This window comes from Fringilla coelebs (assembly GCF_963513975.1).
Source record: "Fringilla coelebs genome assembly, chromosome: 15".
Lineage (NCBI taxonomy): Eukaryota > Metazoa > Chordata > Aves > Passeriformes > Fringillidae > Fringilla > Fringilla coelebs.
In genome coordinates this window covers 7,210,519-7,354,697 of record NC_140041.1, presented here as the reverse complement: position 1 = coordinate 7,354,697, position 144,179 = coordinate 7,210,519, and the positions used below count along the sequence as shown (strand labels likewise).

At 37.0% G+C, this 144,179-nt stretch overlaps 1 protein-coding gene across 4 annotated transcripts; it reads left to right on the top strand.

The window, feature by feature from the left end:
- Positions 1 to 36,044: 36,044 nt before the first annotated feature.
- Positions 36,045 to 94,054, top strand: GABRG2 (gamma-aminobutyric acid type A receptor subunit gamma2; the record flags this gene model as incomplete). Of its 4 annotated transcripts, XM_084215705.1 has the most annotated exons (10): positions 36,045 to 36,151; positions 59,527 to 59,675; positions 61,265 to 61,332; positions 62,087 to 62,307; positions 64,858 to 64,940; positions 65,630 to 65,767; positions 88,626 to 88,778; positions 90,288 to 90,493; positions 92,300 to 92,323; positions 93,779 to 94,054. In XM_084215705.1, 10 exons carry the CDS (start codon positions 36,045 to 36,047, stop codon positions 94,052 to 94,054), a joined length of 1,425 nt encoding a protein of 474 aa, XP_084071831.1. The 4 variants fall into 4 exon arrangements, with proteins under 4 accessions (XP_084071831.1, XP_084071833.1, XP_084071832.1 ...); XM_084215706.1 differs by lacking the exon at positions 36,045 to 36,151 and having other exon boundaries at positions 59,540 to 59,675; positions 88,629 to 88,778; XM_084215707.1 differs by lacking the exons at positions 36,045 to 36,151; positions 92,300 to 92,323 and having other exon boundaries at positions 59,534 to 59,675.
- Positions 94,055 to 144,179: the final 50,125 nt, after the last annotated feature.

Sequence of the window (144,179 nt, the reverse complement as noted above, 5' to 3'; positions counted from 1 at the left end):
CTTTTCAAATCATCATTTTTCTTCAAGTTTTATTGCTATAAAACACTTATTTACAATAAGTGTGCACAGATATTTAAAGAAAATTCTTCCCAGCGTCTAAGTACAACAACAAACCAGAATTTTGGTATGGAGTAGCCCCAATCATGATGCATGGCACTGAAGAGCCTGCACATTGCAGGCCACACTTGTTCTTCAGTTACACATTGCTGCTGTGCTTGGAGAAAACTGGCACACCACGATCTCCCTCCCAGCCAAGCTGTGGGATGGGTGTGGGACTGGCTTTAAGTCAGCTTGGTGCTGCTTTGAGCTCTCCAAACTCAGAAAAAAGGCTCAGTGAGCTCAAAAGCTCAAAGAGTGCCATGGAAAGGAAAGAACTGACACGTGGCCTACCTTTAAAGGGTTAGAATTTCCCTGGGCACCTAAGAGGAGACTGACAGAATTGCTTTAACCAAGGAAACCACTGATTTAGCAGTGTGACTCTGATGATGACATTTAAAGGAGACACAAGGGAGGGTGTGTGCAAAAAAGGATGTGCCATGCCTTACTCCAAGCTCTCAGTTTCCAGAAGAGCTATTCAGGATTCATAAATCTCTCTTTGAAAGCCTACACACCTTTTTGGACATTCCAAGTTTCTCGCTGCAAAAGAAAGTCTAGGGACTCCCACTCAAGCTCTGCCCAAACTGAATCTTAGCACAGACACTTTCATCACTAAAACAAGGCAATCTTGTAAAATTTAATGTTCATGAGACTTTCTGCTGTGGGATAACTGAGATCTATCTATGGAAATATGGGGACATGTCATACTTATGAAATCAGACCACAAACATCTACAGAATAAATTAACTCCTAAAAACTGAAGCAAACTAGAATAGCACGCTGCTTGCTAGCTGATCACATGGTCAAAGAGTTCCAGCTTGAGACTGTCTAAATAAGTAGGAGCAATGGGTGTGTCTGAATAGATGGACAGAAAACTGAGATATCTGGACAGGTCTCAGTACACCAAGTGACAAGGGAGAATTCAGTGTGTGGTGTTTTCATCACCATTCGCTGCTCTTTAAACTATGCTGCCTTTTACACTATGGGCAAAAACCAGCAGCAAAACCATGAAGTCTGACAGGCTGTCTCTAGCAACAACTTCAGCAGCTTCCTAATATTCTTTTAATTCTCTATTTTTGTCACTTTCTGCTAGGTATAGGTAAAAAGATATGCAGCGGACAGTTCTGTACAAACTCTGTCCTGTACATTTCACTTTTAGAAAATTTTGGGTGAAGCAGGGCTTCTTTAAACAGGGCCAGGGTGTGAGGAGGAGTCATCTGCAAAAGTGAAAGAAGTAGAAGAAAAATGATGTGAAATAGTGCAAATTAATGTACATGATATGAGTATATGGTAAACTGCAAACTCATGAAAAGAGTTGTTAACACAGACCTGGAGTTCACTGGTTTAGTCGAGCTAATGGCACACATTTATATAAAAGGTGTTTCATTATAGCAATGAAACTGCAATTGCATTAGTCAGTTTATGGTTTTTTTGAGCATCAATCAGATAATTTGATCTTTGTTCATATGTCTAAACCAGTGTAACTGCACTGCCCTTTATAAACCAAGCCCACCTCAATTAGTTATTGCAGAGATTTCTAAATTAAATGAGGAAAAGTAGGCATTTGATAGAAACCATACTGCACAGAATCCTTTGGCAAAGATCCTCTGAGTCAAAATTTGAAGCTTTATTTCTACTATATTGAAAACTGAGACAATGACCAGCCTGATTCAGGCCACTATTTATAAAATGACACAGCAGTGACTTGTAGACAATAAATGTTGTTTATTGTCACGCAGGAAATTATTATGCAGCACACCTTGTCTTGACACTGCTTGTGGGAATTGAAAGATTTTGCTTGTCTCAGCTGCCTTCCAGTGGAATTCTATTCTTTAAAGAACAGAAAAGCCTAAAGCCAGTTCCTCTGGAATTAGGACACCAGTTGAGAAAAGACACCATCACCTACAGGGTGCACTGGAAAGGATCTTATTTTACTTCCAGAATGTTAGCTGCTCTTGGAACAGTCATCAACTGTTTTCTCTCGATTATGCAGTTCTTAATGCAAAGTCTGGAGTGACATTTGCAGAAAACCAAACACTTTCCCCCAAAATTATGCTGCAAGGGTCTAAGAATCAGTTGTACAAGTGCTTTGAAAATGGGGAGGTATAATTAATGTTTGATGAAGAGGAGCATGACAAAGGGAGAACAAAGACACAAACAAGTGAAAAGAGCAGACCAGGAAAAGATTCTTTGCCCAAATAGAAAACAGAATAGCATAAAGTAATCTGTCCTAACAGGAAATAACAAAAAAATACCCCTTCCTTTGCATGCTCCTCAGTAGAAGATACCAAGTTCATAGGATAAACTGGCAAGTAAGAAGCACTTAGTAATTAAGTCTTGATGGAAGTATGTAATTAGTAGGTCCTCCTACATATGATTAATTTAGAAATCAAAATAAGTCATCCTCTGCATCATTCTAGAATTTAAGTGACCCTTTTCATACTAGAATTGGACAAGTTAATTGTAGCAAACATTAGTTTAATTCATTCTTTTAAATTATTTTAACAGACTAATTAGTTGAACTGACTTCTAAGCTATGCAAATTTGCTCATTTAAAATTATTTAGTGAATGATTTATGCACCATAATTATCCTGAATAAAGGTAAATATTTAAGTTCATCATCTAGATACCTTGAACATATTGACTGTGTAAACAGAGTGACATGAACGTACCCTGACTGTTGGAAGTGGCCTTCTCCTACAATTACTGAAGAGGAAGATTATATATTTTTCAAACTGAGATAATTAGATAAATGAATTCTACTCTAAGACCCTCTCTTCATGAATGGAGATTGAAGAATGAAGAGCCTCTCTCTTTATAGACAGCAGGTATGAGATCTAACAAGTTGTAAGACCTAAAATTTGGTATGAATAAACATCCAGGAATTGCATATTAGTTGTAACACACCCCTGTTCAATGCCAGAAAAATGATACTTCATGGCTACCCTTCAACTCATTTCTGACTCAGATTGTGAAGAATGTTTTACCACCACTTCTCAGAGACAAAGAAGCATGGCTGCTGAGCAGCCACATTCAAATGCAGTGCTCTAGTCTGCCTGGTTTGGATTTAGTCCCTTTCTCACCTTGTCCCATAATTTATTTATTTAAATATTAGAGATCCTCATGCACTGCTCTAGCTCAGTCAGTGCTTTGGATTTCAAAGAAGACTGAAAATAGAATTGGGCCTACTGTGATTTAGCTCAAAACCACCAGCTGTCTTCAAACTCTGACGTTAGGAACATATGCCATTTTTATTTATCACAGCCACCCTTCTGGAATATGTAAGAACAAAACATATGTACACATTTTGGCCAGGAAACTAAAAACACTCATGGAAGAAGCTAGAGAACAGATTTGGCTTGTGTTAAACCTGCTTTTTACCTTGCACTCCTCTCAGTATGCAAATTAGATAGTGATTATCTAAATAATGATATACATCACAGGATTCCAAAGGGTGGAGAAACTCAATATAAAGCCATACACGGTTCTTTTGACAGCTTTCAGCAGAAAGACATCAGGTATGAGCAGGCTTGTGATGGTGTCCATCTGTTAAATAGCCCCTCAGAGATTATCACAGCTGGATGTGAAACAGCAGTCACCAGGGAGCTCTTATTTACACCTGTGATTGAAGTGCCCAGCAGTAACATTGTGATAGAAAACTGCCTTTGCCATAACTGCCATCTGTTTCTTTGCCAAATGTAGTCCCACTGATTCAAATGGCCCTAAAACTCACCACACTTTTGTACAAAATCAGTCTTTAGTCACAGCTTGTAGAAGTCACTTAATCATAATTCATTAGATTACAATAACTATTTATTTTAACAAGATGTGATTATTTCAAATTTGTTTCAAGGTGACTCTGCTCTATGTTAAAAATAAATAAAGCAAAGAAATAGAAGAGAAGCTCGTCTCTCCCTATCAACCTGCTCCAGGCTGCTGTACCCAGCCAGCCCATTCTTTTACTGGTGACAGCTTGAATTAAAACACATTCTCCATGTTTGTGGAGAACATTTTGTCATCTTAAATTAAGATTCTGTTTTGTCCTCCTTACCCAGACCAGTGAGTAGAGACACACATTCAGCTGAAGTGAAAAAGCACTGGGATCTATATGACTGGAATCTAGAAGTCTTTATTATAAGCCAAATATTCGATTTAGTCCAGCCATCTTTTCATTGTGTAAATGCTCCCTGCATACAGATTTGACTTTGCAAAAAGAGCAGCTTTGCACACAAGTTCCTGCATGCTAATGCAGGCAGAGAGAGGATGCATTTGTGAGCAGCTTGGTATGGCACTCAGTGTTTCCAGAGACACTCCCTCAAAAGAAAGATGCTCTTCCTAATGGCATGCACCTGAAGAGTACTAGAACACTTTTTCCAGTATCTAAGTATGGATTTCACTGTAAAATAATCTGCAGAAGAAATGTGTACTTGGCTCTGAAACATTACAAATGTGATTGTCTCAGACAAAGGTGTACCAAAGCCTTTCAGTGACATGGTGAGACCATCCAAATTAGGAGACACAGAGTAGCAAATGCACGAAACTTTCCCCATATTCCTTTTCCAACATTTCTTTTTCCTCTCTTTTTTTTTTCTTCCCCCTGCCCCCCACTCCATACATCCCCCTTTCCCCCCTTTGTTTTTTTGATTTTTTTTTCTCTTTCTGTTAGCTCCATTAGGAGGAGCTCTTGCAGTATTTGGCCTGGATGGGATTCTGGTTTATCTAGTATCATCCAAATTGATGATCACCCAGTAGGAAGGGACACACTGAGGTTTAAAATACAAAATACACTGCAAGAAGTATGACTTCAACCATACAGCTCTCACTAACATTACCTGAAGACAGCAGACTGACCAGTAAAAAGCAAAAACCCAGTGCTAACATTTTTGTGTTTCAGGGCATATGCACACCTGCAGACATTCCCACACATATCAGCCTTAAAGCAGCATCACACATCTATTCTGTATATATCTATTCTATATATATATATGTATATATATTCTGGAATCATAGATAAATGCTAATCTTCATGACAACAGTGAAAATAAATCTTCACAGAAAAGTAGCAGGACATTCTGGTATTGCAGCAAATACTATGGCACTGTATGGTCCAATTTCTGGGATATTTGCTGCCTCTGTCGAACTCCTTGATGGCACTGAATTGGGAAAACTCAATGGACAATACTCTAGAGGTGGTTCTAAGAAATGAAATTGAATTAATCCAGCTCCTACCACACAAAGACAAGGAACTAATGTGAAAATTCTGATTTCTGCACACACTAACCCCAGCACATGGATCTCTGTGTATTGATGGGTTGGTGCGACAACATTCAGTTCCAAAACTGCTGATTTCAGCACTACTGACTTCAGCTGACTTAAATTGTTAAGTAATGGGTACTGCTACCCTGGGTGTGTGTTTCTACTTATTTGACTGACACAGAATCTGACACCTCTTGAAGAAGGAAACACTCCCCCCCTACAAAATATTCAGCTGCTCAGCACCTACTGCAAGTTGCTTCAAATGCAGAACTGTGTGTAAATTAAAGGAGAAAGGATGGGAGATAGGAGATATGTAAATGTCAAATCACATGCTCAGATGTTATGAAATATATTATCAGAGCAGTGTAAACCTCTTCCTGAGTCCAATCTAAAATATCTCTAGATGCAAGGGAACCTGAAAGTAAATTTAATTTAATATTTTAACAGCAATTTTCATAAAAAATTCAGCTTTGTCTGTGCTTACATTCAATGACATGGTGATTGTTTTTATGTAACTCCACTTGACAGAAATGAACCATTAGCTTCTTCAGTAAAATAACATTTATTGTACTTTTTAGAGAAAGGTAGGATACAGTGTGTCATAAACCTTTCTGCCTGATGAAAATATTTAATAAGGGCATGTTTCAGCTAGTGCTTGTTTTTTAAAAGTATCTCATTTAAAGAAGCTTACATTTTAAGTCTGCCAAAATAAGGATCAATAGTAAGGAAGAATAGTGTGAAATAAACATTTGTCATTTCTGGAAAGCATTATATAATTCTAACTACTCAAGCTTTTTCTTTTTCTCTTCCTTTTTTTATTTTTTAATTCAACCCTGATACTGTATCCAAGTCCATACAAAAATTTTAAAGCAAGAGACAGTTTAATTTCAGTCTCAGGATCAGGATTCTCTTTCCACATCACAAATACTGAAACCTGGACCTCAGCTAGAATAGCAGAATGCTGCATAAGTGGGGAAAACTGAGAGTTAAACTTGATTCAGCAGTTCAGTAGCCTTAATGTGAGGAGTTCCCATAGGTCATACCTGATTCATTTGCACAAGCTTTATTTTTTTGTTATAATTCTACAGAAAAAGACTTCCAATATTATTCTTATTTCTCCCTAATCGCAAAAGTATCATCTGATAAGACAGAACTGCCACCTGATGAATGGACAAATACCTAAAGCTACATTCTCTAGCCATTTTCTTCTCAGAAGTTATTGGCTTAGACATTGTGCAATATCATCTTGGGACACACAAAATCCTCTCTGTGCAATGCAGAAAGGTCTACTGTCCTTTATTCTTGCCAGCAGCCCTTCCACACCACCTCAGACTGATGTCTTACACAGTGACTGGGGAAGAGCTACAGGCTAAGCTAGGGAAGGAAAAATTAGATCAAGTGTCTCTCAGCAGTTTTCACCCTCTTCAGCCGCTGCCATCTGCTGTATTATACAAAACCTCCGCAGAGCTCACAAATCTCAACGCTTGATTTCAAAAAGGAATGTGATGGAGGGCAAAACTTGTGTCAACAGCTTCTCCCAGTCTCTGACTATATGGTTCTTTTTTCTGATGGACATATGGGTATTTAGTAAGAAAGTTGTGGGATTTTTTTCTGTATTTACACCATTTTAAAAGCTATTTTAAACACATTTCTTCATCTTCTACAGACTAAAGAGAAAGTGATATTTACCTCAAGGAATTTGTAAAAACAAAGTCTGCAATACTGGAGGTCTAATTTCAAAGGCAAGAGTTTTCATAGTTTATCTCAAATACCTATAAACAACCCTGCAGAACACATAGCAAAATTTGAAAAAGAATAAAACTAAATCCTTTCCAAAGGGCAGCAACTATTAGGCTAACAAGACAAAGAATGATTTAAACTCTAACTCTCCTAGTGAGTTAATTTACTCCTGTTGGTTCAAAGCAAAATTTTAATGCAGTTATGCCATAAGGTTTTGTTACCTAATATAAGTAAATAACAATTTAGCAACTAACTGGAAATATTAAGACAATTCTTGTCTCAAAGAGAAAAGGTGGAGATGGTTACAGACAATCTTCTGAAAAATAAAAAAAAGTTAACATAACAATGCATCATATTTCTGAGTGTGAAATGATGGAAGACAAACTAAAAATGATATAATATTACCCTGCAAGTTCAGCAGTAGCCACAATCTTTTCAAAAACCATGCCTGTTAACCATTTTCTGAAGTAAATTTAGAATATTTAGCCATGAAAGCTTACTTTACAAAAGTTTTCATACCTCTGAGCTGTTCTGGTAAAATTTGAAAATGGAGATATGACAGATAAGTCTGTCATAACCATTCTATGAAAAAATTTGAAAAATCATGCAAACAAAAATCTGAACTTAGAGGCATGAGATCCCCAGAAAGGTCTGTCTGAAGCAGTTGTGCAAATATGATCACACCCAACAATCAACAGAGCATTTCTTTGCTTGAACATGTAGATTAGAGGCTGACATCACAAGAACAGGATGTGATGACTGATCTCTGGGTTCTGACTGCTTATGGAAAAGTTGACTGTAAAATGAAAATAGAGATAAGCAGCTTGTGTTTGATGTGAAAGGGAAGGAAAGGCACATCAATAAAGTTACAGAGTAAGGAAAAACATTTGTGAGGCAAATTACTTTTCGCAGTGGTACTCTGGATAACCCCATCAAGTGTTTCAGGCCAACAGTAATGTAAATTACAGCAACTAGAGGCTAGAAGAAGAGATTGGAGAAAAGCCTTACTGATTGTACAGATAAGAAAGCCTATCAAACAGATCTTGGTTCATGATAATCAAAACAACCTAGATGCAAATGCCTTGATAAAATCCTGAGCGAAACAGTGATGCACAGGAGACAAATCAAAGAGTTGCTGTCTTTGAGAAAGGAGGCAGCAAAAGGAAAACATGTATGTTTTTGTCTAAAGAGGAGAGAGAGTTGTGTGTGAGGACAAGTCAGAAAAACATGTCATGATTTTCCATCGAACAGGTGGAATCATGTCGCACTGTCATTCTAGAGGTGGGTTGAAACATCTGTGCTTGTAAATAAGAACCTCCATAAATCTGGCATGAAGCTAGAAAATCAAATAGAAAAAGTTCTGGGAAATGTGAAAAAGATGTTAAAGAAATGAGTGGCAGATCAAGAAAATATGAGAATGACAAATAGAATAATGCATTTTTAGTATCTGGAAAACCAGAAACAAACAGAAATTGTTCTTTAACAGTCCTTTACTAAAGGGTGCTTACTTATGCTGACTATAAGACAAGTTGCTTCTTACCGAGTGACTTAATTTTTCCACACCCTTTATTATTACTAAATGACACTGATTCCAAGCCAAATCACCAATTTCTGCAAAAATCTAATTAAGGCATTCACCTGACCTTCTTTTGTGACATTAAACATTTTAAGCTGTTCTTTTCCAGTAAACAGTGATGTAAAATGCATCACCAGTCCCTGTGTGAACATTCACAGTATCACTCATTCTTGTAGATGTGTGTACAAGCTACTTAACACCTATATGAGATAAGCACATGAGAAATATACAGAAACCTTCCAACTAATTCTTTCAAACCATTCCACTAATCCTAAAGATCTACAAGAAATAATTGTCTGATTATTCTGTGAAGTGTTTGTCTTCAAGTAGAAGTGAAGGGACATGGCCAAAGGGACACAGATTGCAAATTAAATGGGAATGGCAGTGGCAGGCCAGGCTTTCAAAAAAAACCCCTCCAAATCTGTTCACCCAAAGGGATATTCACAGAGGATATTAACATATACTCATATTTAGTGATTTCACATTCCTTGGAAAAAAAATAAATCCCATATGACAACCTCAGAATTCGGTAGAAAGGTTCCATTAGTCAAATTAGATGAGAATCCAAGAACCAGTTTTCATGAAAGTCTACTAGAACAATTAATCCCTTGAAAAATATTTTCACACACTAAAAGTTCTCTTTTTTTCCATCCTTTAAAAACAAGGTTGATAAATTCAATTGCCAAGTTAAACTAAATAAAAAGAGAAACCATTAATACTTCAAGAAATTCTTATGAAAAATTAAATGCCATTATTAAAAAAAAAAAAAAGATAAATAGAGAGTACTTAAAGCCACACAAAAACTTAATCTCCCAGCAATCCCTTTTGTTACAATCTTGGAGCAAGCCTATTTGAATTAAGTTGCAAAATGCTGATCTCACTCTTAAACATGAATACAGACTTCTTCAGACACTGAGATAGTTTTGCAAAAGGAATGTTAGGTGTTCTAGTGGCAAAACATGATCCTTTATAAAGCTAAAGGAGATGAATGGGATCAGAGCAGATGCAGCTGAGTTGCATCTCCCTTGGCCCCTACTATCCTTAGACAGCAGTGATGGATCAGTAGGAATTTGCTGACCCTGCCTGTATTATTTTTAATTTCCCTCATCCTAAACTCAACTCTGGCAGCAACACAAAGCTTTAGAAAGCTTAATTCCATGACACTGTGCAACAAATCTTACTGCAGAGTCCAGAAAGGACCATATGGATCCAGAGACAGAAATTAGGAATGATAGGAAAACCATGGGCAGAAAGCAGTCAAAAAGGAAAACAGGGGCAGTTCTACAAATTTTGAAGACAGCCATGATTACCATTATATGGGAACCAAGTTTTCAAAAACTATGGTTTCCAAATCGACATAATTTACAAAACTCAAAAATTACCTACGCATCAGAAGACATATTTTCTAAGTTTGCTTTTTTCTCAGATTTTCCTTAAAAAGATGGTTAGCTTGTGCTGTACAGAAAATGATTTAAGTTTTTTAAATATATAAGTTATGACAGAGAAAAAGCTCGTGCAAGTTCTTCAAGCATTCAACTTCAGAGATTGTGGCAGTGAAAAGGCTGGACTCTAAGCATGTCACACTCAAATATGAGACACTTGAAAGGGAGTGCAATTATAAGAACAGGAGCAGGAAGGGTGTTGGCTTAAAAGGAAATCTCGCCCATGGTGTTTACATTAAGAGTGACAGCAAAATTACAGATTGACTTCAACATTCATAAATTTGGGTGGCTCCAGGGTAGTCAGCATAACAGACACAGCACCAGTGCTAGACTGTTTACAGACATTAAAGTTCAAGGGATTCTTACATCTACAGCAAACTTGGGTTTTTTTCTGTAATTTTTTTTTAAGTAGAAGAAAAAGGATTTACAATATAATACACTTCACCAAACCTGCAAAGGTTGATAAGACTAGAAATCACTATTCTTATAGCCAGAACAAAAGATATTTCAAGCCAACCGTGGAAAATAAATCACCTGTAAGAGTCAGAAGTAAAATTTTGCTTACTTTGTGTCGAATCCTGTCACAGTCAAGACGGCCACACTCCACAGAGGATCCCCACACAATTTCAGAAGGCTTCAAGCATCTGCCATACAGGGTAACATCGTGTCAATCCAGAAGACTGCAAATATTTGCCCTTTCTTGTTCCTCAGCCCAGCCCTTTATCCCCTCCTGTGGATGCCCTGCCCCTGTGTGCCCTCTGCTCCCTTGGGTGGTTGCTCAGTGCCCCTGGGCTCTCCATGGCTCAGTGCTGTCAGTGCTGCTCACCTGCTGCTCACAGCTGTGCCCATGGGGATGGGCTGGGCCAGCCCCACCCCAGTCACCAAACTGTGCTGTTAAATCCCTGAAGAAATATCATAAGTCTAATTTGCATTGGTTTCTATGATATTTTTCTATTCCCCTTCTCGTTAGCAAAAATGTTTGCCAATTCTGTTTTCAACCATGGATAAGGAATTCTCCAACGTGATTTTCCTTACAAAGCATTCTTTGATTTACTATCTTGATGCTAAAGTTTTGCTGATTTGGTCTTAAGCTTTTAATCACAAGTTTAAAGAGAAAGAGGAAGTTGTTCTCCATTATTACCCAACTGGACACTCATTCCTGAGCAAAGACTTGCTTTAAAGGGCATCCTGGCCTGAACAGCCTCCATCTCCCAAGGGTGAGGGACTCTGGGCATTTGGATGTACTCTGAATGCCTCCATATGAATTTGGAGGAGCAAAAGAGGTCACAGCAGATTACAAACAGTAAAGAAAACAGAATTAAGAGATATTTGACAGAGTATTTGAAACATTTTTTCACTTATCTTCAAACCCTTGCCTGTGGTGTCAGTCTTTTATAGACTCTGGTGGTTCACCAAAGTGCCCACACCTGAGCTCACTTTCACTGAGGGCACCATCAACCATCTGCAGATGTGACCTCTTGAAAATACAAACTGCTCCTAAGGAGAGAGTCTGCCTTTCCCACAAGTATTCCTATAAACCAAATCTTTAGTTTTGTTGCAAAAGACTAGGAGCTGGATTTCAAAGGTATTTAGGAATCTGCACTTCCCAAGGCACTCCCCTCATGTGGTGCATGATCACTTGAGCCATCAGCAAATTCAAGGACTGATGTGCAGCTAACTGCAGACAAGTGATACTAATGAAAGGTACATTTCAGGAGCTTAGAAGCAAAACCAGCTCATATTTACCTTATATTGACCTTATAGTTCAACGAGAAGGAAGGGGTGATACATTTGTGGTATTGTTATTGCAGGCCTTTCAATGGACTCTGATGCAGAAGTGTCCACTCAAAAAGAAAGTTATGCCCAATGTATTTGTGTCCAGAATAAGATTTCTCTCTTGCATGTGACTATCACAGCAATCATAACTAAACTTAACTTGTCCCATACTATTCATGGCTGGAACTGACCTTGCATTGAAATTGTAGAACAATGGAGTATAAATTTTCAAGACAGATTATTTTCTTCTTATAATACTTAATCATTTACCCCTCCTTAAAGTTCTGTATTATTAAATCAAATCCATATCCATAAAAATATATTTCTTATTTCTCAGTCTTGTTGAACTTTTGCCTACCTTTGGATCTTTCTATGCTGTGGCAGGTAAAAGCATTTTTCCCCCAAGTCTTTTCATCAAGTTCAGTGAATAATTACATCCAAATTATCCTAGAGGAGCACTTATGCAACTTGTCTTATAAATATGTAGCATTTAATTAATAATTTTAAGTTTATGGTTATGTATTACGAGAATTATCCAGAAAATACAAGAAAAATTCCAAAGCATAAGCCAGTCACTGGAAAAAACCCAATTCATCAGCAAGTGACCTTTAATATCTAGTGATGATGGCCCCCAAAGGAAGCTAAACTTCACTTTAAAAGTTAAAGAAAAATGAATTAAAATTTAAAGAATTGTCTCATTGCATGCATGGCTTTATTCTACCAAGAACAACTTTTGCCAAAGGAATGAATGAATCAGGCAGACACAAGAATCAAAATAATCTTTTGGATGTCTATTATTTAATAGCATGGAATGTTCCCTCATCAAGGTCACCTCACTGTTGTGTATCGTTGCTGAAGGGGAACATTAATCAAAATCACTGATGATGAATACTGCATCTTTAGATATTAATAAATGAAGCTAAATGCTTGTTAGATTTTCCAGAATTCAATCACAGCTTTAAATTAAATATTACACTAAATACCCCAAACTGGCAGAGTGCTTTTCTAAGACCAGTACTAGAATACAAATTAAACAGAATGGTACATTAATATATTATTCTGAGCTGATTTTTTCAAAACCTATTTTTCTTCATTCATTTGAAAACCTTTATTTTAATATTTTCCCTTTTATATGATAGATCAGCATTATCAGTGTTTCCCACTAATCACATATCTAAAGAAGGGTATGTGCCTGCTAACCTTGGGCACAATACTGTCCCACAGGATGTGATATTGCTATGGAACACCCTACAATTTCCATTTATGCCCCCTGCCCTTAGAAAAATAATTTTAGACCCAGCTCATTTTTCCCCTCTTATCTTTTTCTATTAAAGTCAAGGTTGCAGGATTCTGCTTCTGGTTACTTGTATTTTTCTGCCAAGATATGAAATATTCAATGGAGCTCATCAAATTCAACCATTCCACTTTTCATTTGGTTCTCAATTGTGCTAAGTAAGGATTTAATTTTCTAGAGCATAAGCAGGTTTCTTACCCTTGCTGCCACATGTGCAAGGCCAACAAGAGTCCCAGGGAATGAGAACCCCACTGAAGCAAGTAACAGGCTCTAAAATAAATAAACCACCACAACTGAATATTTAGAGGTTGTGTCTGTTGTCACTAACAGTGTGTAGCATCTCTCCTTCATGCTGCTTCCCTCCAGTGTCACTGTTTAAATTCAGAGGAAGGGGCTGGCAGGCAGCATGTCAGTTTATTCCTTGAGGAGCCTGATCTCAACTACATTCTCTGCTATTGACTTGCTGGTGACTGAAGGCAACACATAGGCACCAAAACCCAGTCTGTCTAGGTCCTATTGATTTCAACAGATTAATAGACCAGATGATGGTATCTCCATTAATATGGATTTACACTTAAAAATATCCCATTTTTCCTGGGACAGAAAGTACATCCCATCCAGACACACAATTTATTAGAGTTCTGGAGCCCAGTGAATGTTGCAGACAGTTACTTCCTAAGTTCTTTTTTTCCATGTTCTGTCAGTATTTGGGACCCAGGGTCGAATCTTAATCTCAAGTCCAAAGCAGTGCATAACAGAAGACAGGTTCTGCCTTGACGGGAAGATAGCGTGCTCTGAAATGCCTTCACTAGGCTTTAAGAGCTTGAAGTGCCTCAAATTCTTAGATTTCCTAAGTAGCTTCCTGTGCATCACTTTGTTCATTGAGGTTATTATGCAATGATATAAAATAGGGTATATTTCTAATTTCCCTTCCTCCCCAGCTCTAAACAATAGCTCTAAATCAATCAGGTCCACCTTCCTCATTAATGTGGCTTATCTTTTATCCCTTGACTATTCAGCCTTCCTTTTTATTTTGTTGGCTGCTTTTTTTTTTTTTTCTTTTTTAAATCCTGATAATACCATTTGGTATTTTCTTCTTTTTTTCCCTCTTCCTCCTCTTAATGAGAAAAAGAATTATTATTTACCCAGTGGAATCCTAAAGCAAGCAGGTAATAGGAGCTGTCTGCAATTTAAAGACCATTACCAAAAGCTACATTTGCCTTCCTTGTACATCACCTCCCAAGTTCCAGCAAGAGGATCATGTGAGTGGAGTACAGCTGGGCAAGTTATTCAGGCAACAAGGACACTGCAGAGAGAGAGAGAAAAACTGTGTAGTGTATGATAAAATTACACTTTCTGCAGGCTGGACTCACCTCAGAGCATTGTAAAAATAATTCCTAGTTCTGTTTCAAACCCTCCAGTTACAGGAGTACAATACCTCAGGGTATTCAGGCAGAATACTTCACCCATTTATTACTGTAGTGGGATTTTTAAGAAAGAACTCGTGAGTAAGCTCTGAAGCAATTAAAGTTAAGGAGTTTTGCCAATTCTGTCACAGCTGTACACAAGCCTTCAAAGCATATCCATAGTCCAGGATTTCAAATCTCAGCTATGTAAAATTTCCAAACTGCCACCATTTACCACACCTGTTGTGTCAGACCTCTGGCATCTGTAGAATAGTGCTGGTCCCATACTTAGGAATTAAAACAAATAATTTCAGCAACAAGAGCTGTGAAATTAGTAAAGTAAGGGGGAAGCTGGCAGAAGGGAAAAATAAGGTCAGTTTTCAGATAAAGCCTCTTTGCCCCTCCGTCCTTCACATGATCACCTGGACACTGAAACTGTCCTTGCAAATAAGAATATTTTCCTTATTGAACTGCAAAAGTGGGATCTTGTCAATACACACTGAATGATGTGCTGTTGAATTCTGACCAGCTGGTCCAGCTCAAGTTTCTTCCATACTCTCAGCTAGACATCTCCTAATCACTCAAACCTGGAAAGCCATTGTGCATTTAAGGAATCCTGCGGTGTCATCCAGAAGAAGCTCAAACTCCCCCCATGAATTCCTGCCTGAGGACAGGGCACAGCAAGAAGGACATCTCTAATTTCTTCATTTCCTCACTCACTCCGTAGGAAGAAAAAGAGTAAGACAGAAAAACCACATTTTGTTCCTAAATAAAAATTTGATAAAAATGAATGAATGTCATTGTCAATAAATTATCTGAGCCCTCAGATAAGTCACTGACCATCTGGCAGCTGGCAATGTAATAACTCATGAAACTACTTTGGGGAAGCTGTGGATGGAAATATGACATCCCTGATTTCTTTTGCTTTTAACTGACACATAAAAGTGAACATCTTACAAATTCCGTCACAACAAATGTAACAGCTCCTATCTTCCTCACCATCTTAAATTCATTTTTTAAATAGCACTTTTCAGCAATCCACAGTGACATGCTGTAGGTGGGCTAGTGGCTCAGAATAACTTTTCCATACCTTCTGATTTCATGAAGCATTTGGAATAGAAGCCTGTAGGAGGGAAAACCCTTTGCTGATACATTATTTGCAGGTCATGATGTATATGCCCCTATATAATTGCAAGATGACAATGTTAACATTGCTAAAATTAGGTATAACATTTAGAAAAAAAATATGTATAAGCAGTTTAGCAGTTTCAGCTTTCCAGAATATCATGTGCTTGGCAGTTGATACCAAGAATACAGCAGATAATTTTAAACATAATCTAAAATTGAAATTGAGCTACAAAAAGAACAATCAAGTAACAGACTGCTGCAGACATTTGAACAATAATACTATGTTTTCAGCCAACAGAACAGAATTTTTAATATGTATATGTTTCTCTACTTTTTAAAAGAACTGATGAAATCAGATATTGACTAGTCAGTTCTGAACACACAGACATAATAAAGCACTTAGAACTGATAGAAATTTTCTTTGATGAGTATGACAGTACTTGTCATTTTAGAGATTTCTTCCATAATTTTTGGACTTTTCCAAAAGCTTGTGTTGAATTACATTACTAAAAATAAAATTAAATAGACTTTAAAGCAAAAAGCAACAGAGGCTGAGTAAGCAACAGAAACACAAACATATTGTAATTGAAATGTATAAACTGGAGTGAAAATATTCACACTAGTGCATAATTCAGGATTATAATGTAAAAGCAATATCTCGCTGATAAATTGAATACATCACTTGTTTCCTTAAATTAATCAAATTTTATGAATTTACAGCATGACATACAATGTTTTCACTTGTTACTCAGGCTGGCTGCACTGCTGCAATTTGTGGAAGCCTTTGACTGGGCAGGAATTCCTCCTGGCTGTACTGGGCCAGGACTGCTCCACCCCCAGCCTGCTCATCCCTTTGCTCCCTGACCCTGCAGTGTGAGCACAGACCCACAGGGGAGCATCTCACCCTTCTGCCCCGGGGGATGCAGGAGCTGATGGGCTGGGAACTCTCTGGCCACTGCTGCAGGCACTGGGGGTCAGTTCTGCTCTATTGATCACAGCCACCTCTGTAAATGCTCCTGTAGGATGGGACTGGTGTGCCAGACAGGGAGAAAAGGGGCAATAAATGTCATCAAAGTCAAACTCCTGCCAGGGCAAACAAGGCCAGAGTTTTCCTCCGTGTGTTCCAGTGTGAGGTTCCATAGCAGGAATTTGAATTGAGAATTTGAAATAACTTCTTTTTATAAAACCAGAAATTACAGTCTTTCCAGCAAAGCACAAAATAAAACCATAGAAAACATAGAATATTGTGCTCAAATAATATAAAATGGACACAGATGAAGCTGTTCTCTGTTCTCTGCTAATAAAATACATGTCTGGTTTCCTTCCTTCTATGATTAAATCTTACCTGTCAAATTAATAAAGAGAATTTATCATTGTAGCAGCTACAGCTGTTTATTTGCAGAGAGTAGAATTCAAGTCTCCTGCATCAGAGGAAAACAAATAAATTTGTGCTTGAAATGTCCTTCATAGTCTGAGTTGCTGCTATTTCTCACACATGCCTGTTACTAAGAGATCATATATTTTGTGTTTAATTAAAATTAGTAATATAAAGATGTATTAGAGGTGGCATAATATCAATTGCCTATGTTTTCTTAAGATCTTCAATCAGATTGAACAAGAGGGGTGACAAGATAGACTTTTCTTACACTGAATGGCATTTAATTTAGTGTGAGAAGCATCTGAGTATGAGACTTGAGTGAAAAGAGTAACACGAATGTTTGCTCACATGAGGCTTTTATAATAAAATTTTTAAAAATTAAATACCACCTGTTATCACAATGATGGTTGATAACTCCAAAAGGAACCAATACCACCAACTTTCTCAGCATATTCACCTTCATTTTCTTCTGGTTTGAATTGCAAAAATAATTATTCACAGTTATTGTCAGAATTGCCTCTGTGAGCAAAATAATTCCTCCCCACAACATTAAACCACAGAGAAATACATACTACAAGTGATGGAAACATCTTCTTAGCAGGTAAAGAAGGAAGTAAAACTCCAGACCAATTTTCTTAGACCTGGCATAGATGTGCCAAGTGCAAAATATTATGTCTTGATTTGAAAGCTTCATGGAAAAAAGAAAATTATGTGCTTGTTGTGAAGAACAGCTCATTTAATCATCAAAATTACTTTTAAGTGTCACTTAATAATGAAACCTAAGTGACAGAGGAAATGGTGATTTGATTATAAGTGGCAAACCTGCATACAGTAACTCCTGTCATGATGTCATAGTGGTATTAACAGGATCCAGCTTGGTTTTGAGCTTCAGGAGAGCCAGGATGATCCTATGCACAGGAGGAAAACTCAAATGGTTAGCAAAGATTTCTGTGCCATTTATAAGCCTAATCTGATTTAAATTCCTGCTATTTAATTTATCTCTACTGCAACAGGACTCACAACTGAGAACAGAAGTGGCACATGTAGTTCACAAGTATATAATGAATTGAATATTCCTTCTGAAATATTACAATATTTTTTTGAAAAAACAGAGAAACACATGATCTTCAACTGTCTTTACAGAGAGGGAAATGAGAGATACAAAGTTGGTGGCAGAAGAAGTAACCCAAATTATCTCCCTACTTGTAAACCCTCCTCTATCTTTTGATATAAAAGTACACCATCCTTATTTCCATTGATTAATATAATAAACTGGTATTTACCAGATTCTTTCATAGGAGGTAGATGAAGTTATATTCATTTTTCTAGTTTTATCTGGTTTAGAATGGGGATTAGAAACAAAGAGCCTGATGGAAACACTACAGATCTATTCTTCCTTAGTTCTTCCTTGTTAAAAAAAATATTACACAATCAGTAACATAACCCAGGGGAAATGGTGAGCATCTTTTTCTCTGTACCCCACAATGTGCTGGGCAGAAGGATTTTGTAGGTGTCATAGGTCGAGGTCCTTGAGATTGTCTTTTTAAATTTTTTAAAAATTTTTATTTCTCCTTTTTTTGCCCCAAGAAAACAGAAGAAAAGTCTTCCCTGTGCTTTTGGCAATTTGTGAATTGTTGCCTTGCTATTGCTTCAAGTGTTGGATAATTAAAAATAAAAAGCAAACATTTGGGTTATATGAAGGTTTGCACTAATTCACATTTCCTTTTCTGTTAGATAGCTGAAGTGAAACCATCATTTTTTATGCAGTTTTAATAAAAAACCTGTATACAAAGGAGTTCTCCATTCATTGCTGGAAAAAAGTGATGTTTAATAAAAATGTAAGCACAATGTGAAAGCAGGATAGATGAACAAGGAAAAAAAGTACCGTAAATTATTTAACAGATGAATGTTTTATATCAACTCACATGTTCTCTTGTACTCATTGTGAATGTTTCATGTTAATATTGATTTAGATTTGGCTCATAAAGTATTCTGATGCCTAAAATCCTAGCAGTAGGTAGGAATATTTTTTCTTGAAGCATACGACTTGTCATGAAAATTTCTGTAGCAAATTTCTCTTCCCATTCACAAAAATGTTTATTTATTGCAAGTTTATTGACATTACAAGTTTATTCAGATTACTAATTTTTTTTTAATTTGTTATTTAGTGTACTTTGAAATGTTTTGAAACTTTCCATTCTTGCCCTCCTGCACAGAATCTGTCATTGGAATTTAATGGAGTTCATGTGAGAATAGTAAGTAATCATGGGAAAAAATGGTGTTATTGCTAAGTTCCATTATAGTTGTCCAAAATGAAAAATCCTTGTAGTTCACATCTCTCTTGTTTTCATTATTGAAGATAACTATTCAAAATAGTAGAAAATAAGCTATTTCTAACAAACCTGAATTATTACCAAAAGAAATAAAAAATACAAGAGTGAAAATAAAACTAAAATGCATGTAGGAGATCAAAAGCAACTAGAGAAGAAAAATGTAACCAGTGTTGTCCCATTGATATCCAACAATATGCAAAGACTCAATACATCAGTCTCACTTTTCTTGCTGCTGTGGCCTGACCATCAAACAATAGATATAGAGCTGCATTTTTGTTGCCACTGTGTTACAAACCCTTTAACCATGACTGAAAAGAAGAAAAGAGTTGATCTGACACAAGAGAGATTTGTAACTCCAGCAGCTGTATGATGGATTTGCACACAGCAAAAAGTTTTAAAACTTTCTAGAACTCAGGAAGCAAATATGCACAGTACTGGAAACTTCCATGGCATGCTTTCTACCCAGATTTATTTCATCAGTTTTCTTATAATGCCTATCCAATCAAAGGGAATAAACCTAACTAAAACTAAAGACTAGAGTGTATGGCTCTTAGACTATAAGAGTGTTCATGAAAGAAATTTTAATATTATTTTAATAATATGATATGAATGGTCTATGACAGTGAGGCAGTCTTCTCAAAAAGAAAAATACACCTAATAACTAAATAAAATAACAACACAATATCAATATCAATACAAAAATACAATAACTAAAAAAAATTGGATGTGGACTCTATGGATTATATCTGATCAGTTAAAGCTCTTTTTCTTCTCAGACCCACTGCTGGATCAATAATATAATGGTAGATTCTTCACCTTGCCTTAAGGCTTATTTATTGTATTTCCACAAGTGTTTTCCTCCCTCTGATAGGATTAACATATATTGCAGGCTCAGCAGAGCCTTAACAAAGTTTATGGGAACATTTAAATCAAACCCAGTTATATTTTACAGATAGTGTTATTTTGTTCAATTGCTATGGGAAAAATACTGATTATTGACTTCAGCTTTTCTCCTCTACCCCTAGCCTAAATAGGAATTATTTTGCAAAAAATTAAAATTGGCCTCCCTGTAAATAAGTCATTACCACTATTATGGTCTTCTAGGAGGGGAGCACATGTTGATAAAAGAATAGTTGAAAATATATATATTTGTTTTAATTATTATATATTTCTCCACTTTGTGTTATAAAATAATATCAACAATAAAATAAAATAAATATTGCACACAGCTAATAAATCAGGCCAGATGTGAAAATACATTTAATTCCTACAACAATTTATTATGGTCAGATTTGTTTATAGATTTATGTAGCATTTGATTAAATTTGATCACTCCGAGACATCATGGATGAAGAAGAGATATTTAAATGCTACAGTAAAGTATTGTCTAACAAAGAGAAGCTTTCCAAAAAGCTGTAAAGAATAAAAAACCTTTGGTTGAGTTTAGGTAGTGAGTGGGGTATTTTGAAAGGTTCATTTCCTAAGTTCTTTCTTCATATGATGCCTCTGATGCAATGTAAGTCCCCTTAAAATTATTTTAAATTTTTTTTCCTGGTATACAGCATCTAAAAGAAGAGATGCTTTCTTCAGGCAGCAAGAAATGTTAATGATGAGCCTCATTCACAGCACTCATTAAAATAATGTTATCTTAAGAAATTATGTAATTTTATTACCCATTTTCTATTTGAAAATACTTCTTGGAAATATATAATAAGAGCATGATATGAAACATAATTCAAAAACAAAATGTAAAATGACACAAATAAATAATTTATGTACTCATTCTCATCGCACAGATGAACAGAGCTGCTCACAGAAGAACTTTGATTCCCATGACATTCTGACTATCATTGCAAATGACAAATTCTTGGAAAGGCAAAGACATCAAAAGGTAAAGGAAAATTACTTTTTATAATGTAGGAGAGCATTACTTTGTTCAAAGCCATGAATATAATAACACTATCTGACTTTGATATGAAATAAGTACAGTCATGAAGAGGTTTATGGCTAAACTCTGACCAGCTATTCAGGTGTTATCTAACTGGAAAGATGTGGCCAAACTAAATGGTTCAGTGAAATGTGTTTAATACTTGTATTAAAAATTGCTTTAGACAGGAACAGAGACACAGGATGTCTTAAATTAATAAGTAGAAAAAGTTTCTTAGCTAGTAAATTAGTGAAGAACATCTGACTTCAATACTAAGTTTACCATCTAAAAATGTAACTTCTAATGTGTTTGGGCCTTAAAGGATTTACTAAAGTGCTCAACCACTGGTAGGTACATGCTTATCATAGAATTTTTTTTTTAATTTTACCCTTTCTTTGTCTTCTGTTCTTAATTATATCTTCTGTGTATTTTGCCAGACTCATAAAAAGATTCAAGGACCTTGAAGGAGCTTTGATTTTAGGTGGAGGCACCTGTGTTTTTGACTCTTGGCAGCAGTCATTCTGCTCCTGGGTGACTGGGATGGACCCCAGATGCTGTCAGCAGGAGATTTCTGGTGCTTCTGGTTCTGCCTTTGCTCCCAGTGCCTGTTTGGACCACGCTGACCAGGCTGCCCCTGCTCTTCCTCAGCATCACCAGAAGCAGCACCTTGTGTCCTGCTCCCTGGGTAATCACACTGCCAAGTGAGTTTGGAAGGGTGTTTTGACAAATCTCAGATATGGCTGATTTCTTCTCTAACATTAAAATACTCCAGCTTTAACAATTCATTTCTGTTACAGATTCAAGGCCTCTTATACCTAAATAAATTAAAATCCTCACTGCATACTTCCAAAGATCATATCCTAATCTGTTGTCTAAATGCTGAGTACTTCAAAATACCTCAGGGTTTTGGATTGCCACTTTCTCAGCAATGATGGGATGATTAATCACTCTCCCAGATCATTTTCAGAAACATTGCATCTCTGTGACTCTCCTTTACACTTTTAGACATTCTTTAATCTTATATATATATATATATATATATATATCTGTGTTCTAATATGTGTTCCAATATGCGTTCTAATATGACAAAATTCAGGTTCCACATACTCACACACAAACAAAAAAAGGTTTTGTCTCATCCCAGCCAGTATGTCCAACAATGTTTCTCTGCAAAAAAATAAGATATGCAAGTGAGTCTACTCTGTTTTTCTTTTCTCACAATAAAATAAGAAGTGCTGCCAGCATTCACCTGAAAGTTTTTTGGCAATGTTACAAAAGTTTGGGTGGTAACTGAGCTCCTAAATAGAGAGTCAGGCATTGGAGAAGTCACACATGAAGCGTGGTAGACAGCTTCAAGCCAGAAACTGCAGACACTCCTTTGAAGACACATTGTGGCAGAGTGTCTCTGAAGAATATTATTGTGCACTTAATTTGCAAATCAGCTGTGCAGATCAGGTCACAAAAACCAATAAATGTTTCCTTTCAAAGAAATGCAAAAGTCTTTAAAAACCACAGAGATACTCATAATTGTTGGAGGTATCCTTACAATTCCAAATTTAAGCAATTAACTAGTTGAATTTTGAAGGTTGTACTGTTTAGCAGTGTGGTTTTCAGTTTTCATATCCATACAATACAGAGAGAGTATCAACAGAAAACTTCTACTATTAAAAAGGTTGGTATTTACCTTTTTTAGTTTCCCTCCTACCACTTTATGTAATATAATATCTAAAAATGCTAACTTAGGCCATCTGTTCTTATTCCTATTTCCAGCCCACTCCTTTTTTTTTTTTTTTTTTTTCTGTTTCATTCCCCTAGTTAAACTGATTTTAGCAGCACTGGAGCTCATTCTGTGACATTTTGCTACAGGGAAAATCCATGTTTATTTCCATACAATTTAATAGACCATATCAAACAATGAATATGCAAATTCCAAAAATAGCAAGATTTTTGAAAAATAGCTGTGAAAAAAGAGGAAAATATTGACTTAAAAAAACAGAACCAAAATGTTAGTGAGCAATTGTAATGGATGTTACAACATAGAACAAAAGGAGTATGATTAGGCTCCAGACCATACAAAGGAATATGAGTCACTGCCCAGATCAATAAATAGAATGAAGAAAATATGATTTAGTTACACTAAAACAAGTTTGAGAAATGCACTAGGACTCTGTGAAGTTTTACATATTAATAGTTCATTCACTGCCAAAAGGAGAACAGAAGTGATGAGATGTATTTGCATATGTGGATGGCATTGAAAGCAAGAAAAGGGAGAATTCTCTCAACATTTTGCTTTCCATGTTGGTGAGAAGGACAAGAAGAAGTGGCAAAACACGTGGCATCACCTTGGCTGGCATTACCTTTGGGATCCTAATGCCAGGAATTCCCCAGCTGATTAAGCAAATTTCTGCCCATATTTTGAAGCTGTGCAAAAGAACCAAGGCTGGAAATATGATCTGGCAGAACCCATCTGAAATTTCAGTTAAACCATCCATAAACAAAATGGAAGAAATAACTTAGCAAATGTTGTTGTGCACAAATAACTTCGGGCAGTCATTTGCCTGTTTAAAAGAGCCTAATTTATTTGTTTTCCCAGGATTTCCTTTCACAGATGCTGCAGAGATTTTTTCCCCTCCTTCTTTCTGCAGGATTGTCACTGCAATGTCCATTAGGGAGGATTATTTTGAGAAACAGTCTCCCCATCTGTTGTCTCTTTTAAATTCTGTTAAGTAGTATTTTGTCTCCCTGGAAAAAAAAAAAAACTGTCCATGTATCCCATTCCTGCTGTTCAGCAGCAGCAGCCTGGAATGAACACCTGGGAAGTGCAACTGAGAGGGGCTGGTTCAAAGAACAGCATTTGGTTAACAGAAGGTAAGGGTGGCATTACATCACAGAACATGATGCTCATACACCCAAAGAGTGCACTGAACCCTGTGCCTGCAATCCTTGCACACCCCAGCCATGCACAGCCCTGGGGTAGGTGCATCCTTCCCTTCCTGGGCATTTCAAAGCCCAACTCTGTGCCGTGGACTGAGCTCATCTATTCTAAGATGGCCAGTAGGATTATCAGCTTTAAAAAAAGTTCCATGACCAGTAGAATAATCAGCTTTAAACAAGTTAAAATTCCTGAATTTTTGATTTCTATATCTCCTCTGAGGAGGTCTGGGAAATTTCAGTTTTGATTCTGAACGTGTAATATTCACCACTTCTCTCTGTATTCATAACCTCTAACACAGACTCTGGTGAATAATACACAAACAAAGAAATGTTTTGCTCATGATCATGCAAACTTGCTAACTCAGAGCCATAAAAAGCTGATTCCATTTTTTTTTTCCTCAGGATTGCTATGAAACAATACAAAACTTAATTCAGTAGTATCTCTTAAAACCCCAACCAATTTAATCTCCATTTGACTTCTGGCTCAAATGATGGTGCAGGTGCCCCTGCTAAACTTCAGGCAGAAAAGCAGCAGGTTAATCTCTATTTCTGGATCCACCCTGACATTCACTGCTGTTGACATCATCTGACAAAGATCAAAGTGTGCAGTCCATTAGTTTCTTGGCTTGTTCTTTGGGAGAAATATAAAAGATTAAAAATCTTTTCCATTCAGCAAATCAATATTTGCTGAATGGAAAAAGATCAAAAGTTTCAGTAAAATAAATCTTGGTTTACAGCTCCTGAGACACTATTCTAAAGAAGGAGGAATGTGTAACATCTAACCAATAATTAAAAAGCACTTGAAAGCCTCCTTTGAATGGTCTCTTGCTGTATCAATTCACTTGTGGATTCACTGCTCTGTCAGAGAGGACACTTCATTTTCAAGTGGATCATTTTTGGATTCTCCTCATTTAATTTCTACCTGGTTCTGAGAGTGACAATAGATAGAGGAATATTCAAATGAAGCTTAATCATAGTATGTGGTTTAATTATTTTTTTCTTAATTTGCTTTGTTATTAATATACACATTAATATTTAGTTTAGTCCAAGCCCCAGGAATGATAGCACACACATCATTTCAAACTAGACAATGCTGCCTCATCAGGATTATCACACGATTTGGTTTAATAACAGCACAATTGTTTCATAATTATCATTGCAATGATAATATGTAACTTCCCCTGATTATGCATTACAATGTTTTATATGTTAAAACTTCTTTGAACTTTTTTTTTTTAGTTATTTTTGCTTCAAAATACAGTTTAATTTACTGAAGTGCTAATGGGATTGTACTGAAACATGAGCATAGCACTGTATGGTCTCATTAGTTGCAACAGCCCCTCTGATAATACAGCCTTTAGTGTAAAAGAACCAGGAAACTAAATGAGCACCCCTTGAAAATAAAGGTATTTAAGATTAATTATTTGAGATAAATTTTCCATGAGAAGATGCAGAAACAGGTAGCATTCAAAGCAGGCACAAATAAATAAACTAAAATATACTCCTGGGAAGCTCCCAGTGATGGTACTTTACAGTAAGTTTTAATTTTAATTTTTTAGTATAAAAGGAAAATTAACATCGTTTTTTTTCCCTCTAGTTCAGATTTTGCATTTTGTTGTTTATAAAATTGGCCACTAAAAGGAACTGGATGCAGCCCATCGAGTTTGTGGATGACAGCAGCTAGGGCACGGTGTCAATGTGCTTGGGAGTAGGGCTGCCATCCAGAGAGGCTGCATTTGGCTGAAGGAATAAAATGAAATTCAGTAAGAGTAGTTAAGAAATACTGCAATGGGATGGAATAATCCCTCCCCAAATAGTGCTGGGAAGTGACTGGCAGGGAAACAGGAGTCATGGCAGGGATGAAGGCAAACCTGAGGAGGTCATCACTCACCTTCACCTGGCTTTCATCAGACCACATCTGGACCATGGTGTCCTTTTTGGGGGGCCTCAAGACAAGAAATTGCACAGTTATTCAACTGATAAACACGGGTCAGCCCCCAGAGGACCCCAGAGGAAGGGGCTGCACACGGAGCAGCTCCCTGGGGACAGAAGGCAGTGCCAGAGATAAGGGTCGTTATCAAAGGGAGAGAACAAAGGATTCACTGTCAGCACAATTAAAGATTAGAATGAATTGCTCAGAGAGGCTGTGAAATCTCTAACCTTGATACTTTTCTAGACCTGAACAGCAAGGTCTGGTTTAAATTCAATCAGCACTGACAGGTCTTTTGAGTAGGAGCTGGATGAGGGATATCATGCCGGCCCTCCCTGCCTGTCTGATTCCCTGTGTACATCCCAACCCAGACCTCAGGCTTCAGCCTGGTGATGTTACATTTTTCTATGACAGGTTTTTAGAGAGATTTTGTGTTCTCTGTCCCAGTTCTGAGAGCTTTATAGTACTGAAAAGAGTCAAATACTAAATTCCTACAATTTCTATACTTCCTGTCACTGTATGGTCTCAGAGCAGTTTCTGAAGCCTTATTTATCTGAAAAAATAAACTGTGGTAGCCAGTGAGTATAACCCTTCTCAGTTTCTTTCTGTATGAGCTTGACTTATTAAGTAGAATATATGGAACTACATCACTTCAGCACGTTTCTCTTGATGTGTTTCTGCTTTTATGAAGAAATTTATATTTTGGGGCAATAGGATTCTTCAAAGCTTAAAACCATAGACAGACATTGCAGAAGAAATCTGTTAACACAGGTAAACCTGGGATCTGGTCTGCAACTGAGATCATCACACAATCTACATTTCAGAGAAGGGATGATTCAGGTGCATTTTTTGTTGTCATGAGTATATGGGCCATGTCATTTAGAGATGCAAAAGAATCCACTCTATATGCAAACAGGAAAGAAGAATAAAAGACATGTCTCTTGTAGTCCAAGCAGTCTGAAGAGATTTGCAATGCAGTTACTGTTCTGAGTATGTTGTAAGATATACAAGATCAAATAACATGAAAAGTAACAGGGTTCAAGTTCCTCATAGGAATATTTTCCTGGAAGTCATTGCTTAGTGGTGAACTTTCATGTCACAAAACTGAACTTAAGAGATAGAGATGGAAAGTGACAATGAACTTTAAATAACATCCTTGGAAATCACTTTTTTTTTACTTCCCTTTTCTTTTGATCTTGAAAGCAATATACTTTTTTTTTCTCATCTAAATCATGAATATTGCATACCTTTATTTTTGTGACAACAAAAGCTTTCATTGCCCCTATTAAATGAATTAATTTCCATTAGTTCTTTCAGATAAAAATATAAGTATGAGATGGTCTTTTTTCTTTTTTGTTTAAAAGTTTAACTGAACAGTTCTCTGTTTATTTTCAGCCCATTATTTAGCTTATACAGAGCACTTACCTAGCAGTTATAGAAAGCAACACTGAAGGAACCTCATATTTGACCTCAGAAAACTGTTTCAGTGCTCTGGGATTCCCACCATAGGGCATTTTTTTGACTTATCCAAAGATAATTAATCGAAGAAGATGTGATAAATCTCAATCACCCTGCAAAGCAGAAACACCAGCTGTTCATGCCTCATTACACCTGTACTTATTTGAAAACTTGACATACTTCCTGTCAGACTAAACTGCATTTACCCCCTTTTCTCATGTTTCCTTTGACAACAGTTTTCAAAACTTCTGGCCATTCTTTCTGAATGTTCTGAATTATTTTCTTTTTTTCAGATCAGCTTTTGTTTTTCAGGTCTAACCCTATTCCCACCACCCTCCTGCCTGTGGCTTGGCATCCTTACTGGATCTAGTAAGCATGCTATCCATACTACCAGATCATTATTTAATATATTTAGTACTAAAAAGAATAATCCTATCCAGTTCCCATCTGCACTGAAAAGCAAACCACTAAAAATTACTGAGGAGAAATTTCTAGAACTATATAAAATATCCTTAGTTTGCCCATGAGAATATCATGGGCAAACATGATATTCTCATGGGCAAGCATGACATCAAAAGTCCAGAGTCAAAAAATGTATTCTTGGTGGCACCCATGAACTGTTAGCAGCTATCACTCTCAAAGTGCATTTACATTCACTGCACAGAAAGTGATCTTTCCCAATGCTGCAAGATCAAAAGAGCTTACTCTGAGCAGAAACATGGCCAAACTATGAGATTTCTTCTTCAGCTTTATGTAAAGTTAAAAAGATTAACCCAAAATAAACCAAACTTATAGCTCAAATGCAGACATGAAAAACAGATGTTGAATGCTGTATTGAAAATTTGCTCTTGTGTATCCTTACATTGCAGAATTAGTATAATGAGTTAGCATACTTTTTTTTTTCTGTTTTATCTTCTTTTTCAAACAGAGACAATGGGCTGCCTCCTTCTGCATGAAGAAAACATTCTTTATGGCCTTTTGCTGCCATTACTTCCTGTCTTTTGGAGGGAGAATCAAAAACCATTTGCAATGATTATACAGAATGGACATAACATTCCCTTGGCAGGGCTGGCTGTAAGGCTTTCACAGACCTCAGCACCCTGGATCCATTCCCATGGAGCCTTTCCTGCTCCACTCAGCCAGTATGGAACCATCCTTGTGTCCCAGTGTGGTCCTACACAAATGGCAGGAAGATTCCTCACAGTCACTTTGGGAGCAGATACTGCTTTGCTGCTGGAAATAGACTTTGAATATTGCAATCATAGGAAATAATGACACACCAAAATAGATCTTAAGATTATGTAAACTGTCTAAAGGAAATATCAAATCTGGCCTGGAAATACAGAGCTTTTGGATCAGTGTTAGTGAACATTAAGCAAAATGCCAGACAAACAACACATATCAAATCAGATTTTCTATACAAAAGGAATAACAGCTACAGAAAGTCAGTGATGCTGTGTCTGATGGAAGGAGTGGCATCCCTGAGTGTCTGCTATCACACAGGCTTTGGAGGCTGGTGTCTTAAAATATTCACTGCTGAACAAATTCAGGATTTATATTGCCAAATCTCACCTTTTTTTACTTTTAGATCTCACTTTCTTGGTAAGAGAGAAAAACAGAAACAGTGAAAAGATCTTTACTGAAAATATAGAGATTGCAATTGTGAAAAGTGACATTCTGAAGCTTAAGTTTTCTGTCAAGTAGTGTCCTTTTCCTGCAATAATCAAAAAGAAGCTTGCACCTCCTTGTGCAAAGCCCTGGGCTCAGACAGCAGTTAAATATACTCTTAAATTGCATTAAGGTTTGTTGAGACTTCCTAAGCATTCATTTCCAACTGCTTCCTTTGACCTCTTGTCAAGATTTCTAGACTACCTTTCTGAAAAAAATATATCTATTTGTAGGAAAACTGATAATTCACTTCTTTTTGAAAGAAGTAATCATTCTCTTAAGGTAGCCAAGCTATTTTTATCAGGCAGAAACCAAACATCTGATTTTGATGTTCTTGTTGCATTATATATTGTGAAAAAGTAATAAATGAATGAACCATGATTTCCTGGTCTGTGAGAATTTTCATTCTTCATATGGGAATAAAAATAATACTGTAGATGTGCACAATTTAAATTAACAGATTTAGCAGCCTCAAGAGCACTATTTCTTTGTAGTAGTAAATAAGAAAAAATGATATATACAATGACTTAGAACAAAAACATATCATTTACAGAACACATTAATCCTGCCAAATGTGAGTATACACTGATGAAATTACATTTGCAAGCATATTGGTCCATGAAATGTGCTGTTTCATAGCTGATTGGAAGAAGACCTGTTTCATTTCATTCCAATACACATATATTCAAGTTCTAGAGCACAGTTATGGAAAAGCAACCTTTCAAAATTTCAAATGTGTTTTTCCCTGTGGTATTTAGTGCTGTCTGTGCACAGGGTATTTCTTCCTTTCTCATTGCTGAATAGACAATTTGTAAAATTACAAATTACATGCAAGTAAATATCCGAAACAAGGAGCAAGTGGGTTGGGTGCTCATAGGTAATAATCATATTTACGAATTCAGCTTGTCCCACTGAAATTGCAAATGATGTAAAAAGGGTTCCCTTGTTCCTTCATGCAGAGATTCTGTCATCACCTCAGAAAGGAGCCCAGCATTGCCACCCCCTCTCACCCCCAGGAGTGAGAACTGGACAACTCCAGCATTCTCCTTTGACTGGTGCTTGGAGCCAAGTTTGGCTTCCTGGGATGGTTTCAAAGTGTATTTAACTTAAAGATTCAGCACAAAGCAAGCATGGGGAGGAAGCAGTACTTTAAACACAGGGTTCAGATTTAAGCTCTTAGGATAAACATGTGAAATATTGTGCATAAGACTGACATATGTGAATACATATCAATAAATGACTCCTTAAAATCGTGCTTATTCAAAACCCTTGGGAAGCAGAAACTTCTCCTAGGCATTAACAAAACTCTTCAGAAAAAAATCCCGTTAATTTATTCCTCAGCAAGTACATTAGTGTGGTGATTTCATCCCCTAAGAATTTAGTGTGAAGGAACTGGACCCTCTAGTAAAGGCTACAGGGTAAGGAAACTTAATCAGGTCAGGTGCAGGGAGATGGGGAATGCAGTTTGCTCCAAGAGTTTGATGATAACAGAATCTTAGATGTTTGCAGCACAAAACAACATTTGGTGAGTCTGCTCCTGGCAGGAGCTTGTACATCTAAGCACAGTGTGAGAGCTCTTAGCCAACAACTTGTTTTCTTCACTGTTTTAGCACAAGATCAAAGCACGTAAGCAAACAGATATTTTAGGGTTGTGCTTTGGTTGTATTAGGCTACCAGAATTCTTTCTTTTAAGTCAAGTACTTGGAAAGTGATTGCTTTGAATAGAAACCTGGTGATGCAGATTGAATAATATCTATCTGTAAAAATGTTCCCTTTGCATTAAATCCTGAAGTACCACTGTATGTGGTAGTGTCTTAGGAAACACTTCTCAATTTTAATCACTAAGCTTTAAAATAATTCTTTAAAAATAATTTCCTAAGCAACATAAGATTTTGGCTTTTTTAAAAAATGCAGTAGGTTGAATACTCTAAGAAGGTGGCTTCAGGTCAAAGGATTTCTTGAAAGAATTACAATTTTTAACCCATTTAGTCTTTTTTTTTTCTTTTATTCTGACAGTTTAAGTGAACCACTTTCCAAATAAACAGGACTGAAACAATGCTTAAACAATACTTTTCCAGTGAAATAAATAAATATACCTTAGAGTCCTACTTCAAAATTCTGTGGCATCCATATTCTACACAACCATGGGCAATATTTCTGACTCCATCCAATATTTACCAGGGAAAAGCAGCAGCGAGATTCAATATTAAGATGGGGCTATTTTAATACTATAACAAATAGTTATATTTAGGTTACATTTGGAAAAGTAGACAGAACTATGGCTGGATACACCGTGCATTATACTTCTGAGTTCATCTACTTGGTACTGACAGGAATGGATGTATCTGTGCAGATGCAATAAGTGTGTTGGACTTGGCTCACAAAGCTCTTTGAAAGGTCCAGATTTTATGTTGATTGAGTCAATAATCATCTCCAAACTCTGATTTTAGTCTAGCACTTATCTAGTGCAGTTTTTGTTCAGCCCACCCCCATACCCCTCCTTCACAGACTCGCTGTATTTTGAGCACATGGATTAGAAGAGAACTAGGTGTCTGGGTGTTCTAAATGAAATCCTCCCATGCAAAAGCATGAACACACATGTACAGTAATAAATGTATCAAACCATGACCTGCCTTTCTTCTAGAAGTGTTTCAGTATTAATTTTTAGGTTTTCCACCTATACACCTATTGATGACCAGAAAATGTGTCAGAAGATAGACCATGAGAAAAAAAGAGAGATTATATCAAATCCTAGATCACATCAAAGAAATGCCTTATATGGGATGCTATTTTCCTCAGGAGTTCAATATTAATACATTTACCCAGGGCTAAAATATGCTAGGACATTCTTTGAAGAAAGCAAAATGTTATCAATGCTATACTACTATTATAAAAGCTATATATATGTTTAGCTTATATATTATATATATGCTATATATATGTTTAGCTTATATATATATAATTTATATATTATATATTTATAATATGTAATATATTTATATATTTATATATAGCTTTATACAAGATTTTTAAAAAAATATATGGATTCATACAGTTCAAAAGTCTTTATATTTATAACTAGGATATTTTATTTCAGAATAAGTATAATTTAAAACAGTAGCTAATGTATTTTTCTAAGCATCATGGTGTAACTTGATATGTAATAAATAGTCTCATAAACCATAATAATAGCTAATTTAACCACCTAGATGTTTCCTTCTTATGCCTTTAAGAAAGCATCCTCAGCATGACCCATATAAACCAGTTACCTCTACCCAAATCATGTGCCATTTGAGAGAGAGTGAAATTAGCACTTTATTTTTGGTGGTTTGCTTTGTTTTTGTCTAAAGCAACACAAGGAACAACAAGCTGAAACAGAAATAATTTCCAGCTAGGAACATGTGATAAAAAGCAATCTGGTGAGATATTGACATTGACAGAGTCCTTTTTTTTTTACTTTATGCATCGTTTGTAACACCCACTTTTGCATTTGCTTTTTTACATGTATCTTTTTCTTCTTACTTTCTGATGTGTGATCTAATATTTGATACACAGAAAAGAAATAATTTGAGGGTAAGAAAAAGCCAATGTTTTCCTTGGACACACAGGGAAGTCACAGGCGTTGAGAACCCTCTTGTAAACAAACAAGGTGTCTGCCAAATTCACTAAGATACTCTTATAATATTCTAGTCTGATACAGAATGCATCTTTTTGGAACAATGACTTCTGTGTTTAATTATTCTTCATAAGACAATTTTTTCAAAAACTTGATTTGTTGTGAAGATACCACATTTGTGCCCAGGAACAAGTTACTATGTGGGATAGGTTTATCACACCAAAGGTGGCAGGAAAACATTTCACACTAGGCAGTGTCCTCATGTAAATTTGGTCCTTTGTGATAATTTATCATGATGCAATCCTAAAATATCAGTGTCTGATAGAGCTTGTGGGTACAGAAAAAAGAACACTGTGCTTCAAAGACAATGTGTGTTCAGAGAGAAAACAGCCTGGTACATTTTTGTTTTCTATGGCACTTCTATCTGCTACAGATAAACAAAGTTTTTCATAGCAGAGCTTATCAGCATAATATAATAATATTGAAATTCTTTAAGCACAAAATGTGGGGTTACATTCCCTTCCTTCAGACTGAGGTTGCAAAGAACTGCAAGGACAAATTTGCATTTAAAATTACTTAGAGCCAAATTGGTATTGCTTGTTTATTGGTGGGTAAGTTTTATGTATTGGGGTCAAGTACTTTAGCATTGAAATGATCTTATCTAGGAGCACTCAAAAGCCTGACTTGGTCATTGTGTGGTCCCCTGACTGTAACAGAGGCCAAAGATCCTAATTCCCACTACCTAAGTCAATGCCTAAATGTCAATTGCAGGCAGCTGAAATAAAGATTAAAGCTGATGTGTCTGGAATGAAAAAATGATCACAATATGGTGCTGGAAGTGTTATTATGAAAAAAAATCCACACAATCTACAGAGTATGCTTGTCTATCAAAACCCACTGATAACCAATCAACAATGTGAATAGAAGATACAGCTAATGAAATACCCACAGGAATACTATTATCAATGGTCTTCTACATCTTCTACATCTCTGAGAAATCCAGGATTGGTGTTGCAGCATCCAATTCTTTTTGACTTACCATCTGTGTGATGGGGAGCCTGGAAAACTTTCTCAAGCTTTGACACCTGCAGGTTTTTCTTCTATTGCAGACCCCTTGCATCTCTTAGCAAGAATAATAAGCTGACCCTCTGGAATGAAAGTGCATAAGAATTTTGTAGGAATCCAGGAGCTCTTTTCAGACAAGAAGACTTTGCCAATGGAAAAAAAATTTCATTAAAAAAACATGCAGAGTAAAGCTGCCATGTTTGTGCAGACACAGTTTCAGTAGCCAAGACAATAAATAAGTGCTTGCACAGTTCAAATTCACACCTATCCACAATTTTGATTCCCTCACCAAAAAATACACAGCATTTTCATCCTTCAAAGGAATGTTATGACAACTGGTGAGAGAGATTACAGCAATAAAATCAAAGAAGTGTCATGTTTACAGGTAATGAATTGAACCATGAGCAAACAATGATATTTGAACATGCATACATGCATACATACATACATACATATATATATAGACACTGAGAGGCAGAGAGATATGGGGAGAGTATCTAAAATATTTTATATACAGCAACTACTGTGTCTAATTCTGATGGACAAAGTTCATTCTGTATTTGGGACATTGGGAACTAACACATTGTCCAGGGTATTAGAAGGTTTGAGCAGAATCCAAGTGTCAAATTTGGTTCAGACAAGAGTAAGTCCAGTGGGAAATTGTGATGCTTTTTATTTTATTGGAAACATTCCCCTTTCCTATAATTTAAGTTTTCTTTACGATAATTTTTTATTTATTTTTCCCTGAAGTTTTAGAAAAGTGGGCTTGGGATGGAAAAATATATTCCTGGTGATTAAGTTTGCCCAATCTCCCAGTTCATAAATGTCATTGGGTAGGCTTGTTATTGTCTATATTTACTTTGATCTAGATAGAAGAAATAAAGGAGGCAAAAAAATGTTATTGTAGATCGTAGTCCAAGTACCTATTTTAGACTGAAGCACTCTTACTTTAGGATATCATGAGATTCCCTGAATTATATACTCCACTAGTACTTGCTAAATTGCATTTTTGGACAACGGAATTTGGGATTCTGGCTCCAAAATTTGGCAGCATTCATCTTCCATAGTGCTCTAGTGTTTCCCCTCTGGCCAGGAAGCGTTTCCTGTGTCTATGTAACCTCTTTTATTAGGGGGAGGGGAGATAAAAACCTTGCATATTCCCCCTGATCCTATCACATACTAAATCACCTCATTCATACTGACTCCACCAATGCTGCTTTCCCCATTTCCTGAGTTACTTAGCAACAACCATCCCTCCCTTTTCCACTCCCCCATCCAACCTTTCATTTTTTTCCCCCCTTGCAATCACGATTTCCACGCTGTTTAGAAAAATGAGGATGCTCAGCAGCATAGGGCGAGCTTTTCCTTCCAACCTCCTTTTTTATGCCTGCCAAATCCTTCTCAGCTCCAAAATGAAAATCCAGGCTGCCTGCATATGTGTAATCAAAGGTTAAAAAGCACCCTGGCTGACACCACGCATGTGTTAATCTGTGCTGCAGCAGAGTGCATCATTTCCACTTTGACCTCAGAGTTAATCTGCATTCAGGCAGAAGCTCCATTGCTTTATTCTTTTTTTTTCCCCTCTCATTTACTCTTTGTTGCTTTATTGGATTTTCCTGCATGTGTGTCAGCAGCTCCGTAAATGTGTATGTGCTCCTTTCCTTGACTGTTTTTATTCTGTGAGTGTCTGTGATTTTCCCTTTTTGTTTGGGTTTCATTTTTTTCCTTTTCTCCCAATTATATTATTTCCCTAGATTTGGAAGCTGCTGCCTGCTGCCAGAGCTGACGTTTTCTGATTATATCTGCAAAGGGCTTGTGCAGATCTAATTTCTCTCCCCCTGCATATTAATTCCCGCAGCTGGGCGCAATGTCTCATCCCACTGACGGGACCTGGTAGGGAGGAGGGAGAACTACTACCAAAAAAAAAAAAAAAATTAAAGAAGGGGACGGATCCATCTGCAACCGAGAGGAAAGGGGGAAAAAAGCTGGGGGGGGGGGGTGGGGGGGGGCTGGAATAGAGATGATTCCTCCAAATCCAACAAGCCTGGGGAGCACTGCATTCTTGAATCCTGCATTTTCTCTCAAAATGATGGTGTGGGCACTTCTGTTCTTCTCTCTCATCCAGTGGTAAGATGTGCTTTCTGATTCTGTTTGGGAGGGTGGGGGGAGAGGGAGGGTTTGGGGGGGTGAAGAATCTGCGAATTTGCTGAGCTGTCGTGAGAATGCCAGAGGTTTGGATAGCGGCATTGCATTCATCTATCTCTAGCAGCTGAGATCTTAGAATGTTTTATTTCTCTTACAATTGTTGTCGCTCTGACATGGACAGAGGGAGGGTGAGCGGCGGGTGTGTGTGATGGTGGTACATGCCGGGGCGTTCGTAGAATTTGGTGCCATATTAATGAAGCCTTTTATCTCTGAATTAATCGCTTGCTCCGGTGCATGGAGCTGTGTTTTGCGGCCACAATGTCCGTGCATTCCTGCTTGTTTTCCCGGAGCGGGCAGCCCCATCATGGCTGTGCGGGGCTGCGCGGCGGGCGCGGGCAGGGCTGGGTACCAAGGACAGGGATGCGGGTCCCGCACGGCTCCTCCCGGCTCCGCACGGCTTCCCCGGGTCCGTACAGCTCCCCCGGGTCCGTATGGCTCCCCCGGGGTCCGTGCAGCTCCCCCGGGTCCTTTCAGCTCCCCCGGGTCCGTACGGCTCCCCCGGGTCCCTCCCAGCCCCCGGCCCCACGCATCCCTCCGCTGCGGGCGGCCGCGGCTCCCCAGGGGATGCGATAGTTTCGGGGTTCGCCCCGGCTGAATGTTCCCAGCGCACCCGACTCGTTCTGCTGGCAGACACGCCGGGCATGCTGCATGTGTGTGCATCACGCACCGAAACGGAAAGGGGTGAAAATCCCCCAGCACAGGAAGCAGGAGTTCATGTGTGGATGAGCAGAAAGTGGAGGGCGGGAGAATTGCTGCAGTGCCAAGCTTTGCGCTGGAGCAAGCATTCCTGCAAAAATGTGTGGACTGTGCATTTAACAGGTTAGATGAGGAAAAATCTCTGCACGGCGGAGTGTGTGGCCTTCTAAGAGACAACAGACCCCTCCCCACAGCGGCACGAGCCATGTTGTCACTGATACCTTCGAGAAGTTAGTGCTCACTCTGTTACTACTAAGGCTGGATCCACACAGGCTCCTCAAATTTACCTTCTTTCTCCTTCCTTCCTTTTACATGGACACTACCATACCAAAAAGTGGGGTCTTTCCCTTTGGTTTTTTCTTTTGTTTGGTTTATTTCTCTTTTTCTTTTCTTTCTTTTTTTTTTTTTTTAATTTAAGTAAATTCAGACTTCATATCTGCCATGGTAGGATCTTAGCTCTAAGCCAAATAAAAGGCCAAAATGATCGGCCGGGGAAATGAAAAGTTGCTAGGTTTTCAAGTAACTGTTTTCCACACAAAAGGAACTCCGTAAAGAATTCCTGTTAGAAGAAACTAAAAGTGGTTGAAAATTGAGTAGAAAATGAGATAAAATTCGATGAGCCTACCATGAGGGTACTTTGGTGTTGGGAGTAAGACAGGTGTGAGATATTTTTGACCCTTATAGAACCCCTTATGGTTACTATCAGAATACAGAAATGGAAAAATCAATTTTTACAGGCTTTTATGATGGGCTTTCATATTATTTTGACATCAAACTTCCACTAAAATAATCCCAGATACTTATTATAGCACACTTCCTTCTTTTCACTCATCTTTCAGAAAAGCATCGCCTGAGAGGAATTTTGCCAAAATTATTTCATAAGCTTTAAAAAAAACCCTTCATAATGCAACTTATAGCTTTATCTCAACAAAAAGTTCTGTATTCTGTTCACAGCTATCTGATAGCCAAGATGGTTTCTTCTGACAGCCTCCTGACCTCATAATTTTGAAGAATAAATTATAGACCAAGAAATAATAGCTACAAGTAAAGGGAAAATTATTCTCAGTGCTTTACAGAAACATTTTGAATGAGTCAATATGCATATGTGATTTTAATTCTAACAATCAGGACATTTTCCTCCTCCCATAGTGGAAGAAGCCTTGTTATTAGTTTTGGAAACTCAAGGACCAAGATAGAGTTATAAAAGTTGAACTTAAATACTCTTTATTTATAGCCAAGATGAAAGGTTTTCTTTGTTAAAAAGCCATCAGACACTTCAGAAAGAGGGGATTATTATTGTATTGTGTGTCACTTTTCATGGACACTGACATTTAGAAAGGCCAATTAAACTTAAGATGCTCCACATTAAACATCTGAATAAATGTGTTGACATCAATCAGAGTACACACACATTTTTTTAAAGTATTTGCAGAATTCGATCAAAATAATGATTACCATTACTGTGCACAAATTTGAACCCTGTTAATACAAAAAAATTACTATATAAGGAAATTTATTGCTGCAAAATCATTAGTATTTAGGAGATTGAAGAACAAGAGGAAAGTTAAGACTCCACTCAGGCATTAATGCAAGTAGTTAAAATTCTAGCATTGGCTCCAGTAAATTATGAATTAACTCAGAAAAAATGTCATTTTACCACACTGTGGTATTTCATCTTCAGAGAATTTGTATCACTTTTATGAAATGCACAAAGTGCATCCTTACAACTGGGCACACTAAAGTTTTAGGTAGTGTTTTTTTCCAGTTGGTTTCTCAACATTTCTAAGTGGACTGCAAAGTTCTTGAACAAAGTTCCCTTCTCCTCTTACCCTTCAGATCAGTTTCACAGTGCAGTCCATCACATGGGCTTGGAGCTGCGTTCAGTGAAAATTAGATCAAGCTCCCAATTTCTGAAAATTGTGCATGAAAAATCCTTGGATCAAGAGACAGTTTAATTATTTAAGAAAATATATTTGTCCACCTGATGGGGTTTAATCAGAACTAATTATTTGATGGTTGTTATCAAACATACCACATGTATTTTAAACATTTAATGTCATAGAAATCACCAGCAAAGTTTCAAAATGTTTTAAAGCTGTACTCTGCACACTACTTATATATGGGGTTTATCAGTTATTTTTGCAGAGCTTTAATAAATTGCCACCAAAAGCTACATAATACTGTGGAAAATAATGTTTGGATGGGAAATGTCAGATTTTTTTTGACTTGCTTGTGCCCAAGTAGTTTCATGGCAATATTTTAATGCTGCAACTACATGCCTAAAATTGAAGACTGTCAAGACTGATCAAAAAAACCCCATAAACAAAGCAATTATTTTAGCATCAAAATAGTCTGGTGCCTAAATGAATACATGTATTCTTATTAGTAAATTAATGAACACGGGTGTTAATAAAATTCTTTTGCTCTTGTAAAGTGATGTGATATAATAACAAGAATATCCTTCAGGTGGACAGTCACTTAGAATTACTGTAAAACTTGCCAATATCAGTTTGGGGTTAATCCTGCAGCCATAGTTATTCATACATTTCCAATAATTTCTCACAGTGTCAAACACTAAGCCAGAGATCCCATTACTGGAATAAGGAGTTGCTCAGCAAGAGGCAATTTCTCACCTCACAAGGATTGGTCCCCTTTAAAGAAGTATCATGATAGAAGATGTGGATCTAAGTCCTAATAAAATATGACTTTATCCTTATCTATGATCCCATGAAACTGAATATTTTATACACTCCAGTGCTTGTATCAGCAGAGCTAAAGCTGTGTGGACACAGGACCTGCACCACTTGAGCATGTCAGGGGGAGCAAGGCCTGCCTGTGAGTTTTTCATGGCCATGCTGCATTCCTGGCTGCTGGGAGCTGCAATGCTGGGACACAAACTTAGAACAGCTATTATTGTCATAAAAGCAGTACCAAAACTACTGACCTAAAGTAGATTTGAAAATTAGGTTACATTCTATTATTAATAAGTTGATGGGGCAAAAAAAGACTACAGTCACTGTTTTCCTATTTGAAAATATATGATTTAGAAATATGGATGAAACCCTTTGACTAACTTCTACTGCAGTGACTAAACCACCTAAACATAACCTGCATGCCAAAACTCATGTATTCCAAAATACTCCAGTGAGTATGGAAAGCAATGTTGGATGTCTTTCAGAAAGTTTGAATCTTTGAAAATCCAAAAAGTGAAAGCCCATAATAAAAAGCTATAGAAACTAACTACAATAAAATATCTTAGGAAATTATTAAGCTCTTTTAATGTAGTATTTCCCATATTATTCATATTATATGTCTTCTTCATGGCCATGCTCTAAGGTCTTTAGGGTTTAAAATATTCATGATTAATGGCAATCTGGAAAAAGTATTTTGTTGATTTGGATTGTGTTTGCATTGGTTTAATTTATGCTACATTCAGTCTATTGACATATATCACTAAATTCTGTAGCAGTTGCACAAAAATTTAAAAGGGGAGGAGAGAAAGGATGAAGGGAAAAGAAACAAATGTCTGGTCAAGGGGAACTCTTTCCAAGTCTCAGTCCCAGCCCAATTAAACTCCTATACACTTAAGTAATGACCACCACTTTCTCCAATAGAGAACTGAAGTGTGAGTTGAATAATGAATTATTAAATTATTAGATAAAGCATTAGAAACAGGTAACCAGTAACAGATGCACATACTTATAGGATGGTTGAATTTTTACAGTACCTTGCAGACATACATTCCAGCAAGCTGAGGCAGTTTTAAGGTCACTAGCTGTGCCTGGCACTGTCCTGCAGAGAGAGATGCACTGACTCATTTGGAGCTGGCTCTGTCCCTTCAGCCTTCCCCTTGTCACAGTGAGTGTCAGCCACTCCAGCTGTAAAATATATATATTATTATTATTGTATATATTCCTACATATATAGTCCTACATTCTATTAGGGTGATCATTTGATTTCTTATTTTTGTAGCATTCATGGGGATAATTGGAGTGTTCTGGAGTTCTCTCTTGGTGCAGTCTGAACTGCAGCTTTGCAGACCACGGCACCTGCAGCCCCACACACAGAAACCTTTAATGCAGAGGGAGAGGTGGCTGGTGTGAGACTGGCAGTGAGTTGTGTAAGACTGCAAGTGAAGAACTTAGTGGGAGCCGGAGGGTGGGTTCATGTGAATTCAAGCTCAGAAAATCACAGAATCACTGAATTACTAGGGTTGGAAAGGACCTCTGGAGATCATCCAGTCCAACCCCCCTTGCCAAGGCAGGGTCACCTGGAGCAGGTGACACAGGAACCTGTCCAGGTGGGTTAGGATGTCTCCAGAGAGGGAAACTCCAGGATCCTGTTCCAGGGCTCTGCCACCCTTAACATAAAGAAGTTCTTCCTCATGTTGAGGTGGAATTTCTTGTGTTTCTGGTTATGGCCATAGCTCCTTGTCCTATTGCTGAGCACCACTGAAAAGAGTCTGGACACATACATGTAAACACAGAGACTAAGAAAAATCTTCCAAAAACCTGATACAGGATGTCAGAGCTGAAGAGTTTTTTTCTTTTTCATTGTCATGCTCCATAGCCTATTTATGTTGTACTTTTAAAAACAAATTTCTATCGCAATGCAAATTTCTTTTAACATGAATGATAAAATAGAATTGTCCATTTTCCCAGTTTTGCCTACTAAGAAACCAACATCATATCCAACATCTAATGCTGAAAATCTCAGCAGTTCTGGGAATCTTCTCACGTGACAGGCCTCATTTTTATCCTCTCAGTAGTCATGTCCCACTGAAGTCAGTCCATTGCTGAGAAAAGCCAGGGCATATCCAGTATAGATTCTTACAGGTAGTTTTGTGCTTATCTAAGAACTGGGAAATCACCCAAAGTTAAATTATAACTCAGCAAGGATCTTCAAAAAGTGTTTCTTACACTGCATAATGCTTTTGCAGGAAGCTCTCAACCTACATTCCAGCTGATTTACAATACCTCTAAATATTTTTTCCTTCATTTCTTCTTTTTTATTCTATACAGATGATCAGCTAAGACTTCACACTCCACTTCAGACTACAGACTGTAATGTAAATTGATCTTAAATGGCACATAAGTCTTTCCCTGGCCCTCTGGACAAAAAGGAATTTCTCCATTCTAGGAAATGAGCTGTTTTCTCTGAATGGAATTTCTGAATAAGCACCATGAAGGCTTATTGAGAATATAGGAGAGAGAGATCTATTCATTTTCTTTTTAGAAAAGATATGACAATTGATGATAGAAATGAACATCCATTTCTATCTATCCATAGCTTCACAGGAATTAGATGTAACTTTCTGGGCTCAAAGCAGGAAGCTGTTTACTTAGAACAAGATAAGTTTCTTATACAATGAATAAAGAGACCTCAGGAAGTACCAGGAAAGAACCATAAATTCCAGAAAAAAAAGCCCACCGCCATAGTCAGGTATCCATAATTATTATTGGGTAGGGAAGGTTCTTATTAAATGAGGCTAAACTCATTGAGCACCAATGAAATTAGGGACTACAACTGCCCCTAGAGAAAACATCCAACACACACAAACCAAGGTGAAGAGATATTTTAGGTGATGGAGAGATGAGAAAGGAGCAGTATAAAGTGTCCATTGTAGATGTACTGATCTTTTAAAATTCAATTTGGTGAGTGACTTTTGATGACTTTAAACTTAACAGTCACTGCATGTTTCCTTGTGATAATGGATTATGGCCTAAATTGTCATGGTGCTGTAAGGAGCAGAGTGTGAGAGTCTGAATTCACCTAGAGTGTATTCTTGTGGAGGTGTAATGTCTTTAAGGGCATTTTATTTAGGTGAGCACCTACCTCAGAAGAGCTCTGGTGCAGTAAGGAGGAGCTTTGCTGTTTGAATTGGGTCAGGTTTCCTATTTTAATGTCCAGAAGTAACCTGCTTATTTGATTTTTCTAATGAAGAAACTTAGCTTTACATTAAGCCAAGAAGTGAAGAAAACAGCAAAAGAGAAAATAACATTATTTGCTTTAAAATTTTTCATAAGAAGTTGTTAGAACATAAATTTATATCAGAATGTGTAACCATCTCCTTCAATGTGAGAAATTTACAAAAGGGCTATACATTTTTTCTTTTCATCCATATGAAAAAAGAGTGGGTGGAGGGAGATACATATTTTCATAAGTTCCAACACCTGCCAACTGGCTCAGACAACCTGAGGTAAAAGAGGGGTGATGGTGGTAGGTTGAAGAAAACTCTTGAGAGAATAGCGAGGATATATCTAGTGTGATTCTGGGGTATTTGTAGAGTTGCAACAAAAAATTAATATGCAAGTCTTGTCAGACTGAATATTGGGTATTCAGTCTGACACACGGTGATATCCTCTTATTTATATAACAGTAATATTTTTAACACAACTGCTGTCAAAAAAGGAGGCTTTAATGCTGATGAAAACCACCAGTGACTGCATAAGCAGAAGAGAAATGTAACAAATACCTTCCCATGTAAATGACTACCTCAGCTGCATAATGTTTTTTCATGTGATGTCCTAAGCAATGCAGAAAAAGTTGACTACAGCAGGTTTACTTGTTCTCTCTTACATAAAGGACATAGAGCATGCAATGATATTATCCCTGGCTGAAAACTTACAAAACTGTTTTTCTTTTTAATAAGTGGGGTGATGCAGAGCCCAAATATTTATATAGATTCAAAGAGAAGAAAAATATTTTTAAAACTATTAAACTCAGTGATAGCACCTCATTATAGGAAATAGTGAAGCTGCATGTTTCTGGAAGAACAGAGATTTTACCAAGGATATTTCTGCCTGATTTCTGATTTTCTTTTGCTCTTATCCTCTGCTATTGGCAGCTGCCAGATGCAAAATGCATGGCACAAAATACCACTGATTTGACCCAGAGTAATGGCTGCATTATGGTTACAGCAAAGTGATAGCAGGGAAGAGAAATTCAGTAAATCATACAAGAATTTTAGTGCAACAGTTGATCACCTCTAAAAAAAAAATCACTATTGTTTAAAACATTTTCATATCTTGAGGATCAGTTCTATTTTTTCAGATCTAGTGGAAGGACATTTTCACACATATTCAGTAAAGAACAACACAATGTGTAGGCCTAGCTGTGAAATCTGGCCATTGTATGAAGTTAAATATTAGTCTTACAAGATAGAACTTTCATCTTTTTGCAGACAGCCAGGAAAACATAAAGAAATATCCTTTTTACCATATCTAAACCAACATACACAGATTATTACCGGAAATAAAAGATCAATATATGTAAAAAAGCTATTTAAAATAAATGAAGGATAATAATGATCTTTTGGAAGGAATGGAATAAAAAGTTATTTATTTTTTATGCTTGCATAAGCTCTTTCTAGATGATGCAGGTAGTCATGTATGAAATTGTATTTTTTACTGAATGTCCTCTTGGACTTTGATGTGAACTCTTGAGATAAAAGGCCACCTTTCTTTCTGAGCTATTTATCTTCAACTTTTTCAATGCTCCATATTCTACTGAAAAATACTTCTGGTTCTATACATTGATGAGAAATACACCTTAAAGGGAATCTCATACATACCTCTAAGAACTTTCTGCCAGAATTCCTGCCCCCCAGAAAAGTGGATGATATGAGAAAATGAGTGTTTTCCTTCCTAGTGGCTCAATGTTATATTGTGTAACACAAATAGCATGTTCTGGTCATATGAAGCTTTTGTTAATCCACAGCAAGATATCTTCAGATTCAAACAGAACTCTGCCTGCTGCAACAGATTGAGGATTATCCACTAAATTCCACTTTCATTTAATTCCCTTAGATTATTTTGCAAGAGAGAGAAAAAGAGATAGCAGGAGGAAGAATGAGAAAAAAACCATTCAGAGAAATTAATCAGATAATGCTAGAAAGCCTTACAAAACTAATCAATGTATTAGTCAATGTGTTATTAAGTGATGCACTTCTGGGAACTACTGAACCACACATATGTTTGCTAGAGGTGGAGAAGAGTGTCACCAAAGCAGAATGAGATGTGCCCAAGATAACCAGGCACCAAGATCAGTTATCTCTTGGACATTTCATGTACATTCCACTGAAGGGTGACAGAGTTTGCACTCTGCTTTTTCTCTCCAAAAACTGGTGAAGACACAAGAGACTTCACACTACAAATTAACACTAAAAGGGCTTCAATCAGGTGCTTCAGCAGATAATGAAAGAGGCAAGGGAAAACAGTTTATCAAGAAGCCTACAATGACTTTTTCTCTCTGCTACCCTGATCAATGCCAAATGTTTCTACTTTTATAGCCCTAAGAGCCATTCTTCCAAAATTTAAGCTTTTGAACTGATTCTCTGTGCAGAAAAACAATCACCTGATCCCCCAAAAATCAATAACATCATTCTATATATAAATCATGGGTTCATTCTTATTTTTGTGAATGGACAATATTTTCAAGACAACTGTGACACCATGGCTCCCACAGATAAAACAGGAAAGGCAAACAGGCACACAAATGTCAGTGAATGAAGAACACCAACAAATAATTGATGTATAATTAAAATTACAGTCAGCTTGACCTTCTTAGATGAATTACTGATAGCCCTTAGAGTTACCAATTCAAGGAGTAAAGACTTCAGCTGTGAGTCCAGGAAGGCTGTACACTTGCTGTGTATGAATAAGAGGCATAACTGAACCTGATTTGGAAGGGAATTATGAAGACCAGAATTCTACAACATTTAAAATATCGTGACTGCTATGCTTCAAACAGAAAACAAGTGCAGGGATTGGGAAGATGAGTTATTATGTTTAAATTAACAAAGATGAGAAATGCAGAGCAACCATTTGCATGAAGTGCAAACAGCCTGGGTATATGTTTTGGGAGTCTGAGACCAGAGCCATTCCACACTTGAAGCAGAGCACAAGAGAGAAAGCTGGTAGTGGTTTCAGAGAGAAGATGGGGTGTGTGACCCACGTAATAATATTTACACTGCTAAGAACTGTTTTAGTAGCTGAGCTTGGGTACTGAAAAGACACCTTTTGGCTTCTCTATAAGTAATTTAAATGATTTATTCTGCTCCTTGAGCCAGTGAGGGATCAAACATGTTTGAGTATTAAAAGTTTGTTTTGTAATGGAGTAAAGAAGTCACTATTTTCTGGCAAGGTAAGGATTTTGAAGAAGGAAAGGTTACCAGCAGTAAAATACTTGGAGGTCCTTAGAATACAAGTATTACTACTGTTTTAATGAAGCCAAATAATTAACTACTATCACAGACCACATCATATTGAATAAACATACTGGATATTTGTAAGCTCTTTGGGGCAAAAACAATCAACAATACATTAATAATGCCTTTTCTCATTTTATTTCCTGGTTTCTAAAGGAAATGCTAAAAAACCTCACTAAGCTTCTTTAAGGACTTATAGCATGCACTTAAAATTACTTAAAACCTTAATAAGGCTCTAATGTAGCACATGAGATTAAAGTAATGACAAATCTTTTGGGCCAAATTCCTAAATTCCATGCTCAGCACAGCTAACAAGGCTCTGAAAGCCATATTTAAATGGTGAAAAACATGAAAATAGTCTTCTCTGCACTGGTTATTGTGATCCAGATTCACAGCTCTGCCTCCTTTATGTCAAAAGGTTGTAAATCTAAGGTAGTCCTCTTCTGTCAAGGTGAGGACAGTTATCTTTCCTCTCACCACATGCCAACAGCACCTCCAGGGACAGTTCATGTCTCTGAAATTAAATTAAGTAATTCCAAATTACCTCCTATTAATATCCGACCACTTTCAATGACTGTTTTATCCATTTAATGCATTTTAACCACTTAATAGCCAAGAACTTTTACTCTGGTATACCTCTTAATAAGGATTATTTCTATAATGAGTTCCCAAATTTACTATTCCATTATGTAGGGATTATATGTGTGAAAACAACCCATATATAGATTTGATATTAAAAGGAAATGGGAATAATTTTAGCCTTACTGATTTCAAAAAGTAGATTTTATTTTAGGCTTTGAAATAAAATTAATCTTTGGCCAGAAACCAAGAAATTCAGCTCTTATGGTAACTTTGAAAAAGTTCTGAGCATGTGAAGGCTTATGGTGAATACTAGAAAGGAAAATTGTGAGCAGCTTTAATTATACAATTTATTAAGGAAGGGAAAAAAAAAAGAAAGAGGAAAGGTACTATATCTGTAAAATAAATTCTTTTGTTACCATCCCCAAGGCTCTATCTCTCTTCATCTCTCTATAGTAGATAAGCACAGCCATGATTAAATTCAATGCAACATATATTCAGACTAAATAATGAGAAACATTTGTTATCTGCAATCCTTACCTGCATATGCAATGTTCTGAGCTCCTCAATAAAATAGTAATGAAAGGATTTAATGAAAAGTCCAGAAGTTTAATAGTCAAATTACCTCCAATCATAAATAGTGCATATTTTAAATAGGACCTCTCATTTTAGTTAACGAGCAGCAATTCCAAGTGGTGGGTAAACAATGTATTTCTTTAACAAAGATGTCATGTCTGCAATGACACCTTAAAAACAGGCTGAGGCAGCTAAGCTGGGCTTCAGTTTTGCAAGGTTTTAAGCATTCAAGCCTTTATCCAGGAAAACACTTTCATTTGTGTTTAAATGTTTACCAACATGGTTTTTGCACAAGGATTGGAATACTGAGCAGCTGGCAGTATGGAAAGCATAATCCTGGAAAATCTGACAGATAGAAGCTAAAAATGCAACATTTGCCAGCAAATGTATTCCATTTATGTCCTCTCTACTAAATTATGTCTTTGGTAATCTGTCCTGGAAAACTGTAGAGCTTAGAATAGCACCTGTTTTTTATTAAACAAATTATCCTGAGGTGTGTTTGCCAAATTCCCCAGGATCTCAGGAGGATAAACTGCATGCAGAGTCTTACTTCAGTGGTTTCCAGTGGAATTTCTTTATATCAATACTCTGTCAGTTATTCTGCATAAGTCTGTAGCTCATAAAAAGCTGCTGGATCTGTAGCAAGGGAAAACTGAAGATGGATTTATCCATATGGGAGATATGCTATGATTAGTAAAACATCTTCATCCTTAGCTTCTGCTCATCTCCCATTAATTTTAGGGGTTTGCAGGTGTCCATCCTCACCTGATGGTCCTATCAGCATCTGCTCAAGTCATGGTAAGGGTCTTGTTTTTAAAGAGTTCCTGATTATGCAGGAACAAACAATCAACAAAATCTCTGAAACCTCTGTTCATAGAAAATAGGGTCTGAAACGCTCTGCATTTTGCCAATAAGCCTTTTCTGAGTTGCCATGCTGCTTTGTGCAGCTACCCTAAATTCCTTTGTGGACTTCCTTCAATACTCACAACAAGTACAATCTCTATAAATGACCCCACGTGTAGCTGGTGCTTACATCTCTTCTGAGGAGACCCCACAGCTGGCCATGGACTAATCCAAGATGACCTGGTAATGCCAGATGGTGACATCTGTCTATCCCTTTAAAGCTCTTGCTGTTGTGCCATAGTGGCTGCTCTGCAGAGCTCTGATGGAGCCAAGGAAAGCTGAGGAGGAGCTGGACATTGTGGCCTGAATACAGGGACACAGGTTTTCAGCTGAAACAGTCTTGCAGCACATTTAGTGGATCCTTCGACTTAGCCACAGTACAGAGCTGCAGGAGATGAGGAGACAACGAGAAAAGAAAATCCTCCTATATAATCTCTCAAACTGAAGGAAATATTTTCATCACTGCATGTCTTTCTGGACATTGTATCATTCTCTGTAGCATCTTCAGCACTCTGTATTATTCCATCGCTAAACCCATTTTGAAACTCTAGCTATATGAGTCTATGTCTCTGAGACCTTAACATGGTTTCTTCTTTCCAGAAATTTCAGAAATAAATTGGTAATAGTGCTGCATAAACTTGGCTCCCAATGCAGTGTTTCAAAAGAATGCTTTTGGAATATGTCTGTGGTTACATCCATACTACTACTGACCCTTCTAGCCTGTTGTACACATTAATCAAACCCACTCATAGCTTCTACTTGGTTATGGTTCTTCTTCTTGCTCTCTTTTCCAGTTATGAGGCATCCAGCTTTCTCTAGCCCTGAATAACATCTACTTATAAAAGAAGTTTCTGGTATCTTTCTCTGTAAAATTTTCATTCCTTTTTACAAGGAAAAATTTCTCTGACCATAATCAGAGCAACGACAATTTATAAAGTAAAATTCTATAATGCTGACAAGAGTTAAAAAAAGGTATGCCAAAATATTTGTGGAGAAAAAAAAGAATTCTGGGAGATACATGTTTGTATGTGTATGGAATAGAAATTGCTCCTACTTTCCTGGTGTTTTGACGAGCCTTAATAGTCACATTCAAATGCAAGGGATGGGAAGATTGGCTTTGCAGTGATCATTATGCCTAGCCCACTCAAACGTCAAAAACTTCAGAGCTAGGTAGAATTTGCATGTTATGTGCCTTACATTTTACTTACTGGAGATTGATAAAAAAAGAAAAAAGATGAGACACTAAGTGAGCCCATACACAGTTTCTTCTCACTAAAATAAAATTACAGATTCACCATCATATTTATTAGTTAGGACCTTTAAAACAATTCACAAATTTTTCAGAAAAAAGGTTCTGAAATTTTTGCATAAAAAGCTGAATATAGTGAGATAGCTGAATATAGTTGAATAGTGAGATTTTTTTGTTCTACAAACTACATATCCAAAAGAAGTTTTTTAGAAAATTTTCTGGACCCCAGCATTTCTTTTTGAAATTGTCTCTGGAAAAGCGGGGCATAAATAGACAAGTAAGATGCAGCAGCTTTGCATGACAATTTATGTGATGATTTTTGGAAGCACCATGTGTGAACTGCAGCTGCAGCCCAGCAGCACACCACAGGCACTGCTTTGCCCTGAGCCTGCACGGCCTCAGGACAGAGGCTTGTCAGGGTCTGAACTCCTCTTGACCTGCCCACAGCTCCATTTTACTTGCTTTAGCTGCCACAGCCATTTATCTAATTGACCAGGCATCTATGGCTAATTTATTTGACTTTTTGTATGGTACAACCAGAGTTTTATTTAGACAATAATAACAAGCCATGATTCCGTGGGGAACGAGTTACTGACATCACTGTGCAGTGCTGAGAAATACAAGGCTACTACATCAGCAGAGGCATTGAGAAGTGGACCTGGAATGCAGCGTGGCAGGGTAAAGACACAGGATCATGGAATCATTAAGGCTGCAAAAGGCTTCTAAAATCATTGAGTCCTGTCATTAACCCCACGCTGCCATGTTCACCAGGAAAGTATGTACCCAAGCATCACATCCCAGAATACTTCTGGGCTGGTGACTCCAGCACTTCCCTGGCAGTCTGTTTCAATGCCTGACAACCCCTCCAGTGAAGAAATTTTTCCTAACATCCAACCTAAACCTCCCCTGATGCAACCGGAGGCTGTTCCCTCTTGTGCTATTTCTTGTTACCTGGCAGAGGAGACTGACCCCAGTTGGCTACAATCTCCTCTCAGGGAGAAGTAGGGAGTGATAAGGTCCCTACAGGACCTTTTCTCCAGGGTAAACAGGCTTGGGGTGAGTTGAGAAACCCTGCCTGTGTGCATCTTAGAGCACAGGTGCTGACAGCCCTTACCCAGAAGCTGGCATGCTTATATGTCCCACAGGATTAAGGAGACCCTGACATGAAGCCATCCTGACAGTACCAACCACCAAAGAAAGTCCACCAAAACAAATCAATTCCATAGGGGAATTGCAGAACACTTGTTGACAATTTTCCTACTCAGCTGACATAGAGACATTAGTTTGCCACTTACATTCTTAATGTATCACACATCTACCCTGTTATCAGAACTAAATTCCACATCCACCTCTGCACAGTCTGTTTTATGAGCATGAGTGCAAACAGCGTCTTGCATGATATAAGTTGGTTTATGTGGGAACACATGGGTTACTATTGGTTACCATGCATTAAAAATGAAGTTAAATCAAAGGCATTGTTTAAAAAAGAAACGACAAAAACCAGTTTAATTTTCACCATTTGCTTACTCTTATTTTGTGAATGAGTTAGCTACATCATGATGTAATTACAGACATGTGTATTGAGCAGCTATTTTCTGTTCATTCAGCTCTTTCTTCAGATGCATTTCTGTCTAAAAACATTCCAGTAATGATACTTCCATGATCTGAGAGAAGCAAGAATTATTAATACACACAGAACAAACCTAAACTAATTTCACCTTTTTTTTTGGCTCCCTAAACATTGAGGGCTTATCTGACCCACTTGCTTTACCAAAATATGGCTTTGATGTTGCTGGTAAGCACAATGCAAAGTCATTCCCAAAGGAATGGTTAGGGATTGTTTCCTCCATCGTGATGGTTCAGCATCATACCCAGTCTACATCAAACACAAATAATAAAGGACATTTATGTGCTCATTAATGTTGTAAAAATGGTTTGCACTCACATGCAGAGAAGATATCACTTGGCTTAGCACAGCAAGTAGGACACTAGTCCTTTAGCTGGGGTAAGCATTCCATGCTCCTGGCTCCCAGCCCAACACCAGGAACACTTCATTATAGAGCTCTTCTGTGTACTGAGAAGGAGAAGATGAGAATGAAAACATTCCCCGATAGATTTAATTCTAATAAGGATTTATATTCAGCTTAACATGAATTTATGTTAAGCCTAACTTGAATTTATAGCTCATGCTAGTAGACCAATAAAAAAAATATAAATATTTTAAAGTTGAAAAAAATGCTCAGGATTGCTGAGCAAAATAAGCAAAACTGCTGACATTTCTAGCACCTCACATGTTTGTTTTTAAACATAGGCAGATAGTGATGAGAAGATGACTACATCATGAGTGACTGATTCCAGAAGTGACTTCCTTCTGGGTGAAATTACCACGCAAACAAAATACAGAAAAAAATGGTGCAAGAATTTTGAAAAAACACAAATATGAGTGCATCGTAGGGTACTACTGAACAAGAACCTATTTTTTCATTTCTCAAGTCTCATTGAGCAATAGGATTGGGGGTTTTGAGTTAATGTTTTTTAAATAGATGGCTGGAGGGCATCTATGTTTTCCTAATCTTACTCACTAAGAATTGAGCTTTTTAATTTATAGTGAGATTTTAGAGCAATAATTTATAAAAGCAATGTACATCATTGGGGAAGAGATATCACATGCAATACTAACATGACAATTATATACAATAAAACACAGCCAGAAAAAATGAAGTGAGCTCAAGCTAAAACCGACCTAGTCAAATCACATTTCTGTGTTAACTCCTTCTTTGGTTGTTTACTCCTTCTCTTGAGATTTGTTAGCTATAGTGGCAGTCTACAGGAGCTGAGTACTAGCAACAGGCAAAAATCCTCCTCCAAGTGCCTTAGATTTCACATTCAGAGATGCATAGAATGGTTAAAAAATTTTGAAAAAGGAGAGAAGGGGATGGGATGGGAGAGGAGTGGCAAAAAATGAAAGTAAAACAAAAAAGAAACCTTCTGAGGTTCACACAATTCCAAGATTAAACCATTTACACTTAGATATAGCTAGATACTTTCAAATAAAGCAGATCAACTCAAGCTAACCCTATGATTGATGCAGAAGAATAGCTGTAGCTATTTCTCCCTTTTCTGTTTGTTTGTAATGCTTTTGCTCACTGCTAACACGAATATCCATAACCACAGTGAAAACAGATACAGAAGTAGATTATATAACCTTCAGTAAATAAAATATAAAGAAACATAGTCATACAAAATTCCAGCTCAAAAAGAAAAAGAAAATTTGAAATAATCATCTTAAGTTATGGAGGCTTATCTGAATCATCTGATCACATCTGAGTCTCCTCCAGCGCTCTAGTAACTATAAATGCTGCACTTCAGGCTCAGGCTGCTCAAAATGAATGATGTATGCTTGTTTCTATAATTATCTTTCTTTTCCTTACTGGCCTAAAGTTTCCTTCATCTCTTTACACTTTGCTATCCTCCCTCGGGGTATCATACAATTCCTCTCCATACCCACGAGTTTTATACTGTGGTATAATTCAGCTTTGGTTAATAACACAAATCTGTTCATACAGACCTAGAAATATATATCCATTATCAGTTTATTTAACAATATACCTCAGTGGTCTGCTGGAGAAACAGATTCTAGGCTGGGTGCTACATTTTAGCTTTTGGTTCTTTGCCAGAGCTGCTAGCACTGCTCTCTGTTTCTGGTAATTTTTGTGACAACTGGCTGTGAGCCCATATTGTTGCAACTAGAAATATTTTAAAAGGGACAATAACCCTCATGGTCACTCACGACTTGAATCCAACCAGTTGTGCAATGCAAGAATTGCACTACAATTTTTCAGCACAGTGAACTAGAAAACACTGTAAATACTGCAAACCAGAAGGTTTATTGTTAGCACTCTCAATAAATGCACTCTAAAGGGCTTTTTTAAAAAGTGTTTTCATGAACTGACAGGAATGAAACAAAACATAAACCAAGTTAAATTTTTCCTTTTAAACCTTTCCATATAAACAGTTGCTGTAGCCAAATTCAACTGAATCTGAAAATATGGAAAATCGATGCTTTAACAATAGTTACAAACAGATAAAACTAATTACATCTTAAGTGCAGTAGTTAATGTGAGTGTGTGCCTTAGGCAAGAGATGAAAGGACTGGAAGCTAAACCAATCTGCTAGGATGGACAGTTTTATAGACACTGATACAAAACCACCACTGCCATATAATTTAGAAATCTGTGAAGAGGTTTAACTGGACTGCTTTACTCAAAATGGCAGACAAGCACCAGAGAGGCTGCTGAGGTGGCTGAATGAGTACAGGAAAACATGTCAAACCCACAGCATGATCCATAGGTGCTGTGCTGCCAGGGACCATCTCTTCAGGGGAGCAGAGTGTAAATGCTCACAGGAATCCAGACAGCCTTTAAATCTCAGGGCAGCACAGTTTACAGAAATGACTGATTGCTGGCAGTTTGGGGCCTTCATGTTCAGTAAAGATGACTGAGAAGTCATTGCTGGGAGCATTCATTTGTGCTCCTCTAATAATTTCTGGCTCTTGAGACTTGTGTGCTCAGTCCCATAATCTAATGGTTTCAGTTGTACCTATTTCTTTATGAGCACTGTAATATTCTTTTAATAATGATTTTCATATGTGCATCCGTCTCTCTGTGACAACAGGAACAACAGAAAAATTTAGCTTTTCTTTATTTTAAATAATAATTTCATGTCAAGATTTTATCTATATTACATAATTTGAGTAGTACATGGAATGATAGCTGCAGCAGAAGCAGTGCCTAGGAAATAAACTATCTTTCACAGGTGACCTACCTAAAATCCACCTTACCCAAACCACTGAATAGAATTAGAAATTATTTTCTTTCCTCCAGTGAACTTCCTCAGCATCCCTTACTACATGACTACAACAAATGGCCGAAATACAGCTTATACACCCTTGTAGCCTTTGCTGAAAAGGCTGTGAATCCAGGGTGTCAGGCTCTTCTGGAGCAGTATAGCTTCATCCAGAACTGCAGTTGCAGCAGCACCACAAATCTAGGTGAAGGGAGTAGGACTACAAGATAGTTTCTCAGTGATTTCTTAGCCCAAATTTTTCAACTTAATTTTCTGTTATGGAGCTTCTGATAACTGACTGGGTCTTCTCCCCTCTAAGAAATGCATCTGAGTTTCCATCTTTGATGTGGGAAATTATTTGGGAAGAGATTAATCTTTGCATTACATGATTTGCAGTCCTAAATAAAATCAGAGGTTGGGTATTTGTGATGAACATTTAGTAGTAAAAGAGAAAAAAGTTGCCGTTTTTATGGCAAGAACAGAATCTCAGTCCTGCACATAGCCTTGGGATTTGAACAACACAAATGGACAGAACAGAAACACAAACAGGACAAGAGAATCCATGGCACAGCTTTGTGAAAACATTTTCTGCTTCAATCAAGATACCTTTACTTAAAATGTGAGTCAGCAAGGGAAAATTTAGACACGGTTAGATTTCCAGAGACACTGTATTCTCTTCCACATCTGCTGTCTCCACATTCTAAAATGTCACATCTGCACACAGCATCTCTGTACCCACAGTGGGAACCTGGAACACATCTTGCCTTCCCACTGACCCTATCAGCACCATGAATAATGTATGACCTATGGATTAAGGTAATTTTTTATGCACATCAGAGAATGAATTGAACTTGACTCTTCACTAAATTAAACGGTGCTAGTTGAACAGTTAGGTGAACTGGAAAGCCTTGTTTCAGTTCTTCCCTGAGAGGTAGAAAACATTTTGGTGTTTTCAATGTTGAACATGAACTACTCATGTTCAATTAGTTTATTAAATCTTGGCTGAAAGCTCTGTAGCATACTTAGTACAAAAGATGAAATTGCCCAGATTTTTTGATAAATAAACTTAAATTTTTAATTAGATTTAAATTATTTAGTCATTAGCTATTCACTACTGCTACAGGTCTTTCCCTTTAAGCACTAAGTGGTTACTCTGATTCTGCTTGTAAACAACAATGCAATATTAGCAATTAATTAGGTGAAGTTTCACAAAAATTTCTTCTTTATAGTTAAAATTCATTTTTTATATTTAGAAAAATTAGAGGACAGAGCCACACCAAGTACAAGCTGGTATAACTCATTTAAAGTCACTGGAACTACAGAGATTTTGACAAGGTAATATATGACCTCATGTCTGAAGGCTGAAAGACTGACCAGCCATGGAAGGTTTTACTGCCAGAGAAGAGCTCCTTTCCCTTCTACTCCTTGTAACAATTTGTGAAAATCCCATTTTTGTGGATTAGGAAATAACACCTTATTTCAAAAGGATATCCTTTTAGAGTTACTGCTCACTACTTAAATAAGATGTGCCCAATCTGTCCCCCAGTTTAGACTGTAAAATTATTGCTGCTGTCTGTGCTATTAAATAATGCATGACCTATCTCTACCAACACATGGTAATGTCTCTCCAAGAAGCATTACATGTTTCACATTAGAGGGTCTCTGATATAGAGATGACAGCAGAGATGATCTAAAGTTATAGTGTTGAGTTTATGTTAGTAATTAACTAAAACACAGTAGTTTTGAAATGGGCAACCTATGCTTCAGATTAATTTTTTGAGCACTCAAAAGAGCTTTATAAATGTTATAAATCAAGCAACAACTTCAATGCAGGATTAGGATTAGTATGTGTTTGTTTTAGGAAGGAAGAATAAAAACATTAGTTTAGCCCCTGACATGGTAAAAAACTCATTGGCAGAGTGAGATTTTTATATAATTGTAGAGTGAGATACCATTTTATAGATCTTTTCATATATTTGTAAGAAAATCAGATCTAAATAAATGCTTATTAGAACCAATAATTTCTGCCCTCTTCTTGCTTTGTGAAGGTGTATTTCAAATAAAGTGAGACATACAAATATCCCCCTGCATATTAAATACTTGTAGTTACACAAACATATATCTACATTTGTGATTACCATCAGAGCCATCACAGGCAGACTCAGCTGGCAAACTGAGAAGGGATTGGCCCAGATGACCTCCAAAAGTGCCTTCAACTTTAACTACTCTATGGCTTGAAGTTTCAAGCTTCGGTTCTGACCCTCTTAAGTAATCTCTTTTCCAGCAAGGAAATGTATGGATTTATGGATTTAGATAAAGCAGTGTTGCAGACATTTTGCAGGGGCATTAATATCACTGGGAATATCTCAAATGGTGAGATTTTGTATCAGTATCGAAAAGATGAACCTTCAAAAAATTAAAGTTTAATCTTCAAATGGGTAAATATGTGTTTCTCTTCATATCTGTATTACTAGATATGAAAATTTCTATCAGTCAGAAAAATAAAAATAGATTTCAATATGCATTTGTGTATAATCTACGCTTTAACAAATTTGAGTTGGACACTAAAAGCACTTGCAAAATTTCAGCCATATAATCAGAAGGACTGATCTGAAAATCTTAAGGAGATGAAAAGGGCTTTGTCATTATAATTTTCATTGTATTAATGGCACGGCATGGCTAAAGCACTGCTCATTTGGATAGAGAAGCACCTCTGATTTTTCTTGCTGGAATGAAAGTTTACACAGACAATTGCATACCCACGCTCACTTCTGATCCTTGTGGAATTCTCATAAAATTCAGTAGCATGGAATGCTACTGAGGCATTCTCATGGAATTCAGTAGCATTTTTCCCCAGCTACATTGGTTGTGTATTCCCTCCTCAGCCTCATGCTAATTTCATGAAGTATTTGCTGTGGACTGCCAAAATGGCTTGAGATTGGAGATGAGCAGACAAACAGCTCTTTCTGTCATACGAAGAATTTCCAAGAAGGAACAGAAGTTTCAGTTACTGTGGGCTGCTGTTCAATTAGGTTGTTCTAGATCTGAGAAAGCTTCTAGCCAAACATACCTCTAATCTTACACTGTCTAGTGGACCAGACTCCACTACGCAGCTGGTTCGAGGTTTGAAGCTTTCTCATTGCACTGATATTCAGTAACATATTGCCTTTGTGAAAGAATGCATTTGATTTATTTTTCTTTTCCATTCAGAAAAACATATTCTTTAGAGAGAATGGTTGTTTAATTGGTTATAAAATAGGAATAGGTTTTTTATAAATAAAGTTATTTTTCTTCATTCACTTTGCATAGTTTGAAAACATATAATCTAGTGCCTTCTGTTTGCAAAGACTTTATTTAGAAGTATTTCCTTTCCTCCAGGAGAGAAAATTTGGCTTCAATTATGTTTCTCTGAATTACAATTAGATCTTTGAACTCCAGACAACTGAATAAAAAAAAAAAAAAATACCTCCCAATTTAATTAAATTGGCCTGTTTGTCAGTACCAGCAGAATACTATGGACCATATTGCCAATTAAAACTTTGCTTTTGATTCCTAATAAAACACTACAAGTCCAGGCTTGTGCAGCCAGCATGAAGTGTCTGCATTGGCAGTCATTGCCCTGGGAAGCTCCCAGACCCCCATGGCTGGTGCAGTGTGGGTGAGGAGGGCCTGGAGGCTGCAGTGGATGCCTGGTGCCCAGCACACCTGACAAAGGTGTAGATCAGATTCATTAGCAGCTTCCAAGCTCATCTCACAGCAAGACCAGCTCTCTCTCCATGCTGCACATTCCCAGTTGCTACAGCCCTACACAGTCTCAGGCTGCTTCAAATGTCCCTGTGCCTTCAGCACCTCCTGGGAGGCAGCATCCTACGCTGAGAGACAGAAAGAGCTCCAGCTCCTCCCTGTCAGCTGTGCCCAGGGGAAGGAAGGACCCAAAGCCTCTTTCCTGGTGAGATTGTGCAGGTGGCTTACAGCTCCCAAACACCAACACTGGAAAGCCTTGGGGCCATTCTGTATGGTACAAGGTGGATGCAGCAGGAGAGCACTACAGGGAAGGGCAGGCACAACCTCAGCTGAGCAAAGATTGCTGTCAATAAAATGGTGCTCTCGGGCTCTGAGGAATGTCCCTTCCCTACTGCACCCATGGCCATGGCCAGCTGGGCCTCTTTCAGTCTTGTGTGCCACGCAGAAGATCCAGCTCCCATGGGAATCTGCTTCTCTCTGCTCTTTCCCACTCCAGATTCTGTCTGCAACCGGAAAATAATTTTTCTGATTTTCAGCCTATCACGCTATCCACTGGCTTAAGACATTTGTAGTATCATTAAGATATTCCATATCTAGCCAGCAGTGTTTAAACTTTGTCACAAAACCAGGAAAGAGGGGCACTGGCATATTATGCAAAAAACCATACAGTTGCCTAGCACTGTTCAGCTGATTATCAGTAAAATTCTGAAATGAAAATATCTGATTATGTCATATTCTAAAGTAGTTTCAATGTTCTTCTCTAGAACTGGAGGCACTGATTTTGGGAAAACAAAACACCCATTAAGACTAGTCTACACATTTCTGACTCTGAACTTGCTTTTTTTACTGTACTAAGCAGGTTGAATTAGATCTGCTGTCATAGTTCTGAGGAGCAGAAAAAGCCCAGCAGACAGAATTTTTATCCTCTGTGGGTTATGGTTAGCAAAAGGGAAAAGGAAAACCCTTGGCAAAAATTTATGCTCAACTTTCCAAATGCACAATAAACTCAAGTTCATCAGAGTGGAGAAAAGCTGCAGGAGAAGTTTGTCTGAATAAATATAATTATTGTTCTTGTCAGTTATGTGTTTTATCAAATCATTCTCTCCAACAGAAGTAAAGCAACAACAATGTGTACATAATAAGTGATATTTTGGTGGAGAGTTGCATAAGCTAAGTGACAGATTTGTTTCATAACAGGTCCCACCTGAGTCAATGAGAGAAAAAATAGCCATGACAAAGGTGATAAGCACTGATGTTCCTTTGAACAGACAATGTGATCTCAACCGTACTAAAAGGAAATGCTGATAAAATGAACTGTAACCTCAAGTGTTATTTGGCATCTTTACTGGGAGTCTCATTTTGAAAATGAGAAATTTTTCATGTGTTTTTACAGTATTATTAAAATCTTAAATGTGTGTGTGCTGCCTTCCAAAGAAGTTACCTTCAAATTTGTATCTTACAAGGCTTTTCTTCTCTTCATTTTTGTCTCTTTAATAGTTCCACACAAAAGGGAGATGATGATTATGAAGATTACACTTCAAATAAGACTTGGGTTTTGACTCCCAAAGTCCATGAGAGTGATGTGACTCTTATTTTAAATGGTTTGCTGGAAGGATATGACAACAAATTGAGACCTGACATAGGAGGTATGTTGGTTTTGGTTTTAGATCGCTGCTGATTAAGCAGTGAAGAGAAAGAATTTTCATGTCATATTATGCTACTCAGGAAGCAGAATCCATTCAAAGTAGTTACAAGACTAAAATGCAATGCAGAAAAACATCAGAGGCATGTAAATTAGTCATGATTTTGGAAGCTGGCATAAATTAAGATGGCTGAATCTATCCTAAGACATCTAATAAGAGTGTTATAATTTGCTGAATCAGGCAACTTCTGATGATTTACCTGTATATGATGTTCAGAATTAAACTTCTGGGGAAAGAAAAAGCAAGTTTATCTTTTTTCGTATCTAAGAGATTCTGTCAGAGAATCACAAATAATACAATGGAAAAAAAGGCTAAAAAAAGGCTAATACAGCCTAATCCTTGCATGATGTGATGGATACAGAGCCTCCAACAGCAGCAGGCTTGCACAGACTGATGCAGCCTGGGCTGGAGGTGACAGAATAGGGCACAGAGGAGGAGGTTCACAAAAGATAACTGCAGTCAAGCAAAGCCAATCTGCCCAGATGATTCTCACAGCCAGTGTAGGTAAATAGAGCCAGGCCTGCACTCAGAATGGAAGTCTTATTTGACTCAATTACCTTTTGGAGGTATCTTCTTCTCCACTGATTACTGAGGTAACTCGAAGGAAAAAACCTCCCTGAATTGCTGAAAGTCAGTTTGAGAAGCCCCATGAGAGCACAGAGCAGGCAGACAATACCTCTGCAGAAGAGGATACAGCAGTAAGAAGATTATAGAAAAAGGCACAGATTTCATGGATGAGGTAGACAGAGGAAAGCAGAGAGCAGAAAGGTTAATGAAGGAAGCTAACAAGTGGCTTATAATCTAAGTAATTTTTCACAGTGAAAGATAACATGAGTCTTTAACCTTCAGTGTATGTATACAGTAAATGAGCAGAGGAATTCGTCTTCACTTAAACCAAGACTTTAGAAACAGAAAAAAAGTACAGCATTCCTAAAATCATCTGGGATAAAAACAAATATGCTGTAGCCAAGACATATAAGAATAAAGCTGAAATGGAATAATTTCAAAATAAATTAATGTAACAACTATTCTTAATTTCTACCTTAGAGCCTTAAGTATTTTGGCTTTGGGCTCACAAAATTGTTACTTATCTACAGCCACCTATGCAAGCCACAGCAGTCATGTTGCATTTGGCATTACAATGTAAAACAAGTGATGCAAGGCATCATAAGATAGATAAGTTTGCTTTTGTTGATAGTGGTTTTTTTTGATGCTCTGCTGTGACCTGAGACAAAATGCAGATCCTCTCAGTCAGATAAACCTCTCTAGGCTATGAACACTGATTTCAGTATTTGCTCTCACAGCATAACAGAATTGGTTTTATTATAATAAATGATACAAGAATTTGTCCAAAGCTTCTCCAACTAATTTCGAACTGAAGACATGGTTGCAAATTTGTATTTATTTTATATGCCCATTTAAATGTGAGGCAACCACAGAGGAGAGATGCCATAGTAACATGCTCCTGCTTGACTTTCACATAGTTGATTTTGACCTTCATTGGTTTCTGATTCTTGTTGTTTCTCTTGCAGTTAAACCGACAATAATTCACACTGACATGTACGTAAATAGCATTGGCCCTGTGAATGCTATCAATATGGTAGGTAAAGGATTGCCCATTTGCCTTGTTACAAAGTCTCCATCATTTTGACATTACAAAGCTTCCATTAGTTCTTAATGTTGTGTCATACCTATATTATTTTTAAAATCTCATTTTAATTATGGAAGGGAGGACTCTATGAGCTATAAATCTGTACAAGTCAGAAAAATGAGATATATGCTGTAAATGAAAAAATAATTGCTTTAACCTATCTTCACATTTTTATGTGCTCTGCTTTCAAATGCTTTGCAACAGTTGAACTCCAGAAAAACCAAACTTCCAGATTGCTACAAAATTGGGAAAACCATTAATGAGTGATATTACCATTTTTTCCACCATGAGATAATAAGTAAAAGGCCTAGAACTTCTCCAGAGACTTCACCATTTCTGAGATCAACCAGGGGGCACAGGCAATTAGTCAGCTCAAGTTTTTCCTGTCCTTGATCCAAGGAAATAATAATGGTTCTCTGACCTGAGCAGATGTGGGCTGAGATGTGGGGACACAGAATTAGAAGGCTGCATATAACACTCGCACCTTGGTTTTAGCCTCAATAGTAAAACAATAAATTGTTTAAAAACAATAATCTTTGGTAAAACATGCTTCAAAACTTCACCAAAAGAGATTGGTTTTATCAGTTCTAGTATCACCCTCTATACCTCCCAGTTTGTTCATATGAAATTAAGGAAAGCATGTCAGGAGTTGTGTGGAATGTGAGTGCTATGTTTTCATCAGTATTTCTGGTTAACACAACAGGAATATACAATTGATATATTTTTCGCCCAAACGTGGTATGACAGACGTCTGAAGTTCAACAGCACTATAAAAGTGCTCAGATTAAACAGCAACATGGTTGGGAAGATCTGGATACCAGACACATTTTTCCGAAACTCCAAGAAGGCTGATGCTCATTGGATAACAACTCCTAATAGGATGCTGAGGATCTGGAATGATGGCAGAGTCTTGTACACTTTGAGGTATTTATGCTTAACTTTAATTTCATTTTCTCTAAGGAAAGCCTAAGAGAAAAATCCTGTGAATTCAGGTCATTTGACATTAACCTGAAGAAAAAAAAAATATTTTGCTTTCCTATATATTATGCAAACAACCCTAAAAAAGGGAAGAATTTAGCAGATATCAATTGCATGAAATGTATTTTATATTGGCACAATAAGAAGTTTTATTTCTTCTTACAGATTGTACTGTCTTGCTCCACAATAGTCACCTTCCTATATTAACATTAACATAGGCATTTTTATAGCAGTTAGTCTTAATTTTCAGGTATGTTGTATTGTTTGCCTTTGGTTTAATCCCTTTTACTCCTTTATTGTGTTAAACTGATAAATGTGAAATATCCTTGAATTAAGCAGATGGCATAAAAGGAGCTACTGATGATGTACTACATACATCAAAGGCCTCTTATTCTGAATTGATTACAATCTAATCAGATCAAACTCCACCCTGAAAAAGCAATTTATTCCTCAAATATCTTAGGCAAAGAAGATTTTGCCATCCCAGCGTTGAATATACTCAAATCTATGGATACGCTCTATTCCACCAAAATTTTCATGGATCTGAACTTGATGTGGTCAATCTGTTCAGGTTCCTCAGTCATATATATAGTTTTTCTTTCAAGACAAAGTACATTTTCAATAATTATGTGTATACCACAGGTAACAACTCAGATATCATATTTCAAATGATCGTAATATACTTTGTAAATGTGAAAATCCTGTGGGATTGTTTTTTACACTTTTTCTTACATGTGATGTAAAATTTGGGTTTATGTAAAATATAGATAAACATAGCACTGTTTCAAGAGAATTTATAATTTAAAATGAGATTATACAATCAAAGATGATAGACATAAGCACACAAGATGATAGACATCTGAGCTTTAGACTACATTTTGTCAAAGTTTTATTTTGCTTTTACTTTCTTGGTAGCCAAAAATAAAGTTTTGAAGAAAAGTGGACTCATAATTTTACTGAATAGATGTGAAGCTTTGGTTAAGACAACCTTTTAATGTTGCAACTGTCTGAATTATGAAAGAGTTTTATTTCATAGCTACTTTACATTTATTGCATATTAGAATAATAAGAATTGAAATCCAATGCAAATCAAAGTTAATCTGATAAAGATGCCCCAGATCAACTCTAAATGTTAAATTTGGACTTGGCTACACTACTGTCTGCTTGGGCTTTATTACCTTTCTCTTCAAATTCCTTGTTTCCTCTCACTAGAAAAAGATGTATCTGGTAGAACTTGCAAACAGGTATCTGCTATGAATGTATATTTAGTTGTGCTGGTGAGTCACAGCAAGCACCAAGGATTCAACCACGATTAACCCAGAAATGAAATGTGGTAGTATCACACAGCTGGGATTCTGTCCTCAAGAGGGATCCAGAAGGGCTGATTGAGTTTTCTCAGTCACCTCCACCAGATTTAAGAACCACCCTGCCCAGCAGGAAATCAAGTATCTGTGGTACTGGAGACAATGAAAATGAGAAGAAGAAGGGAAACAGGGAAATTAGAATTCTTCCTAAATCCCTAACAGAAATGTTGCCTTTGGACTCCAGTAACTGGTGGTCCTAGCACCCCTCTGCATCCCACAGGATGAGACTCAGGGTCATTTGCCCATAGCACCTTTATTCAGAAACCTGGAGACAAACCAGAGCCCATCATTTAGACACCTCAGAATCAGCAAAGACCACAAACCTACAGCTTTCCTAGAGACACCTCGTGGAACAAACATTTTACCCCACCCTTTTCCTTTTTCCATCTCCCACCCCACCTCTTCCCTCTCTTCCGAAGTCCAAGTATCCTGCAGCTCATGGCTGGGCTGGGAGCGAGTGAAAAATGGTGGAGTTTTTAGGAGGAACACCAGAGGGTACATTTCATTTTACTTGGGATTTCTGAAAGTAATTGTCTTTACCTGAGCTTAGCACCTACATTACCTGAGTTGTCAGAGAAACTCCTAATATTCAGTGGAGACAAACACCTTTTGGTACATTTTTCTTCTGATGAAATTGGAATGTCTTATTTTGGAGTGAGAGGAAGTGTATCCTCAGAGTGCCTCTGCACTAGCTGTGAAGGGAGTCTAGATGGCTGTCTTGGATGCAGATGTCTAAATTTGGACTCCCATCCATCATTTCTGAAATAGAATCTTTGTCACATAAAATACATTTTCCTAATGCTTTATGGCATGTTGTGACACAAAGATTTGTCACTGCTCATGAGATGACCTGTATATCTTCCTACCTATGGATTTGTCAGTCATGAGTAATGCTGCCATTTCAGATGCACAGGAACAGAACTTTAATACCTTCTTCCATTACACAGTCCAGAAAGTAGATGATCAGGGTCTATGGAACCAAAAAAGAAATATTGCTTATCAGTAACCATGATGTCTTCCTATGCTTGGAATATTCCAGTAATTACATAGATAGCAATAGTTTACTTTACATATATATATATATATATATATATATATATATATATGTATCTCCTGATCTCTTTCTTCTCAGGCTGACAATTGATGCTGAGTGTCAGCTACAGTTACACAACTTCCCAATGGATGTCCACTCCTGCCCACTGGAATTTTCAAGCTGTAAGTAATGTGCTTAAAAATGTTCCTTTTTCTGACCCACACTGAACTTACTAAAAATTTGTTTTTAAATACTTAGAGTCAGTGAAGGTTATGCTCTTAATTAGACATACCCCACTGATTTTTACTTTTATTTTGATTTTTTTTTTCCAGTTTATGCCTCATATATGTTCACAAATATCATTAAGGACTGCCATAAAAAAATTATAAAATTTCTGGACCCTATGTGATTAATTTATGCTTCTATCTGACCATAAACCAAGAAATTTTTACTTTTAACATCAAGGTGTTCTGGTCTTCCACTTTCTCTCTGTGCACAGGTGTTTTACTATTGCACTGGTAGGAACCAAAGGTTTGACATTTTGTGGTTAGATCAAGGTGGGAATTCCTGCTCCAGCTGCAGATGCATCTGGAGGGTGGGCAAAATTGCATCCTATTAGGTCCACAAATGTGAAAAACCTATTTTTTAAAAATTTATCTAAAGTGCTATTATAATTTATAATTAATAAAATGTGACATTAAGTAAAAGGCGCTAGTAAGTAACTTGAGAAAAACATATCTATAATTTACTTGCAATATGCTTCCCCAGTTTTTTTTCCAGAAATAGCTAGTAGTATTTTTACTCCCCAAAGCACCCTAAAGCCTAGCAGTGACTATGAAACAAAGCTGTGTGTATTTTCCATTGCAATAAGATGGCTACCCCAGAGAAGAGATCATTTACCAGTGGAAGCGCAGCTCGGTGGAGGTGGGGGACACCCGCTCCTGGAGGCTTTACCAGTTCGCCTTCACAGGACTCAGAAACACAACTGAGGTGGTGAAGACTACTTCAGGTAAGACAACTGAAGGACTTGCCTCCAGGCTGCTAGGATTTTATTAACAGAATTAAACCAAGAAAGGTAGCTCTGGTTAGAACTTAGCATTTACACTGCACTGAACAATTACAGGATTTGGCAGTTCTGAACTCCTCACAGGAAGAAAAACTAGTTGTTGTCTACTATCCATTCTTGTCCTCCATAAAAAACCTCTGTCAGGAGAAAGCCACTGCTACAAAGGGTGGATGGGTGGAACTTGCACTGCTTCAGTGCAGGAAACAGCAGAACTGAGCAGCTAAAGGATGATCTGACACTGCACCGAACATTTTACAATCCCCTTCCCACTGCCAGAGACAGAAAGAAAGCCTGCACAGGAGTGAAACTCAAAGTCCCAACCTCTTTACTACAGAGGCTCCAAGTTTATTTTGTTCCCTAAAATAAGGCACATACAACTTTCATTAAAGAGAGCCTTACAAATCAGAGTCTCAGATGGCCTTCCTTCATATTTTTCTCTCCTTGGAAACAAGCAACGGAATTCAGAATGATAAATGAGGAAGTACTCAGTGTTTAATAAAAATACAATTTTAACCCTACTAACTAAACAGAAAAATATATTTTTCTAGACATATTTACTGTTTTATTTCTTGGTGGAAAAAAAACCAGTGACTATGAGGAGAGATGTAAAGAGGAACTGCATATTAATATTCTTGTATATGCATGATATCTCTTGTCTTTCATTTCTTACTTTCAAAAAGATCAATGTATTGTAAGCAGGTTGGGGATTTCTCTGGCTGCTTCCAATTTTTACTTTACTTTATAGCTCTGGCAAGTATTTTAATTTAAATTCAGACATCTGTGTTTATTCTGTCTTCAGAAATACCCCCACCCATTTTATTTCTAAAAGGCCAGTATTGCTGTTTTATTCAAAAAGGAAAGTGAGATACGCTAGAGTTGAGAGGAGCCTGCTGTACATTACACAGGAGAACAAGCAGAGAGATGGAGAATTAATTCAAGTTCCAACTCCTTAATCTCTGGACATTAAGCACCAATGATGTGTTCAGTCTCATGAGCAGGGCAAAACCAGAATGCAGCAATGTATGCCTCATGGAGTCTGCTGCCATTGTAGCCAAGGAAGGTATTTAGTAAAGTATTGAAGGAAGCAGTTAACTTTTCTCATTTTCTCAGGAAAACAAACAAAGGTGCAAAAGAGGACAGGAGAGCAGCATGTTTGCCAGCCATAGCTGCTAATAACCACCATTACACAGGGCTCTCAAAGCAAAAATATCAGCAGCAATAAAAACATCTCCCCTCAGACAGCACAAATGGCAGCATTGCACCCAAGTGTGCTTCCAGTCTCATCCTGTCCGCATTAAAAACTATCTATATTTCAGCCCTAATTTGAGTTTCTTCTATTTGCTATTTTCTTTAATTTTCTGCTTGAGCCATTCTCTAATCAACTCTTTTTATTTTTTACCAGAGATAGAAAATAATAAAATCTTGACATGCTACAAGCTTCCTATACCCTGATTGAGTGCACTGGTGACTCAAAAACATTCTCTAATGTTCTGTTAATGTGAACGAGGTGCATACTGGGAAATAAACAGTAAAATACAAAAGAGCAAAAAATTCTTTTCTCATGCAAAGCAAACCTTTCTTTTTTCAGTGTATAGTCATTCAAGCTGTTAGTACTCACCTGGAGTACTCCCATAATTTAGCATCTATAGTTTTTAATATGATGACACACACCAGTCCATTTTGTTTGCACTAATATAATTAGCAATTAGCATGCACTTTAAGGCAGCAAAAAAGTTGTCACTCAATTCCTGAGTTAAAAAGCACATGATAGCTACTCATCTTGCTGTTGCTGCATTCACAGGCCTGCTGAGTATGAAAATTTGGAAAAAATGCCCTGTGTATGTATTTCTTATGCTGCACTTACCCTGCGCATAATTTTCATTGCTCCTCTTGTTTTTATAAACACAGATGTACAAAGCTAGATTTTATTTTGATCTAGCTGTGACATCTAAATAATAGAAGACAGGAAAAAAAACCTGTGACATCTAAATAATAGAAGGCAGAAAAAAATAACATAGCAGTTGACATGAAGCTGGTCAATTTCCTACCAATATTTTTTTAAAGCCAACAGAGCCCAAAGGGTCCTCATGGCTTCCTTAAGTGACTTATTAGCATGCTGGAAACTACATTAAGCCCAGTATTCCTCAGCCATACCCACATTCTACCTATAATTACACCCTTAGCATGAACCTATTTTCAAAACTTTCATGAACAGTAAAGACAAAAAAAAAAGATTCCAAATTTAATAGCAACCTAGGTGCAGCCGGAGTACCCTAGTTAAAAGTTGGAGTATCCATACAGCTAAAATAATCTTGACACTTCATGCAATTACTTTCAGTGCAGAATTTCAGTACAAGCTAAAGCCAATGCTTTGGTGGAGATAGAATCTGAGGTACAGAGGAGGAGGCAATGGAAAAATTAATGAGCTGTTGGAAAGAGGGCCACACTATACTCCCACAAACTCTTCCCCAAAATTAAATTTAGGTGAAAAAAAACTCCAGAGAAACCAGAATGAAAGAAGAGGTGTTAGAGAATACAAAATTGAACAGTTAGAAAACAAAAGGATCTTGGGGCTACTATTAAGGCATTTGAAACTGGAGCAAACCCTCAGTGTCTCTATTTACCTAATTTCAAAACAAATGCTTGTTTCCAGCTTTATACCTCTCAGCAACCAACACTTTCTCGTCCCTGAGGACAATGCTTGTTTTGTGTCTGGAGAGAATCAGGATGGCTGAGATTTGACCATTACAAACTCCACTACTTTCTTTCTGTCGTGTCAAAGCTGAACATTTGAGCTGTGGGCTGGGTTATGGGCAGAGAAGGACAAGGCTTGTTTGAGTGTAAGCTTCCTAAGACCTGATGGCTCCTGCTGAAATTAATACATTTATTTGCCGCTCTTCCTTTGCACGCACTGCAGAAATACAATATTAACTCAAAGGGCCAGATGTCAAAATTCTGTCCCTTAGTTAGCAAATCCCAGCAAGAGGTGAAAAAACCCAACTGGAATATTACAAACATCTCTCTATTTCTCTTATCTGAAGTAAGCCATCCTGAATTACCAGCTTGTTTCTCTCCAAACTGAGTATTTACATGCAACTTTAATTTTCTTTGAAAGTCCCTGACCAAGCAGTAAGAAATAACTTAGCAAATAGAGTCCAGTTTAAGAGTCCAGTAATAGTGGGGACTCTTAAAAGTAACTATAAACCTTCTGCCTTATGGACATTTCATTAAAACAACTAAATAGTCCATATACATTATCTGTATTTCTTTTTCTTTTGCTTTTTCACTAAAATCTACCTTGTGTAGACAGCATTGGTTTAGATTATTTCTAATAGAGTACATGTTGACACTTGTTATCTGAGTTATATAAGCTACTACAGTTGACTTCACACACTTAGAAAGTGAGATGGGTTTAAGATATTTTGTACTATTGGTGTATGTCAATAATCACTGCTCAAAGAGTGCATGTCTTATTTAGAAAATACCATTTCTTGTGTTGGACCTTTTTGCTCACAGTGTAAGGCCCCATCCAATGAATGGCAATGAGATTCTGCAATTAAAAAAGGGATGAACTGATGGAAAAGTCTTGAGAACAAAAATTCACCAACTTCCAAAATTTGGATGCAACTGCTAAAACAAACTAATAAACAAACTAATGAGTAGTTCTTACAAAGAAAGCAACAAGTGATACAGTAGTATAAGATTTGTTAAATAGAATGCACACATGGATTATATCGAGAAGGACACGTTGCACTTTGGCAACAAGAAAATAGGACATTTCAAAATTTGTAATGAGTTCCTTTAAGAGGGAAAGATTGTAGGAAGGAAATAATCAACTGCACAAGTATAAAAACATCAGTAGTTTTGCAAAAAAAAACCCCAAAAACTGGGGGGCTGTAGTTGTCCACAAAGGACAGAGATTGTGATATTATTGCAAAACCCTGCCCTGAGATGTGTTACCCAGTGTCGTGTGTTAACTTGGGAGAAATATTTACATCAAAAGATTGCTGCACTCTGCTTGATTAATAAAAAAAGATCATTTTTAAGTGCAATATTTTGACAAAGACAGGGTAGTGCAGGGGAAAATAACAAGTAAGGAGTTTAGAAAACATGACCTATAGAAATACTTGGAAGTATGGAATTAGTCTGGAAGAAAAGATTATTGATGATCAAAGGAGTAAAACAACCAGGCTGTTTTTAAATCATAACAATGATCAGTGCTGGTAGAGAGGAAAATAGTGGAAACCCTAAAAATCAGAGAGTTTATGAAATCATACCACAGACCAAGAGGAAAAAAGTAACTAAAGTCTTGAAATTGTATTAATAGGTTTCCATGAATTTCATACAAGTCCTACATAAATTGCATTTCCACTCACTATTCCAGTTGTTTTGAACATATAAAATATTGTACTATGCAAAGCAGTTTGTAAATGTGTAATTATTCAGGACAGATGGAGTTTGTGGTATTCCCAGTTCATTTCTATGACTGGGTAGTTCCTTTTTTTAGACCAGATATTGTCTACTGCTTACTTACAGAGCCTGTCCTGAATTTTTAATTAGATACAAAGGCATTAGAAGACTAATAAATAGCAATCCAACAAGCTGCAGAGGAGCCACAAGACTGGTCAGGCAATATTTGTAAATACCTTTTATTTTCTTCCTTTTCTATGTTTTAGAGAGCTAATGGGAGCTATGCAATAGAGAGAGTGCATTGCTCAGAACTGATAAATGGGTAATTGAATATTCCCCTTGCTATGCATCTGTTAAACCACATAAGTAAATCTGGGTCTGGTTTCTGTTTTATCTGGAAAATATAGTCAGGGCTATTAGTTTGTGGAAGAGGATGTATTTTCAGGCTTTTATATTTTATTTCAATGTTGTTTCCTAATGAATTGAACTGTTGGCAGATATGCAGTCCCCAGAGGTTTCATAATGCTCAAAAAAACCCCAGGAGTCATCTTCTGTTTCTTTATTAAGGCAAAATATGACAGCTGCAATCAGATTTGTAGATCTGCATTGGGAAATAGTCCTGACATAAAAAATGGGCATAAGTGGTTCTCCAGTGCACCTAGAAATCCCTGCCAGCCCCACACAGAGCCTCAGGCTCTAGCATGGGTTGGCTGTAGCATATGGCATGGCCAGGGAGATCTGTCTGAGAACTCCAAACACTTCCTGCCTGAAGATGCTGATCTACTGAATGGGTACAAGGTACTACTACCTGCATCTTGCTTTTGGCAGAAGTTACACAGGTTTGTATCCACTTTACAGAGGAGCAAATAATGACATAAGCTGTAAGTCAGGAAATGCAGAGGACTATTAAATGTTCTGTGTGTTGTTGTTCTCTTTATGGTATGGGAAGGTGTTTATCTCAATACCCTTATTTTTGAAAAAGGTATATTACATTATTACCTTAAACACCCTTGCTAGAAGAATACTGTCTCTGTAGGACAGTGAAACACTTAAAACAGAAGGCAGACACAATAAACTGAAAGGCCTCTTTTTCTGTTTGATGCCTCAATGGAAATCCTCAATTCTGGGTGGAGGGCAGGGAGATCTGGCCATGGCAGCAGCCACCACTGGCACTGCAGGGACATCACCCCTGGAGGGGGTGCAGGAAGCACCCAGAGCCAAAACACCTCCACTTTGCCATCACTTTCACAGTGACAGGGTAGAACTTTTTGGTTTAATAGGCAGGAAAAAAACAAACACTACTCCTGGAGAATCAATAGGTTTAAAAATCTCAGAGAGTGAGAGAATCTGACTATCTATAGAGGTTCAGGCATTGAAACCCACCTGCTTCTACCTAATCATATCAAGAGTTGAAAGGCTCTTTGATGATTGCTTTTCATTTTTTGAGAGAGGTTAAAGACTTTCTTCCAATTCCAGTGACATGAATTCAGCCTTTTTTTTCTCTGATTTTCCTAGACTCAATGGCAACCTCAGCAAAACAAAATCTGGACTGTCCCTGAGGAAAATGGTTGCTGGGGCCCAAAATCCTCCTCATAATAACTCCTCAACTGAACAAAGATTCTTGAGGGTCAAGGTTTTATTCTAACTCAGTCCTTCATAAGGTTTTCCATATCTAAAAGCATGGCCTGCTAGAGCTTAAACTGAGGTTCAGAAAGGTCAGATAAGGATAAAAAGAATTAATATACAAGTAACCAGAGAATAAGGGATAATGTGGGATCTTACAAGCATTTTCACTGAACTTATTGCTGGGTAATTGCAAAACACAGATGTTACAAGCAAGATTGGTTTTGCATTAAATACACTTGTGTAGATATGATAAAACACTGCCTTTAAATATTTGTTCATTTAATAGCAAGAAAATAATTAGATATTTTAGGATATTTGAATTATTAAAAAGAAAGAAAAACCAGAATTTTGAATGTTTCTAGTTTTATGATAAAACCAGCAAGTTAAGAGGGTGAGTCTATATCTTAAAACACTTCCTGGACATAATCAACCATAAAATTCTTGTGCTGCCTCTTATGCCCCTATGAATATATTTTCATAGTACTGGTGACTCCTTGAGACAAAGCATATTATCCCAACTCCCTCCTATAATTCCTGTTTGGCAATGAAATCATCCTCCTCCAACCACTGAGTGATTTTTCAGAAACATCACAAGAGAAAATCATTGTAATGTCACTCTTGGAGTTGCAGCTAAATCTAATTATAATGAATTGCAGGGAGAAATCTTTGGTTCAAAAGGATCAGACCAGGTGACATAGGAGTGAAGAACAATGGATAGTCACAATTAGTTTAGAATTAAAATAAGTCTGGATATTAAACTTTTTTGCAATAGGTAATAAGCATGTTTAAATCACTGATATAAATAAATATTTTTAGTGCAATATAAATAAATATTTTTTAGTTCAAATAACTAAGGTTCAAGCAATCCTGTGATAAATCACAAGGACCCTGAGCACTTCATCCTTTCATCTGCAGAGCACTAGATAATCTCTGCAGCCTGCAAACTGATCAGGGTAGTACTGATGTTTCACTTCCAGACTCTTTTTATATCAAAAAAACATGTTTGTAGTACAATGATTATAAGATAATGTCTTGAACATTTTCTTCCCTTGGCCTGATTTTGCTATTCACCATCCTCCTCATTTCTCAGTAGAGAAAAATTAATTCATTAGGATGTGTGAAGATGAGGACAGCTTAGTGTTCATAATGTGTATAGAGTAGGGATAGTTCATTTGAAATAGGTTTAGTTTTGCCTGGGGCACATATATGTCCTAAATAATAAACATATTCCTCTAAGGCTGTTCTTACACAGTTAAATCCCTTCACTTTGCAAGTGCAACTTCTAGTTTCTGAAACCCCTGCCATTACACTGCATTTTTAGTAACCTACTTAGCTAAGATGCTGTTTTGTTGTCGCTGTATTTAAATAGATATAATTGAAAGGCTGGTTGGAAATAAGACATACAAGTCTGTGTCACATGTGACAAGAGCCAGGCAGCATCCATGGGAGCTAATAATACTTAAATACAGCCATATGTTAAAAAAAGGCATGGAAAAAGGAAATAAAACTAAATTAACATCTCTAACTTTGAAGAGACCTTCACAGTGAGCTTTAATTGTTATTTACTTTTATCAAATAAAATGGGAGAAACAAAAAGAAAATACACCAGGGTGTTAAATGAAAATGTGTGCATGATGTACAAACTACTGAAACTCTCTGCTGCACTTTGTGACTACAAAATATTATACTTAAATTTTTAGAAATGTGTTACCTACAATTCCATATCCCATCTTACAAGGCTGACAATACATTCTCACAGAGGAATATAGAGGCCTAACACTAAGCATGGTCTAATGTTCAAATAGCTGTCATCATCATTGTATATTCTCAAACATTAACTCCCTCATTTTGTATTGTTAAAACAAATTCTGAATTGTAAATAGTGTGTGTTTTAAGGTTGCCTTTTGAAACAAGGCATAATTGCCCTCATTTCAATGAACATTACAGAAGCTAAAAATATGCCACTTATCTGGAAAAGTGATACAGTCTATTAAGTGAGTTCTTTGCTACTCTCAAGAAGATTGCATAATTAAGGCTAAAGAGCTGCAGGATAAAATTTATGTAATAATACTTTCTTGTATCATGCCCTATATAGGAGAATTTGAAAATATTTTTCAAGATTTAATGTGTGAAGTGCCACAACACCCTTTGTGTGTCTTAATGCTAAAGACTAGAAATGTTTATGAAAGTGGTCAGTAATTATTACTTTTTCTTTCTTGTCCATTGTTCCAAAATTTGAGAAAATTATGAAAAATTTTGACTAATGCAAATAATGTGTTCTTCTTGCATCCATTCTCAGTGCACAGTTAAAAATATCCCCCAACACCTCACTTCCTTTGCCTCCCTCCAAAAGTCCTACAGTGAGTTCACACCCCACCAATCCAAATTACAAACAGCAATAACTATTTGACTTTTCTTAACACTCCTTCTCTACTAATGCAAAGTGCAAAAACACACAAAGAAAGGGCATTAATTTGATTATCTTCTGCTGCTACCCAGAAATACTTATGCAAAACCAGAAGAAAACAAGTTTGAATGTTTTCAACCATCCTTGTAATTCACCAAAATTTCCTTTCTTATCTTACTGTAGCAAATGTCTGGTCTGAAAGAGAGCTGGTGGATTGTCCCCCTTAGGATTACAAAATCCTAAGGTGAAACAGCAGAATCCTGGAACTGCATTTATTGACTTTGGTTATACAAATGCAAGAGCAATAACCAGGGCACTCATGACAGCACACTGTCACTCCAGTTTGCTCTAGGGCTAAGGGTTTGAGCTAAGAAAAAAATGTTCTTGAGTAATTCTATTATTTGATTTCATCCTAGAAAAAGCAAAAATATTATTGAAAATGAGGAAAATTAATTTTCTTCCCACTGTTATTTTGAAAAACAAGGGTTGTCAACAACTCTATGACAATCTTTAGAGAAAAACTAGCATTCTATTAAGTGTAAGTATAGGAAAACCTTTGGATATCCTTCCATTCTAAAAGAGAGAAAAAAAAATACCTTTGTTGACAAGTAAAAAACTTCATCAAAAGAATTTATTATTAGAGAATATCAGAGACTACCCATGAAAAAAAATCTTACAATATAAAAACTAATTTAAAGGAAAAAGTAGCTTTTCAGAAAAGCACAATGAGGAGCATTAATTTTATGACATTTAATTCATTTACTCTGGAAATGTAAACCTGGGAGATACAAACTCTTTTTTCTTTGAGATAAAATTCCCATGATAGTGGAATTGTATTCCAAAATCAAGGTTGCTTGCTCAAGGTAATACAAATGAACAACAAATGAATTGTTTCATGTTGAGAGCTGCTTGAAGAACTTTGTTTATACCTATATTCATGTTTTCCAACATTCATTTGGCTTAAAAATGTGTTCACATAGAGATGTTAGGATCAAAAAACAAGGAGGAAACTACATCAGTAAAACAGGTATTTTTCAAAAACTACCATCAGTCATCTTCTTTTGAACTTCTAGAAATAATAAAATGTTTAAAATTGACCTGGTTGGGAGCTGCTGGGATGCAATTTGAAAACACCACTGTCATTGATACGTTAAAAACTGAAAGTCATGTTACACATTAAGCCTCTGAGTTCAGTAGAAGGAAAGAGAGTAAGGCAGTGTTTTCAAAGCTGTTTGGTTACTCCTGCTTCCCCACCTGCACCATGTGCACAGGAACAGCAAAGTGCTTCCTAGGGAATGTGGCCAGCAGGGCTGGGCAGGAACAGCCCCTGCTGCTGGGCACGGCACCACGGAGGAGCAGTGCTGCCTTTGCTGGTGGGGATCTCTCTTTCCTGAAGAGCACTGGATGGCATTTCCATACCTACATCACTTTCAGGAAACTCATGAGCCCCTGCAAAGCAAGTATTTTGCTGGGTGTGAGAAGTTAATGTTTGCAATTTTATTGCTTTGCCTTGGGCTTTGAGTATCCTTCTCTCTTTTTGGTATCTGAGGTAACATCATGACTGTCCCAGAGAGAGTGAGCAACCACAGCATCATTTCTGCATCCAACCTCTCACCCCATCCTGAAGTCTGGCAACCTCTGTAGAAAGATAAATGCAAAATGCTTTGAAAGACTCAACCTTTTCTGATGCCTGTCACTTGTTGCAGCCTTATCTCTCTTTTACAAACACAGCACCCAAACTTCTAATAAAATAACACAGGAAACCCCTGAAAAATCTGGCTTCCAGGGCCATCACATCCCATTGCCATGTGTAGGGTGCAGCCCAGCCCACATGGCACAGCTCAATGTACAGCTCCCTCACCACAGTCCTGTGGGACTCCAAATCCATCCTTCTTTTCATGTTTCACAGGGCTTTGGATCCACAATTGCCAGTTCATTTTTAAAAGCTTTCCAGGACATAACATTTTCAAATGTTAAAAGAAAAAAGTCTTAAAAAGACATTACCCATGGGGTTCACATTGTTGTAACCTCACTTTTAAGAAGATATTAAGAGGTTGCACTTTTGGGCCTGAAAACACACAATGTGATGCCAATACACACTGTGACATGGAATGGGGACTCCCAGGGGAGCCAGTTTTGTAGTAGCTGTGAACTTTTATCCTGAATATGTCTGTCTGAGAAACAAATACTTCTTCAAAGGTCTCCTCTTGAAAAGAGGGAGCCATTTAAATACCTTGTAGGATTTGGACTAGGGTGATTACATACACCTAGAAGCTCTACCTCTATCTGTGAAGCTGCTAACTAAAGCTTCAAGATGGTTATCTGTAGTCTTCAAAGATTTTTTTCACGTCCTAAGCTTGATCTATTTGACTTCAAATGGCAATACTGGGTATAAATTATTCATGATTCATAGCCGTCTCTTTTGAGGCATGATCTTCAAACCAAGCATCCTCTTTATCTCTGCTCCTCCCTTCAGGCCTGTGGCCTTGCTCTTGGTATTAAGTACAGTTTTAGAACATCATCTCATTGTTTGCCATTTTGCATAGTTTCTTGCTCTTTCTTTCTTAGTTTCCTGAACATCATCTATATTCTTTTAAACTCAAGATTTATTTACTATTTTAATAATAACCTAGTGCCTTCCACTTTAGTGTCTTTCTTTCCCCCTTCTAATAGCTAAAGAGATAGTGGTTTTAAAGGCTTTTTTATTTCCTTCAACACTTTTACTTTCTATCTGATGTCAAGAATATCCTCCTAGAAAGCTAAAGAGGTTAAAAACACACCCAAACACATTTGCCATCTCCTTGCTTAGCTTATAAATAACTGTTCTATTAGAGCTAGGTTTTTTTCCATTTCATTTCCTCACCAATCACACCTTAGACAATTTTTGCAACACCTACTTTTGCCAGCGGATGTTTCCGCTGCTACCTCTGATTGTGAACAAGATTAATTTGCACATTGCTGAAGGTTTGCACCTGGCTTCTGCAAGACAAAATACTTAATAAACGAGAAACAATTTGGAATCTGCACACAGAGCAGGCCTTGTCCTCAGGCAAACTGATAGCAGGAGAATAAAAACCATGTTTGCCTCTCAAATACTGGTCCACAACAGTCTGTTCTAGAAGAATGTCTCAAACAGAAAAAGAAATATATTACAAATAGAAAAAGAAATATATTAATCATATTTTTATTAAACATTGTCCTAAGTAGTTCTAAACACCAACAATAAGAACATGGTATTTTTAATAGTCAGAGATGTGAAATTTAGAGCGCTTTCTTCGAGGGAATTTGGTAATCTCTTTATATGTTGCGGTTTTAAAACATGGTTTTAACAGATTTTAGATGCTTACAAAATATTGACAATAAATGAGCTACTCTCAAACAAGTCAAACTAAACACAGACCCAGATGCATCTAGTGAAAATATTTTTCCTTTCATTCTGAGCTTTTGTATGTAGTATTTGTGGTATTAAAAGCAGAAGTCATGTGTGTATGGCTGCATGCAATATAGTAATATATGTTACACAGCACTTATTTCTGTAATACACGTGACTTCATGCAATTTATATATTCCTTTTACTGAGCTCAGTTCAAGGAAAAATCTAACTACAGCTCTAAATCCTTCAAGACACCCTTCTTGAAGCATGCCTACTAATGGGAGCAGCCTGCTCCTGTATAGCCTGCCACAAGTCCAGCAGGAGATAAGCACAGCTCACATGGGAGTGAGTGCACATTGCTTTCCAACAGAACTATTTACATTTTCCCACATATCTTTGTTGGGTTCTTGTGCTCAAAGATGTTTTCTTTTCTTACTGAGCTCTCTGAAGCCCAGGACATTTGGTAGGTGACTACCCTGCTTTGGGTCTGGTCTGTATAATTTCTGCTCTTTGATGTTTTGCCTTCTAGTTTCTCATACTCAAGTAAAATTTAGTCTTTTTTTGGTTAGTTGAATTGGTTTTCTGGGGGTTTAAAACAAAATATCCACTGATGAAGTGGATATCCTAAAATATTTAATGGAAGCTAAAAATAGCTGGATTTGAAATACTTAAAAAAAAAAAAAGGAAAAAAAGTCTGTCTAATGCTGGAAGCTGAGCAATAAAGGCAGATGCATCCCTCCCTCCCAGCACCCCTTGGGCTCTTTGTTTATGGTACTGTCTTCCCAGTCATCTCCCTGTGCACCCACTGGAAGTGAGATGCTGGTGTTTGAGTGGTATTTCCTTGTATAAATATTTCTTCTGCTGGGGCGTTCAGACAGAATGAATCTGTGAAATCTGTAGCTCCCCTGCAGAACATTGCCTCCATGCAGTCATGCCTTCTCGCCTCTGGAGAGGAAGTAGAAGGAAGCATCAAGTTTTATTGCAGCCCCAGGTTATGTACTACTGTCTCCTGGCCCTGAAAATAACTGGAAACATCAAAACCAAAGATTAAATGTACTGTATCCTCAAATTCCTCTTCTCCCCAAATGAAAGGCATTCAGAGGAATTCAAGAATGACCTCTGCCGTGCAAGACAATTCACAAAGATAGAAAAGCAAATCTGAGAAGGGATGTTTATGAACTATATTAGTCACTTGCAGTTATTTCAGCAACCAGGACTTGCACAAAGCTCATGAAACAGTACTAATTTCAAGGGAGTTCTCCAACATGTCTCTAGGACTGCTGCTATTTAGTCCAACATTATTAAATACTTGATTTTTTTTTTTCCTCGTGGCACTCAGCAAATAGGCCTGTATCTAATTTTTATTAGCAGTTTTTAACATAGACCTCAAAGGGTCACATTTATTTAATTCCCATTTTTATATCTTGTATTTTTCTTATTACCCCTGGACTTGCCCAGAGCATCTTTTCAGACAAATCCTTTGCAGAGGTGCCTAGAAAGTCCAAATACGTAGACTCATGGTCTGGTATCAATCTTTGCTTTGCCACCCCATAAAGCAAAAACAATCACCATGTTGTGCTTTCTTTCTCAGACATGAACTACTGAAAATTTTGACATGATAAAACTGACATAGCTTTGACAATCCTTATTCCATGCCATTTCATAATTCTGATAGTGTGTTTGATCTCAAGTAGCAGGGATATGTTGTACTTCATGCTTTGAAGCACAGAAACAGAAGTTATTTCCAGTTCTCTCTGCAGCAGGCAGGTTTGGATGCTGTCAGAAAGTGGTTATACCATCTGGATACCTTGAAATGAATGAAATATGCAATCTATAATATGTGTAATGTAATGTTTTATTATAATAAAACATATTTCTTAGTTGCTTACATTGAATCAAAACCTGTATTATTATGGCAATAGGTTAAATAATCAAAATTAAGCAAGTGATTATTTTAAACACACACAGAGCCCTGCTATAGGTGCATAATTTTATTGCAGCAGACAGCTTTTCTTGAGGTATTCAGATAGCAACCAGACATCCAAAAAAGCCAAGGACACACAGGATGTGTCAGGCACAGCAAAATTCCTGACAGAACAACACCCCAGCTGGTGCTGCTGTCTGGAAATGGTGACTCTGTACTTTCTCTCCTTACTTGAGACTTCCTGTAATCCTCACATTTTCTAACCTCTGAACTGGATGGACTTTTTATCACAGTGAGTCAAAGAGGTTCTTTAGGACTTGAACAACTCCTGAGCATTCCGAGATGAGACGCTGAGCTCCCATCCTTGGTTGATGCCACCCAGGCAAAGAGGAATGGGAAAAAGAGCAGAAGGCACTATAATTTGAAGATTATTTGCACACTGGAGCATAATGGTTCACTCACAGAAGTTGCAAGCTATTGCTGCTGTCACATCTGAATACTACTCCTGCACACTAAAAACCCTCCTGTGTTTGCTAATGCCAATGTAATAGCTTATTCACCTTCACAGACAAGCAAAAAAAAAAAAAAATTGCTTTTAATTATGTCACAAACTAGAAGAAAAATCATATCATGGGCAAACATGCACGGTCAGTAATGTTCTTTTTTTTTTTCAGACTTCTGGCACTCACAGATAAAACCTTAGAAATAAACACACCTAAGTTTCCATTCGATACATTTCCACATACTGACATTTTTCAGCAACAAAAAATTCTCAGGCTAAATCTTGTCTCTGTGATTCCAAAGAGAAGGTGCAGACGACAGTAATAGATTTTAATTACTGCCTAGTGTCATTACATTATTTCCTCCTATAATTAGAAACTAATGAGAAACGGAACACATTCTGTCAAATGAACTGAGAAAACAGCATTTCAAGTGGAATGAGTGGCCAAGGACCAAACAAAATCCAGAACTGTTGTGCAGAAAGTCATGTCATACATAAAGAAATTTCATTTGCTTGGATGAGTGTAATGATTCATCTCATTTTCCAGAAGTTTCATCTGCTGAGATTGTCATTTCACAAACATAAACTAATTGCAGCTCTCTTCTGCCTGCTCCCACAGGAAATCAAGGTGTTTAATGGCAGACATATCAACACACAGACATGCCCCTTACTGCCTCACTTCTTAAAAAGTGCACCAAGCAGATCTCCCATCTCTTGCCCTCCATCCAGCTGTGCAATGCAGTTAGGATTCATCCCTTGGAATGTAAATTGAAAACCAGGCTTGCAGCTATCTGAATCCCAGAGATAATCTTATATAAATGGACTACTGTGCAAGCTTTGTCAGAATCTTAGTATTGTTTTACCTCATTGCATAATCAAACTATAATCACAGCTTAGAAATGGATATTAAGAATTTCTATTATTAGATTTTTTGGGGAAATCACTCAGTACAGTTGCTGTGCTGTACCAGCAATGACCATGGCTCACCCCATTTTTATGTAATGCCAGCAGTCAGGTAGGGAATGGCACTGCTTCCCAGTGCAAGTCTATTAAAAGCAAATACCTGCAATGCCATGGCCTATTTTCTTTCTTTGTCCTAAAGGCTAAATATTTACACCATTTTATTTCACTTCACATCATGACTTCTCTATAATACAACTAGTGGTATTCTGCAGCTAAACCTCAGAGGGAAAGAGATTATTGAGCATTTTTGGAAAGGAAGAGACTCAAATTCTTTTAACTCTCTGGCCGTTATGCAGTCTAAAAATCTGGCAATGAAAGAACAAAAAGCTGTGAAAGACAGAACCAATGGAAAGGGCCTTTGGCAAAGAATAAGATAAGGAGAAGGTCTCAAGGTCAGATATCTGGGGAGCACTGTTCCCTCTGGTTTTACCTTTGCCCCAGACTTTTCATTTCTGGCTGTGGGAACAAATAAATCTCATACTTATCAGCATAGAATTAGTACTATGATCAAATTTCTGTCCTGTCTTTATGAAAATGAATTCAGTCATGTGCTCAGTGATCAAATACTTCAGCCAAAATTATTTTTGTGCCATATATGTAAAAACATTGCACTGTAAGAGAGAATTTAATTTTTCCATGCGACAAAAGACCAGTTTTAGAAGGACATTGGTACTGAACTTGACAGACTGATGAACTTTCTCATCAAAAAAAATAGGTGACTTTAGGTTTCACAAAAGATTATTGTTGGAATAGATTAAATCTGAATTCTCATAGAAAACTGTATGTTTAGAACAAATCTCATGTTTTCTTTATGCCACTCTAACAGTGTAAGACATCCCACTGAACTGTATTTGCAGGCTGACTCAGTACCCTTACCCAGACAGTAAATGCCAGCAAAACTCCAAGTATAGACCCTGTCAGTGCAAGAAAAGAGATGGGCACAAAATCCAAATGAAGATTCATCAGGACAAATCCTAATACCAATCTAAAGCTATTTATGTGATTTTTCATCCTAGATTAGAGCTGCACTGTACAATGTAATCCACAGTCTGATACTGGCTTGATCTGGTAGAGAGGTCTGATTCCTGACTCCCACTCTCTGCTTTTCCTGCCTTTTCTGGGGGCAGGGATCTGCCTCCAGCCACTGCTGAGCAGAACATGCTGAGCTCTGGTACCAACACCTGATTTGACGTCAAAGAGAAAAGGCTTTGTCCATATTCTTTTTCTTTCATTTTCTCTCCACTTACAGCAGCTTTTGGATAACCTTGCTGCCCTCCAGCGTGCCACGAGGGCACACAGTGGGAAGGAAATCAGCTGCTTTGCAGGCAATGCCCCACAAGTTTACCAATTAGTTATTTTCTTTTATTGCAGAATATCTGTCTAAAAATGGCACCAATGCTAACTCTTTCATGAATGATGCATTTTCAATCCTCTTGGTCCCATTTACTATTATTTTCATAGTCTGTACTAATCTGACAATTTTTTAGGACCTAGAGAGATTTAGAAGCTCCTACAGGAGATGTTCATAGACATCATGCATCACTGTTTTAATGGCATTTCCAAGTACCATGACTAAACCCAAGAAAACACATCTATTCCATCAAACTACCATTTACCATTCCTTCTTTTACAATAAACCAAGAGCACTAGCTGTGTTCTCTGCTTTATATAAAAGGAGAGTGCTGGCCATGCGAGAGAGAACAAGGATGTATCTATTAGCTATTTATGAGGAAAAGAAGATAAATTCTGCTGCCACAGTTGTTCTTCATTAACTATTGATTCAGTTTATATTCATTACTTGTTGCATAAAGGTGATGCTACTTTGGGGATATTTCTACCACACAAGGTTTGGTCTTTAAAAGTGCTCCTCCAATACCAGACCCAAAGAAGTCAGTTGTGCCATTTCTGTGTTTGTATAAACACTCATTGGCAAGAATTATTAGAAATTTTTAACATTCGGTTTTCCACTGGCAGACTTGCAAGCTTTTCTCATTTCTATTCTGAGGTGACAGTGCCCTCCTGTGGCATAAGGCTTTCTTTTTGCCTTTTCCCCTATGTATACTCCATTCAGAAAGATGAACTGAATAGGGCTTCCCATTTAGAAGCGTGTCATTTACTTATATAATTGTTTAGATGAAGTAATTTTGAGAAAATTTTCCATTTCTATCTCTATTTTCATATGTCCCATTAAACAAATATTTTTAAAAGTGCTTGCTCTTCTCTGTATGGTTTCTGTGTAAATTTGGGGGTTAAAATCCCATTGGGAATCTGGAAAGCGGGTGCATCTCTCTCTGCAGGAACCAGGTTGTTGGTATTTGCTGCACAAATGAAACTGTGCCTATTACATACTGTATAACCTACATCAATCCTAGTTTTTACTAATTTGATCTCTTCTTAAAGAGCAAATGATGGCTAGAAGTTCTGGGAGAGTTTGGACAATGCATTACTCTTCTATCTGACTTTTTGGCAGTCTAACCAATTCATGTAGGGGAGGAAAACTTCAAATTTTACAAGTATATAATAAATATTGGGTAGCTTTTGCTGGCAACTATTGATTACCAATATTCTCTTACATAATTTGTTTTCTCCAAAGATTTTAAAATTTTAAACACAAAAGGCTCTACATGATAAACATTATCAGAATTACTAAAACAGACATTGTTTTTTATACTACTATGCATTGACAAAAATATTGAAGGTAAGTAAACACTCAAAGAAAATCCTGTTCAGACCCTGGGATAGAGGACTTGTCATTACTCAGGGAGATCTCCATAATGAAACTCCTGACACCCTGGAGTCAGCATGAGGTGATAAGCTCATGTGCTGTAAACTCCCAGCAGCACAGAGAAATTCTGGAGATTTTAGGTAGTGGAATATATAAAGGAAGAAACAGTTTGAGAAGAGAGCCACCTCTACCATCCCTCTGTTTCTGCCATTCAGAATGGTGTGTGGCTCTGTAAGAAACAGAGTGAAATAAAGTCTTATAAACTCTCAAAAACCTTATTCATATGGACAAGTCTATGTACACACTCTCTGTTTTCCAAAGCTTTTAAGTTAGCCATGAATGACTTAATAGTGTGAACCCATAACAAGGCCAGCCCTTCACCTAATTGAATTTCTCTGTTCAAAACTCCATATCCTTAACAGAAATGAAACACTGAATTTTCCCTAGTCAAAAACCATCTGAGAATGAACTGAACTAACACATACAAGTAACTTGACTGTGTGGCCAATATATGATTTTTGAAGCTCTTCTGCAGTTCTTTCAATAATTTAAATCCAGCAGTATTTTAAACAACAGAAGGAATTTCATAATGCTAAGTGTAAGACAGTCTTAGCTCTAAGTGCTGCTACCTGAACTATAATTAAGACACCAATTTCTTGTGGTGTTATAAAGGTGTTCTTTTCTCTTGCATTTGCACTAGCTTCCAAATCACTTCTGAGTACAAATTAGAGGCTTCTTTCCCCAGTACCTTACACTTTGCACAGTCACTTAAACACGCATAAAGAGAGCACTAATGGGTGTAATTCCCCATTCACTTTGCACAGGTATAAACGACTCTTCAACCAGGGAGCAATGAAGGATCACACCCACTGAGCTGATTAAATCACTTAAGCAGAGTGTACATTCCCCCTGGCTGTGCTTCCTGGCACGACTAATTCCTTCTATTGAACCTTTGGGACCTAGGCCAGGACATATGCACAGATGGTGCCTCAAATCAGGAATTCACTTCCCCTGCTGTAGAACAGAATCCTGGTATTCAAATCACACAAGTATAGGGTTGGAGGAAGACCACAATTTCCAAAGTTCATACAGACTGCTACTTGCTTTTGTAAATTAGGATGGAACAGGAGTGTTGGAAATAAAACCTGTTGCAAGGGTTGACTAAGGTCACAAGTGCTGAATACTGATGCATTAATCTAATTTTCAGGTTCTCTCTTACTCTGGAAATGACTTAAGGTTCATGTACTTCCTCTGTGTGCCCCAAGAGAAATATTCAATTTCCCATTCAGTATGGCAGCATGAAGATGCTGTGTCTCAAGTCAGAACACTGCTCTGCATCTCTCGATCTTCCAAACATAATTGGGAGGAATATGCACTTAGTAGAAAATATGATACAAGAATTTATACATGAGGATAAATATGACCTGGATCCCATTTTCCTGAGGGAGTGCATTCTGGTTTAAATATGTAATTAAATATATATCATTGTCCTTTCCATGAAGAAACTGATGAACTTGCTGCTGTGTCTTCAGATGAAGACAATGTCTGTCTACATACAGATAAAAAACACACATTGTTACAAAGGAATAGAAGAAATGTGTACATTCAGAGGAAGAAGGAAGGGTGTAAATATATGAAGGATCAGTTATTATGCTCCTCAGTGTAATAAGATTATTTTCTCCAAGGAAATTTTGTATTTCTTTAAAAAATGGAAAATTATGGAGGTGTTATTTTCTAGACACATGTAATAGAAATATACCTCAGAATGGACAAGAGGAATGTAAGGTCTCTGGTGAATGGCTAGATAATCCAAAATCATCTAATTACAACGACAAATGTTGAGTGCTGTCTTACAAAGATACTGTCAGGCTGCACTACCATTCATTTCTAGAAAACTCCAAAAGTGTATTAGTGCTCCAAACAGCAATCTGGCAGTCTGAGTAGCTTTCTTGCTGCAGCAGACAATATTGGACAAACAAGAGACAGAGCTCAGGGAAAAAGGATGAAGTAATAATGAAAAGATTATAAATTTGCCAAGTGAGGACTAATAAATGACATTGTGCTGAGGATCAGGTCTAGCCATTTTTTACTAAACTAATGTCTTAGTTTGACAGCTTCATGCAGGCATCACACCAGGAGTGAAAAATCACCTGAGGCACAGAGATAATCTGAAAATAACAGAGTTTTTAAGCTGGTCTCAGCTAAAGAGCTGAGAAGTGCATGAATAGAACCAGAAAATAAACCAAATCTGGATAAAAACAGGGCTGGGGCAAGATTCCATCAAGAAAGGTGTGATTAAAGCAAAGCACTGTCAAGTCCATGTTCCACAGGGGACTTAATGCATTTGGCATTTTGGATGTATGTGTTGTGACAACTGAGACTGAGTCCTAAACTTCACATCTTAGGTCTTGCATTATTTTCTAGGTTCAGAGTTGTTTTTTTATTCAAAATCTAAGAAGACCTGCTGTTGTATAGTTCCAACATCACTTAAGTAAACTTGGCAATCCCAGCAAGACACTTCTCTGGAGCATTGCACCACTTAGTCCTCTTTTCCTTTTCTCATTACTGCCACAGTTTTCCCTGGCTGGCAGTTGAGTACACGTGGCTTTTCACTCACTCCCCACCCACCATCCCTCCCAGTGGGGAGGGGAATCAGAAAGAAAAGGTAAACCTCCTGGGCTGAGACAGGAACAACTTCATAATTAAAATATGTGAGGGAGGGCTTGCACTGTGCCTTGGTCCATCTCTATTTAGCTCTTCTCAGTGCAGGTGCTGAGTTTTGGATTTAACTCTAATACCTATAGGAAAGTTATGGCTTGTATACTGAAGTCTGGTATTTTCTGTTCCTTTGAGTACAAGGCAGGAGGGCCACAGCTGCCAAACATTTGGGCAAAAAGACCTCTTCAAGAATATGACAAAAAATAAGGAGCAAGTAGTTACCTGGGATCTACCTCACTCATCTACTCCAAAAGAGCCCATAGCAGTTGGAACTTCAGTAGAAAGAAACAAGAACAGCCAGAAAACATCTAATTCTTAAACTTCAATTCTGGGCCTTTTGTACCTTTTCCTGTTCTAATCTGTATTTGGGTTTATATTTCATCTCTTACTTCTGGAAATTCTCTGTCCCATTAAATTGATATAATAACAGTGAGCATGAAATCCTTCTCTTTAAAAATATTTGCATGGAAGTGAAACAGCTACTGCTTAAAGTGACTCTGCCATATCATAGCAGAATAAAATTGAAATAGCAATGCTATTAATAGCATATATGAAGGTGAATGAATAAAATGATAATTCCAAACACTGAAAAAATAATCACTCCTTAGGAAGTTAATATATGATCCAGAGAGATGAAGAATGAGTCACACTGTAATTTTATGGCTTCAGCTTTGCAGTGCTGCTGATGAGTGCTGTTTTTTTGGTAGATGGTTGGACTTTTTTTGGTATATGAAGGACATGAACATACAATGCAAAGTTATCTGTGACCTAAGGAAATCATCAGACTATACTTATTATACTTGTTTACTCATATTCAAATTTATCACCTTAACTGCATATCTAAAATTTAGGAGCTTTATGTTTTTGGTTTAATTATAACATAATATAATTGAACTAAAGCCAGTCAATCCCAGGAATATGGACATTCAAATTCAAAAAAAATAAAAAAGAAGCACCAATTGAAAAATATCTCTGAAGTTTCTTCTGTGGTCAGGTTCAAAGGGATTATTCTGGGAGAAATTTAAATTTTTTATGCCAGAAAAGAAGGAACTCAGTGTTAACTAAAGGTACTGATCTAAGCAGAACTTGCATTAGCCACAGAGACTCTTTGATAATGCTGGAAAACTAGCTCACTCTGTATTTGCAAATCATATCCTGTTTCCATTAGAGACTTCTCTGGGCTGCATTTCACTGAATTGCAATGAAGTCTTTGTACCCTGGGGTTCTGTAGTTCCTTTGCAATTAGGATTTTTCCCAGGAGTGCTGTAATCTGAAGTCAAGATAAGAACTAGGGTATTTTTTAGTTTAGGAAAAAACCACAATCAAAACCAACAATGACAACAACAAAACAAAACAAAAAAAAAAGCAAAAACCCCACAAAAAACACCAACCAACCAAAAAAAACACCAAGAAAACCCACCCAAAACAACAAAAAAACAAACCATATCAAAAACTGAAGCTTGACTGTCTTCCTGAGCCCAGATGGAATTTACTTAATAATTTGAGAGTGGAAGAGAACCTGGAAAGAAAATCACAAACTACTGAATAAGAATGATGTATTATGTACACCTGAGTAACTTCTAGCTTAGCTTCTGAGGTCAATTAGGAAATGTGGATTCAAATCATTTCTGAGAAGAAAATACAACAAAAGATCAGCAGGCAAATAGAAAAAAAATAATTACTGACACAGCCTAGCCCTGAAGAAGAGTTAAGAACATGAAAAATTTAGGAAGTACTTCTGAAGGCACGCAACACCTGAGAGTGGGGCTGGAAGCACACTAATGGGGACACAGAGACTGGAAGAAGGCTGGACCCCACACACCCTGGGCTGCTCTGGCAGGTGTGGTTATGAGGAATTACTCAGGTAGAAGTCCTGCTATGCAAGGCAGGTTACTCCTGAAATCATACTGCCAAGTTCCCTGAGTTCATCTGCATGACTTCTAATTTTCCTAGTGTGGAAAATCCGCTGGCTCCTGAGCTAGAGCTGTGTTGAAGATGCCTGTGTGTATTTGCCATCAGCACATCTGGTGAATCAGTTTAATATTTATGCACACACACCCTAGATGTGGAATAGGAAAGCCCTAGCTCTTACATACAATTTTTATGTTGTTTTTTTTACATATTATTCTATTTGTTCTGCTTTTGTTTTACAGGAGACTATGTAGTCATGTCTGTCTTCTTTAACCTAAGCAGGAGAATGGGTTATTTCACTATTCAGACCTACATTCCCTGCACACTTATTGTTGTCTTGTCCTGGGTCTCTTTCTGGATTAATAAGGATGCAGTTCCAGCCAGAACATCCCTGGGTGAGTTTATCTTTCCTGTTTTCTTCAAGCATTATCATGTTTAATTGACACCTCTGCAGATCACCAGTTTGTAAATATGAGAACAGACAACTTCACACGAACACTCCTCATTTAGAGGAATGCAATAATTTCCAAGGAATAACACAGACTGAGATATATTTGCATGTCTTCCTTTTTACCATGTCAGATTCTGACTACTGTGGATTATCAACCATCAAAGCTTTTTTCTGATTACAGCAGTATTTTTATAAACATCAAGAAGATGGGGACACACAGCTGGATTAGAGACAGGGTGCATTAGTTTCACTTTTCTACTTCCATATCACAGTGACTGGCAACACAAATTAAATAATTACCTAGAAGGAATCCACCTTTCTGGCTGTGTGTCCAAGTGCTAACAAGGGGAGAATGTAGCACCACGATTACTTTAGAAACCAAAAAACAAGTATAGACTTCAGGGAAAAAAAAAAAAACAACTGAATTTGGTGGTATCCAAAATCTTATAAATGAAAATGTGACATGCAATTAATCAGAATTAGAATTTCTACTCATTTAGCAACTGCTTCACAAATAAACTAAGAGACCAAGTTAATCTTGCTTGTGCAAAGCAGCTGAAACACTAAAAAATAACAAAGCAGAAACATTCAGCTAGAGAAAGTTTAACACATTTTCTACTTTTACATTAAATCCACCACAAGTGAGAATTATTTCAGTTTTTCCCTCTGCATTTTCATTTCTTCACAGAACCTCAGCACAGAGCACTGGAGTGTAAAATAGGGTACACAATTTTCATTCCAGACTCTCTAGAAGGAACATAACAGAGGACCAGTGGCATCTTATTATTTCTTCACATCCTCTTTAAAAAGAGGTTGTAAAACCTGCTGTAAAGAAGTACAAAATTAATAAAGGCATTCGGCTTTATTTTAAATTTTACCTAGACACACAAAACAGACTTGTCCCTCTGTTGAGAATTAAGCTATTTGCACCAGTAAGAAAGTAAAACCAATAGTGCAGTTAAAAATGTGGTAGATTTTAACTGTTCTGATGAATTTTTAACATTTTTCACAACGCAGTACATGCAATAATGTTCTGAAAGGGAAGGGATGGTGAGGCATGTCACAGTACTTCTCTTTTGTAGATCTTTCTCTTGCTGTATTTAAGCATTTGAGCACATAAACCCTAAACTTCAATTTTCAATAAAAAAACCCCAAAAACTCCCCAGAAGTAAACTACAAAACAAAAACCTTAAATTAAATTTCTTAAAATTCATCTAACCAAAGTACTCTACAGAGCAGCACTGGCAATGACCATGCAAAAATGTCACATTACCCCTGTTAATCCTCTAAGCTCCCACTGAACTGGCATTTCACTGCTAGAATGTGCTACTGACTCCCTTTGCTGTGAGTTTGAACTCCAGGCACACTTCAAAACCAATCACAGAGAGAACTGGCAAAATCGGTTTTCTACTTGAAGTAATGTTATTTCTGTTTTTTCCTATCTATTTACCAGGAATTACAACTGTCCTGACAATGACCACCCTAAGTACAATTGCTCGTAAATCTCTTCCCAAGGTCTCCTACGTGACAGCCATGGATCTTTTTGTGTCAGTCTGCTTTATTTTTGTGTTCTCTGCACTGGTGGAATATGGAACTTTGCATTACTTTGTCAGCAACAGAAAGCCAAGCAAGGATAAAGACAAAAAGAAGAAAAACCCAGTATGTATCTTGTTACCAGCAAGGCCTAAAATTTAATTAGTTTTTCTGAGAGAGCATTTTAATCCCTCTTTGTAACTGTCCCTATTTTCCATACTTTTCTATTACCTATATACCCATCCTTTGTAACAAAAGGTATGCAAATATTCACTTGGAGAATCAAAAGCTCATATATTACAGATTTCTGGATGCCAAATGAACTAATTTCTCAAGATAAAGATCTTTTTAACTGAAGTATTCTGCAAACCACAACTACCAAAGGCATTATTTATGCTATATATAGATCTCTTTATAGAAAAGCTCTCAGTTTCTCTGTATTAGTATTAGCAGTATTCTATGCCATTGACTTATGTCCACATTATTGACATGACTACATTGCTTATCAGAACTACAGTTAAACTTTTATATTCAAACTTTGGTGTTTTGCTTCTTCCAACTTCTCCTTAGCATCTGTTTCCTTTCCATTGTTTCCTTAAATTTTTTTTGTATATTTCTTATCTTATTTACCTACTTCTCTGCCTTAGAAAGTGATTTTGCAGTAGTTTATAATGATACTTACGGATATATGATACCCAATAGTAAAAATAATGTATATAATAACAACAGTAAAAAAATCCTGGGAACATCCTCAGTACAATTTGGGCTTTTGCCCAGACAAGGAAAGAATTATATGCTTATTTTGTCCAGGACAGATTTCTCCTTGCCTTTCACAACTGAGCTGACAAATGTGTTGTCTAGAATCTCTAAAACATTTAGCCTAATCATCTACCAAAAAAAACCAAAACCAAAAGAAAAACCAACAAAAACCCCCAAACCCAGAACACCCCCATAAAACAAAAACCCACAAAAAAAAAAAAAAAGGAAACAAAAAAAACACCCCAAAAACCCAAAACCACAACTTTAAATCAACTAAAGGAAAAAAAAGTGAAAAACATGAAGGAAAAATGTTTTATATTAAGAAAGAATGTTTTCATCTCCATTTCAGGCATCTAACAAAGAATAAAGTAATTTCTATTTACTCTGCTAACATATTCAAGGACTTTTGAAAATATTCTCTTTTAGTTTTAAAATAAATCACAAAAATGGATATAGAAAAAAATAGCAGTTACAGAATCTTACACTTCATACTATTCCTATAATTTCAAGTTTAAAAGCTGCTGAGAGGTAGACTGTAAAAAAAAAAAAGTAAAATGTTCAAGTGATGTGTCTTGTGTTAGATGGAAATAAAAGTATCTGTGTGTATGTGTGTCTTAGGCAGTCAGGACCAAAAGGACCAAAACTGAACGCACCTCAGATTTAATTGTTTCACTTTAAGGAATCCACATGAGGAGAAATAACTGGTTCTTTACACTAATCTGTGAGCATCTGGGAAGAAACAGAACTGTAAATGCTTGCCAGAATCCTAATCACAGAGTCTAAAAACCATAAAAGTAGTGTTCAGGGCACAGTCTGCAGGTAAAAAGTCTTCTCTCTAAAAGGTGCTTCTATAAACTGTGAATGGTGTCTTTCAAACCAGTTCGGCATAAAAGACTAGAATTCCCTCAGGATATGAAAATCTAACAGGAGTTTGATATCTTAAGTCTTTGGCCCAGATGTAAACAAAAAGTGACAAGTTGAAAATGTGGGGGATTTTATGTTACAGATACTTGTTTCAATTGCTGTAATCCCAATCTCTCTATAAATTTGGTTCTTTTTGACTTACTGTGTTTTACAAACATATTTTTAATTTACATTATTTTTGTCTCTTTCTTTCCTTTCTTTAATTTAAAACAAATCCTCTGATTCTCTTTTCTGTCTACAAAATGAAAGCTTCTTCGGATGTTTTCCTTCAAGGTATAATGTTTTTTGGAATGGAAATTCACTGCATGCGACTGCTGAATTTAACTAGTAGAGCTTAGATGAGAGTGGTGTTTTGTCTGGTCTTTTAATTAATGAGAAAACTATTCTAGCTACTTCCTAATTAAGTAGAATGGCTACAAATTCCTAAACAATTTGTAGAGTTGATTCAGCAGCCTAAATACCACTATGGTTCTGAACTTAACCTAAGTTCAGGAGTGACCAACATTATTGGATCTCATGAATTAAGAGAGTTTAACATTAAAACATTTCTGCTCCTCTCTCTCAATTTGCCATGGGATCCAATAGCACCAACTAGCCTCAAACCTGCAATACACCCTTTTAGAACTCAACTCTGACCCTGGATTTTTAACTTTTGTGATTTTATTCCTAATTATAAAACCAAAGCTGTTCTGATGTTGACCTGAAAAAAAAAAACTGTGTCACCATCAATTACTCAAATGCTGTTCATTGTGCAAAAAAAAAAAAAAAAACAAAAGAGTTTTGAAAGGGTTTAAGATGCATATAGATTTTTAATGTTGTCACTGGACCAACACACTTAGAAAATTACCTAATATATCTAGTTGTGTTCCACACTGAAACCTTATCTCCATTCAGAAATGCAGAGATTTTATAAAAATTTTTAAAAGGCGGGGGGGGGAGGTGCGTGGGGGGGAAGAAATAAAATAAATTCTATTGAATTTACATACTTATGGAATGGAATTGTTATGTTTCCCTAATAGCTATCACCATAAAATTTCAATGGCTATCATCCCAGTATTCACCCAGTGAATGTGTTTTAAAGGCTTAACTTGCTCAATTCATTCTAATTATATGTATGTATATATATACATGTACAGATGCTATATAAAATTCAGAACATGTTGAACCTTCTAGTTGGTGAACATTAGTAGGTGGTGAGCTGCAAATATTCAAATAATTCTAGAGTCTTATAGAGATTCTCCCAGTCTTATTCAAAAAACCTGGGTTTTGCCTTTTTCCTGTGTATACATATTCTTTTTTCTCAACATGAACCACTCCTTTTAAAATCCTGCATTTCCAATTGATGCAGTTCCTTTCATGTGCAATACACAAATTGCCTTCAGATATCAAGCAGCTACATAAACTATAAAACAAAAACTCAAAATACCATCAATTACATTCCTGGATGTTTCATTTAACCTCTCATGTTTACACAGTGTAGCTTTGAAGCTGATTTCCCATAGCTGTTAACTTTAGATTGGTTTGTGCTGCTTTCCTCTAAAGGGTATGATGCAACTGCTTTTAATAAGCTCAAGGTAATTTTGCCTCTAGAACACCTCAGCAATTTCCCATGTAGCCCCCCCACAGAACCATCATGCCCATGTTGACCATCATTCCCAACTGGTCTGGTGATAATAACAAAGTTTCTCCCTCTACCATCTTTTTTCTTCTTTTGCTACTCCACCATAGGCACCAACTATTGACATCCGCCCCCGATCAGCTACAATTCAAATGAACAATGCTACACACCTCCAAGAAAGGGATGAGGAGTATGGCTATGAGTGTCTCGATGGCAAGGACTGTGCCAGTTTTTTTTGCTGCTTTGAGGATTGTCGGACGGGGGCGTGGAGGCACGGCAGAATACACATCCGCATTGCCAAAATGGACTCCTACGCCCGCATCTTCTTCCCAACTGCCTTCTGCTTGTTCAACCTGGTCTATTGGGTATCATACCTGTACCTTTAAAAGCAGTAGGAAATCAGTGATATGAGCCTTACTCACTGAATTTCTTAGAGAGATGGTTTCCTAAATCCACTTGAAGTATTTATGATGCGCTTTATAGTGATCTGAATTCTTTAGTGCCATAATCCCGTAAATATCAGTCATATCATTTGTCCAAAAATTGCCATCGGGTTATTGTGATTTACATGTCCATTCCACATGCCAAAATTATTTAAAAATAAAATCATGTTGATAGGTAATATACACCTATACCTGCTGGAATAGAGAGAAACAGGGCAGACAGGACAAGGGGAGCATAGCAACATCACTTAATAGTTGATACTGTGATTCCAAACAGGAGTGAGAGAGAGGAGAATTCCCAGGTAAAGTGCTGTACAGTTTGTTAACATTGGCTATAATTATGCTATAGCTTTATTCTCTGTGGGCTTTTCTTTTTGGAAGAGTCATCTCTCACTTTGAATAGGTATTATTAAGCTAGGAAAATTAACTTCTACTCCCATCAAGATGAAAACAGACCTTTCCCTTTGCCATCCCTTTAAGAGCACATGTACAATGCTGTAAATATTTCAATACCTTATAGTACATAAAGCCTAGTGCATGCATCTTTTGGGGGCCAAAATAAATGAAAAAAGGTACTATAAAGTTTTGTCTTTTATTTTGTGTCTCTGGATGTGCTCGTGTAATTGAAATGTGGACAAACCTAATTTTCTTTTTTCTTGAAAAATTGCCCCTCTCCCTCATGCATGGAAGATCCAAGCAGACAGCACTGTCATGCAAGATATTAGAGAAGCCTTAAGGATTCAACTAAATAACATATAGACAAATCTGTTTGGCCAATATAATAGCTCATAAAGTGTAATGTATGTGTCCTCTGCAGTTGTAGCCTTCATTTCCCATTGCTAATGTTGCTATATTTCAACTGAATCTCCAGTAATTATACATTGCAAGATCAGCTTCCGAATTTAATCCACGTGCTTCTATTGTTCTTTTCCCATGTTGAGATCCACTTTTTTCCTTACTCAAGTGTTTGTGGGAGTCTTTTGTTCTTTAATCCAGTACAGGAAATAGCTTTTATTCTAGATGTTATTTTTACATAAGAGCTTCAAGTTAATTTTGAAACATTAGTCCTTCTATTGTATATACACACACAATTCTCTGCCCATTCATGTCCTTGATCAGCAATAGTTGTTGTCAGTGCTGCTTTCACTCAGTGAGTACCTTTACTAAAACAAACCTTTACCATGGCTAGCACAGAATTTATAGATAGCCTCGAAAACAAAAGGGAACAGAAGGTGTCTCGGCTACTAAATCACACAAATGCAGTTATGTATGTATTTAAAACCTTCAACCCACCTGGGTGAATCCTGAAAACCACTGGTTTTCAGAACCTGTATGATGCTCAATTATGCAACCTTAAGCACATGTAAATATGACTGATGGTTTGTTTTGTTTTTTTTTAATTTGTCAAAGATGCAAAATACCACCTCCAGAAAAGTGGGCTTGCAGCTTGAAAAGGGAGACCTATAGCTTATCACTACAGAATTATTATTAATTGAAACAGAGGAAAAGGAAAGTTTTCCAATGTCTGTATAGTTTTGGAAATAAAAATGTATAAAAAAGGAATATCTCTTGATCATCAATTGCTCCTAGTCCAATGTATTTGAAAACATTTTAATAAAGGAATTGCACACACCTGTGGACTTTTTCAATAAAACTACTGCACTCAACTCCAGTTTTTCTGTGATGAGTTTGTTAAAAGCATGCTTTGAGAATTAGACTGCTTGACCAGTTGGATTCATCAGCTGCCTAAATATAAGTGATTATAATCCTTATAACCTTCTGCATTGTCTCATTTTGTAGTCAAATGGCTCACACACAACCTTCAAAAGAGCTAGTCTCCATTCTTTAAAGTTATCTTAGTCTAATAAAAAAATAAATTAAAAACCCATAGAATTGGAAGTATTTTAAAGAGAAATAACCTTCCTTTAACTACTTAGAGATTCTCCACTGCCTGAATGAGTGTCAATCACCTTTGATATAGGAAGGTGTTCCAAGTGGTACCAGACTGATCTCTAATTGTTTTTTTTCCCCAGCAGTCAGTGATTTAAGAATTTTCTTTTATTTTCTTGCAATTAATAAGAATGACTAATGCTACACATTTAAAATTTCATTTTTTCCCTGCTCCCATATAGGTTTTACACATAATCACTATGAAACAAACCAACACTTTAATGCCCTCAGTCCAAGTCCATTTTGGTTAACATACATAGAATTATTTTTTTTGTCATGATCTGTGGAATTAATGTGACACTAAGCACTTTATCCTAGTTCACAGGTTAGCTGTGCCTAAGAAAACCTGCAGTGCTGATGAATCAGATACAATAATGAGGAAAAAATTGTGCAATCCCTCACTTGTGCAAGTTTGGCTTCTCCTTCCAGCAAGGGAGGACTTAAGAATTGATATATCCCCACCTCAATAATGCAAGCCACACGAACTGGAAAAGTGTGCCACATCTGCCCTAAGGAGGTGAAAGAACTTTTCCCACCTTGTATTATGACACAAAGTAAAGGAAATGAGACCCTAATCAGTGATTACCCAAAACCTCCCTTCTGCCACACTTACTGAGGGATTTGTCATTTCTTTCAGGGGAAAATGGAGGAAATTCAACAGAATTCTTGATGAAAAAACATGTGATTCCCATCAAGAAACTGACATCAAAATACCATCTAAGTGTTCCTCTAATAGGAATTATTTACCTATTCAGTACAGAAAAAAACCTTTGCATTGCAAAGCCAGATTGCCATCACAGTACACAAAACATTGGATATGATAAGTGTTATTATTCAGAAGAAAACTGCCCAGAAACCTATCTTTAGGGACATGTTCATGTATATATACCAGAGAAAACATTATGCTAATATATACATTATACATACTAAGTCTCCCAGTTGTATTCCAGGGAACAAACTCACTCCTGATACACCAGGCTTGCTGAGATGCTTTCAAGCTCATCACACTGCAAATAAATATTACTGCTCTGGGATGTGTCTGAGGAAGTTCAGAGTGGCATTGGAAGTTTTATCAAGTATACTCTAGTGGCACAATTATTTACTTGCTATTTACATTCCAAGAGGATGTAATATCCTGACAGAGACAAGACACTGTTGTCCCAGGGATTATACCAAAACAGGACACCTTCAAAGCATTTATAGATCTTTATACATTTATAACATTTACAAACCCAGATTGTAAACAAAGAGCTGGTGTTCAGGGAGACCACGGGACTCAACAATAGTTCTCTTATTTTTTATGTTAGCCAGCCCCAAAAAAACCTCTTGCCAAGCAAGTATGGAATAATTTTAGCCTCTGTACAATGAAAAAAAAAAAAGCTAAAGGTACACACACACAAACTAAAAAGGGGGAAAATAATCAAGGAGTCTTTTTTTAAAATCAACTCTACCTCATTTTTACCTCATTTTCCTACAGTTACATAAATCTATAACCTGATTGGACTGGCCTAATGACCTGTGTCAGTTTCAATGACACCTCTTTTACAATCAGAGATCCAAATATTCTACCTCCTGCCACCTGTGCCCCCAAAGCCCTTCAGCATTAAGACACGTAGAAAAAGAAAAAAGCATATTTATAAAATAATTAGGCAAGTGAATAATGTTATAAAAGGAACAAGAAAGCTCTGTTCACTGCAGAAATTTTAGTGGATAACATTGTTTTATACAGAACAAAAAAGGTTTGGATTACCTGCCTTACCATCAAATCTGGGTTTTGTGGGACCATAGTAGAGATTAGCTGAAAAAAGGATTGGAAAACAGTAAGCAAGGACTTTTCCAGGTTTGCTGAAGAATTTCTCATGCTTCAGAGAAAAGGCAGGACAGTATGAAAAAAAGAATTTTTAGGAGAATTTGTTAGTTAAGGAGAGAAACTGAGGCTTGGATATGACACAGAGGCTGAAGTTAATATTAAGCTGATCTGCTCTATCCAGGCTGCAGCTGAGAACTGAATTAGACAACAAGCAAAAGAACTTGTACATTAATGGACTAAAGTGGCAGCCCAGAACAACAAGCTAAGAAGGCAAATTAGATGCAAAATGATCTACAGAAAATAATTTTCAAGGCTAAAATAATGAAGGTTGCAGTTCTCTGAACTTTTAATAGAGTACCTTTGGGATCTAGGCTTCATCTACATGCATGAAGGATCATATTTAGTGTAGCCAGAGTAGAAAGGTAATGTTATTTGGAAATTGATAGCCACAGGATGAATTCTCCATGAAAAATAAAGTCTGTTCATGGGTTTCTGCAGTGGTGGAACTGAAGCCTGTTCTTTTAAACTAAGGGAGCATTTAGAGCAGAACCCAGTAGTAAGAGTGAAGAAAAGAAAAGTAAAATATGAAGAATCCATCTAAATGCAACCTAATTACAGCCCAGGGGACAAAATAACATTTTAAAAAGAAAGTGTTGTCTTTCAAACAAAATTTCAGTCACTTTACTGAATATTTAATTAAATCTTATGAAAAGCTTCACAGATAAATTGGTTTATTATACCCATGAGAGATCTATTGTTCCATTTATAAAAATTAAGAGCCAGTGCACTTTCCCCTCCTTATTTAGAAGGATTCTGTAGATTAAAAGATTTAGACTTCCTACTTACACATTACTGTGGGGCTTTTCTTTAAAGACAAGATTTACAATGAAAAACACACCTATTCAATATGTAAAAGAAAGCTCATGACCTTTAAAAGATCTTGAATAACAGACATGAACTAAAAGCTTGCTTACAAGTCAGCAAACACATTTGAATAATTCATTCCGGAATGTCAATTTACTTCACAAAAATATAATAAAAAAGGTTGTCTTTCTTGTGGGAAAAACACTCAGATCACAGGATGTTAGACTGGATAAGATAGTCTCATTTGAATTCACATAAAATTCATATTGATTATCAAAGTGAGAAAAGGGAAAAAAGAAATAAGAAAATATTAATGTAGGTTTAATTCAGCCAGTATTAAAAACATTGGAAATATTGATCTTTCCACCAGAAACATGCTTTTTAATACTGGTATATTGAAACCTATATCTGATGAGATTTAATCTGCCATCACTCTCTTTAGAATTTTCAAGTATATGCTATAAGCCTGACTATACATTCAGTTATTTTGCTGTGAGAAGCCTAAACCTAATTTACCCATAGGAAAAAAAAGGAACAAAACCCAAACCCCCACAAAAACGCCACCAAACTTCCCCAAAAAAGGCTCCAAATCAAGACTTCTCATTTCATTCCTAAAATGAGACACAAGCACAGAGACATCCACACAGCTAATATATTTACAAGATGTCTATAAAAATAGAAAATCAGGCTATGAATGCTTGAAAGTCAAACAGACCTGCTAGAGAGGATTTAGCATAGTTGGATAATTTGCTGTATTAAACAAAAACCTCCAAAAGTTAGTTTACCATGCTTTTACTGAGATTAAAAAAAAAAGTCTCCATGATTGTATTGACAAACAATGCATATCCATAAACTCTCAGAATTAATTTCAGTGCTTCCCTTAGGACTAGAAGGGGAAGACTAGAGAGATAGTTTTAGGACTTCCACAATCTCACAAACCTATTCCGATTTCAAAAGCTTTTCTGCTTCTCATTCTTCTACTTCCATCACAACTGCTTAATCTGCTGCCACAGTGAGATTTCTTAGAGAAGAGAGAACTTTCCTTGCGCTCTTTCCAATTCCTTTGCCCTCAGCTACATTCACCTGAATTTGATGGCTTCCTGCTGATTTAGCAGTGCTACATCTTTCTTGCACAAATGCTTCTGTCCCAAAAATCACCACCCCACAGTTTCACCTAAATCGGTGATTCCATTTCAACCCTGAAAAATTATTGCAATTTGAAAACTGCTACTTCTAAAGAAGCTATAAGTGGAATAATAAAGTTAATGGACTTGATAACAGGAAACAAAGAAGTGGTAAGACAGACCAATTGTTAACTTCAAGCTCACCTTTATTTCTCTTGCTTTCAGGAGAGCTGACATCAGCTCGTGTTACGCTGAATTTTCAGAGAGTGCCGAGACCAGCACAATCTGCAGACCCTGACAACTTCCAGGTGTGGCATAACTCTCACCCAAGCCATGCCCTCCCCATATAGGGGCTGTCCTGCTGCCCTCAAACACCTGATGATACTGCCTACAGCTGCTGAAAATTAGCTATTTCTGGAAAGCCAAGACAATGGCCATGCCAAAACAGATGTCATTAATTCTTTCAAACCTCAGGTAACTCTTCCTTACATTTTTGGCTGGTTTCAGTAACTTTGGGGTCTCCAGTTTCTAAGAGGTCTTCAGCAGTTCTGTTGGATAATTACACACTGGCCAATCCACCCTCGATGGCCCTTGGGAGATCCTCAGCATCACAGAATCACAGGCAGAGACTATTGGGGCATGAGAGAAGGTAGTTGACTGTATGTTATGTCTGAATGAAGATAAAACATTTGTTCTTCGGCTCAAAAATTTGGCTAGAGAAGAAATAAGCCAAAAAAATGAAAAGACTCCACAAAATTAAACTGCAGCACACCCACTTAGGAAAAGGTCGTGTAGTTATAAAAGGGTTTCTTCCTCCATTTATTTCTACAGATTGTTTTGCAAATATACCACAGCAAAATTAAAAAAAAAAACCAAAAACACAACCAAAATTTATGAAAACAAACTACAAATAATTTCAAGCCAATCTGTAATTGTGATTTGTTAAAATAATTTGTTTACTTCTAAATTTACTGTGGAAACATCCAAAAATCAGGTTTTTTACAAAGGGGAATGAGCACCAGACAATGTGACTTTGTTCTGCTCCCCTCCAGGTCCTACAGAGCATTTGCACAAATAGGAACAAAACACCTCATGGTTGGTGACCTGAAGAGAATGTCACATGGGAAACACATTAGCTCAAGCTACAAATATATCTAAAATCTGTAAAATTGAAAGCAAAATTATGCTAAAAAAATCACCTTGCAAACTCTTAGTACACTTGAAAGCATTTGTTTCAAACTTCTCTGCCATAACTGATGAGAACTTCCTAGATTTGAAGAGCCATCTCATTCTAGTACATTTGCCTGTGCTTTAATAAAATAACATCTGTAGGCACTGGAAACCTTTCCTGTCCTTTGGAGCATCACTTTCAAGAAGAGGTAGGGCAGTTCCTGCTTCCAGCTGTTGTCAAGCTCATACCCAGCACTTGCGTGCAAAGAAACAAATCTGAATGCCAAGTCCATCTGAAAGTAGGACTACACAGGACCCAAAAAATGGAGATTTTTTTTAACCAAAACCAGGGCTTCATTCCAAAACCATCTGAAGGGCCTTCTCACCTGCCCATGAAGGAATTGGGTGCACTACAGGCCATGCAAGCTGGCAGGTCCCACCCACTGGCTGGGTCATTACTCAGGTGCTACTGGCACCTCCTCCCTCATCTCTTCTGGTCCTAAAACACTGCACTAGCACAAGTGCTGAGCAGCATGAGACAGGATGATGTGGAAAAGGTATTGATTTGAAAGCTTCAGCATCAATGAATGATAAACAGGAAAATTTATTAGCTATTCAGTCTTATTATTTTGTAATAGTTAACCATAAAGTGATGTTTCTACATATAATTTTTAAGAACCATAAGCTTTTTTTGTTCTCTCTACATCACTTCTGATTGTTTTTTTAAGCATTGGTATCAGCATTTTGGACCAAATGTTGCCCAAGTGTAAATGATACATCTCTTCCATAATTGCATAACTTAGAGCTACTGAGAAGCGAACAAAACTACAGGATGCCTGTCTGGTAAAGCAGTGAAGTGGCTGGCTCTGTTCAAAATCTCTGAAATCTGAAAATAATCTGATCCACTTTTTTTTATCCTTGGTTGGCAATTTTGTCCTTTACAGGGAATTTAACATAAAACAGGTAATTTAAGAATAAAATCCATCCCAAATCTGAAATAAGATTTGCTATGGTAATATTTCCTAAGGGATAAGCTGAATACAATCTCATTGCATGAACATGCATTTTAGTCCCCAGAGGATGCTTTGCCTACCTGTACAAAGGGGAAGGGACAATAATGCTGAGTTAATGCAGACACACGGGTTTTGATTATGTAAACAGGCTGAAGTTCACATCCCATGTACATCTGAGATAATTGCAAATATTCTTCAGGGGATTTTGCCAAATAAATGCTAAGTATCCTGTTATTGCTCTTTCTACCTTCCCTCCCACTCTCCTGGCATCCAGGCACAGAAGAAATGAGATCTCAGTGCTCTTGAATTTGTACATGGCAGAAAGGAAAAGTACAAGGGGAGAAGATGGTCCTTTTCAAAGATGCCCTTATTTAACCCTTTCATGCAAAAAAAAAAATCCCATAGAACTAAGAAGTAGTATTTGGGACGAAGTCCTAAAAAAAAAATTCTCTAAATTAACTTGGCAATAAACTTTTCTAGGTAAAGAAAGAGACAAGTATTTGCAGCTTATTTTCTGTTCTCTATTTGTCTTTCTAAACATCTTAGAAAAATTCAGACCATAGTAATTTAGTAAATTAATGTTGGTAGACTAAGAACATCATGACCATTCCTGTAAGAAGTACTACCAGATCCCTACATCATTCTGATTACTAGTAAAATAAGTAATTTTATCCTATATGAATAATTTATCACAATTGCAAGAAATGGATTGACATTCTGATGTTGCCTAGAAAATGTATTCAATGAACATTTTGAACAGAAAAGCAAAGACTGCTTTCTCACGTTTAGTAATAAAAATCTTCCTAACTTGAAAAGTTCTGTTTAATTCATAGGTAGCAGGCAAAAATATTAATCAGAATCCTAATCAAAGTCATGCATGCCACAGTAGGACACAATGGACTTTATTCTAAACAGCAACAGTTTCGAAAGATGTTCTGCAATTATTGCAAGTTATGAAGAACCTGTTTTTCAGACTTAAAATACAAAAGGAGTGCTTAAGAAAAATATTAAAATAATTACCTAGGAAATTAAAGTAAAAAGAAAGCAGTTAAAAAAACTATATCCCTGAAAATATGGTAAAATAATGGAAACCATAAATTAAAAACTCATTAGATACATTTTAAGAATTAAAATGTTTAAAGTTTGCACTTTTCCACTAACTTGGAATACATTATTATTTAAAAACTAGAACCATTGGAGAGTTATGTCACAACTAGCAATGAATACATCCCCACCTGACAGTGAAGTTACCATCTGTAATTAGTTCTGTAGATCTGCATTTTTACTTCATTTCCTCCTGTTCAGCCCAAGACACCAATTTTCTTTTAAAAGCCTTCTTTGCAGAAGTTTTTTTCCTAAGTTTAAATCTCATGTCACCTGTCCTTAATATATTTAGGCAATCAAAACCTAAGGGGAGAAGTTAGATCACAAAAAAAAAGTAACTTGGCAAGTTATCACTTAATCATCTATGGGAACTTCAGAACTCATACCTTCACTTTTTCTCCTGATATTATACAGAGAAAAAGCTGCCATTTCATTGCTCTATGTTGTAAAACTCAGGGGAAATGGCCTTTAAACTGACATGGGACAGAGCTGCTTCCTTTGTCCAAGCCTGCAAGGAGTCCTCTGTCCCAAACACCCACCTCAGAAGGTGGAGGAACCAAAGTGGGACCAAAGAAATCCCTGCTGGGATCTCCCACACAAGCTCACAACTGCAGAACAACGTTCTAACCTGTGTTAGCAAAAACACCCCCCAAAACTGCAGAACCATCTCTTGGGTGTGACTTGTCACATTTTGTCAGGGGTTTTGCTGACTCCACCCAAGTTCACAGAGATGTATAATGGCAACCGAGATCCACAGATTAGCATAAAAAAGATAAATGTAGGAGACAGGTATAAGATTCTTCACAAGCTAACAAACATTTTTTTCATTGGATTGTTGGACAGGTGCATACAGAATTTTAAAAAGTCATCACTTCAGCGATACATCATCTCTTTGTGACACTTTTTTTATATAAAGTTAAACTTTAAAGTGCATAAAGAGTCAATAACATTCATTCATTACAGTACCTTTAACATGTTTGCTTTACCACTAAATGTTTAAAGGACCAGCTGGAGATACCATCTTCACAGGTAATCTTCAGTTTAACCCCACTACATATTTTACAGTAAATATTGAAAACAAGCAAGTGAACCATTTCATGATATTCATAAACATTACCCGAATAGTCTTTGTGAAATATCATTCTGCCTGAAGAGTAGATGAAGTGTTGCTTTGCATTTTCAGTTTGCCAAGCAAACTACACAGCCCATTAAGAAGGGAAGTGCTATGAATGCCACCTCTAGACAGAGGCAGACCCCTTTGTCTCAAGAGATTTTTAGTTTGGGTGTCTTTGCAGGTTGGGGGAGGACTTATAACAATATACTGCATTACTCTTTCTATTTAGAATCTAAAATGTCCCTTTACCTCAAGTTAGCATTGCCCATAGCAACCTATAGCAAACATTCAGGCTCTTTCAGCTGATTTATTAACCTTATGAAATTAATCACCTTAGTCCCTTACCAGCAGCAGGCAAATATGATCTCACATGTTAGAACAGAACACTCATGGGCAGTGAAAATCCCAGGATTTAGTCTCTCTGTCCCCATACTGACTCCCTAATCACTGACTAATAATGTTGCACAAAATTAAGATTTTTCAGTTTCAAGAAACCAGAATCCTCCTCTAGGTGATCATCCTTCAATTGTACCTCATATTAACACATGCAGGCAATCTTGGAAGAAATTCCATTTGCTACCATAGAAACCAAGGATGTGGACTCTACACCCATCCCTTGAGTTTAATCCATTTAAGACTGAAATACATATTTGGAGGCAATGAGGAACAGAAAATGTATTTCTGAAAGTGGTCTTTGAAGAAGAATAAAAGGAGGAAATGAATGTAAATCCACTGGATAGTTTCTACATTGCCTAGGACAAAATGACAAAAGTCCCAGGGAGAGAGACACTGCAGCAATCCTGGACACCTGCACAGAACTTTCCACCTGGAGTGCTCTATAATCTCCCTGATCTTCAAGCAAAACCAGAATAAACTGGCTCATACTGACAAGCAATTATTCCTACCAAGAACTTTTCTGATGATACTGCTTTTGGGAGAAGTGGCAAATGCAAGGGCCATTTGTTCAAGCCTCTTTTCCAGTCTTTCCATTTGATTTTCCATTTTTCCATTCTTTCAGTTGATTCTTTTCTTCCTTGACCTATTTTACAGACTCTGGGAAAATTGCTATAACATCTAGAGACAATTTGCCTGTCTTGTAAATATTAAAATTGTGAGTAAAGGACATCAGATAGCTCTTAAAAAGCTACTTAAGGTTTCTTAATCTACAATTAATAAACAATTTCCTAGTTTCACTAATTGGAAAAAAAAAATTTTTGCTTGCCAAACCATCACAAATTCATTTCTTTTGTTGGTGTAGAAATCTTTGCTTATCTAAGACTATAAGCCTGAAAGATTGAATATTATATGAGGGATGACACAGCTGCCCAGTGCACAAAACTTAGTTGAAGATAAAGCAAGGCATGTTTCACCTCAGGTGAAAAGGAACCTGATGTCATGATGAGATGAGCAGCATAAAAGATGAGATAAACCTGAACATCAAAATATCTTGTCTTTATGTCAGACAATACGAGTAAAAAGTAATAAGAGTGTTTTAAAATGTTGATATGCATTTCAAACTCTACTGAGGTTGCCCTTGAAGTATCCACTGCTGTCTGTGCAGCACCTAAAAGATGAATATTCATTTTTGCTTGTAGTGCAGAGTGAGCAATACACTGAAATATAAACATACCCCAACACTGAAATTTGCTAAACGTTTGTACTATGCAAATTTCATATTGCTAATACATGCATTGTTTGGTACACTGAATTTCTCTGATATGTGTTCCTTCTTCAGCATCAGATGGGAGTATGGAGACACTGAACAAACACAGTTAGTCTGACTTCCTACAGGGATTAGGCACATGCACAACTACATCCCTGAACTGGAGGCCTTAATTTCACGTTACAGCAAAGTTTAGAGTTCCACTGAAAAATACAACATTTTTGATACTATGACATCTAAATAGACAGAGAACTGCTATCCTTACAGAGAAAAGAAAAAAAAAATATACAGGCAATGTGAATTCTAAACTGACACCCATACAAAGTTTATATCAAAAGAGGTAAACTGAACTAGAATCCTTTGAGACCCAATCTATGCCTTAATCACAAATCTGTCCTTTTTGTGCCATAAAATGGAAAATCTCCCCACCTGCCTGTCAGCCAGTGACAGCATTGTAAGAGGATTAAAGATGAAAGGTTTACAGAGTTTTTTTAACTGCAGATCTTAGAGATTCTTTGCTTTCTCTCTCATGAAGATTTTATATTTGTTCTCACTTTGTATTTCAGTTTTCCTAATCTAAAATGAAAGTAATTGAGACTGAAATGTATGTTTTGCTCTTTATGCTCTGCAAATGCAGCAAAGCAAGCTGTCAGTGAAAATACAACTGTGAACAACAACAAACTGCTCAGAACAAAGAGAAGGTGAAAAGGATTCTTGCATAAGAAATAATTAAAAAGAGCAAAACCAGTATGCAACCAAGCAAGCAAAGCAGCCTATTATGCAAACATAGAAGTATTCAGTTTAATTAAACACACGTGAAAAATCTCACTATCCCTCACAGCAGATCAGTAAATATTTTCTGCAAATGCTCCTGAATAAATGAGTTGTTTATAACAAATTCTGCAGCCCTTGTAATTTTCTCTGGGACTACTCACAGAATAAAGAATGACACAGTGCAAGTCCTAAAGTTATTCCCGATTATGCCAACTGGGCAAGTTCATTTGCCCTTTCTTAAAGACACACAGAACTCGAGCAAATTTTGCAGGAGGGGAGAAGAGGGTTTCTATTGTGGATATAAGTGCATTAGGACTTCGGTGTCTGAATGTGCAAATCTGGAGAGGAAGTATCTTAATGGCAACATAATACAGAGCCTTGCACCCACAAACTGTGAGCATCTTCCATATCCCTTAGACCCCACCAGAGCTCTGTCACAGTGCATGGAAACCCAAGTGTCCCTGCTGCCAGCAGTACCAGTCCTGCTGATAGTGCAGTGCAGCCCTGCATCCCCCCCAGGTCAGAACAGAACCAGAACAGTTTCTCGCTAACAGTGGAAAACACATCAGGTTATATCATATGTGCACCAGCCCAAATTCCCAACCTGTTTTCTTCTCAAAATCACTTGGAAGCTTGGAAGATGCAGCAGAACATTGGCACTTGTTTGCTGTGGCCACATACAAAAGGTGAGCTAATGCAATCCAGCATTTTCTGTCTGCAGTATTTAATTGATTGGTTCCCAAGCTGTGGGTCATGTAGGTTGTTTCTTCACTTCAAAACAAAACTCCAGGGTGATGAGAGATGGCAAGACTGAATGTTTTGATTCTACTGCATCCCACAGCTATATTTTCTTAATAAACCATAGCTGTTGCCTGAGATTGCTTGGAACACTCCCTCATGTTCCTTCCACAGGAATTTGGAAAACATGTTTGGTGTCCACCTGCTTGGGGTGACAGACTCCTGTAACCAGCACAAAACCTTGTTAGCCATCACTGTCTCAAGTACCACTTCCTTTTTTTAGGAATACCAAGGCTCATTTTGAAAGTGACACTTCTAAAGACCCCAAGACCACACTGGTTTTGTTTTACATCATTCCCTCTTATTGTACTTCCTGAAGCTTTGACATCAGTGTCTAGACTTCATTATGAATCCCCAAACTCTAATTCTTCCCTAGTCCTCCTACCCTAACAGCTGTTCAGAAATTTAAGAACAAAAGTTGTGAGATAAAATATTCCCCATTTTTAACATGTAATTTTTAAAGAACAAGGACAACAAATAAACTCATTTTTTAAAAGCCAAGAGGTAATATTTTCCAACTTTTGTAATGAAATAATTTTTACAAATTCCAAAATAGAATCTTTTCCTTATGATTCAGGCTGAAATTGTGTAACTTATATTGATAGCCAAATATAACATAGAGATCAGTATTGGCTCTGCCTCTGAACTATTTAGACTAGGTTCTTTTATGCAATGTGTAACTTCAGATCTCCAGTAAGTGTGACTATTAAACATTTTATATACATATTTTGTCTGTTCTGAAGCACTACAACACTAAAAAAAATCCCTAAACCTAAAAGTACATTTCTATTTTTCTCTGAAGAAAAAATTTGTAATGTTTCATTTTAAAACTGCTGATGTTTTTAAAACTGTTGATGGTTTTCTATTTTCTTTTTTTTTTTTTAGTGTCCTTAAGATGGAAAAATAGGACAAATGTTTTTCAAAAGAAAGAGAAGGATCTCAAATTTATTCTTGAATTAATTTAGGAAAAGCATCTGATCTCATTTGTGGGCTTTCTGTAATCCATTCTGCTCCTAGAGTCTCCTGATTATTAATTAATTGGGAAAAAAATTGAGTATCAGACTGATTTAGAGTGGAGAAGTTCAAGACATGGATCTACTGAGGATTCATAATTCATAGCTTGACAGCAGCAGCATTGACTTGCACTAAGATCATAAGATTATTCAAGGATTACACTCATCAGTGGGGAAAAGTTTACCCTGGGAAAATCTGTTTTCTAGCTCTCCCTGCAAATTGTGTGTTTCCACTGCAGAGACTTTTCAGGTGTTTATGAAACACCTGGTGGTCTGGGAATAACTAGTTTGGTCTTCTGTGTCATATTATGAAATTAAATACAATGGAATATAAACCTATTATTATTTTCTTCTCCATTTTCAAGCCAAAAAATTATATTTAAAGGGGTTTTAACAATGTCCTCTCCTTGATTCATACTACAGACAGTGGTTTTGCTGACACAAGATGCCTCTATAGTATTACCTCTGCCTGACCAAAGTTGCCTCATGCAGTGGGAGTATTTCAAACTCAAAGGCTATTTTTCACTGAAAAATTGAAAAAAACAGGTGTAGCTGAATTGCAGAGTCTGACTCCTGAATGTCTGAAAGATAATGCAGGGAGATACTTGGTATGAGCTGCTACAGGCAGCAGCTTTATTGGAATTTGCAGAGACTAAATCAGCACCATCATTAGAAAAGCAGGACTCCTAAGCATACAATATTTAATTAACATTTCACTCCCAATGACTGATCTTCCACACCAGGGTTCATGTAAAGCTGCTCCTATAGAAATTGGCATTGCCACCATCTGCTCTGTGCATGAACAGCAAACGTCACAGTTTTCACCTTTGGGGAGCAAGAAGTTCAGACATTTGCAGAAAAGTGGTTTTCAGAAAGATTTACTCTGGCTGCAATCGAGGAAAATGGCCCTTTGTAATTAACTGTCCATGAATCCATTAGAGAGGGACTGAAAATCACAAGTTCCAGGCTGTCAGTGACCTGGAAAAGGCAGGAGAGCATTGACAGCTCTGCTGGTCCTCACACTGCAAACCAGAGCACAGCCAGAGCTCAGTCACTGCAGGGCTCCACAGAGGCAAAACTGAAATCCTTTTTGCAACTAAAAGACCAAGACAGCAATGTTCAAGTCACCTAATTTGGTCTTCAATTTTTCCATAGCTTCTGAGCACCACAGCTCCTACTGCCTTCAAATTTAAAATTCAGGTCATTAAAAGAGATCAAAACCAGTTTTGGGCCAAGTGCCCAGTACCAGTTAGGTATTAAATATTACTGAAGCAGGACAGAAGAAAAGGACCTGCTGGAGAAATTTTGACTAATAAGCAATGCCAAGAAAACTCGAAAGGTCTCTGGAAAGTTGCCTAAAATACTTTTAAAATGTAATGGATATGGCTGAAAAACAATTGTATTAAAAATAGGGTGTGATTTCGTGGGGAAAAGAAGCAATAAGGATATTGAATGAAAAGAGTTTTAAAATGTCAGAAGTTTGGGTTCAAATTGTATTACCTAAACTAAGTAAAATGCCCTTAAACATCACCACAAACAAACAAAACACTACACACTGCTGACAAAAGAGGGCTTGTAGACCTAAATGGAAGCTGAAAAAAAAAAATAATATATACTGGACCAGCAGAGAGAGTTTTCCTGTTTGCTTCTCCACAGTCAGGACTGCAAAAAACATAGCAAGTCAATTTTCTTACTTGTTTTTCAAATTCTCCAGAGCTAGCACAAGCAAATGAAACAGATTTAAAACCAGGTCATGCAGAGTATGCAATTTCAAAAGCTTGACTTTGAGGAGGGAGGCATCTTTAGATGTCTTCCTCATTGCACTGCTATAGTTGGAGTAGTATAAATTCAAGCCTTGCTTCTTATTTCTGCTTTCATAGACAAAAATGCTTGACATTTCTCAAAAAATGACACTAAATTCAACTCAACCAAACCTCTTTTGGTTAGTGATTATTTTACTAGAGCTACCTTCTCAAAAAGTACATTTTGCTGCTCCAGACCTCTTCCTACTTGTTTCCTTGCCCACACATATCTGCTCTGATTTTTAAGTTTTCTAAGGAAACAAATAAGAAAAAATACGGCGTTCTTCCAAATCTAGCCCTTCGTCCTTTATTACTTTTCCTAACTCATGAAAAGATTTTATTCTCTTGAAGGTGACAAAAAACACAACCCAATCTAATTCTCCAAAAATATTTTTTAGAGAGTCATTCAAAGCAGAGATAAAAGAAGTGGCAGTTGTGTAGGAGGGATGGTAGACAGAAAATATCCGAATAGTTAACTGAAACCCCTTCAAGTGAAGCATTCAGTAAAGTGATAGCAGAATTCTAGGAAGAGATGCCCGTTCTCAAACATTTTGTTCAACATTATCCTATGGCAAAGTCCTAAGGGACTTTCATTCCCTTCTATGTGTGCCAGGTTTTTGTTCCTCTGTGTGCCCAGACCTATTTTTCAAACCCCTTGTCAGGGATTTAGGTCCTTTGATGTGCCTGGCTTGTTTTCAGTCCAGACAACTCCTCAGAAAGGCATTTTCCCAAGCTGTTACACTTCATTACCGTAAGAGAAAGCTCTGTCAGTGCTCTCACACATCTCCCACCTCGTGCCAAGGTGACCACAGCTGGTTCAGGGTATGGGCAGACAGAGTCAGCTGCCAGCTGCAGAGCAGCTGTGTGTGCCCTGAAATGACCCACTGACAACACACAGATCAGTGAGAAACCCTAAGCATCTTTTTTTTCCATTTTCTCATAAATATTGCTAGCCATTTCATAGAAAGAGGCTCTTGGTGAATGCTATTTGGCTCTTTTCAAACCACCTAAATCTTGATACAATATAGAATCTGCTCAATGGCAGGCATTTGAAAACTTTGTCTGAACAAACACATTTTCATAACCCTTTTTGTAAAGTTGTAGTTTGATATTGATACTTGTACTGACAGATACCAAGCCTCTGTTAAACTTCAGTAGAAATATGCTTCCGTTCACAAGAAGAAAAAGCATTTCATTATTTAGATTAAGCACAAAGCAGAACAAAGTAGAAAATGTTCCAGTGTCTTTCCTCTCATTCAGGCTTACCAAAACAGAGACAACAATGAATAAATCAACATTAGAGTCATAAAAAATTAAAGTTAGGGAAGAAGGTATTCCTTTTTCTCCTGCCTCAAAGCAGGTTTAGACCTGCCTAGCTACATATTCCCACAAACTTTTTATCTAATTTTTCCTAAAGACTGGCAGTGATGCAGCATCTGCACCCATTGATGCCGAGCTGTTTTGAACTACATGGTCAGTTACTTTCTCCTCTTTTCATTCCCAGGCTGCCTGTGGTTCCCTTTATCCATTGAAATGCTCAGTCCTATCCCTTAGCAAACAATTCAGAATCCATGAATATCATTTGGAGTCGTTATAATAAGTGTTTCATGTTCAAAATATGTATGAGGAGTTAATAAACTAAGTAATGCAATGTAATTTTTTTTTAAATTTCAGATTAGGTGATTTATATAAATAACCAATACTGCTTCAAGTGAGAGCATTCTCTTTGCTGCAAATTACATTTCAATTGCAAATGTATTTCTGTGGACTTTTGGCTTAGCCCTTTAATCTAACAAGAACACAGTAAGTAAGTTTTTTACCTTGAATATTAGAGAAAAGTTAACTGAAAAAAGAAACAGCATGTAATAATTTAAAAGATGAGAAAATATTTCTGGGTTTGTTTCTCTTTCAAGGTAAGTTGTCAGTTGTTCTTATTCAAGAATACAAAAGGTTAAAATCCAACAGTTTGTTGCTTAATATTTATTTAGCTTACTGACAGGTCTAGGGTGGCTTACTCGGTTCTTCCTTCCCACCCCTGCTCTGTTACCTTCAGCTTATTGAATAAAAACAAGTTTCCCAGTCCTTCTTCATCTCCAAGTATTGCCCTACAATGGAGGTTCCTAACCACTGTATTTGTAGAATTTGAGGAAATTACTTCATGAGGGCCTAGATAAAAATATCTGTCTTTTCTATAAAGCAACGTAATGAAATGAAATGAAACAAATTTAGGCATTTATAACATACAACACTATCACTGGAATAAACCCAAGTAGAAAAAAAAAAGAAGAAAAACCCACTAAAATATTGGAGTTTCCTGGAAAGTTGCTAACTTTTCTAATAGTGTAATTATTCCAGTTAAGAACATATTTTTATTTTTTCCTAATTGAGATAATTACAGCAGTATAATCCCTAATTCCAGATGGATTTGCCTTATTATAACAAGCAATATGATTTATTCCCCTTGTTCCTGTTATTCATAGCTGCTGGGTTTTGTGCTTTTGCTGTAATGAAAAAGCTTCTCACCAAAACAAATGACTTGTGTGTGTTTTCTTGCCTATGGATGCTCACAGATCTGATTTCTAGCTTAGCTTTCAGAAGCAGCATGGTGTTACTCCTAAATAATATTTCTTATTTGTCCTATTTGTATGCGCCAATAAGAGATTGCAGAACCCTCCTTAGGATGCAGTTTAGGGTTTTCTCAGAAACCTATTTCCACTTGAGCTCCAGCTGTACAGCTGCCCCACAGACTCTTACTGCACATCATTGTGTCCTATTTATTCTCTTCACTTGACTGCTTTCCTTATGCTCTATAGTTTATGACTCAGCTCAAGTTTTGAAAACGAGGAAGAAATGTGTGCTTGGGAATAATCTTCAGTGCTGTGATATGAAAATTCTGGCTTGGCCACTGTTACTGATACCCATTATGAAAATAAAGCAGGCAACTTCTTCACTCACCAAATATTTACTGTGATGTGAAGTTGCTAAGTTTCTAATTCCTTTTGTACACAGGAGGGTCCTGGTAGAGCAGCATAAGCATAAACCTCAAAAGATCATAAAATTACCAAATAATATTTTATAACAACAATAAAGTATCTGGCATGCCTAGATATTATCTTCATAAAATTCATGTTCTCTGGAACTGTTTTAATAGATAAATAGATTCATTCTTGTATTAAGGACTTACAGGAAAAACTGCCCTAAATATTGTCTGCAGGATCCAAACCACAAACCTTTAGCTACAAGATGTAGAATGAAAAAATTAAGATACAAAAATATTTTTCTATAACTTTTTCTGACATTTTGATCAGATCACACCATAATACTTTGGTGTTTTCATGTACTGTCCCCTATTTAATAAAAACTAGGATAGAAAACTTATAATGGATTAGTGCTTCTTATATATAAGTAGATTTTGTCCAAATCTACTTAATATTATGCATTCACTTCACATGAAGACTCCTGGGATATTCTTTGTATGCGTGTTTACTTCTGAGCTGCCTTGCAATGATCTAGCCCATGTAACTCAAGCTCCATTACTCAAAATCCTGTATTTTTTTGTGTCATTTGGGAATATTAGAAGAGTATTTATTTAATTTTATTTTTATTATTGTAGTCTAGGAAACTTTATCCTTCCTAAGTACCATCACTTTTAGTTCCCTATTTCTACCTGCATTTCATCCTCTCTGCTTTACTGAAAGGTGGAAAAAGTTTTGCTGAATACTGGGAAAAAGCACAGTTCTTTCAAGACCAGAAATGTATAACTATTCCTGCTTTAACAGCTAGTAAAGATGGAACTCTAGTTGTTCAAATATTCTTCTGCTTTTTTCCTTTTTTTTTTTTTTCCTCAACTTCATTACTGAGCTGCAGCTTTTATCAGATGACAAATCAAGGTTCCTGATCCATAATCAGAACAGCGACTCAGACTGTAATTGTGAATACAAGCACATTTTTCATATTGCTAACTAGGAACAGAAAAATGTTCTGTCTCACAAAGAAATATTGTGCTTGGAAAACAGATCAGTAAAATTTAAATTACAATTGCCTTGCAGTTTATGGATCACAAGCCTTAAATATTACATTTTGTTGAACCTATGTGGTACCAATCTTCCATAAAATAAGAAAATAAGCAAGAAAAAGTCATGTTAGTTAAGAGATATCTACCTCACATTGGCCTGCATCCAATCTTTATTCTTTTTTGAGAACCCTGTTAAAATGTTAACATTGTTAAAACGGGCATGTAGCCCCAAATATTCCAATTCTCATTATTCTCTGTAAATTTCCACACAGTTTGCACATAAGCTAGATAAAGAAATCTGCTTTCTTATGAATAAAAACATAAGCCTAAACACCAAAATCCCCTCAAATCTTTGAGATAAGAGACAACCTTCCTATGAAAGACACTTTTTACAAACAAGTATTGTTCTACTGCTTAGTCCTTGGAGCTGTCTTTGGCCATTTTAGGAGTGTAGTCAGAAATGAGCCAGACATGAGCTAAGTCTCACGAGGCACCAGCACCCTGCTGGTTCCAGGTGATGACTTGGTTCTTACTTTACACTAGCAGTGTCAGGGTGTTTCTGAACTGCTGTGCAACAGCATCCTGTGTGAAGATATATAATCTGTTTAGTTTTATGCTGCTTATTCAACGTGATTCATTTAATAAAATACTGATCTGTATAACTAGCTGAATATCCGGAGTAGTTTTCTAAATTTCCATTGTTTATAAAAGCAATATCAAGTACAAGTAACAGAAGTCCTTCCTTGTTTTTCTTTAGATGATGCATAATGGGAAACAGTTCTGTTGCCATCCCAGCACTATAACTGGCACAATTAGACACTGAGCAATTATTACATCTAGCAGAATAACACACAATGTGGCATTTTAACATCTCCCTTGCTTGTCCTGTTTCTTAAAAATAATGGAGAAATTAGAGGAGGACCATCACTTTTTCTGTATGACCTCTATTAAGCTTCATTATCTTTCGATCATAAAAAAAAAATCTGGCTTTAAATTTATCCTCTTCCATGTTCCAAATGGAAAAAGAAGGTCACTGTGTGCTTACCAGACTGCTAGGTTACACCTGACAAGTTTGGACTGTGTTTTCAGGTGGCTAATTTAAGTACAGTGGGACTCCCTGGAAGTCCAAGCAGATTTGGCTGCCAAAAGCTGCAGCATGACGTGCCTGTTGCCAGACTGAATGTCATCATAGCTCCTCTGGTCACTGCCAGCAGAAGGACACAGAAAACCTCTCAGAATTCCAAGGAAAACCTGCACACTGCAGCTCCCTGCATAATTGTTACAGCTTAAGCCCAGCCAGCAGCCAAGGACCACACAGCCACTCTTTCACCCTCTTCCAGTGGCAAAGGGGGATAACTTGGAGAGTAAAAGCAAAAAAAACAGTGGGTGAAGAGGAGACAGCCTTGATGCTGTGCAAGAACTGCTCAGCAGGATCTAAAACATCCCTGTGCTAGCAACACTGTTTTCAGCACAAATCCAAAACACAGTTAACATTTACTCTATCTCAGCCAAAGCCAGCACAACAATCCACATTTTCTGATCCATAAGGGGCAGTGGTGCCAGAAGAACAGTTTCAGCAGACAAAGTAATTTGCCAAAAGAAGCAAAGCAGAGTACCCTACACTTCCTCAGCTGCTTTCTGAGGGTGCATAACAAAGCCACTGTGAAGATAAGTAGATAATATCTGGACATGCCAGATTAATTTTATAGGATTGGTAGATATCTCATGATTTAACAATATGCAAATTAGTTGCCACAGTCAGATCCCATGATGCCCTGAGTTAGAATATCTGGGTGCTTCTTGCTTATAGAAGCTGTCTCCTGCAGGTTCTTTCAGAAGCATATGCAAATTCATATTTTGATCAATCAGTCAGATAAAGAAAACCAACATCAAATGACTTAACTGAACTGCTTAGGGCAACTGAACTAGAGGCTGTGGTTGCCTGGGAGGAACCTGGCTGCCAACAAGGCTATCAATTGCAAACACATTATAAAACACTCTCAAATAAATCAGTGCATGTTTTGCCCTCCTGGTCTTCCTGCTGTCTGTAAAAAGAATAACATACTCAGACTAGTGAGGAAGGAAATTCTAGAATCTTACTGGTCTTGTAATAGCTTTACACCTGTATTAACAACACTAAAATAACTTAAGAGGTAATGTGCACTAACATTTGTGACATCTGTACTCTACCATTTATAATCCATGTGGAAGTCACAGGAATCTAGATAAGCACAATAAACTTGAAATGAGAAAGAAACTATTATGTTTGTTGACCTTCGCAGCCATAAATCCTGCTTGGTCAGGACCATGCCTATTTTGTAATATATCTGTCACATGAAAACTCTACTGTGCTGTTAGCAGCCATTTATGTTCCAGATCATTACTTCTGTAAAGAATTTTTTGAATTTTATTCTAGAAAAATATAAGATAATTATATTTTTAAGATAAAATACAGTTCCTTCTCTTTTTAAGAGTAAGGATTTGTCTATTCATGTATATAATTAGCTCCCTAACAGAACTGCTCTCACTGCCAGATCACATCTGTCTTTTCTTTCTCAGCTGCCTTATAGAGTGGTGAAGCTTATTTTTGACATCACAAGCTTTAAGGCTTGATTTTTCTTTTAATCTCCTATGAAGAAACAGAAGAATCACTCTCTTCTCTAGCACCTTACATAAGCACAACTAAAAAGATTATGTTTATGTCATTTCTCATTTAGCTTCTACATCCATCATTCTCTACCCTGTGATGGTACAGACTGAATGGAGTTGGTCTAAATCTATGCCTCATGCAGTGTCCATAGACATCACAAACTGGAAATTAACCTTACTGTAAGTCTCACTTATAAGACTCATCTGTGTTATAAGCAGATTAAATTCAAATACTTCACAATCAAATGAAAATTTAAAACAATTCACGCTTGAGAAATAAAATGAATAATCTAATTTGAAATGTGTAAATATTCCTGGCATACCTTACACTATCACACAAGAAAACTAGTTAAAAACGTATTGTAACTTACTTTCTTTAAAAGTCTTTCATTAAATCTGGGGGCCAGTGCTACAGTCAGCACATTTTGATTTGATTGCAGGGCCAAGTTCTCATTTTCTCAGTAATGGAACTGAACTTTGTCACTATAAAAATCTAACTCTGGAACTTACAGTTTGTCTGCTTAATAGAATATTCCTTGTAGTAAGTTTGTGGCCAAGATGATTGTTAAGAGGAAATGTTTTATAAAAGTGTCAAAGGCTTCCTGCCCATTGTATTTCGTCTTGAATACAAAAAAAAAATCACTTCTTTAAAACTGATAGATGCTTTAGAAGACTTCATTATGTGCACAGGAGAAAGCAGAGACGTGTCACTCACAGATTATGCTGTCCATACAGCACAATTACTGCTGCTACATTTTCTCATCAATACAAAGTTTACATTTTCAGAAGTGCTATCAATATTGCATCTCAGCATTTGACTATTTAGGTGAGTCAGTAGGCATTGAAGCTTGTGTTCCTCCTTATTTGCAAGCAGACTTCATCCTATTCTCTGTCAAAAACTTCCAGACTAAAAAAAAAAAAAGTCTTCCAAAAAACAATAGAAAGCATATAAATAAAAGTACAGTCAATCTCTTAATTGGGAACACAATTTCACACAGATGTCATTTTGGTACCAGTATACAATTCATTAATTTATAAGGTCAAATTCATTCTGATTTGTGCTGCCCTTTATGTCAAATGTCTTACTTGACCACATCTAATAAGCAACCATAAAGGTTACAGACCAGGAAACAAAATTTGACAGGACATCGTGTAGTCTTTCTCAAATCAAACAAGTGTGAGTTTTTTTGGAATATTGCAAATGTAAACTGGCAAGTTAATCATACTACATAGTATTCCTTAAAAAACAGAAAAAAATAAAAGCATAAAACATTATAAAGAGAAAATTGCCAACTGTGGGCCTGGAGAGGCTTTCTAAAATACCTTTTACAGTGATGAAATTAAATACGCTGGGCCATCAGTTACGTTCTGCTATTCATCATCATATAAGAATAATCCTAACATACTTTTGGGTTTGTGTCACAAGTAAGATTGATTACTCAACCATTACATCCAGTAATGCCAATGCCAGCTTGGTCAGACCCCACATACAAATGGACACTTGGATTCCAACAGAAAATTTCTCCAACTATTAAGAATGCACAGTGTGTTTTTGATTCTCACCTGAACTGTGGTTTTGTGGGGGCTTTCTATTAATTAATAATGAAAAAAAAAATTCCACAGGCAAACATTTTTAGCACACAAGACAGGAAGAAAAAGAAATTTATGACCTTTTTGTACAATTTGTCCTTAACACATGCTAGGAATTATCTGAAAGGAAAGCTAATTCTGTGGGCATACTGGAAGCCAGGAATAGCAGGCTGTATTGTAAGAAGGAATTCTGGGCACCTAATTTCTTTTCATTCAGATATTCAGGATTGGCAGATAGGAGTATACAGGGTTCAGGTGCACCTGAAGCCATGCACATCAGGAGTCAGTGAATGCCCTTTTCTCAGTCATTGCATCATAAAACAGCTGAAATATTTGCAAATATTCCAGGCATTAAGAGCAAATAAAGATTATAACAACAAATAAAGATTGTGGACATCTTCTAAAGAGAAAATCCAGCTGGTCTTCACTAATCAAATAAAAATTTTTAAAAATCTCTACTCCTAATTGTACTTTCCTGCATAAGCTAACAAAGTTTTCAAGTTTTCATGTGTTACTGGCTCTTGGAAGAGCCTCCAGTGAAATTAACACACAACTGTAAAGTTAAGCCACCAATCCTCCCGCTGAAAATCTGATTTTTTTTTGGGAGTAAGGACAGACAAAGGAGTCAAAAGGTCTTGTTGAAAATTTGTTCAGTAGAGGAGAATTGTCACAGAATATCAGAGTGCTTCCTTGAAAAACAAACCATAGGCTCTTGCACAGAGGACTATGTATTCACAAAGCCTTAAGTCAATTTTCTCAAAGTTGTGTAACAAACTGTACAAAAAGGTCATAAATAGCCAACATAGCGAGATTATTAATATCCTGAATTAAACATTTAGTTGAAAAGGTCAAGGTTAGAGTGAAAGAAGAGGAACAAATATGTAATGAAGTTTTGCCTGATAGGAAAGAAATTATGGCTTAGAAATAGGAGCTGTCCTTCCTTTCTTCATTCTTGGGATTCTTCAGAATTAACCAAGACATCAAAAGGACACATTTTTCAATGAGACAGTGAAAAATTAAGTCAATACTGATTCAAGGCTGTTGCAGTACGTCTCAAGAGTACAAACTGAGCTGCCTGTGATTTAACTTTGCAATCCACCCTACATTATTTCTAAAGTGAAAAATGCAGATCATAGATATTTATTAAAAGAATATGCTGAAATGCTCTAGGAAGGAAAGAATTCTGGACAATTATTAAAGCCCTTTTTCACGAGTTCAAACACAAGGACGTACCATGAACTACTTTGTAATATCTTATTGTACAACGTACACTGAATCATAGTTCAGAAGGTATTTAAATTTACCTATTTTAAGGCATTTTTAGGGGACTAAATTATTTATGAAAGACTAAGATGTTTTTAAATATATATCGATTGAAATACTATTACTTAACACATAAGGTACAATGGATCATAAGGTACAATGAACCTCCAACCAGCAGGTGCTGATGTGTGATCTCGGATTGCCACTTCAACACTCACCAGAAGATGACTGCTTTCAGGACCTGATTTTTTTCAGTGAAAACCACCCATCTACAGACACTGAGCTGTATTTGCCAGTATAGAAGGCAGCAACCAGCCAGAGGTAAACAGTACAGCAGTAACAGCAGTGGAAACGAATACTGGAAGCATGTCAGTCATAAAGCAAAGGCAATTACAGTCCTCCCAACCAGTGTTCAGTGTGAGTCCCTTCCAAAGACACAGGTATCCCAGCCTCAGTCAAACACCTTTCCTGACAGAGTCATTAATCTGCCCTCGTGCTTTTGAATTTGAACAGTTTAGTGAAACCACCAGGACCTGCACAGTCCTTGCTCTATGCCCGATCCTACTTTTGTGTGCATTTTTTAGTTCCTGTCTCTGAGGCATTACAAACATGATGTCTTCCCTTCAGCATGCAAAAAAGTTTCTACCTATATTTGGGTCTACAAAGCAGTGTTCCAGTGTTCCCTCTGACCCTCTCCTCATTTCCATTCTGTAGCTCTTTTCCTCAGCACTTGCTACAAACTTAGAACGTACTGAGCATATCAATTGCTGGGCTCAAAACCTATGGAAGAGCACACCAATATAGGCTGCATTAGAGGTTTCTTTGACTGTCAGGAGAAAAAATAAGGGTTGTTTCTAGTGGTCTAAAATTAAATCTGAATAACTGGCAAGGATCTTTCTGGAAAAAGAAAAACATCTTGTATATTCACAAAGGTCTTTGAACCATTACCTTTTCTTCTAGATATTTTACCTGGTTTTGAGCTGGCATGAGGAGAGCTAAAAGTTCAGCATTCTCATACTTGCAGAGTTTCAGAAAGGAGCCATATACATTAACACATTCTTTAAAAGCACATTCATTGTATTAATAAAAAGAAAAAGATATTTCGGCTGGAAAATAGTTTTAAGTTCAAATAAAGTAAACCCCTTTTATGAAAAAAACCCCAGGAAATTAATATGGGAAACAGCAGTGAAACCAACAGCTGTTGGTTTCAGGGATAATTTTATTTTGTAAGGAAGGTCAAATGAGCATGTACACTGACAGTTACTTTTTCCTGTACACCATTTAACAGTTATTTTCTTGCAGAGTTCAAAAGAAAAATTAAGCCACTTAGATGTAATGGTAAATCCTCAAATTTGACAGATTCTTGTCAGACCAAATCATATACTGAAGCTTTTATATACTTCATTATTAAAGATTTCCTGCATTATTCTCTCCTATCTTGCCTTCTGCAAGCCTGAAATAATCTTTCAAGCACACTCAAGTCCCACTAAGTCTACCTGCAGTTCTTCCCAGGGCCCTGCACAGCTGAGGTTTTTGATCACAGCCTGCTCAGAGACAGCTGAAGGAACAGGACCTGGACTGTGAATGGTTACAGATCCAGAGCAGTGCATTGCTCCTTGTTCCTCTGCAGCTGCCAGCAGGATCCCATTGCTCCATGTGGGCACCTGCTGGCAGCAGCCAGCCCCCCAGCTATGGGGAGGAGCTCTGGGTCTGGCTCGGTGTCCTTCAGCACCAGCACATGGGCAGTAGCTGGACGCTCTTTGGGCAGGTGACACTGCTGGAAAAGCCAGGTTCATCCTCCACAGAAAACCATCCTCCCTCTCTGGCAGACTGTCACTCCCAATAGCCCCTGCCCTTGTCCAACCTTTCCTTAAATCCTACGCTGGAAGCTGAGCTAAAGGTGCACATTTTGAGAGGCCACAATCCAGTTTGTAAAGGACTGTGTGCTCTACCTGCATGATTAAAACTGGAAGGGTCCTGTGATTACATTTTGTGTGTTCACTGGAATCTTTATTGGAATCCTCATTCCCAACAAATCAGACAACACAAGCGACTCTCTAGCTTCATGGTACATTATTTAATTTATTGTCTTGTATTTTTGTTAGAAATAGTCATTCCATGACTATGAGACCTGCGCTTTTCCTAAATGCATGGCAGCTTTTCAAAGAAAGATTTTCTGTGAAAGGAGTTAAATGGACTGGATTTTTTTCCCCAATTATTTTCAGTAAATTCCTGCTGTTCCAACATTAAATAAAATTCTGTATTAATGAATTCTGTCTGTAGGTGGCCAATTGCATTTGGTACCACATTCAAAAATTCACAAGCAAACTTGTCTCTCCTTTAACCTCTCAGCATCTTTTTCTCCTCTAAGCAATATATAAGTGACAGCAGCTTCATAATGCAACAATCTAGAGCAGGGACTGTTTCTCAGGCTGCTGAAGTTACTACAGCGTTTTCCTTATGCCAAACATTAAACACAGACTTATATCTTCCCCCCTTCACTCCCCAAGAAGAGCAGAAATCTCACATTCTGCTAACTCCTCTGGAAGACTGAATGCAGGATATTGGAAGGCTCTCCAACTCTAAGCAGCCACACTGAATCAGAGCAGCTGAAGAGCTTGCAGTATAGCTGTCTCTTGGCAGCAATCATTTATTCCAGCTGAATGCTAACAGCAATCACTTACTCTGACTGCTAACAATCCTTTCTTGAGTCACAGTGCTGTTATCCTGCTACCTATTGCCTGCAGCAAAGTCAATACAGTGTTTCTAAACATAATAATAATAGCAATAAAACTTTCTTTTAAAAAAAAATTACATGCTGCAAGCTAGTTTAAACTTGGACATCTTGAGAGGTCAGGGAATTTAGTGTGTGAAGGGTCATGTACTGCCACTCACATGGGTTTGAGCCTGAGCCAACACCCCTGAGTGCAGCTCAGTGGCCTCTGCCCCTGGCAAACCCAGGCCTTTACTGCATCACTAGTTGATGGATTAAGTTGGCTTCTGAGCTGATCATGCCAGTGCCTTCTGCTGCCTCCTCTGGTTTTTTAGGAAGGTCTACTCTCAAGGAGAAGACTGCTCTAAGCTGCATTGAGCTCTGGTGTCTTCTTGGTTGAAACTGAGACCCCTAGAAGTTTCCATGGTCAGGGCTTGGAGCAACCCAATCTAGTGGAAGGAGTTCCAGCCCACAGCAGGGGATTTGGAATTAGGTGATCCTAAAGGTCCCTTGCAACCCAAACCATTCTAATCTCAAAGCTTCAGTGTATGCCAACTGCACCAGCTCACCAAATTTGATTATTTTTTCCTTTTACATTTTTTTCTTTTTTTAGTCCTTCCCAAAAAAACCTTTAGATAGAAACTTCATATTAATTTCTTTTAAGCAATAAGTTGATCAGGAAAAACACAGGAAATTCCTGTGACTAACAATCTCAGAGAATATATCAGTTTAAATTATGTACTTCATTACCCATTTTTAGTTCCAGGTACTTCTGAAAATTCATGAAATGAATATACTAACAAAATATTTCTTAGTCACTATCACTACCCAGTAGAATACAAATTAGAGCTGCAACTGCAAAAAACAGTCAAACAAGCAAATGAAGAAGCAGAGAAATATTTTCACGGGAGTAAAGACAAAGAATTTTATAGAAATGGTTTAGCAGCAGTTTACCCATTTCCAGTTGAGTCATGGGTGCTGTAGGGCAGGTACAATACATATAACAAGACCTCCTATATATTCTGGTGCACTATCAGTGAGCCTTAACTGACTGATTAATTTATGAGGTGCAAAAGGAGTTTTCTGCCAGAAAACAAGTCATTGTGTTCTGCTCTGCCCCTGCCCAAAGCTCAAGCAAAATGCAGCTCATATTTGCTGTACCAATTAATCTATTTCTGCATTGCCAGCTAAAAAACGTCATTCACATTCTGGCCCACCTGAAAGAGAAATACATTTGTTCTTCTGTCTTTCAGAAATACACCCAGTTCTACACAGGGAGGTGCATAGCTCATTGCTCTGCTGACCATCCATGAACGTTGATATTTGTCAGCATTCCAGGCAGGCAGCCAGCCATGCCTGGTTCAGAGCTGTTTAGAGAAGATTTGCAATAACATAAAGCAAATAAATGCAGCACTTCATAGAACATTAATGATTGTCATAACCAATAGAAAACATTAGCACACAGAGCAAAGCAATGGGTTTAAAATGCCCAGAGAGAGAAATTCAGCACCAGTTTCCTTTGCAAACTAAATGTGCTTTCAAGATATATCTTAAAATGGTTGATAAAGCAAGAGGTTTGACAGGGGGCCAAGTTAAGGCAGCCTTTTTTCAAGTTGCCTGGCTGTGAGCCAGGTAGGAAGTAGCCTGCTTCATGGAGGAGTGCCCACATGCAGGGGTTTCCCCTAGAAATTCTAGTCAATGGTCAATAACAGGAATAAGATTTTCATAGTCATGGGTTAATGTAAATGGAGGCTTCAATTCTGATTTTATAAGAAATAATTTCATTTTTCCTTCCTTCTTGCTGGTTAAAGTTAAAAAATTTGTTAAGCTATAGCTTGTTTAGCAAAACCAGTTTAAAATCAGTTTCCTGAGAGGGGAAAAAAAGAGGATCAGTGAGAAAAGAGGATGAGTTAAAAAAAAACCCCCAAGCCCCAAAAACCACACAGCTGCCCCTTTTATTTCATGACAAGTTTCTCACTGTTCCTCATTCCCAGTGGTTAATAGACACATTTCATCATAAATCACTACAAGAAAATTCAGTGCCCTTCACTAGTTACAGTATTTGTATCAGAAAGAGAGGTTGGACTTTCTGTGTAAAGAGGTTTTGACACAGATCTTGTTCACCACCTGCTGTGTTCAGGTTGCAGAAAGGATTTCTACACAACTTGCTTTTAAAGCAGCGAAAAGGAAAGCACCTTTGTTATTAAATTCAAGTATCACGTTTAATTCATCTGGTTTATTTTCTTCAAGCAGAAATTGTGCAAAGCTGAAAACAGAAAATGGGAAAAAACTAAATTTCAGAGTTTAGACTTTAGTCAAAAGACAGGGAGAAAGCCTCAGGAAGCTCTCAAGAGAAGGTGGTGGTTTTCCTCTAAGAGATTTTTTTATCAGGAATTCCATGGCATACAGTTGTGTAATATCTTTATGAAATCAGGCACCCTCCTTTATGTTCTTTATTATAAATTGTTAAAAGCCATGAGTCATTTCCTCATCAATATTCATTTGTTAAGCACAAATTTACTTCATTATAGCTGGTAACGAAAGATCTAAATAGTAAAAGGGTGACAAGGAGATGGTGAGTTGATAAACTAGGTCCTGTCCTCCTCATTTGCATATCACCAAGCTGACAGGCTACATTTCATATACAGTTCTTTTTTTAGATCCTTATGTTTATTTATCACAAGGTTAATTCAGCATGCATTCAAATTAATAAGCATAATTTTGTCAAGGTCAGTAGGTTTCATACTGCAGCCTAAATGCTCAACCTCCTGTCATTGTTTTCCCCTATTAAAATCAGAGCTTAAATAGAAGCTCAGTGTATCAGACACTTGAGTCATAACCAATTTCATTCCCCTCCAGGGTGGATCCTCCACTTTTCCTATTGGCTAGCTCTGACTCACTCTGTACTTTTGTCATTCCTTTTTTTTTTTATCCCCTTAAAAACATCACCTTAATGTGAATATTGTTTAGGTGGAGGTTTTTGACTCCAAGAATAGCCACATGAAGCTACACAGCCCACTTTTATGTGGACCATTTTTCTCTTGCTGTAATTTATTGTACTTGCTTTTATGGTTTAAATGTAAGCCACTGAGTACTCTGAGCTTCTTTCTACAGTTAACTTGACCAGTGACATCTAACTCACCAACTGCTCTGGTCACTAACACAATAAAGGTTTTGGCTACCATAGACTATATTGGGTCCATTTTTAAATGCTGCCCTGGAAAGGGAAGGGAAACTCTGAGAAAACAACAGTCCTTTCTTCAAAAATAATCTATTTTCCCACCTCAGTACAAAGAGTTAGTTGAATACACCTCATAAGATAACAGGCAGTAACCTACCCTGAGGGTATGGCACCATGCAGGCAGGAGAGCTCACATTCTTTGTGCAAAGCAGTACAAACCGATAAGGAATTTTTAACCATCATCCCCCCAAGAAATCCCAATGAAGTAACAAAAAAAAATATCCTTTTAACTGGTTCCAAGCAACAATAATTACTGCAGCTTTCATGAAAAACATTCTTCTCACAAAATTTTTGGAGAAAATTATAATCTACAGTTTGTAAAATTTACCCTCCATTTTATGTAGCTGCAACTTCTCTTCAGCATTCCAATTATTTTTCTGGTTCTACTCAGAGGTCTCCCTGGAACTAATAAATGTTACCTCCCAAAGCTGAATCTTAAATTACATCCCAAATTTTAATAGATTGTTTGTTCATTGCTCAAATTTACACCCACAAAACACCACAAGGTGTCATGCAAATCTGCTATCTTTGCAAAGTCTCAGTAGGTCCTGTCACAGGCCTCTTGCACTACTTTTTTTTTTTCCACCCACATATTTTAGTCCATAAAATGTACTTTGGGTCAAAACGTAAAAGAGATTTGTTGAATAGATTTTTTATTTCTAGGCATCTCCCCAGATCTCCATCTTCTGGTTTATTTCAAACCAATTAGCTGAGCATTTGTCTGTGACCTCTCTGAGGCTTCTTGAGAGGCAGAGAGATGTCAAAAACCAGTGATGTCTCAGTGGTGATATTTAGCTGCCTACTTTATGACTGCCTGCCTCTGCTCCTGTTCAAAACTGAAAACTTTCAGTTTTGCTCATTTTTTGCTTGTTCCCTTCTGTTTGGGGCACACACATCACAGAGGCCGTGACAGAGAGGCAGCTGTCTAATGTTATTCAGGCAATAGCAAGCTAAGTGTGGAACCCATAGCAGTGTATAAAATACACTATTATTATAAAATACAGCTACTTATTACTTGGTCTTGAAGTAGGTAAGGTTGAAGGCACATGCCAATAGTGCCACAATGCATCACTGCTATCAAACACCATCAAGTGCTCAGACTTTTGTGTGTGCTGTCCTGTAAGCACTGGCAAGAAAAATTCTGGGTCTCTATCATTTCTGTCTTCTGAGAAACTGTCTGAACTGAGTTGTACTGATGCTGCAGTGGGAGTGAACTCTTGGCTCACACATCAGAAAGTCCACACATACTGAAAAGAATCCCAGTCACAGCAGTGTGACCACTGCTCATGTCAAGGCTTACCAGGCAGCGTTCCTCATGCCTCACTGTATTTCCTAACATAAGTATTGACAAAAAAATTCATTCAGGTAGGAATTAGCTGGTTGCTTCAAAACATCTTTGATACAGATGATGTGGATATACATGACATAAAGCATTACTTGCTTCAGAAGCAAGAGGGGAAAAAAGGATCATACACCATGAGCCACTGACAAAGCCCCTAAGGACTCTTGGTGCTGCCCTCACTCTAAATGATTTACTCTATCAACCACTGCAAAATTTATCGCCCTTTAAATGGGTTACTTCTCTGCCTCTAAAATAGCTGACAAGCTTTATTTTTGATCAGGGCAATACCTAAAGCTTAATTTTGGATCTTAGCAGTGCATATCTTATAGGTTATTTTCCCAGTCATAAAACTGAGTTTTCCAGAATTAATTTTAGGTAAGTTGTGATAGACATAACCTTGAATCTCATTAGAAAAAGAAGTGAATTATTTCTTTAAAAAGCAATAATTAAAAATTTATAGCTTTATAAGTAATTAATTGCAATTACAACTTAGGATCAAAGACTCCACAAGCAGAAGTCTTAGAAGTCACAGAACATACTAATTTTCATAAGATATATTGTCACTTATAGTATGCAAGCTCGATGACAGCTGCCATCACTCCAGTCCTGCCTACGCAGATATGAAAAGGAAGTGCTAGAAATTATGTTTTCTAACTTAAAGTTTCTCCACCCTTCAGATATTCATATTTATCTCTGAAATCTGTTATTTTTCTGAAAGGTCTTGCAATCGATTCTGTTCTTGCCATCTTTATCACAACAAGACAGATTCTAGAGGACAAATTTTTAATAGCTATCTAGGGATCATTTTCATTGCTCATTTTACAGTCCAGGTATATTTTCATTTACAGCTGACCAGTTATATTGAAAAAAAGACTGTAGAAAAGAAGTGCTAGTGCCTTTCTTCCTGAGCAATGTCAGCAAAACACAGCAAGGCCAATTCATTACAGTAACTAAAGATCTTCTAATGACACAGATGTCCCATCCACAACCTCAGTTCTACCAAAATACATTGGTTTTAGCTTTTCTTATAAAAGGAAAAAATTAGAAAATGTAAACTATTTTTGTCAGCAATTAAAACACTAGTTAAAACATGGCAAAGTCTCACTCTTTTCAGGTGATGAGCAATCTCCAAAAAATAAAATTTGTACATTTGTAAATAAGACCAAAAAATATGTTACTCAAACAAGAAGCACACAAATGTGGCCATAAAAACATAGAGAACATTGGTGAAATGTTTGACTGAATTCTATCGGTTCAATTCTTTCAGCAAATTTATTAAAAACTAAAGATTTTTCTCTAAAGGAGATAGACTTCATTTTACAGAAATAATTGAAGCACCATTTAAAAGGTAAAAGGCTATTAGGAGAATTGCCCTGTATTTGATTTGGTATTTAAAAATATTCCACTTTCACATCCCAGGGATTTATAATTTTTGTTGATGTAGTGGAAGAGACAACACAAAGCTAGATAGGAGTAAACTTTTCCTTCTTGCTCTTTGATTCCCATTTCCTGGTTCAAGCTCCATTACTTTAGTAAAATCCCACATTTTTGTAAAAGCACTGTCTAACTATTTACAATAGCAACTAGATTTGAAATCTCTTAATCTATCCTTATTTACCCTATAAAAATAATGGCACAGTGCACATAGTCTAGTATATTTACATAAATCAGACTTTTGAAAGTTTCTCCTGATAAATAGAAAGTAATTGCTTAGTAATTAAGCTTAACCTTCCTGATCTCCAGAAGTAATTTCAGTATGTCAATAACCAAATGAAAACAACTTTAGTACATATGATCATGAAAACTTCACATACATAGACATTGAAACTTTACAAAGAGAAGCCTGAATAAACAAATTTAATTTATCCTCATCAAGTGCTTTTCCTTGAATATAAATTTGGTCTTTATTAAAAACCTGTAATTTCTTATTGGAATGAATGGTACCTTGCTTTTGAATTTAATTTTTGAAATATCTTCCTAATTATTTCTTCATCCACTAAATGATTTAGTTACACCTTATTAGCAGATAATTTTGCACTGGAGTTTGATGCACCTTATAACTTGTATTTATTGCCTGGATTGTCTCTGAGAAGGTGACACTTTAAGTTTACAATTAGTGCAGTGTACTATACAGGCTTGTGAGCTACTGAATTCTTGGTACTCTGCACTCTGTGACATCTGATTTCCCTTGCAGTCTTTACCTGTTACCACTCACAGACTGTCTGTTAGTCCATCAGCCTTTTCCATGCTTTTATTCCTGCTTCCATGACCTCTGCTGGTATTTCCCTCATATTGCAGCGCATCTAGCTGGATCCACTGGCACCCCACAGGACACAGCAAACACATATTAATCTTCTGTTATGAGACTCTTGTCAAAGGCTCCCCACATCTTCCATCCAAATTCCCATTCATCAAGTGACAAAACTGATGGCAGCTCTCTATTCTTGGGGATGGTTCTGTATTAGCTGTTTCCCATCTGATTATTATGGCATTTTACCCATGTAAGATACACATACAATGAACCACAAACCCTTCCATCCACAGCATCCTTGGTCTTGTTACACTGGGATAAAGATTCTGACTTTAACTTCCTAGCAGGTTTCTGAAGATGTAGTGATTATATTCTGATCTCTCACTTGGTACCCCTCAGACTCACTTAAACACTAAAGTGTCACATTCAGTGAAAGCCCTGAGCACTGCCACAGTGGGGAGGGGGTAATCCTCCATGGTGCTTCACCAGTGGTGAAGCAAACCACTGATAAAAAGATAAAAGAAAGACCTCAGAGAAAGAACAGAATAGACAGACACATTGGTCACCTTGAAGAAGAGCCAAAAAATTAAAGATTCCAATTCTAAGACCTTGCCAGAAAACTTAACAAAATAAAAATAAAAAGAAACCATTGTGTGATTTCTGGTTTTAAGAAGGACTAAGAAAACCTTATATTCCTTTAGATTGTCTATATGCCAGATCAATCATCTTTTTACATAGTCCTAAATAGTGCTACTTATGCAAGAAGTTTTTGTCTATGTAACTGACAAGAAAAACAACTGAGGGTGTACAAGGAGCTGAATGGCACACCAGAAAAGAAAAGGAATGGCCAGGAAGGGACAAGGGAGAAGAGATTCACTGCAGAAGGGTAAGATAAAATGACAACACCAGGGATACACACAGGCACAATCTTCCCAAAGATCAATTGAGATGGCATAACTCTGTCTTGTTAAAGTACAGGAAATTCTTGCAAGGAATTTCTGAAAATGAAATGCTAGTCACATAGTTCAAATATATTTTTCTGTTGCTTATTTAAATTTAAAAAATCTACTGCTATAAAAACACCTAGCATATCAAAAGCCATTCAATAAGATTTAAGGAATACTGAATAAGATTTCAGGAACATGAGGTTCTGTTCTGTTATGAATGTTCTTTAAATGAGCCACTTCCTTTCTTGTACTTTGTCCCTGTTTCTAACCTGCTCTTGTGATTTCCAGTTGCTTGGTTTTTAAATTAATTGCAACAATTGTGGGAACTGCATCTTCCACAGGGCTGCACCTCACCCCTAAAACACAGTAAAATTTTCTAGGAGAACTAAAACCCTGGCTTCTAAGAAAATAAAAAAAAAAATATTGCAAGGCTACCAAGTAGCTCAATGCACAAACTGTAATTATTCATTCACATGCCCTATGGATGTCCTAAAAACTTACTTGGTGCAGACAGTTTCTAAAATAGAATAAGAGTGATATTGCCTTTTATTATTTAAACACCATCTTGGTGCTAGATCTACCTTGGCACTGGGTGACTCTTCTATCTCAACCTGGGTGACTCCTCAATCTCTGAGATTTGGCAGCATTTGAGGAGATGTGACATAATAATCAGCAGTCTGAGAATTAAGTACATCAGGTTTAAAGGAAGATACTAACAATCACTTACTACAGTAAGAAAAACACAATCTCATTTGAACCAATGGTTTAAATACTCTTAGAGAAGTACATAGAGAAGAAGCATATTTTAGTGCTTGGGTTACAGAGACAATTTCCTTTCTCAATATAAGTGATAGGCATGCATGGAACAATTGCTGTATGACACAAAGGCTTTGGCATGTGTGCTTCCAGTCAGTGAAAATTTAAAAAGATGTCTGACTTATCATGTAACAAGATGACATTAGAAGTCACACAAATAGAAGTAACCTAACAGTAACCACAGTAAAAATATAAATATTTAACGTGTTCAGAAAGGCTGCTTGAAAACAAATCAAAGTTGCTATTCTTGGATTCTGCCTTAGTCTTTTCTCTTCCTTTAACTCCAACTGCAGAATTTTCTACTCTGTTCTGCCACGTACACACACATACACATCTGTTGTGTGTCTGCTAACATATGGTGTTGCACTAATTAATTGCTAGAAATCAGCCAGGCTCCTATTGCTCATATCAAAGTGAGTACCCTCCAGAATATTTTACAATAATGATCATTTCACAGATTCATTGCAGTAATCACTGTTTGGTCAGAAAGCAGCTTTCCATGAGCTAAATTATTAATCATGTCATCATTTAAACCTGGGTCTGTTTTAATATTGCAGGTTCAGGTTACATAAAAGGAAAATATCAGAATAAGTGCATGCCAATAAATACCTGGGCATGTCAAAAAATATCCCTAGTAGTTTAGGGACCTGGTCCTGCTGATGAAGGCAGAAGACCGGAAAGCATTGGGATAATTCAAGTCCAATAAACTTTTAACACAACATTTTTAAAGGGATATGGCTTAGTAGTTATGTTCTATTTTTTTTCCTAGTAAAGAAGCTATTAAAATGCTGATTTTTATCTCTAGCCACAAAAGCTATTTCTGCATGTCTTTTAGGTATTGTGCAACGTCATGTGGCTCTCCCAGCTCTCAGTGTGAAGTAGATTTGGTGGTGACAGTAACTCCCTTCAGCTTTGGTCACCTCCTGCTGTGGGTTCATCCTACTGAGAAGCAGTTCCAGAGCTGCTTGCCAAGTGGCATAGCTTGGAGCTCATGTGAGAGAGCACAGATCTCATCCCAGTCCAGTGTGAAGTTACAGTACTGGAGGCAGCATGGCCCCCTTCACACTGTCTCATCCATGGATTTTCCAAATCAAAGCACAGCCAGAACAGTAACAGCCTGAAACCCTCAAGAAGGACAGAAAGCACTTGTGGACTTCACTCCATGGACTCAAAAGTATAAAAGTTCTGGTTCCTAATATATTTTTTGGAGAACATTTCATATATGACTCCTGCTTATGTGTTTAGGTATTGATGGCATTTGAGGAGAATTTACTTCCTCTGGATTGACCTTACATACTGTGTCTGCACAAGCAGACTAAGAAAGGGTCCATGCACATGCCCTGGGATCTGCATGCAGCCAACTACTCCATTGCATTCAGATTTGTTTCAACATGGGGCACCAAATAAAACCACAGCTTTATCCAGATTTAACTTGCTTTTGAGATTTTGCAGCTCTGTCTAATGCATAGAAGGACTCAAATCACAGAGACCTGTGTGAGACTGAGTAGGCAGCACAGGATGAATCATTCTGTATGCAAACATTTCAAACCATTGACAAAGTAGCCACTGAAAAAGAAACAGAAAAACAAATTGGGGTTTTCAGAAGTAAATAAAGAAATACATGATACTACAATCTGTCAAGTCATTACTTGATCTAATACCATGGACTGGTAAGAAATAAATGAAATTACTCAGACTCATTTCAAAGGAAAACAGTTTTAATCAGAAAAGGAAAAAAAAAACCTCAATAATAAAGACTCTTTCTGGCCACATAATGTATCTATTCCTTGGTCACACACAGTGTGGTATCCCAGACCTGAAGGGCAAGAAATAGTCAGGACCACAGTAATGACATGTTACAGAACTGTGAGACAATGTGTTGGTGTAACCCACCCAGAAACGACTTTTGCAAATATGAACACGACATTCCATAAAGCAATTATCTACAGATTTTGGAGTCCAGAATTGCATGAAACTTGCTACTCTCAAGGTAAAAGCAGAAAGACCTTCCAAGATGAGAATTAATAACAAGGTTAAGCCTCTGAAATTGTGTTTATAAAAGGAAACACAATATTCTTTTTACAAGAAAAAGCTACTTAATTCTACTGTCTGCTCTGCAATGTCTCACTAACATGGTTATGGGATACAGTTAAATGATAAAAGACTTGGCAGCGTCTTTTAATATAAAATATTTTTCATTGTGCAAAACAGTTTTTGTGTTTGTATTTCGTTATGACAAATTCTAGCTAAATATAAACTTTACCACTTACAATTGAAGGGTTTATTAATAGAAGTATTAACATGACTTTAGTCATGGCACCAACATGATAATTATGAATATTTTATGACTAAACAGTTTTCAGAGGAATGAATTGATAACTAAAACTATTAATAAGGGAAAGCAGTGAATAAAGACAAGCAGGAGAACTGCCTTTAGAATTAGAACAGAGTTACTGAACATAATTGATAAGACACAATAGTCTTAAAGAAGCTTTGAGATTTGTATTGTTTTTCTTTTAAATGATGCAAATCCCTCGGCAGCTAAGTAATGGAACACAGAGATAAGAAGTGTGACACAAAGAACTGTCACCATAGGGCTTATGAATTGAATGGAGGTGCTGCTCAGACTGCAGGAAGGTGAGCTTGTGCTTTTCCAAGATTGCATTTCCTTTGAGTCTAACTGAACCTAGGACAGTACCTTCAGGAGCTTGAAGAGAAAGAATAAAAAAGAGAAACACCAGTCTATGAACTAAGGCAGGTTCACTGCAGTAAAACATGGAGTGATTACATAAGGGATGAAAAATGCCCACAGTGAGAAGACCAAGTTCAGGCAAAACAGCAAGCTCCAGTGGACTCCAGTTCTGTCCACACCTGCTGCTTAAAGCCAAAGCCTTGGTGTTGTACAGCTCAAAGCAAGCTCCTGTTGTGAAACCCTTTTAGGTTAGTCCATGATCCTCATTTATCTTCATATTTTCACACTGGTGTCCTGAATAGCCTGGTTGTTTCTTCTTAGTCTGAGTTGGAAGATTAACACTTACACATATCTTACCAGAATCTGCTAATTGCTCAACATTTAATAGGATTCATTAATGCTACAGGATTAAATGTGAGTTCAAACCTACCAGTTTTAGAAAGAACCTTCTTACACACTGTGTCTAAAGCCTGTTTCCCATGAAATCAAGGCAGCCATCTCTGTAAAAAGCCTGTTGGATTTAGATAACCTAATGTTTGTTCCTAATTCCTACTCCATCTATAGCCATCCTATGAAAACCTCCATCTAAAATCCTTTCCAGCTTCTGACAAAGAGCACTATCCTAGGATGGAATGGGGAGCTGATCTGATGTAGATGAGAGCCTTGAACTACTGGTATTTCCATGCCATGTCCCTTCATTACTCTAAACACCACCAATAGTTTTCCACCACCAACTCCCACTTAATAATTAGTTTCCTCTCTCTCCTTGCCCCTGGTCTCTCTGAGGGAAGCAAGGCAATGAAGCCTGCAAGGTAACAGGAAACAATATATCAAGCAGATTCAATAAGAAATATGCTTATTCTTCCTTCTCTCTCTGCCCAGCTCTCTCATCCATCTCACATTCACATACTGTATTTTTTATGCACTGTGCAGAATACACTTGTTTTTAAAAGAACTTACTGCTATTTGCTCCCTGACAGTATATAATCAACATCTGCTGTAGGACTCAAGGAAACCCTGCAGAAATTAGTGCATTTCTATTTGTATGTGTAGGCACTATTGATTAGAGCTGCATTTTGCTACTTGTATTTGCTCTTCTCATTCTCACTGTCTTGTCTTAGTAAACGGAAAAAACATTACAAATACTTTATCTATTGTAAAAAGAATTGAACCAAGTGTCATGGACGTGGGACCTGCAATAGGTTTGCCATTACATTAAAAAAATAGTTTCTCTTCAAGAAAAAGGATGCAACACTTATTTGTAACAGAAAACATAGCAAATGGTGCCACAAGGCTCTTACACTTGCCTAAGCTGAGTTTGTTCAATATACCACCTAACCCCAGAGCAGTGTAAAATGGATTTAACAGATCTAAATATGTCTGGGGTTGGAATTAATTTCTTGCTTGGTTTTTTTTTTTGGTCTTTTTAATGGTTTTTTAATAAGGAATTTTACATTTTTAGTAGCAGAATGTGATAATGATAACATATATAATATAGAATTAGATCCGAGTATACACATAGTTGTAACATCTTTTCACAAAAACAGACCTCTGCAAAACAGCTTGAGACAGAAGAAAGAATATTGGCATTGAACAAAAAATTATTACAACGTCTTTCAGAATTAGGCCACTTTTAAGTGAACTGTCTGTGTTATTCCAAGACAGCAAATTTTTTTTAAATTTAAACTGCTGTCAACTTATCTCAGTAAGTATAAATTAAGGAAGACAGGCTGGCATAGGGTGAGAATTTAATCATATTTTTTAGCTACTGTCAATTGCCAATAAAAACTCATAGCTGAAGTCAAACTTTTAAAAGTTAAGCTTACAGCTGCTATGTCAAGGAAGTGACCTGAATATGCCATCATGATCTTTCCTCGTCCCAGGAGACCAATAAATGTTATGCCAAAACAAGGAAGGAGACTCTTTTTTCACACAGTAGCTCCCCATAATTAACTTCAGTGGACCCTGGGACACTGAAGGCTTGAACTAAGCTTTCAAAAGTGCCATCACAGCAGCAGTAGGGGTCAAAAGTTCTTGGCTAGAAGCTCTGCCTGAAGACTACAGCAGAGCAAAAGGAAAATGTGTCTGTGAATGATCTTTCTAAAGTTGTTTTAAGAGACTTTCACCAATCCACAGAAAGACCTTCAATAGAGTGAAAGTGCTCATGAGTTTATCCATGGCCACAGTCATGCTTCTGGTTCCAGTAATTGGTCATGAGAACTAAACATAGCACATATAATACACCATTAGCATTTTATATGAGGTAAATCTGAGGGGATGAAAAAGTCAAGTTTGCTGAAAGGAAAGCAAACAGACTGGAGGACCCTGCCCTCAACATTTGTTTTTAATATGATTCTCCTAATGAAAGGAAATTTTTACCAGTATCTCCTATGCTTGCATACTTAGGATCAATGATTTATTAAGATTGCCAGAGGCATATATGACTACCTGAACAGTTTTTTGTTCCACAGATAAAAGGAGTTTAATTGCTATGAGTTCCTCAGTTAAGCAAGTGAGAGCAAGAACATCGCCTGGCTATCTATACTCTTCTTTTTCACATTCACAATCTAGGGGCAGCATTCCACCAGCATCCTTATACTTGCTGATCTCAGAAGCTGTGATTCTAACCTCACTCTAACAGCAAATATTCCTTCCCCACCCGACCCAAGCCACTATATTAAGTTCTGTGTTGCAGCAGGCCTCTCATTATGGGTAGAAATATGCCAAGACACAGACTCTCAATATAAAAATGGGAGAAGGGCTCTGGTTTATTCTTCTTTACAGCTTACCCATCCTGACTCTAACTACATGAGCTCCTAATTTTGGCTTCTCTGGCAGACTGACTGCTGGCTATTTCCTACTGGAATATAACTGTAAGTATTTCCTTGCTGACTCTGACCACAGGCTTTTACCTTACTCAACTATGACTGCAGGCTCTAACTCTATCAGACCCAGACTAACCTCACAGTAGATCTTCTGCAGAAGCAACTCTCTTCTTTGTGTCTCTGGATGGTTCCTCAGGGGGTCCTCTACCTCTTCAAGGTCCTCTTCCCCCAGTTCCTCCTTCTCAAGGTTCCCTCTGCCCACCCAACCCACTCCTTTTATTATACTTTATTAGTCACAGCTGCAACCCATTAAGGGCAAGGCTGTTTTTCTTCTTTGATAATTAGTGCAGCTGTGACTTATCAGGGGTGAGGTCACTTGTAATCCCTTCTTCTACACCTACAGGTCAGTGCAAATCTAGCTATGCTACTTACAGTCCCAGTTATGTCAATATTTTTCTCATAATTATATGAGATCCCTTAATATAGGGCTTTGTCTTCAAGTATCCCTTTCTGTCAACCATCAAAACCTGGATGCAAAGTTTGTACTTCAACAGAAATTAATTTTTTGGCAAATCCAACTCTGAGAAAGGAAAACAATGAGAAATTTCTCCCACCATGTTGCATATTCTGGGCAACAGAACATTGAAGAAACCCTTTTAAATCTGTCATTTGGAAATGAACTCGAATGCTAGGAATCTTAAGTGTTTGGGAAAATGGTTACATAAACTTATACAAAATTTGAGTTGAATTCACCTTAAGTTTCATTTAATCTGTTTTCAGTCATAGAAAATATTATCCCAAACTACCCACAAACTCAAGGTCAAATTCTGTGAGAGCCAGAGCAAAGCAATAAAACTAATCATGTCTCTTCCAGGTGACAGCCTGCCAGAGCTTATTTATTCATATGATCTTAGTATCTAATGGATTCATGAGCATCAAAGTTGTCTGAGCAAAAGGCATCAGAATAGAACCAGAAGGAAGAGGTGAAGTAGCAGAAGAGCTCTGAGTGCCACTTGATGGGGAAGTGTGGGTCTGAAGAGCAAGTGCCCAGCAGCTGGGCAGGGACCAGCCACCAGGGAGACCTTGCTGTGTGCAGATGTGGGAACTCCACTGAAGTTAATGTGGCCACTGAGAAGGATCAGGGATATCCAGAACAAGGGTGTTCCTCTGATTAGCAGCCTATGGACCCAGGGTTAAGCTACTATACAGTGAGTGCTACTGCAGATACCATTTTTTGTGCGTCCAGCTGTATTTTGATGGTGTGTGCTTGTGTGCAAACCTGTTGGACACAAATGTTGAGTCTTTCATCCAGCTGGGCCCAGGCACATCAAAACCCCAGCAGCCAAGCTGGGACCAGGGGCAGAGTCTGACAAACAGCTCTGCCAGAGTGGAAAGGAAGAATCCCTGGGTGATAGGTGCACTGGATTCTCTGGCACAAGGATGAAAGGAAACTAGTTTAGTCAGAGAAACTGAATTGTTACATGACATTTTACTGATATGAATCACCCACAATTTAAATACCTTTCTACAGAGAGCAGTAACTCCACTGCGATGACCTGATCAGTTGGACATCATGCAGAAGTAACACCTTGGGTAACCAGGTTAAAAGCACTCTGCTTTTGAAGCCTCTGGAGATTTTTGCATCTGGGTGCTCAGTGGGCTATAGTGACCTGCAGCTACCCCATAATATCTCCAGAGAAAATCTGAAGCAACATTACTCTGGGTACAGCACCTGTTCTCCATGTGACTGAGAAAATGACAAAGTTTTCAGTGACTGCTTGGGCAAATACCACTGGGAAAGAGAAGCATAGGGAAGACCAAGTCAGCCTAATTGCCCTCACTAAATGAAGAGAAACTGAAAAGTCTTTCTGATGTCCAAGCCATTATACTTGTTCATCAATCCTTTCAGTTTTTAAGTTAGCCATGTAAGGTACAGTAAAACAGGAAGTTATATCACACAGGCAATTAACCTTCAGTAAAGATCTTTACATGGCACACTTGACAATTCCATCTTCATTTTGCCAAAGGTTAAATATGTAGTAAGAAATTAATCTCTTTTTTAGTCAGATCTAGGCAGAAATATGAGATTGACACAACTGAACAGAATATTCTGTGTTCAGCCTATACTGCAAAGATTGTGCTTTGTTAGCAAAATTGTCCAATCATTTCTACAGGATAAGAAGACAAGTAAAAATAATTCCTCTTAGCACTCAAGCTGGTTGAATTCTACAGAATTCATCCAATCTGAATACTTGCCCAGTATTCCTGTGAAATCATTTGGACATCCTGGCACAACTGTATGCTTTAGTTCTAAATATTTTGGATTCCCTTTCTCTCATAAAACAAAACACTCCAGATTGCCATCCCCATGCTTTACTGCACACTGAATATTTACTACATGATTGCTTAGAGTCACAGAAATAAAATCCTTATGGACTTTTCCTGTACACACAAGCTAGAGGTTGAAAGAGTGGAATCTTTTCTATTACACTGTGCTTATGTTTCCCTTTTCTGAATTTCAACACACCCTTAGACCTTTCTTTTCTCTTTCCTCACATCAATTATACTTAAAAGAAATGTCTTGTAAGCAAAACCAGAATGAAATGTCAGAGGTCTGATAACACTGAAATATTGTCTTAGTGTTCTGTATTACAGCTATTACACAATTAAGCTTCTCTGGACAGAAAAGGCACTTGGAGGCTGTGAGCAAAGTTACAGCAAGATCACTTCTATCTTAAGAGAAGGTGCCTTGCCCATTTTTGAATAAAATATTTTATGTGGAAACTTAACAAAAGTTAAGACCTATCAGACAAGTACTTTTTCTAAGAAAAACTTATTTGTGACTATTCTAATAGCTCTGACAACCTGAGTTCAGTATTTGGGGAATGGCTTTGGACAGGGTGGGGTTGTGAGGAGGGAAGAGGGACACTGAAAATGTCATCTCTGTTTTCAAAAGGAGAATTGTGATTTTTCCATTTAGACAAGAAAGATGTGTCTATTCTTTCATAAGACATATAGCTTACCTTAAATCTTTTAATGTAATATGGTGGGGGGAAAAAAAACCCAAAACATTGAAACACTCCCTCTCCCCAGAAAAACGAAATAACGAAATCAATTCTCCCTGAATCAAAGATACCTTGAGCTAGGATAGGTCTAGCCACAGTAAAAAGGTAAGATCATTAAAGAAAAGAAAAAGCAGGCAGAGGAAAATAGTTTCATTCACTTTCAACTACCTGCTTTGCTAAAGAAATCTTTATCCAAAAAAGCCAGCATGTTGTTTGGGCCAACACGTTAACAAACCAACATCACATCCTTTGTTCAGTAAGGCCAAACAAAGGGCAGTGGAGAAGCAGGCTAGGGCACCTGTGCTACTTGCAGTAATGTAGTACAGTGTAGAGCAAAGAGTTAAAGATCAAGTTATCAATATTAAGCCAATTTTAATTTAAAGACAAGGAAAGAGATTGTGGTCATTAAATTTTAATAGCTGAAGCTTCACCCTACTCAGTCAGGACTTGATTTCATTGTCAGAGGAGATTCAGAGAGCCAATAGCTGCAGCATAATTAAAATCCCATCATAATCAAATCTGTATCCTCTGTGAGGGGTCATCTCAGTTTCCCGCATTCCATGAGATAGTCAACTGCTCTTTGGGAATACTTTTAAAGTAAAAACATAAGCATAATATATGCTTTCAAGGTCTGGCATGAAAACATCAACAGTATTCACAACAGTTTAAAAGGGTGTCCTGAAACAGCATGCTAAGTTTTAACTGATGATGTTTATTAAGCATAGGGTATTTTAGCAGGGCCTTGGACTGCAGGAAAGGAGTAGGAGAGGAAAAAGTTTAGCTAGGGAAAATGGGAAGGAAGAAGAACATCTTGGATTTTGCTGCAGAAGCTCAGAAGTTCATGGAGATATTTTAGTTGCAAGCTAAGGACAGTTGTTTCTTATCCTTAAGGTATTATGCACTTGAATTTTATACTTCTTTCAGGCACTAAAATAAAGAGTTTCTAGTTTAACTGCAGTGTTATTCTAATGAAAGGAATGCCTGTGGCCCTGTCACTTGTGACCTTTAGCAGCTATCAGATGATAATGACTTCTGCCTGCTTGCCTTGGCAAAATTCACTTTCAGGCCTGTAATAAGAAGTCAGAACTACAATAATGCTTCATTATGCCACATAGCATGTGCAATTTTCTTATGCTTTGTGAAGAAAACTGAATTCAAAGCAGAATTTGCCAAAAGAAATATCAAGAACTTAAAAGTCAACAGACATCAGAAAAGGGCACTCTGTTTTTGGCAGTGGATGGAATATGACCTTTGAATTTATTCACATTTGAAAGCTCTTTTCCCTTTTTTATTTTAATGGCACAAATGAAAAAAACAATTTAAGAAAATGACAGTACTTTCTCAATTTCATTACTGTTAGCATAATTCCAGAGTCTGGTAAGTTTTATATTCCCACAAGGCTGTGTAAGAGTCTGAGGTTGCAAAATCCCTCTAAGAAAGGGAGGGACAAACCTTATAGTTCCAACCATAGCAGCCACTTGATATGAATTATTTATTGTACATGATAATATTTGCCTTATGAATACATGTTTCCATGTATCAAAGATACCTCTGGACCTTACAAGTAAGATTCTTTTCTAAAACATTCCAGAATTAGTGTCAATGTTTTGAAAACTGTCTGAGAAATTTTCTGGTAGGTTCTGTCTAGGATTCTAGAAAGCTTAAAAACTTTCTTAAACAGCAGTTGAAGGCTTCATTTCTTTCCTGCTTTAGGGATAAAAGAATAACCAAGACAGTTCACATGATAATAATGTCTTACCTATTATAAGGTTATTTTGTTCCCTACTCTTTTGTAGTGTCCAGTGCTGCATAATGTAAAAAAAGAAAGCAAAAGAGGACACCCTTGGAGAGTATCCAACTGAGGGACAATTATACCTTTCAAACATCTTTAAGACAAGGTACCAATAAGATGTAGGTCTATTTTCTCCTGCTATCAGTCAAAAAAAAAAAAAAAAAAGAATATAAAGTAACTGAAAAATCTCCACATGTACCCTGTAGACCTCAGATCCTGCTCCAAATGAAATAAATGTTAAGCAATTCTAATAAATTATTCAACTTATGTTTTCCTTAAAATATATTCCCTGTAGACTTTAATGAATAGATTAAAATTTCTAACTATGACATGATATTTTCTCCTAGTTGCTCGAGAACTAGGTCAAACTAATTTGGTGGGTGCAGAGGGGGGGAAGAAATATTTTAAAATCTTTGCTAAAGATTTTGGTCTCATTTATAACATGTACTGTTATCTACCTAAGTAGAAAATATTATATGATATATAGCAGTAAAAAACCTCAGAGCAATACGTGATCCCAGAAAACTCATATAAAAACTGATCTACTAAATTTGTCCAAAATTTCTACTATATTATTTTAAATTAGCCTTCTCTAATCTTTTTTTTCCTATCTGCTGAGCACGTTTTTTAAATTTTGCTACACTGAAATTTTCAGTTTCTTCCACCAGAGCAATTTTTATTCCTCGTAACTGGCAGCATAAGAGTTGCTGGAAAGCTCACAGTGACACATGACATCCTTAAAAGATAAATTACTTTGTGTTATAACAATAAATGCTATACTCTCTAAATGGAAATTGACTTTCTGAATATATAACCTTAATAACCTCCTAGATATCACCATGATTTGTAGAAAAGAAATGGGTCCAGTCAGAGGTAATAGAAATTCATAAACAGGGCACTAGTAAGTGTGATAGAGGTAATGAAAGAGGTTAATAATTAGCAATGGCTTTGTGACCTAGGTAATGATTACTGGTGTAATAAATGCAGTAAAATAAAGCAGTGTATCAGCAGAGTCTTTTTTGGGACCTTTTTTTTGGATTCTGCTCTGGTTTCCAAACATCTCTTTATACATTATCCACAAAGAAAGAGAAAATTTACATTGCTGTTCCTGCTGCACTAACTCTGAAATATTTAAGTTACAGTAATAACTCTGCAATAGTAATTCCTACAAAAATAATAGCTTTTTAACTGTCTTAAGAACTCTCTGGTAGAAGGAAGAAAGTAATATTGTATTTTTATCAAAACTGGAACACAAGTAATACAATGATAGCAATTTTTGTAATTGTTTGTGTTCAAACTGGGATTGGGTTGTTCCATTGAGCCACAGTGGATCACATTCATCTTTTGCTCACTGAATCTTACCATGACTCATTTGCCAGTCAAATTTCCAAGCTCTGAAAGAAGTAGTGCGAAGCAGAAGACAGGGTACATTTGTATTCTGGGTGTTCAGCTTTCTAATCCAAAGGAGGGGCTGCCTTAGTCCTTTCATATTTTAGTGGCTACTAAAATATTCTGCATATGAAACCAAATTGCTTTAAAATATCAGGCTTCCCAATGAAAGGAAAGTACTGAAGAATCACCTAAATTTAAGGTATTTTCCTTCCTTAGTCAATGCAGCCAAATAGGCCAGTACTTTCCCAACCATTACCACATTATGCATCAATTGTTAATAGTGGAAATCAGCATATGCTCATTTTGTTCCCTTTGTAACTTCCAATCAAACATGACCACACCCTTACAAAGATTAGTTATTCTTGATAACACTATGTGACAAAGCACCATTTTTTCTTGACTCATTTCACATGTAATGAAAGAGCACCAGCTCTTTTGTTTTAGTGAGAAAACTAGTGAGAAAAATTATGCAACACCAATTCCTTACCATGGCCCTGGACTCAGCAAACAATACAACCAATGCTTTGACATCCTCAAAGGAACTAGTCTGTTAATATGAATATCTTGAAGTTACCTGCATGCATCATGCTTAATTATAACTTGCTACAATAAAACAGTTTTAAAGCCAGTTTTAAAGTTTCCTAAATCCCATATGTACATGAACTGTCATACACTCAGATGTGATACAAGTGGTATCCAAGTCAACCTTTCCAAACAAAGATCTATATTTTCATTGTGCAAGTAGTTTTGTTTATAGATTAATCAGATATGAACCCAATATGTGACAGCAGGGAAGCTGTACCAGACAGAACCCAACAGGCAGGACATAAATTCAGGGTACCATTGAAGCAGTTGCAATCAGTAGGGACCTAAGAGTGAGTTTGTACTAAATAGAAAGACAGCTAAGAAAAAGGAATGCAAAGGAGACTATTTCATCACAAGCTGGTGTCTATTTTGTAGATAACAAGCTCAAGAATGGGGCTTTGGAAATAAGTGGATCCAATCCCAGAAAGAGCTGTGTGAAACATCTTTATAGTTAGCTTAATTTGACAATCAGGTAATGGAAGAGAACTTAGAAAATATTTTAAATAAAAGCTACAAGCCTCCATAAAGCTCTAAGTATTTGTTTATTCCCCTGCATCACTGTCTCTAAACACAACTGCTTTAGGAAGTTTTTCACTGGAGTAAAATAAATCCATTTTCACTTTTACTTTAAAGGCTGCCTTGACTTAAATGTTATTCACAGCAGTTAAACTGTAGTCATTTTGTTCTCTAG